Source organism: Trichosurus vulpecula, chromosome 5 (genome assembly GCF_011100635.1).
Source record: "Trichosurus vulpecula isolate mTriVul1 chromosome 5, mTriVul1.pri, whole genome shotgun sequence".
In the NCBI taxonomy this organism is placed as follows: Eukaryota; Metazoa; Chordata; class Mammalia; order Diprotodontia; family Phalangeridae; genus Trichosurus; species Trichosurus vulpecula.
In genome coordinates, this window is record NC_050577.1 from 121,911,869 (window position 1) to 122,056,047 (window position 144,179).

A 144,179-nucleotide genomic window follows, 5' to 3' on the forward strand; every position below is an offset into this window, starting at 1 on the left:
TCTTCACATTGATGCTAGTAGCTGTGGGACTTTGGCCAGTTCCCTTAGCCTTTCTGTGTCTGGGTTTCTTTATTTATAAAATGAGGTTTTCAGATCACATGGCCTCTAAGGTCTCTTCCAGCTCTAATTCATGATTCTATATTTATTGCAAAGAGCAGGATATACTGTCTGAGATATAAGTAGAATTGTGGGTGTGTCACTACTTTATCTTCCTAAGAGTTGCTAAATTTTTGTTTGTTTAATAAATAGGCAAGACTTCTATAACCCTTAAGTCCTTTTGTTGGAATTATACCCCTTGTTTTTCAAAATTTGAGTACAAGGAAAAATTCCATTCTTTCACAGAAGAAAAATATTTGAAGTTAATCAGGAGCACTATTTATTGTATATTAAGAACCAGAGATCTGAAAGGGTCCTTAATAATCATCTTGCTCAATCATCTCATCTGAAATGGAGCAAAAGAGGACAAGAAAGGTTATCAATTTGCATCTTGGTAAATTAAAAAAAAACATTTTTTTAGCCTGGCTGTTGGGAAAAGATGGGAGATTAGGATAAGATAGTATAAAAATCATTGAGTAATTTAATGAAGATAGAACTTTTTAAAATAGCCAAGATGTTTTTCATCAAGTTTTTATTCGTTTTTTACAAAGAAAGTGCTTTTCATAAGAAAGGTAGCATTTGGCAGCTACAACGTATTGATTCTTAGACTAGGACAAAGGGAGTATGAGAAGGAGAGTACATATGGAGGCTGGCGAGAAGAAGCTAGGCGATAGCTAGGGAGAACTGGAGACAGGCATATGGGTAGTTGGTGAGTGAGAGGCAAGCACCAACCAGGATAGCAGCCCCAAAGTAGGCGCTCCTGGTAGGAAGATATTAAATATGCTAGGATTGGTTTCTGATCCAGGTGGCATGGGGATTTGTGGGTGATGGTCATGGAGTGAAGTGAAATATGTAGCCTTAGATATATTAGACAATCTTTAGCAAAGTGTTTGATAAAGTTTTTCATGCTACTGTAGAAAAGATGATGAGATGTGGACAAAATCTGCTACATCTGTAGATGTATCCATGGGAGCTGAATTGAGAACTTCTAAGATAAGTAATTCCAAAGAGAAATCATTACTGCTCTGATAGTATAATAGAAGGCAGTCTCCAATAGAATGTCCCAAGGATCACATACTTGGATATAGCCATAGAATTTTGCCTGCTTATCATTATTGCAGCGGATGCAGAGTTGAAAGGGATAGCTAACATATTGAATGATAGATTCAGAATTTGTAAAAAAAAAACGTAATCTGAAACTCTTGATTCAATGTAATAAAATGGCATTTAACAGGAACAAATGTAAAGCATTACATTTAGGTTCACAAAATTCACTTAGCAAGGACAAGATAGGAGATGTGTGACTAGGTAGTAGGTGATATCTAATGGGTTTCAGCAGATTGTTCAATGTATTTCAACATTTAATATGGCATCCAGGAAAGCTTATGAAGTCTTAGTCTATATTAATAAAGTATAACTAATCCAGAAAAGGGGAGTTGGTGGTCATCTTGTATTCTGCCCTGGTCAGATCTCATCTGGAGTACCGTGTTCAGTTCCAAGCACTACATTTTAGGAAGACTATTGATAAACTATGAAGTGTCCAGGGTATACCGGCCAGAATGGTGATGGCCCTCCAGACAAAATTACTTTATATATACTTTGTGCTTTGTGTTCATTTCTTTGTGTAGCTGTTGTTTCCCTTGGTAGAGTCTAAGTTTCTTTAGGGTAGGGCTATTTTCATATTTGTCTTCATATCCCCAAAGCCTGGCATCATGTTTAACAAGTGGATTTGTTAAACTGCATTGAGTCAATTGAAAGAAATGAGGGTATTTAGCCTGGAAATGAAAAGAGCTTCAGCAGAAGGGAAATATTTTAGCTATTTTCAAGAATTTGAAAGGATATCCCTGGGGAAGAGGGATTTGACTGCATCTACATGTGGCTTCAGAGGACAGAACAAGGGATAATGGGTAAATATTACAATGAGAACAAGTTTTTTGTAGGGGAAACCTTTACAACTTGGTGTCTTCCTGCCTTTGTACACCTTACTTTGCTCCATGCACCCAGTCATCCAGTGACACTAGCCTTATTGCTGTTCCTCAGATAAGATGTTCCATCTTCTGATTCCATGATTTTTTTTACTGATTCTTCTTTCCTCCAATTCCTGCCTTCTCTTACTTCCTTTAGGGACCAGGTAAAATCCCACCTTCTCTGAGAAGTCTTTAATGATTCTTATAAGTGCTGGTTCCTTTCCAATGAGATTAGCTCTGCTTTATCATGTTTGTGCATAGTTCTTTGCATGTTGTCTTTCCCATTACACTGCAGGGACTGTCTTTTGCCTTTCTTTGTATCCGCAGGGTTAACCACATAGTAGGCACTTAATGAATGCATCTTGATCTGACATGATTTGAATTCCTAACAGCAAAGCAACCCTAAAGTAGAATGTGCTACCTTGAGAAGTACTGGTTTCCCAGTCATAGGAGCTTTTTGAGCAAAGACTGGATCATCTGTTGTCAAATAAGTTTTAGAAGTTCAAGTATGGGTTGAACTGCAGCTCTGAGGCCCCTTTTAAATCAGGAATTCTGTGTGATCTGACAGGAAATAGTACATTTGTATAATAAAGACTGTGAATACCAGGAGAGGTAACTGAAGGACCCTCAGATAACCTTCATTGAATCTTTCAAAGATGTATTTAAATTACACAGCTATGTCTAATCAGAACTTGTTTCCAGTATAGGTATGTCTAAAACTTGCAAATCATTTCTATGTGTCTTGAATAGGGACAGATATAAAATTGCATTAGATGCCTCTTCAAGATATTTTGCAGACCTTCTTTCTTTCAATTCTATCTTTTTTTCTAATATACTGAACCAGAGGAAAACAACATTCATCCTGGAAAATTCTTCAAAACTTCAACGTACCAAGATTTTTTATTTTTATCGTTTCTTTTTTTAAATTTTTTTTTAATTTTATTTAATATTTTTAGTTTTCAGCACTGATTTTCACAAGAATTTGAATTACAAATTTTGTCCACATTTCTACCATCCACCCCACTCCAAGATGGCATATATTCTGATTGCCCTGCTCCCCAGTCAGCCCTCTCTTCTGTCACCCCACTCCACCCCATCCTCTTTTCTCTTAATTTCTTGTAGGGCAAGATATGCCCCATTGCCTGTATATCTTATTTCCTAGTTGCATGCACAAACTTTTTTTTGAACTTCTGCTTTTAAAACTTTGAGTTCCAAATTCTCTTTCCTCTTCCCTCCCCACCCACCCTCCCTAAGAAGGCAAGGAATTCACCATAGGCCACATGTGTATCATTATGTAAAACTCTTCCACAATTCTCATGTTGTGAAAGACTAACTATATTTTGTTCCTTCCTATCTTATCCCCCTTTGTTCAGTTTTCTCCCTTGACCCCATCCCTTTTTGAAAGTGTTTGCTTTTGATTACCTTCTCCCCCTATCTGCCCCCCCCTTTTTTTATCTCCTTCCTTTTTCTTTCCTGTGGGGTAAGATACCCAACTGAGTGTGTATGTTATTCCCTCCTCAGGTCAAATCTGGTGAGAGCAAGATTCACTCATTCCCCCTCACCTGCCCCCTCATCCCTCTCAACAGAACTGCTTTTTCTTGCCACTCTTATGTGAGGTAATTTACCCCATTCTATCTCTCCCTCTCTCAATATATTCGCCTCTCATCCCTTAATTTGATTTTATTTTTTTAGATATCATCCCTTCATATTCAACTCACCCTGTGCCCTCTGTCAATATATACATATTCCCTTCAATTACCCTAATACTGAGGTCTCGTGAATTATACACATCATCTTTCCATGTAGGAATGTAAACAAAACAGTTCAACTTTAGTAAGACCCTTATGATTTCTCTTTCTTGTTTACCTTTTCATGCTTCTATTGATTCTTGTGTTTGAAAGTCAAATTTTCTATTCAGCTCTGGTCTTTTCACTGAGAAAGCTTGAAAGTCCTCTATTTTATTGAAAATCCATATTTTGCCTTGGAGCATGATACTCAATTTTGCTGGGTAGGTGATTCTTGGTTTTAGTCCTAGCTCCATCGACCTGCAGAATATCATATTCCAAGCCCTTCAATCCCTTAGTGTAGCAGCTGCTAGATCTTGTATTATCCTGATTGTGTTTCTACAATACTCAAATTGTTTCTTTCAGACTGCTTGTAATATTTTCTCCTTGATCTGGGAGCTCTGGAATTTGGCAGCAATGTTCCTAGGAGTTTTCTTTTTGGGATCTTTTTCAGGAGGTGATTTCTATTTTACCCTCTGACTCTGGCATATCAGGGCAGTTCTCCTTGATAATTTCTTGAAAGATGATATCTAGGCTCTTTTTTGATCATGGCTTTCAGGTAGTCCAATAATTTTTAAATTATCTTTCCTGGATCTATTTTCCAAGCCAGTGTTTTTTCCAAGGAGATATTTCATATTGTCTTCCATTTTTCGTTCCTTTGGTTCTGTTTTAGAATATCTTTATTTCTCATGAAGTCACTAGCTTCCACTTGTTCCAAACTAATTTTTAAGGTAGTATTTTCCTCAGTGGTTTTTTGGACCTCCTTTTCCATTTGGGTAATTCTGCCTTTCAAGACATACTTCTCCTCATTGGTTTTTTGGAGCTCTTTTGCCATTTGGGTTAGTCTATTTTTTAAAGTGTTATTTTCTTCAGTATTTTTTAGGTCTCCTTTAGCAAGTCACTGACTTGATTTTCATGGTTTTCACACATCACTCTCATTTCTCTTCCCAATTTTTCCTCTACTTCTCTAACTTGCTTTTCCAAATCCTTTTTGAGCTCTTCCATGGCTTGAGACCAGTTCATGTTTTTCTTGGAGGCTTTTGATGTAGGCTTTTTGACTTTGTTGACTTCTTCTGGCTGTATGTTTTGGTCTTCTTTGTCACCAAAGAAATATTCCAAAGTCTAAGTCTGAATCTGAGTCCATTTTCTATGCCTGGCCATGTTCCCAACCAACTACTTGACACTTGAGTTTTTCATCAGGGTATGACTGCTTGTAGAGCATAGAGTACTTTGTCCCAAGCTTCACAGGCTGTTCTGTTGTTTTCAGAGCTTATTCCACACAGCAAGCTCTGCCACACCAGCACTCTTCCTTCCTCAAGAACTGCCAACCTGGACCGCAACTTAGATCTAAGCAGGCTCTGCACTCCTGCTCTGATCTGCCACATAATTCCTCCCACCAGATGGGCCTGGGGCTGGAAGCAACTGCAGCAGTAGTTCTGTAGCTGCAGCACCCCTGCTCCCCCTGGGGTGGTGGCCAAATCCACAAACTCCTTTCACTCTGTCCCAGCAGTTTTTTTTTTTTTTCCCACTAACCTTCTCTGTTGTCTTTGGTGTTTGTGGGTTGAGAAGTCCGGTAACTGCCACAGCTCACTGATTCAGGGTGCTAGGGCCTGTTCTGCCTGGGTCCAGGTCTGGTTGACCTGGGCACAGGCCATGCTGGGCTCTGCTCCTCTCAGCTTCTTGCTCCATGCTGCTATAGACCTTACCAAGTGACCATCCAGGCTGTCCTGGGCTGGAGCCCTGCTTCCCTCTGCTATTCCATGGGTTCTTCAGTTCTAGAATTTGTTCAGAGCCATTTTTTATAGGCGTTTGGAGGGTCCTGGAGGAGAGCTTTAGGCCACTCCCTGCTTTCCAGCCACCATCTTGGCTCTGTCCCTATCATTTCTTTTTAACATTTTTTTCTTTTAAAATTGTTACTTCCAGATTACCTCCATCTTCATCCTTTCCCCACCCATTGATAAAGCAAGTGATTTGATCAGTTAGACATGTGAAATCATGCAAATTGTATTTCTATATTAGCCATATTGCAAAAAATACAGATAAAATTGTACTTTAATTTTACAAATAGTTCATTTGTTCTCTCCCTGGAGATAGCATTTTTTCATCATGAGCCCTTTGGAATTGTCTTGGATCATTGTATTAATCATAATAGCCAAGTCTTTCACAGTTGATCATCATTACAACACTGTTATTACTATGCAAAATGATCTCCTGGTTCCTCCAATTTCACTTTGCATTAGTTCATATAGATCTTGTCATGTTTTCTTCTGAAACTACACCCCTGGTATACCATGAAAGTACTCTACAGACATCTGCCACAACTTGTTCTGTCATTCCCCATTTAATTTCTGATTTTTCTTGCCACCACAGAAAGAACTGCTGTAAATATTTTTGTACGTATATGATATTTAGTTTTTTTCTTTGATCTCTTTGGGACACAGACTTGGTACTGGTACTGTTGACCTTTGGCTATAGTTTCAGATTGTTCTCCGAAATGATTGAAGCAGTTCACTACTCCACCAACAATTCATTAATGTACCTGTTTTCCCTCATCCCCTCCAGCATTTGTCATTTCTAATAGGTGTGAGGTAGTATCAAGGTACTGTTTCAATTTGCATTTCTCTAATTAATAGTGATTTAGAGCATTTTCCCCATGACTATACATAGCTTTGAGTTATTTTTCTGGAAACTGCCATTTCATATCCTTTGATCATTTATCAATTGGAGAATGGCTCTTATTTTTGCAAATTTGACCCAATTCCCTATGTGTTCGAGAAATTAGGCCTTTATGAGAGAAACTTTCTACAAAAATTTTTGGTATTTATTGACTATGGTACCTTTTTGTAAAATGCAATTTCCCTTATTACCTCATTTAATTAGGTGTATTTTTGCTTTGGCTTTATCTCAGATCACGATTGCTACTCTTGCTTTTTTTTTTTCACTTCAGTTGAAACATAGTAGTGGCTGTCCCAGTCTTTCTGTTTTAAGTCTGTCTCTTGTAAACAACATGTATGTTGCATTCTGGTTTCTAGTCCATTCTGCTATTACTTCCGTTTTATGAACAAGCTCATCTTGTTCACATTCAGTAGTATGATTACTGTGTATTTCCCTCCATCCTGTTTTCTTGTATTTATTCTTATCTCACTCTCTTTTTATCCTGTCCCTCCTCAAAAGTTTGTTTTGCTTCTGACCACTGCCTTACTTAATTCACTCACTCTTACTTAATCTCACCTTCCCTACCCCCATATCCTATATCCCCTTTTGCTTCTATTTCCCTGTTGGGTAAGATAAATTACTATACCCAAATGAATGTGTGTGTATGTGTATTCTTTCTTCTTTGAACCAATTCCAATGAGTGAGGTTAAAGCATTGTCTGCCTCATCACTCACCCCTATTTTCCCTTCCACTATAAAAAGCTCTTTTTGTGGACCTCTTTCATGTGAGAAAAAAATTCCCATTCTACCTCTCCCTTCCCCCTTCTTCCAGTGCATACATCTTTCTCACACCTTCATTTTTTGGGGAGGCAGTCATCCCCACATAATAGATCCATGCCTTCTGTCTGTGTAGACTCATTCTAACTGCCCTAATAATAAAGTTCTTATGGGTTACATTTACCGTCTTCCTATATGGGAATGTAAACAGTTAAATTTTACTGAGTTTTTATTATTACTCTTTCATATTTGCCTTCAAATGCTTCTCTTGAGTCATTTGTTTGAATGTTAAATTTTCTATTCACCTCTGGTCTCTTTATCAGGAATTGTTGGGAGTTCTCTATTTCATTAAATATCCATTTTCCCCCAAAGGATTATACTCAGTTTTGCTGGATAGATTATTCTTGGTTGTAGTCTTGATTCCTTTGCCTTCCAGTATATTGTATTCCAAGCCCTCTGCCTTTTTAACATGGAAGCTGCTAAATCTTGTGGGATCCTGACTCTGCCTCCTTAATATCTGAATTATTTCTCATGAGCTGCTTTCAATATTTTCTCCTTAACCTGGGAGCACTGGAATTTGGCTATAATATTCCTGATAGTTTTCATTTTGGGATGTTTATCAGGAGATGATAAGTAGATTTATTGAATTTCTGTTTTATGGATCTAATATATTAGGGTACTTTTCCTTAATTTTTTGAAATGCGAATTCCAGTCTCTCTCTCTTTTTTTTTATCATGGCTTTCTGGTAGTCTGATCACTCTTTAATCATTTCTCCTCAATCTATTTTCCAGATCAAGTGTTTTTTTTTTCCCCAATGAGATAGTTCACACTTTCTTCTATTTTTTCCATTATTTTGACTTTGGTTTATTGTTTCTTAATGTCTCACGGAGTCATTAGCTTCCACTTGCCTCATTCTAATTTTTAAGGAACTATTTTCTTCAGTGAGCCTTTCTACCCCTTTTTCTATCTAGCCAGTTCTACTTTTTAAAGACTTTTTTTTCCAGTGAATTTTTGGCTCTCTTTCACCATTAGGCCAATTCTGGTTTTTAAGGTGTTGTTTTCTTCAGTATTTCTGTGCTTTTTTTTTCAACTGAACTGTCAGTTCCCTTTTCATAGTGATTTTTCATAATCAAGAAATTGTATTACTCATATTTATTTTTACAATTTTTCTTCTACCACCCTTACCTCTTTTTTTAAACTTCTTCCAGCAATTCTTGCTGATCTTGAGTACAATTAGCATTTTTCTTTGAGGCTTTGCTTGTAGATGGTTTCCCATTCTTGTCCTCTTCTGAGTTTACATCTTGGTCTTTCCCATCGTCATAGTAGCTTTTTATGGTTAAGTTCTTTTTGTTGTTGTTTGCCCATTTTCCCAGCCTAGTTCTTCAATTTGTTAAAGTTGGGCTCTTTTTACCAGGGAATGGGGTGGCACTATTTTAATCTTCAGACTTTTTCTCACTGAAATTTTCAGAACTAGTTCTGGGGAGTCTGTAAGTTTTTTGCATTTCCAAGGTGGTGTTATCCTGGAACAGGGATGGTCACCACTCTGCTGGTCTATGCTCTGCTTTTTATCCAGGGAGGCCTCCTCTTTTCCTGTAGCTACATGTACTAACATTTTTCTTGGCCATGGAACTGTGACTAGGGTCCCTGCTCCCTTGTGATTGATCACAAATGTTCCTCTCCACTCTGGAACTGCAACATATGGCCAATAGAGTCACCAATCAAGACCTACTGCATCCAGTGCCATTGTTATTTCTTTCTGACCAATTGTCCCATCTTTGACCATCTCCAGGCTGAGAGTTCCCAAAGCTGCTGGGGTGCTATTGTGGCAGCCACCTCCAAGACCTATTGCTGTTGCTGCTGCTGAGCTCTGGGCCTATGTGCATATCAGTGTTATAGACCTCTCCCACAGTCCTCCTGAGTTTTCTTAGGCTGTACAAATGTCTCCCTCTTACTTTTTGTTGTCTTTGCCTCTCCAAAATTTGATTGGAGGTGTTATTAAAAAAAAAATTTAGAGGAATGACAGAAGAATTCAATTGGGTCCTGGCTTGTACTGTGCCATCTTGGCCCTGCCTATCAAGGTACCAGGATCCTATTTGTGGGGCTACCCCTTCCACAAATTCATTTCTCCACACTTCCAATACTAGTCAGACAATCTTCTATATTGTTTTGGCCAAGAAGTCATCATCTTTCATTCAACCTTATGAAACAGCCTTTCATAATGTATACAGACAAATCCTTAGATAATAATGTTTCTCAATGGATCCATAGCCAAAGATTTTTCTGCATGGTAGGGCCTACCAGCCATTTTGTTTCAACAGCATAACCTTCAAGGACTCCTACCATGATTAGGGACTGGAATAGAGATTCAATGAAGAATCCTAAAAAACAAACAAAAAAATCCACAAAAGTATCACAATTAACTGTTAAAACTAGCAAATAGAAAAATGACTAAACGGATGACAGGAATTACTTAGCAAAGGCACTATGCCAAATTATTGACTAATTCACCCCCACCATCCAAATCCCTTTTCTGGACTCTTAGTACCTCTAAGTAATCAAGGTTTTCTTTGAATCATGGCATGCATTGGTTCTCTTGTCTCACTACCCCATGGTTCTTGTTTTTATTTTATTTTTAAAACCCAATAAAAAATCTCTTTTGCTTATCTGCAGACTGACACACACTAGCCAGTACCTTAACATAAATGAAGTTTTGTAGGAACACGAAAAGGCTTAAGATGTGAGGATTACTTAGCCTATAGGAATTTATTTCTCCTTTAGTTTTGCAGTCCCCTCAGGATGCCATCTACTGTAATTGTTTTCTGAATAGCTCTAGTGATTTTGTTTAACTACTTTGCCTGGTAGTTTGGAGTTTTTATGCATTTCTAATCCTTTTTATGAAAAAGTGCTTCCCCGACATTTGCTTTGTTGTTTTTTAATTTCCATCTGTAGCCTTGTCCTATTATTTCTGGGAGGCTTGAAATGAGAACTTTGGACATGGTCGATACCATTAAAGATTCTATATACTTCAATTAAACCCCACTTACTATTCTGTCCCAGGCTACAGCCTATATAGGCTTATGTGTGGACCTAGAAGGTAAGAAGAGATGAAATGAATGTTGGGTTCTTACTTATCAGACCTTATTTGTATTTATTTTTAAAATCCTAGGATCAGTAGTTATACTACCAGGGGCAATGTTTTATGTATTACTTGGATAAGATAGCAAATAATGATATTTAAATTCATAGACTTTTAAACATTCGTATTCGATCTGGACCCATGGTTTCATCTTTGGGGGAAATTCAAGGTTGGAAACTTCTACCAATTCAGATAAATAACTTGTCTGTAACTGAGAGTTGTCATAATATGGAATATTGATAAGAAAGAAATCGCTTGAGAATTTCCAAGATATAAATAGGTCTAAATATAATATTTAAACCTGGTAACTGCTAGGCAACATCTTGCTAGTGATATTTTTAAAGCACAGGAATGATAGAACTTAAGACATGAATTGACTTGTTAAATGAATGGCACCCAATTTGTTTGCTAAGGTTCAATTGACTCATGTGTAGGCAACATGGTGTATTGGATAGAATGTGGGACTTAAGAGTCAGGAAGATATGAATTCAAATCCTGCCTCAAACACTTAAAAAGCTTTGTGACATGAATTTAAATCCTGCCTCAGTCACTTAAAAGGTTTGTGACCCTGTGTTTCTCTTTACCTACCTATAACTGCCCAGGGCCAGTTAATTGGATCAGAAGATGGAACACTGAGACTGAAGTAGATTAGCTGTATGACCCTGGACAGCTCACTTAACCTCTGTCCACTTTAATTTTCTCGACTATAAAATGAGAACAGTAACAGTAGCAGGGTTTTCGTGAGGTTCAAACGAGATAGTATTTATAAAGTTCTTAGTTTGCTACCTGGCACATAGCCCATCTTTCAGTAATGCTTATTCCCTCCCTCCCTTGGACCTCAGTTTCCTTATCTGCAAAATGAGAGGTTTGACACAGATAATTTCAGAGGTTCCTCACATCTTTAATAGGCTAGAGTTCAATGATATATCAATATGCTATCTGGAGGAAGGACAAATTGTTTCTAATTCCCCTTACCCCTCACTCCAAGTTTTGGAGATGGCTTCTACTACTCTATCTGACTTCCCTATTTCTCAACAAAAAGAAAAACATGATAATGATTATCTTAGTTTGAGAGTTCAGTTAGTGGCCCTAGAACAAAGAAAAGCTATTTGGTTCAATATGAGAACTTATTTAAGTAATGTGAAGTCAACTGAGACTATTTATTAGCAGTTTTAAAAACAGCTAAATAAACAAACATGAAATTATTAATTAATCATTACTGTTGTTGTTGTTAATTGCTAATGTGGTATCACTTCATGGATGGCATGGAGATCATCATGAGTTTTCAAAGGTTTGCTATCAGTCAGATAGTATTTTATTAAGTGCCTACTATGTGTCAGGTATGTGCTAATTGCTAGGGATGCAAATAAAGACAAAAGACCATCTCTGTTCTCAAAGATCCCCCAGACTACTAGAACACAAGCTCCCTAACAGGGCCTTGCAAGCTGGAAAAGCTTCATGTAGAGGCCTGACGATAGCCTCTGTGTCATCTCATCTACATTCAAAGAGTGTCATCACCAAATTGACTGCAGACTTAGGACTGTTCTGACCACAGCTAAAATTGTTGAATGAATATCAAGCTATTACTTATAATCCCTATTGATGGAGAGAGGTCACACTATTAATGAATCTTAAAATAACAAGGAATTATTAATTACAATAGCCGTAATAGTTATATGGTGCTTTAAGGTTTTTGATGGGGCAGCTAGGTGGCTCCACGGATAGTGTGCTGGCTCTGCTGTCAGAAAGACCTGAGTTCAAATCTGGCCTCAGACACTTACTAGCTGTGTAACTCTAGGCAAATCACAACCCTTTTGTCTCAGTTTCCTCATCTGTAAAATGAGCTGGAGAAGGAAATGACAAATCATTCTAGTATCTTTGCCAAGAAAACTTCAAATGGGGTCACAGTCAAATATGACTGAAATAACTGAACAACAAAAAAGGTTTTTGAAGTATGTTTTTTTTTAACAAACAAGTATTTTTTAAGTAATGAAAACGTTTCTTAATGCACAAGGAGAAAGGATTTCATCTGGTAAATTTAAATGAATAATTTCCCACCTCATATGAATAGAGATTTCCCTAATTAAGATTATTGCCAGAAACCAGCCTTTGATCTAAAACCTGACAGTCTGCATGGAATTACAATGTAATTCCTGCTTTTCCCTCTCTCATCCAATAATGGCCATTTTAGACTTGGAGCATTATCTTCTAAATAATGGGATCTGAAGAATATGATCAAACAACATTTGATTTCTTTGAAGTGAAGAGACAAAAATAGTGCAGTTATACAGTACCTAGTGCTACCTTGGGGACAGATTCTAAATGCCTCTCAACTTACTAGAGTTTCCACAGCCCTTCCCACATTTTCTAGTGACACAGAAATGATACAGCTGGTGGCAATGAAAACCCATAGCCTGGAGGAACAGTACAAAGAAAGATCTAATATCAGTAGCAAAGCCAAGACATCCATTATCTATTATATGATGTAAGTTGCTGGATTCCATTTGAGATGTGCATGCAAAATGCAGTTATGTAAAGAAGTACCTTCTCTTATTTTCAATTCCACAGCATGCTTACAGAAATACACACTTAGAAATGAACATGTTAAAGGAATAAAATGAGAAAAGGAGGAACTGACCCTTAGGAGGTAGCCCCATGCAGGGAAACGAGTGCTGAATTTGGAGGCTAAGGATACTTGGGTTTGAATTCTGTCTCTCATAGCTATTGGCTGTGTGGTCATCAATAAGTGTATACCTCTCTGAGCTTGAGTTTTCTTGTTTGCAGATGAAAATGAGGATGTCTGTCTACATTCCTCACAGCTCAAATGAAATAGTGTTCCACAAAGTCCTTTGCCAGCCTTAAAGTACAGTACAAATGTCAGTTATTATTTTTTGAGAAGGTACCTGGTTGTTAGCAAGTCAAAGAGGGCCCCTACCTAATCAGATTTCTGAGGGTATAATCCCCGATGGCATCCACTGGGTGAGAGAATGGCCAAAGCTGGAGATTCTAAATGTCCACCTTTCTTTGGCATGTCAATGATGGTATTTGGATATATGTATTAACATGCCATACAAGTTGGCAAAAATATTAATGCAAAGACTTTCATAGCTGACAAGAAGCAAATTCCTCTCCCCACCCCAGCTCTCTCATTCAGCAGGAAATAGACAAATCTGCACAGATCAATTTGAAGTTATAAAGCAATAAAAAGCCTTCATGCAGTTACAATCAGGAGAGAGAAAGGGGGCAGGGGGTGGAGGAGAGGAAGAAGAGGAAAGGAAGAAGAAAGGAGAATGGAAGGGATGTATAAACAAAGAAACAGAGAAAAAAGGAAAAGAGGGAAAGAGTATTGAAGGATGCTATGAAAGTTACTGATGAGGCAGAGAACCTGAGAGATCCTCAGTCCCAATCCAAAGGCATGTGGCAAATTTATTTAAAAAAAATAAAACAAAAACCTCACAGATGTCTCTGATATTAGGTTTAGAGTTGGGGAGTATTTTTAGGAAATGTGAAAAAAATGAATGAATGAATTAATGAATGAGTGAGTGAATGAATGAACAGCTAGCATTTGAGCCTCGTCTATGAGGTGGATATTACTATCCCTGTTTTACAGAGGAAGAAACTAAATTTCACAGAGAGTAAGTGACTTGGCATAGTGCCTGGCACATAGTAGGTGCTTAATGAATACTTGCTGACTGAGTTACCCAAAGTCCCACAGTTAATAAGTGCCTGAAGGAGGATTGTGACCCAAGTCTTCTTGTCTCAAAGTCCCACGCTATTCACTATGACAATTTACCATCTACCACAGCGCCTCACTGCATGAATGAGGAGTGCCGTATTTTCAGTCAAAGAAATCCCACCTTCACTGTTTACTATCGTTGTTCCCTGAAACATATGATTTATTCTCTCAATCTGTTATTTCAACTGTTAAATGAGAAGGTTGATTTAATCTCTAAGGTCTCTTGGTTCTATGATCCAAAAGAGATTCAGTAACTCATCCAAGGTCAAAGGACAAAGGAACTCTTACTGACTCTAGCTTAAGCATTGTGGAACCATCTGCCTGTTTAATCAGATGAGATCATTCCACTGGGCTCTATTAAATGTAGGATGGCCCCCTTCCTTAGTATCTGTAAACCTTTCATGACTTTGTGGGCTTTCCTTTGATTCTACCCATCTGGTATCAGCTCAAGGGAAGCATATTCTGTCTTTGTTCCCAGATTAATAGTGACCCATGGGTAGTGGGAAAGAATTTCGGAACTAGCCTAAGCTGGATAGATTAAAGGAAGTCAGAGCTGTTCCTGATAACTGGTGTCAGAGTTGGATAATTATAAATTCCCCCTCCCCCAGTATATGGTTCTGAAGCGTCTCTTGTCTTTACTCTTAAGAAAGATATTGAGAAAGAAGATAGTATTATGACATTAGATTGAATTGTGAATGTAATTTAAATGTCAGTCTAAGGAGTTTATACTTCATGCATTTAAGCCAGAAGTATCAGACATGCAGTCCACAATACTCTTTAGTACAGCCAGAACCAGATTCAAATGAATTTGAGAAGTATTAAACAAAATAAATGAAAATATAATAAGATATATCTAATAGTTGTTTTCTAGTCAATATGCAGTCCACAGGGATCTTTATGTATGCTTTACTGGCCTCTGTTTCTTTTTGAGTGGGACACCACTACTCTAAACAATGGGGAAACATTATTGATATTGAGCAGGGAAGTGGCATGGTCAGACTAATGTACTTAGGAGATTACTTTTTGCCAACTCTAAGGAATGTGAATCGGAGAGGGGAGATGATGGAGGCATGAAAATCAGAGGTGCTATAGTAGGGATCCTGAATGGATATATCCAAATTAATGACCTCAATAAAAAGATGTGTGGTATAGTGGAAAAATACAAGTTATAGCATCAGAGTTATAGATTGGAACTCCATATTTGCCACTTAGTATTTGTGTGACTTTGGACAAGTCATTTCACTTTTTAAGGCTTCAGTTTTCTAATATGTATAATAAATGATTGGACTACATCACTTGTGGGGTCCCACTGCAGTTAGGTGGTATGGCCAGTAAAGCACCGGGCTTCTAGTCAGTTCAACTACAACCTCAGATGCTTTCTAGCTGTGTGACACTGGATCAGTCACTCAATCACTGTTTGTCTCAGTTTCTTTAATTGTAAAATCAGGATAATAATAGCACCTACCTCCCAGGGTGGTTGTGAGGATCAAATGAATTAATTTGTAAAGTTCTCAGTAGAGTACCAGGCACAGAGTATCCATTTGCAATATTTCTCTCCAGATTTTTGGAGGGAGATCTATCTAGGTAGCTACGTGTTCATTTAACAAGGGTGACCCTATCCCCTGATTGACCATGCACCATGTAGCCATTCCTGACTCCAGGCAACCATGTAAGCTACAGAGAGTTTGCTTTTAACTCTGTGAGACTCATTGCTGAGCTACTCAGACTGTGAAATGATGAAGAACGCCCCCATTTTCTGTGGAGCTTATTATATTTTATCTTACAAGATTCATTTCAATATTCTGTCAAGAACTTTTTGGCTCTAAAATCTGTCATTCAGTATTTTTTAAAATATCCATCCCTGTTTTCTGTCATCTGGGAATTTGATAAGTATTCATCTCCGACAATATCTAAGGCTTTCATAAATTAAACACACACACACACACCCAACTGAGCACAGATCTCTGTGGCACTTTAGTAAAGACCTCTTTCAAAAATTATATTAAAAACATTAATGACTACACTTTTGGGCCAGTCCCTAAGCTAGTTACAAATTCTCCATCTACACGATTATACATTCTAGTTCATATCCCTTTATAATTATAAAAATAATTACACACATTTATATAGCAATATATTTTATAAATCACAATCCTCATAACCTTGTGATATAGGTAGTGTTTATATCGTTTGCCCCCATTTAACACATAGAGGAAACTGAGACAGAGACTTTAACCAATTTTTCCAAGTTCACATAGCAAGCAATAGTTGGAGGTGGGACTCAAACTTTAGATGCAAAATTGTTGGTCTTTCCTCCTCTTTTAACCTTAGTTTTGTAATCTGTAAAAGGAAGATAATGACATCTGCCCTTTCTACCTCATAGGGCTATCCTGAAAAAAGAGAAAAAAAAACAGATAATGACAAATAAGATAATAAAAGCCCTCTATAAAATGTAAATCATTGTGCCTTTTAATATATTATCATCAGCAAGCTTTTGATGATTATGCCCCAAATTATGTCCAATTTAGGAATAAATTTTAATGTCAGGAAAGCTCTGATTCCCTTTCCATGATTGATAAGCAAGCAAAAGTCAAAGTGGGCATAGCTTGGCTTGGCTTAGCTATCTCACCAACATTTCTTTCAGCATACGTTTATCTCCAAGTGCCACTTCATCCTGCGTCTCTCCAGTCTTTTCCCCTTCTCCTTATACTTTTCCACCAGGACTTTGATCTTGGCCATGGTATTAGATGATATTGGCTAGTAAGATTTAAGGGGGATCCTATTTTGTTCATCTGACTTCAAAAAGAATGAGATGTGACTTGTCTTAAGGTATCTTAACTAAATTTAGTTTTTTGATGTAAAAACAGGTGGAAATGCCAAGAGATGTGGCCCTTCTAGGCCACAGCTAGCTTGGGCCCCAGGCATTGAGCATTCTCTTGGGATTTGCAGTGGCACATGAAGTAAACAAGCTACTCAGATGCCTCTACCAATGTACTCACCTAGGATGAAAAGACCTTAGGGTACCTATGAATGAAACCATCACAAATAAACTAGATAAAAATGCATACCTAGGTTGGCACAATTTCTTTGGTCTCTTATTTCTTGCTTTTCACTTTCAGGAATCACCAGTCGTTCTGACAGTTTCAAATGACATGTCTACTACCACTAGTAGTAGAGGGGAAGGGGCAAAGTCTAACCTATATTTCTCTCAAAATACCTATACATTATTAGATGATTCTTAAACATGAAAAAACCACTAAAGGCCAATTAGAACGAATCTTGAATGATTAAAATGCGTGTTTGATGGAGAAAATATTTGGGACTAAAAGATCTTTCCCTGTACCCCTCAAATAAAAATACATCAATGACTTTCTACCCTGTTATTAAGATCAGCTCTACCCATTTTCTCATTAGCAGGCATGAAATTGTGGATTTTATCTGTTGTATATATGAAAGCACAGACATCTCACTCTCAATAAGAATTGAAATCAAGTTACATTAAAAATACTATGCTCCCAAATTAAGGAGAGAATTGCCCAGATACAATTCTACCACTTCCAAATAGACCTTCAATTTTGAATTAGTATAGTAAGTTCTTTTCAGACTGAAATGTAATTTGAAATTAAATGATTAATATCAATGAATTTTGCAAATATAGGCTGGAGTGCACTGAGAGGAGGTGAGTTTGCATGTTGGTTTGCAGTAGGCAGCTTAGGCTGTCCCAGAACGGGATTAATAGAAGACTTCAATCTTGGGCTGTCAAACTTGCTCCAGCCATGGATATGTTGAATGTTCCCTATTCTCTCTTATAAAATAAACATTAAAATGGAGAAAAAATGATCTATCCCCAGTAGAGCACCAAAGCAAAGGGATGTGAACATTTTCAATATTATGGCACTATTTTAAGAATAAATAACTTCACATAAAAGAAAGACATTACTAAATTATGGGCACTAATACAAGGTAGGTATTAAATGGAAGGGAAAAATTGAGAATGGGAAGCAATATGAAAAAACTTAACCCCATAGACTGTGATTACGGTTAAAGAAAGTTTCTAAGAATGTTAAGAATGTTCTGAGCCCAGAAACTTTGGTTTCACTGAAGACAGTTTACCAGGCAATGTAAAAAATGTCAGAGATTTAAAAGTATCTTTTGGTTTGAATTATGTCCTGAACTGCTTCTAAGGCTACTGTACCTCAAGCTCTTAGCTGTTATTGTGTTCATGTGCGGTCATTGTCTTTACTGCTCCCATCACCATCATGGTCATAGTCACCACCACAAAGATATATTGAGCAATTAGTATGTTCACAGTGTGTATGTGTGTGTGTGTGTGTGTGCGCACACGTGTGCATGTGATCCCATATCTATAGATAGATAGATGTGGTTCTATGTGTTGAAGTTCCCACCCTCAAAAGGCTTATAATTTAACTAAGAAATATGCTCTTTACACACAAAAAAGGATAAATACTTGTGTTTCAGAAAATAAACATGATCAAAGGACAAAGGGAGCTATGGGCACCAATTATTGTAAGAGTTGAGAGGAATGAATGGTGACTGAGGACTAAGGCAGTTAAAGAAGGCTTCATGAAGGAAAGTGGATCTATCTTGAGTTGGACAGTATGTTAAAATGAAAAAAGTGAAGAAGCTAAGAGAAGGCCTTTCAGTTCAAGGGAAATATATGTGTGCAAAAACACAAAACTCAGAGTGGTTTTGGGGAATAAAGGATTGTATCAGTAAGGCAATAAACACAACCTCAATGATAATTGTGAATATGCCTATGTAGTTCAGAATTGCAAAGTATGAGTGACTCTCCATAAAGAAGATAGAAGTATAGCATTTATTTAGATGCCAGAGAACCATATCCCACAAGCCATTTATCCAATCTATCAGAGCAGTAAAACATTCAATGCACAATATCACAACATGGAGCCTCACCATCCCAAACTTCTCCAAACCCTTGCTGGGGTCTTCCCCAAAACAAACTCACAGTACAGTACAGCTAAGTCACAGTCTGTTCAGCTGTAGCAATCACCATTAGCAGCCGTAACTGTGCATGCGCTCAGTTGCGTGCTCTCTCTCTCTCTCAGCATTTCCTGTGATATAACTTCCTTTTCCTGGCAGGAAGCTCCTCCCACCACATTTGACTTAGGCTTTCTGTGATGTAAGCAGGTCACATGGCCTATTAATGGGTGGGAAAGATCTTCAAGTCTAAATTGCTACTACAGTGGTATAACTGAGTGGGAGCATAGGGTTTGTGTAAGGGAGGAAAGGCCAGTAAGTTCGGAGAGTTAAGTAAGGACCATATTTTGTAGAGCCTTGAATTCAAGGTGTTTAGATTTTATCCATGAGGTAAAGGATCTCCAAAATTGAGGTCAAGCTGTCCTCCTAGAAAGATATAAAATAACCCCATAGGGAGCCACAGCTTATTCCCCAAAGAGAAGGTAATCAACCAGTCAGAGGATATAAACACAGGTCACCTCCCTTCCTCTTTGCTAATTCTGTCTTTTCTCCAACATAGCTGTATTTCTGGCCCTTCCCTCTGGCTGCCATAGAACTGGCTTTCAGTAACTGCTGAGAGGTTTTACCTCTTAGGTAAGTTATAATCTAGCCCAATCTAGCATACCACTATGGCTATGAAGGCAAGGGTAGGGTTCATTTAAGAGATGGTAGCTGATAAGTGAACCTCTCTCACTCCTTCCGCATGCACTTTTTCTTTTAAATGGAAAATAAATAGTACAGAACGTGAAAGGATGAAAGTACTATGATTAGATAATCTTTCTCTTAAACCGAATCCCCTTTGGAACTTCTTTATGGCTGTTGTTGCTACCAACATCCTTCTAAGTCACCCAGATTCTCAAATTTGGGGTTGTCCTTGACTTGGAATTATCTTGCATATATATATATATATATATATATTATATATATATAATATATATATATTATATATATAATATATTATATATATAATATATATTAGATATTATATATAATATATATATTATAATATTATATATTTATATATATTATATATTATATATATATATATTATATATATATATATATAATCAGTTTCCAAATACTGTCGGTTCTCTCTCATTTGTCCTCATATCTCTGTTCATTCATCCACCTCGCTAGCTCAGGGCCTCATTAGCTGTCATTTGGACTATTGCAAGAGCCTTGTAATTGTTCTCCATACTCCATGTTTCTTCCCTATCCATTTTTTTCTCCATGCAGCTGTCAAAATGACTCACCTTTAGTTTAGATCTGACCATATCACTTACCAATTCAATAAACTCCATTAGCTCCTTATTACCTCTAAGATAAAATACTGTTTCATCTTTATTTCATTCTTTAAAACTTTCATTTTTGTGTAAGTTTTATATATGTGTGTGTATATAACTATTAGTGCAGTAGTACATATATTAATGATTAGATTTATACATGTTGGGGTACATTTGTGATCTTTTTTTTCTGATGGGGTACTTGATAAAAAAAAGATTGGAGACCAATGGTATAATGATGGGGAGACATTGTTTTTGAGCAGAGCAGTGATATGTATAAAATGGTGTTTAAGAAGATTTACTTGAGAGGAATGTGTAGGATAAATTAGAAGGCCGAGAGGAGATATAGAGATTATACTGCCAATGTGTGTATTATATGATTGTTGTTGTTTAGTTGTTTCATTCGTATCTGACTCATCATGACCCCATTTGAGATTTTCTTGACAAAGATGCTGGAATGGTTTGCCATTTCGCAGATGAGGAAACTGAGGCAAACAGAGTTAAGCCCAGGGTAATACAGGTAGTAAATGAATGAGGTTGGTTTTGAACTCAGGTCTTCCTGATTTCAGGACCTATCTTCTATCTACTGTGCCACCTAACTGCCCAGTATTATGTGAGAAGGATCATTACAGTGAATAGGAAGCAGGTGGCGGATGCGAGAAATACTGAAAAAAATCATCAGGACTTGGTGACTAAATAGATGTGAAGAGAGAAGGAGAAGTAGTCAAGGGTGGCTCCAAAGTTTGAAACCTGAGTGAGTAAAAGAATTTGCAGAGCTCTAAGGATAGCTGGTTGTAGGGAAAAGATGGCGAGGTGATTTGGGTTGGACTTAAGGGCATTAGCTATTTCAGAAATTAACTTAGGGATGAAAATTTAAATTCAGGAGCCATCTGTACAGACCTGATATTTGAAACCTTCAAAGCAGATGAGATCTCCTACAGAGAAAGGATAGAGCAAGAAAAAGCAGGAGGGGAGATTAAACTATTGAGTGACATGTGCAAATGAGGGCAATGGGAGATTGGAGGAGGAAGTGGAGCCAGTGAATGATAGAGAGAGAGAGAGAAAGACAGAGAGACAGATACAGAGACAGAGAGAAAACAAGGACAACAAAACAAGTACCATAGAAACCAAGGGAAGAAATACTTATGAAGGAAGGTCAGTGATGTTAAATGGTTCTTAGAGGTCAAGGAGAATTACTACTAACAATTTCTGTTCCAAATGGTTCCCATAACACTCTACCATTCTACTTGAAGGAATAGTCTTAGTCCAATGTACCAAAGACATTTTCTAATTTGAAAAAAAATATGGAATTACAATTATGGAATTAATAATTTACTAATTTTTCAAGATTTTTTTTGTTTCATTTGCTTGCTTTTAGGGGGAAGGGGTGGGGCTGCTGCTGGGGAATGGGAACTAGCAACTCTAGAATATACTCTATTGAAGTAAAGAGGAGGGATGGTTTGTATCATTGGAAGGAATACATATACCACTGACATCATGTATCCCCAAAGTATGGAAGTTAAGTGACACTAAAAACTGAAAATTCAATTTGACTTTATTCAGCCTCCCCTGATCAAGGATACCTGGTTTATTGTCAGATCACTAGAATTTATTGAAAAATGTAGCAAACTCTACTGGAGAAACACTTAATAAAAGGAAAGAGAGCTTTGGGAATGTAATTGGGCTTGGTACATAGACTACCATACTTTATGACAACTGGGATCTCAGGGAGACTGGGTGACTGACTGTAAGGTTCCTGCATAAAGACGAGTCCAGCTATGTTATCCTGTCCTTCAAAAGGTTGTCTTAATACACAATTTAGCCTTCTTGACCAAAGCATTTGAGTCAGTGACTCCAGGTAGACACACCTGTAGGTTGCAACTCCACATCAGCATATAAAGGTTTTGGCAGGGGAATAATGGAATGCATCCAATTGTGAGTCTTTTATGGTGAGAACCTTTATTTACCTTCCTTTTCTCATGGTTATAGAAGTAGTAGATAAATATAATATGAGACCTAGATAATTAAAGCCTCATAGTTATTAATACCTCTGAATTAACTTTCAGCCAATGGATCATGGATATAGAGCTGGAGAAGACCTCAGTGGTCATTTTGTCCAACACTTTTCATTTGACAGATGAGGAAACTGAGGCCTAGCCCTAGAGAGACTAGATGAATTAGCCATACGAGATTAAGTAGAAGAGCATGGATTTGTACCCAGGTCTTGTGTTTTCTATAAATCTGTTTGTCACTTCTACTAGACCACCAAGCTATTTGATTAAGTGCATTGATTTGTATGTATCTTTAAAACCAGAATTAGATTTTTTAACCTTAAACTTTTGAGATGCTTTGGAATTTCTCAGGTGGTGTTTTTTCCTCCATATGTTCTTGTAGCCTGAGTCAGGAAGACGACCTAGGTTCAACCCTTATCTATGAAATATACTGGCTACATGGCCTTCCCCCTAACCCTAAAACTATAAATTTCATAAATGGATCTACATTGGTAGAGAAGGTTTTCTCCTTGACAGTTTGTATTATTGATGAAACTATAAGTCAGGACCAAAAAACTGTTCTTGTCTCTGAATAAAATAATGAAAATGTGGTTGATCCAGAAGCCACAATAATTTTTACCAAGCACCATTTATACTTTTATAAAGGGGGAGGGTGAAGTAAAGTATGAGAAAAGTTCCTAGAATTTTCTGTCTCTGAAAATCTCAGGCACCTAAATGCCACCTTGATCTCTTTCAGACCAACAGGATAAATGTGTTGGTCTTATCCAAATGTGACTACTGTAATGCACTATACTTGGGTCTGAGAGAGTGGTTGAAACTTATATAGACTGCTAAAACTTTCCTCTTGGCCAATATTAAATGGCCAGATGAAGGATGTGATTAAGGATAACCTTTAAATAAAGATGAAGTCCTTAATCCTAAAGCTGCATTTTAGAGATAGACTCCTTCTATTCCTTTCTTCACACAGTTAAATTTGTAAAGTTTAATGTCTTTAGATTTAACATAGTAAATTTTTTTGAAGTTATGGCCCAAAGCCAGAGAACTACTAAGTACTATGGAAACTTGTAGGTGTTATGAAGTGTCAATAATTATTACTACCATAATGCCTTCTTTAAAGACATCTATTTGGCCCCCTAACCTATGCCAACTGTGTTTCAGCTTAATGTTTTAGAATATATTTGTGGAGTATCCACAGAACCTGGATTCCTTTTAAAAGTCAATTTCTGATTCCATCACCTGGAATCTGGTGGAAGGGGTTAACTGCAATCCTCTGAGGTGGTATGAGCTCACCATAATCCCTGGAATATAAAAAAGCATCTCGAAAGGGAATTCTTGTTAGGATGAGAAGACCAGAGGGGAAGAACTTGATTCAGGAAAAAAGGTCAGAGAAAGTGAAATTTTGCTCTGGGGGGATGGTTATATACCAGCTTTAGCCAGTAAAAAGGATTCTTTCTGTTCTAAGAATCAAGGAAGAATCAGATAAGGCCTACTGAAGTCCTTTGCTTTGAAACACAGACAAGCAGGACAGCTTTGAAAATAATGTTGAATTAGTTGTATGCTTGGATAAAGAAGGATGATGTAAATGATATAGTCAGGGACCCATTTGCAACCTTTATGTCTGTTTATTGACAATGGAAATGATAATCTGGTGTTTAGGTTCAGAACACAGTATATGCACATATGTATACATACATATACATACATATGTGACAGAAATTCATTTGTCTTTTAGAAAATAGGCAGTTGAAGTAATTTTTGGAGTGGATATATATTGAGAAATCATTTCATATAAAGATAAGTCACAATAAAGCTTTTTTTAAAAAGACAAAATAAAGCTTTGTTACCTTTTGAAAAGCATAGACACATGGGAGAGATAAAACTTAAAATCTTTATTTGCATTTCTCTGAGGCATGGCTCTGAGAAATTTTGGAAGTGGTAAAGATGATACCTAAAGGAAGAATCTTAAAGAAAAGATCCAAGAAGCAAGGGGTACTGAGGACAAATTTTGCCTACGGGCTGTTCTATCTCACCTGGTACTTACAGCAGTGCTATCCTCTGGTTGCTCAATGAGGACTGGATGAGAGATCATGATATATTTCTTTGTCTTTGTTTCCTTTAAGCTAATGTAGCACTGTTGTTTAAGTGGAGACCAGGATGACAAGTGTCATTAAAAATATCCACACACACAATTGCACAGTTAACAAAAGTTGAAGAGAAAGACTAAAATCATGGAATTCTGGCTCTCTAAGAGAGATTACCTTCTATTGTGTTCTCACATCATCACAATGAATGCTATAATTAATTAAACCTTGTCAATCAAACTAACAGGCCCATGGCCCCTCCCTTCTTTGTCAACCTTCATTCAGATTTTTATAACAGTGTCTGGTATTAAGGTTCAAAAATTTAAAAAGAGGAAAAAATATACTTTACAGCTCAAGTCTTTTAATTGGAAAGAAGGAACGAACACCTGATATGACCTAAGGAAAGATTTCCCTGCATTAACCAACAACCAGGAAATTTAAACTGAGGTGAAATTTTGAAAGAACAAAATATGTAGTGAAAGTAATTGTTGAATGCGGGTCAGAGTCGGGTTGTTGTAGCAATAATCTCCACAGCATCTCTCTTTTTCTAAGGGCCCACTGTTTGATTGAACAAACAAAGTATTACAAAGTTGTTTCTAATTTTTACAGTGGTAACAGCCAAGTACCTTTCTTACTCAGAACCTAATTTTGTATCTTTAATAACTAATGTTTTCTTTATCTTCAGTTTCCTCATTGAAAAATAAAAGTATTAAACTGAATGAACGTGCTGGTCCACTTTAGCTCTAACATTCCATGAACCTAGAAAAATCTCAAGATCTAAGCTGGATTTTATAGAATAAATAGCCTTTGCACAGTCAGAGAGAAGTGCAAAAGTGAAGAAATTCAAAGGAGAGCCAATTCTAGAAACGAATAGGTTGAATCTCTAAAAGTGGGATTTCAGGCATCAGGGTCAGACAACTGTGGTTTGAGGGAAGGAGAATTTTAGGAATCTTCTTAGGACTTCTCTGACTTTCTTAGACTGGCGCTGATTAATTTTCTCACCATCCTGGAAACCAACCCAAATCTTCACTGGCCACTCTATTGGTCTGCTCTCTCCAAAGTTACTAATAATCTCTTATTTAGCAAACCCAAAGGCCTTTTCTCAATCCTCATTCTTCTTGACCTCTCTGCTACTTTTTATCCCACTGATCACTCTCTGCATCTTGGTGCTCTCTTCACTTTTGTTTATTGGGACACTACTCTCTCTGTTTCTCCTGTGACCTCTCTGACTGGTCCTTCTTTATCTCTTTTGCTGGATCCTCCTCTAAATCACTGTAGGTTTCCCTCAGGGGCCTGTCCTGGGCCCTCTTTTCTTATCCCTCTATGCTGCTTCAGTTGGTGATCTCATTAGAAAACATGGATTTAATTACCATATCTTTGCTGCTGATTCTCAAGTCTACCTTTTCCTGTCCCAATCTCTCTGTTGACCTCCAGTCTCACATCTCCAAATGGCTTTCAGACATCTTGACCTGGATATACCAAGGAGCCATTTTAAATTCAACATGTCCAAAACCGAACTCATTATAATATTTTCCCATAAACCTTCTACCTTTCTTCTTACTGTAGAGGGCAACACCATCCTCCTAGTCCCTTAGGCTCCCAACCTCTTTGCCTATCTTTATAGTGTTAATTTCTTTCTCACAAACATTTCTAGAATTGTGTCAAATAATATAGCAACATCTTTAACTCTAATATTTATTGGGATATCTTGATGCTTTTCCATTGCTAATAAGGCTAAATTTTGGTTTTAGGAATATAATTTTTACAATAATAAAAATGACCTTTGTATTCCTATCCTTTACAAGTATTTTTTTCCTAAGCATAAATGAGTGTTGTATTTTGTCCAAGACTTTTTTCTGTATGTATTGATATCATGTGGCTTTGGGTATTTTTGGTTACTTCTTTCAATTGTTTTCCCTAATGTTGTACCATCTTAATGTCCCTGGCATATAACTTGTTATGGTGAATATTTTAAAAAGGATATATGCATATACAGAACACACACACCACACCACACCACACCACACACATCTACTATTACTACAGTCTTTTTGCTATTAAAATTTTGAAACAATTTTCACTCTTTAAGTATTTTAAGGGTTGTCATTGGATTAGCCTTGCTAGGCAGAACCAGGAGCAAAAAGTGAGTGTTGCAGAGAGGCAGATTTTGGCTGAATATAGGGAAGAATTCTTTAGTACAGCTCTCTAAGAGTTAGTAGGTTTCCTCTTCATGATGTAATGAGTTCCCTTTTACAGGAAGTTCAAGTGAATGCTAACCATTTGGTAAGCCTGTTTGTAGAAATGATTCTTATTCAGCAACAAATTGGCCTAGATAGCCTTTGAGGTCTCTTCTAACTCTAAGATTCTGAGATTTTGTGAATTCATGCTTACAAAGTAATAATTTTTTTTCCTAAATGAGATTTTAGAGTCATAGATGCTATGTCATAAAGACCAACATAATCCAGTCCTGGGCTTACAGGAAAGAATGGGCAGGCATATAAAGTCTGTAATCCATGATTTACCATTTCCCTTCCCAGAGTTTAACCTGTGTCTCCAGGACAATACTGAGATTGTTTGAAAGTGAAACAACAAAAAATTAGAATTTTTAATTGATAGTCTAACCTAACAAATTACTTTGACATTGTCCTCCCCGGACTAGCAGATTTCAAAGACTTCAGATGAAGGACAGGTAAGGATTACAAGGACTAAAATTATGGGATGTTTTAAAGAATGAAATTCTGATGACATAAAGCATAAAAAATCAAGAGAAGAAAGGATGAATATCTAAAGACAATGCAGATGCACAGGGAATTCATTTATCTATTTTGAATTTTAAAAAGATATGTTAAGATATGAACAAGGAGAAGTAACAGAGATTAATTATAAGAGCATAATATGCTCCTTTCGTTCTGGAGAAGACTTTTGAGAGTCCCTTGGACAGCAAGGAGATGAAATAATTCTATACTTAAATTAGTTCAGGCTATTCACTGGAAGGGTCAAGTGCTGAAGCTGAAACTTAAGTACTTTGGCCGCATAATGAGAAGGCAGAACTCATTGTAAAAGACCCTGATGTTGGGAACGATTGAAGGCAAAAGAAAAGAGGAAGGCAGAGGATGAGATAGATTCATAGTGTCATGGAAACAATGAAAGTGAATTTGGACAGACTTCAAGAGATAGTGAAGGATAGAAGGTCCTGAGGTGGAAGGTCTATAGGGTCATGAAGAGTAGGACAAGACTGAACAAATGAACAGCAACAACAACAACATGGTCTTGTAAGTACAAAATCTCTTAATGAGAAAAAAAGATAATAGTAACTATTTTTCAATCAATGTTGACGAAAAGAAGAGAATGAAGAAAAGATTGGCCCCCTGCTTTGAGTCACCAGGACTATGATAATGAAAGATAGAAACCATAGATCCTCAACTTTTACATGTTTTCTTTACCAAGAAAAATACCTTTGGAATGGATAGTGGAACAAACATGATTGATAGGTGATTAATACTTAGGCTAAGTATGGAGATAGGAAGGTGTCACCAGACTAACCTTGATGAACATGTTATTCAAATGAACTGCATGATCAGATTCTGAAAGAACTGGAAGCTTTAATTGCTAAATCACTGGCAATGATCTTTGGAATACTGATGGAGAATAGGAAAAGTATGATAGAACTGATAAAAATGAAATATCCTGATTTTCATAAAAGAGAAGGCAGAATCCACAGACTAAAAAGGTTTTGACTTATCTATTAGATATAATGAACTCATTTGGCCGAGTAGAATGTATTAGTGAATTAGTGGCTAGTGAATATCTTACAATCTACTCCAATAGGAGCAATGAACAGAAGTCATTTCTAGCTCTTCCTCCTAAATCAAGAATTAGTCCAATCCTTCTTCCACATAGCAGCTCCTCAGTCACTTAAAGAGGCCTATTTTGTCACCCCTCTAAGTCTTCACTAAAATCTCTTAATTAAACATTCCCCCTATGCCTTTAGATCATCCTCTAATGATGTGATCTTAAACTTCTTTGCCACTGTAATGGCCTTCCTCTGAATGCTCTTTAGCGTATTAATATTTCTCTAACCACTGCAAACTATATGTACACTATTCCTTAGCAACTAGAAGGAAGACATGACTAGTGCTTAATGTAAATGCTAAAAACCCAGCTCTTTGTATCTGATGTCAACTTGCCTAAAATCATATTGGTCATAAGTAGCAGATTTGAATCCAATTTGAATTTTCAATTTGAACCCAAGTCTAATGACTCCTAATCAACTCTTTTTCACTATGCCATTGTAAAGTTAGTGATACACGAGAACGAGATATGGGTCTAAGCTTCTTGTGGAAATGTTATTCTTGGCAACAAAGCGCACCCTTTCTTCTTAGAAAATAGAGGGAGGAGAAGTTAATTGTTAGGAAGATAAGAAGCTTAAAAGAATTAGAAGAGTTTTTAATAGCCTAGGTTTAGGAGGTAAGAAGGAATCACCTATTAACAGCCCTGGTGTGTGTTTGAGAAAAGAACAGAAGCTGGTATGTCCTTTGTTAAGAATATTATGTAGAAGGTCCACTGGAGGTTAGCTTAAATTTATATTGGGCCAAGCCAGAAGAATTTTCTGATTTCTTCCAGTAGTTTTCAGTAGATTGAGAGTAAGGGCAAAGAAGGAGGATGGGAGTAAAAGTTAGCAAAGGAATAAATGACAGAAAGTGGAGACAAAAAAGAGTGATTGATCATAGATTTAAGTCTTTTTCAATGATTCTTTAACCTAGTTAAATGGCATTTTTTTTAAGTTATCACACTTTCAAAGTTTGTTTATGACTTTTGAAGATGTAGACACAGCCTGTGTACCTTTTCTCTACTTCCTAGGCTCAGATTTCAGAAACCTAAGCCCATGACTCACTCATAGGCAGTGTGAGGGCCTTTGGTATTCACCCGATCACTCTCCCATGTTTCTGAGTAACTTTGGAAGAAGTAGACAAAGGAATTATCAAGTAAGAACTTAACTGTGCATTACTTCTGCAACATATTTTGAAATGAAGATTAGAGATTGTTTTGAAGGAGTGGCATTCAGGGTTGTCTCTCAAGTCTGTAAATCCTTTTTTAGAAGCTGACTTCTTTCTTTCTCTGTATCTCCACCACTCAAAGTGGTTTATTCCACGTAAGAGCTTTTGTCTCATCAAGTACAGAAATGATTATGGGAATCTATTTGGTTCTCTTACCTGCTTGTTTTGGCCTCCACTTACCGTTGCTTTTCAGTTGTCAGCATTAAATGTAATTTGCTGCATCAGCCCATTTTTAGGACAAATGCAAATCCTCATGAATTTCACATATAATTTCTGGATTTCCTCAGTCCTTTTCAGTTCTGCATTATCAGCAAATCTGACTCACTGCCATTTAGGGGCTCTGCTCTCTGAAGATTTTGGTTTGTTTAAAAGCAGCAGAGGCTAAGACAGGATGCTTTCAATTAGACATCATTCCTTAGTGCCCTTCTATGTATTCTCCAGGAGGGACGTTGTGTTCCCAGTCTCTAACAGGGTTTTACTGCCATACTGTTTAGCAAAGAGAATACAGAGAATTGGAGCTTTGATGGATCTTTGTTGGTGGGAGTGGGGATGAAGGAAATACTCCATGTACATTTTTTTAATTCCCTATTTCAACATTTGATTATTCCCTGAAACCTTATTGTATTTTTACTGTGGCTTTATCTGATTTTCTCTTTAGGTGTTATATTCTAAAAAAAAGTCTTGAATGTTATTCCTTGAAACAATTTTTGTAAGTGTCTTAGCACTATTCTTTCATAATTTATCAGCTCTGCTTCCCTTTGGTAACCATTTTAACATCATTCTGTTTTTCAGAGAACATTTTCAATAATTATTTTGCTTTCTCAAATCATACCAATATAGCTTCCAGGCATCAAAAATCAATTATTTTTTTCTCCTTCCCTGTAGGTCATGGCTAGATGTATGTTTGCTTTATTTTCAAAGTAAGGAATACTTTTGAAATTTGTGGTCGGGGGAAAAACATCCATTTTTTAATATAAGCAGAGGCACACCTGCTTGCCACATGACATTTAAACAAAGGCAGCTTAATATTAATTCTCCCACTCAATATTAGGGGAAAAAAGGGACAGGGACAGAAAAGAGGGAGGGAAGAGAAGAAACATTCATTAAGCATTTATTGGTGCAGGGCAGTGGATCAAGCACCTTACAAATATTAACTCATTTGATTCTCACAACAACTCTTTGAATGTAAGTGCCATTACCTCCATTGTATAGATGAAGAAACTGACTTAGAGGTTAAGTGACTTACCCAGGGTCACCCAGCGAATAAGTTTCTGAAGCCATATTTGAATTCAGGTCTTCTGACTCCAGGCCTAGTGCTCTATCCACTGTACTGCATAGTTGCCCAGTATGGGAATGGACATGGTGTGTGGCTCCTGGTCTCTTGTAACATAGGTAGAAGTTTCTGGAATCAGGAAGGTGGAAAAGACTACAGTTACATCATTCTTTTTTTTCTTAAGATTATTTTATTTATTTTTAGTTTTCAACATTCATTTCCACAAGATTTTGAGTTACAAATTTTCTCCCCATCACTCCTCACCCACCACCTCAAGATGGCATATATTCTGATTGCCCCTTTCCTCAGTCTGCCCTCCCTACTATCACCCAGCTCCACACCCCCTTATCCTTTTCCCCCTTACTTTCTTGTAGAGAAAGATAGACTTCTATACCCCATTCCCTGTATATATTATTTCCCAGTTGCATGTAAAAACAGTTCTTAACATTTGTTTTTAGAATTTTGGGTTGCAAATTCTTTCCCTTCTTCTTTCCCCACAACCCCTCCATGAGAAGACAAGCAATTCAATATAGGTTATACATGTATCATGATTCAAAATACTTCCATAATAGTCATGTTGTAAAAGAGTAACTGTATTTCCCTCCATCCTATCCCATCCCACATTCATTCAATTTTCTTCTTTAACCCTGTCCTTTTTCAAAAGTGTTTGCTTCTGAGTACCCTCTCCTATAATCTGTCCTCCTTTTTATCATCCCCCCTCCTTATCCCCTTCCCTCCTACTTTCCTGGAGGGTAAGATACCCAACTGAGTATGTATGTTATTCCCTCCTTAAGCCAAGCTTCAGTCATTCCCTTTCACCTCTCCCCTCTTCCCTTCCATCAAAACAGCTTTTTCTTGCCTCTTTTATGTGAGATAATTTATCCCGTTCTATCCCTTTCTTTTCTCCCAATATATTCCTCTCTCACCCCTTAATATTATTTTTTATATATCATCACTTCATATTCCACTCACCCTGTGCCCCCTCTCTCTTCTCTCTCTCTCTCTCTCTCTCTCTCTCTCTCTCTCTCTCTCTCTCTCTCTATATATATATATATATATATATATATATATATGTATATATATATATATATATGTGTTTTATATATAATATATACATATATACACACACATACATATGTGTATGTATGTGTATATGTATGTGTATATATGTACATATATATGTATGTATGTATGTGTATATTCCCTTCAACTACCCTGATACTAAGAAATATTTCATGAGTTATAAATATCACCTTTCTGTATAGGAATGTAAGCAGTTCAACTTTAATAAGTCCCTTATGATTTCTCTTTCCTGTTTACCTTTTCATGCTTATCTTGAGTCTTATATTTGAAAGTCAAATTTTCTGTTCAGCTCTGGTATTTTCATCAAGAATGTTTGAAAGTCCTCTGTTTAATTGAAAATCCATTTTCCTCTGAAGTATTATACTCAATTTTGCTTGGTAGGTGATTCTTGGTTTGAATCCTAGCTCCTTTGACCTCAAGAACATCATAGTCCAAGTCCTTCAACCCCTTAATGTAGAAGCTGCTAGATCCTGCTTTATCCTGATTGTATTTCCACAATACTCGAATTGTATTTTTCTGGTTGCTTGCAATACTTTCTCTTTGACCTGGGAGTTCTGGAATTTGGCTATAATATTCCTAGGTGTTTTCCTTTTTGGAATCTTTTTTTAAGAGGTGATTGGTGGATTCTTTCAATTTCTATTTTACCTTCTGGTTCTAGAACATCAGGTCAGTTTTTCTCGATAATTTCTTGAAAGATGATGTCTAGGCTCTTTCTTTGATCAAGGCTTTCAGGTAGTCCAATAATTTTTAAGTTATCTCTCCTGGATCTATTTTCCAAGTCAGTGGTTTATCCAATGAGATATTTCACATTGTCTTCTATTTTTATCCATTCTTTTGGTTCTTTTTTAAAATTTCCTCATTTCTCATAAAGTCATTAGCTTCCATTTGCTCCATTCTAATTTTTAAGGAATTATTTTCTTCAGTGAGTTTTTGACCTCCTTTTCCATTTGGCCAATTCTGTTTTTAAGGCATTCTTCTCCTCATTGGCTTTTTGGAGCTCTTTTGCCATTTGGGTTAGTCTATTTTTAAGGTGTTACTTTCTTCAGCATTTTGGGGTCTCCTTTAGCAAGCTGTTGACTCATTTTTCATGATTTTCTTTTTCATTCCTCTCATTTCTTTTCCCAATTTTTCCTCTACTTCTCTTACTTGATTTTCAAAATCCTTTTTGAACTCTTCCATGGCCTGCAACCAATTCATATTTTTCTTGGAGGCTTTTGATATAGGATCTTTGATTTATTGTCTTCTTTTGGCTGTATGTTTTGATCTTCTTTGTCACCAAACTAAGATTCTATAGTCTGAGTTTTTTTAACACTGTCTGCTCATTTTCCCAGACACTTACTTGATTTTTGAGCTCTTTGTCAAGATATGACTCTGCTTTCAGAGTGGAGAGTGCTCTGTCCCAAACTTCAGGGGTTTTGTGCTGCTGTTTTCTGAGTGACTTGTAGGCATTTGTAAATTTTCAATTCCCCTAAGGTGGTATGATCCAATGAGAGTTATTTACTCCCCTCCTGGCCTGTGCTGTGGTCTGTGAGTGTCCTCAAGCACTCTTATCTGCCTTGGAACCACTAGGAAGACTCCCCCTCCACAGTCACCACAAGCTCTGCCACACCAGCATTCCTCCTCACTCCAGGACTGCCAACCAGGACTGTGACCCAGATCCAAGCAGGCAAAGCAAAAGAATCCTGACTCACTGTCAGCAAAGCAGTCCCTACACTCCCACTCTAATCAGCTACTTGATTCCACCCCCCCCACCCCCAATCTGTGGGCATGGAGCTCCAGAAATAGCTGTTGCTGCTGCTACAGCCACCTCCATGGCCCTGGTGCTGGGACTAGATCATGCCCTTTTCTCACCTAGGTCCAACAGAGTTTTCCCACTGACCTGCTAAATTGTCTTTGGAATTTGTGGCTCAGTGATTCAATGCCCTCAGGCCTGCTCTGCCTTGTCTGCCCTGGCCTGGTCTGTGCTGGGACAGCCCATGCTAGGTTGTGCTCTGTTCCCAGCATTGTGTAATAGACCTTTCCAGAAACCATCCAGGCCATCTTGGGCTGGAGATTTGTTTTACTCTGTCATTTTGTGGGTTCTGTAGCTCTAGGATTTGTTTAGAGTCACTTTTTTACATGTGTTTGGAGGGATTTGGGGGAGAGCTCAAGCAAGTCCTTGCTTTTACTCAGCCATCTTGGCTCTACCCCCTACAGTTGCATAATTCTTGCTCATGGAGGAGCCAGAAGCATTAAGCTGGTGGCCTATAGCCAGAAGAATGCTGTTCCCAGAGAACAGTGCTAAGCTGTGCTAAGGATGTGGAGGCAATAGTCAGAGGGCACATATAAAGTGTAAGTGTAAATTGAAATCAAAAGAGAGATACTAACAAAACAAATGGAAAGATGAAATAATGTTAGAAGGCATGAGTCTTGGTTGGAGACTAGCATAGTCCAAGACAGTCACAGTTCTTATTGATATGAGTATGTATGTTTATATATGTGTTTGTGTGCATGCATGTGTATGTGTGTGTTCAATATCTAGGTGTGTAAAGGTTGCTCTGATTTTCCTAAAAGAGTTTTACTGCACTTGTCCTTACCACTACTGACAGGTCTCATGCCCAGAGGAAATGACAAACTTTAAAACGATGATGGACAATCACAGAAGAAAGTAGGTATTATTATATGAGCAAAAGGATAATTTAACTGACCAGTCTAGATTAACCCTCAAAGTTTACCCCATTGTCTTTGTAATCTCAAAAAATTTGACATCTAGGGAGCTGCTTCTATTCTAAAAGTTGAATCCAGGAAGAACATTTCCTACATTTAATCACCTTACTCTTTCTTCCCCCTTGGAATACAGATGAACAACAAAGATGTACAAGTTCTGGAAGATAGAAAAAAAAGATAACCAATATCTGTGAATCCTTTCACTAATTTTTTTTAATTGCCCAAGAAATTTGGCCGTTCTCAAAGTCAGTTGCTTTGACATATCTAGATTTTTTAACTACCTGGCCTATAATTTGAAAGTGGGTTTGGGAATCAAAGGATAATCTCTGGGGTTTAAATGTGATCTAGAATAGGCATGCGAATCTTGTAACTACCATACTGTTTTATTCTCGTTCGTCCCCAAATCTGGGTCAATTCTGGTCTGCAAGTCTCCTGGTGATAGGTAGCCATAGGTTTCTTGATTCTAAAACCTTGGTGGGTTGGGGTTGAGTTCTGAGTTCCCAGAAAAGTCTGTGGATTTTGTCCAAATTAGTCTGACACCTTCAGGACAACATATATAACTGTGCTCAAGTATCATTTACCTGATACTATAATATATTTGTATTACAAATTAATCAGAACCCCAGAAACATATTTTTGTCCTGCTCAATATAAGTTTAAATCACAATTATATGATTACAATGAAAGGGACATTTATGTATTACTACAATGTTAGAGATGAGGAAACTGGGGCCCAGAAAAATGATGTGATTTGCTTAAAGTCAACAAGGTTAGAAAAAAAGTAGCATTACTATTATCCTTTTTTAAAATAAAGTTCATTGATGCTTTAAAAACCATAACTGCCTTATGCTAATAACTCTTAACACAAGAATACTCTCAGAATTTTCTCTTAAAACAAATTAAAAATTTTAAAGCAAATTGTCAAACATATTCTGCACTCTTAGCTCATCACCTTTCTTCTGAAAGAAAGGAGACAGGCAGAGCTGTTATTTAAGCATAGGTCCTCTGTCTCAAAATAGAGCTTTCCTTCTAAAATATCATATTACATGTTATTACTTTTGAAATTTCCCTCACACAAATTCCCCAACACATTTTGCCGTTCATTCTTCTATGTAAAACAATTTAAAGATTGATAAGAGGAGGAAAAGAGTCAGAAATCATATCTTTGTTCTTATATAGCTTTGGGACTTGAGGTCCTTATGATCATATTATTTCGTTAATGTTAAGGCTTATTTTGTTGTAATGGACTGTTATAGCTTCAAAAAATCTAACAAGCTACCTACTTGCTTATCAATTACAACATTTCTTATAAAGTCAGACACAAAGTAGAACACATTTTGGATGGAAGGAATCCATTTTCTGCTCTGTCCACAAGTTGCTACTTTTGAAGGATCATGAACCAGAGAGGGTAATACCGATAATCTCCACCATTTTATTTTACTTTATTTTTAAAGAGTTCTTCTGTCAATGGTGGTCCTGCCTGATCCTCTTGTGATGATGAAAGAATGAGATTATCGCCAACATTCCATACATCTATCAGGAAACAGGGGATTGATTGTTCCCGTTATTTCTCCACTCCCTTCATTTGGTCTGGTGTTTCTGGCTGTCTAAATTTGTAGTTGGTCTGTGTACTTGTTTCTAAGAGGAAGGGAGAAGATGGGAGACAGGGAAAAAGACAGAAGGAAAGATAGGAGAAGGAAGCTTCGGGGGAGATGGGGGAGATGGAGACAGATTAAGAGAAGGAGGAGGATGAGAGAGAGATAGAGACTGTCCCTGTCTTAGTCTCTATATCCTTTTCTTCCCACAGGCCCTAAGCCTGTCCCCGTGCTTCAGTTTTCCATGTAATGGATAACCATCACGCCTAATTCACTACTCACTTTCGGGCCCATAATTCCTGCAGTTAAAAGCAACACTGTGACTTCCACTATTATTTCTATATATATCTCTGGTTGTATGTTGCTCTTTTCTCCCTCTCTTCATTCACAAGGGATTCCGGGGCTTGCAGCTCAAAGAACATGTTATGTAAGGAAGCAAAAATCCCTCTTTCTCTTTTACCTGGAGAAGCACACTTTCTGTTCCATAGAAAGAATCAACTCTATCTAGCATGTTGTTTGTTTGCTTTCTGAAGATAGCCTTACAGAAAAAGCTATGGAAACAGTACATAGATTTTCACAAGTATTCCTGAGTCACAACTTGCAACTTCTTTTTCATTTCCTTTAAAAAATATACCAATATCCTCTCTAGTAACTGTAATAATAACTCTCTGATACCCAAGAATTTTATTATTTATCTATAAGAGATTTGGAATGGATCTCATCTAGTCCAACATCCTTATTTTACATAAATTACAAAACGGGTTCCAAGGACACAAGGACATAGACCAGTTTATGCACATAGGGATTAGGAACACTGAGATTTAAATCCAGGTCCTCTAACTTGAAATCCAGTGCTTTATTTTCATTAAACTAGACTAGATCAGGTTTGCATCCTCTTAATTACAAAGAGAGAGAGAAGAGACTAGTGCCCAGAAGATTCATTTTCTTTTCATCTTGTGATTTACCTTTTTTTAAAAAATGCTATTTCTGCCCAGAACAGTATCAAATGCCTAGTTTCAGTAACAAATTTTATAATTCAAAAATACAAGCTTTTCTTTCTATAGCTCTAACTCAAGGATTGTACCTGTTGTCACTAGTTTTTTTTTTTTTATGTGGGTGGTGGTAGTTAATAAAAAGAGTAATGTAAACTTTGTCTGGAACTTTGGTTGGCCCTGATCAATTGAAAATAAATTTATTGGATCAGGTTATTATCAGTCACTTTGGAATGGATTGACTGGCTTGAAATACTGTGATTTGGGCCACACCTTTGTTCTGACCTTTAAAGAGGAGATTAGATATGATGGGTGGGGGTCAATTTCAGAGCATCACTTTTCTTCAGTTTCAGAGTATAGATGTGTGTGTGTGTGTGTGTGTGTGTGTGTGTGTGTGTGTGTGTAACAGTGTGCGTGTACACAGCCTCCTCTAGCTCATAGAAATGTTTGTGGATCCCTTAGAGCAGAGAATCTACAAAATAGATTTCAATAATCTCACCTACAAGACCTAAGAAAAAATGTCCTGGAGTCTCAGTTCTTGAAACCAAGCTCCCTGGATAGAGAAAGGGGATTTGTTAGGCAATATTTAGTTCCTAAAGAGTTTGGAGGCCTATCTCTAACAAGAAAAGCCTCATAGGATAATATTGTCAGAGATTTAGAGCTGAAATGGATCTAAGTATACATCAAGTCCTAAACTCTCATTTCATAGATAAGAAAGCTGAGACTAAGAATGACTTGCCCGAGGACACACAGGTAGAAAGTAGCAGGACTGGGAATAGAACCAAGGTCCACCGATTCAAAAACTCAGTACTCTACTCCACCATGCCAGGCTTTCCTAGGCATTATCTTTCTTAGGGTTACATCTCTCGCAACCACAAGCTTAGGGGTGGGGAGGGGAATCAGATCTCTAATGAGAAAAGTGGATGTTCTTGGGCAATGTTTGTAGAATTCACAAGTGTTACCAACTTCCTTTTTTGTATAATTGTTGAAAAAAGAACATTTTATTTTTCTCCAAATACATGTTAAAACTTTGGGTTTTTTTTAATTTTTGAATTCCAAATTCTATTTCTCCCTTTCTCCTCCCCTCCTCACTCCCTGAGATAGTAATCAATCTGATATAGGTTCTACATGTGCAGTCATGTGAAACATTTCCATAGTAGTCATTTTGTACAAGAAGACTTGAATAAGAAAGGAAGGAAGAAGAGTTGCATGCTTCAGTTTGTATTCAGACAAGATCAATTCTTTCTCTAGAAGTGGATAACATGTTTCATCATGAATCTTTTGGGATTGCCTTTGATCATTATATGGCTGAGATTAGCTAAATCTTTTACAATTCTTCATCATACAATATTGTTGTTACAGTGTACAATATTTTCTTGGTTCTGCTTATTTCACTTTGCATCAGTTCACATGAGTTTTTCCAGATTTTTATGAAATCATCTACTTTGTCATTTCTTATGGAACAATAATATTCCATTACAATCATATACCACAACTGTTCAGTCATTTCCTAATTGATGGGCATCCCTTTGATTCTCTAGTTCCTGGCCACCCCCAAAAGAGCTGCTATAAGTATTTTTGTATATGTACATCCTTCTCCTTTTTTAAAAAAAAATTTTTTGGGATACAGACCTAGCAGTGTTATTGTTGGATCAAAGGGTAAGCATAGTTTTATAGCCCTTTGGGCATTGTTCTCCAGAATGGTTGGGGAATACAACCTTCTAGTGAGAGGTGCAACCATTAAGAAGTACCAGCCTCTTAGAGATAAAAGACAATCCTGGAATGCAAGATTTCATTGAGAGATGGGGCAATTCCCAGGTAGCGCTAGCCACTTGAGAAGATAATTGTTTCTGAAGACTACTGAAATGGTATTATTAATTGCAAATAACTAAGACCATGATAGAAAAAAAACAAAAAAATCTAGAGATTGCAAGTTTATTTTCATTTCAAGGGGCCCTTTTGGTAGTCCCATAAATTATAACATATATATGATTTTCTTGGATTAAAAAGAAATTCAATGGAATACTGCTTAGAAATCTCTAGTGATCACAAATTTACCTTTCTTCCAAAAGGAGTCCAATCCATAAGATGTAACTGCAAGCTTGGAGGTAGGGATAGTGATCTATAAAGGTATGGAGGAGGTAATAACATCTCACTAGAAAGGGAAAATTAATTAAAAATGGGTTACTGTAGTTTTTATGCATGTTTTTATTTTTTATGGGATTAAATAAAGGCTGGCCTGTACCTGATATACATTGTTTCCTTGGGTGCTTCTATAGGAGCTGAGAGTCTTTTTATCTGCATCTGTGGACACACATACAATAGATATATTTAAGCTATATTTGGAGATATCCAAGAGGCAATCTTCACTGAGGAAAAATGAACCAAAGATTATGATGTGGGGGTTAGGATCCCCCCAAGATCATATCCTATTTGTATAAATTTAATGTTTGGGAAACTTGACCATGGATTGCATTTAAGCTTTTCCATGTAAAAACAAACCAATATTTACTTAGACCTAAAGCTTCCTGACAGCAAAGAATACTTAGGGGAACCCGTAAACCAAAATAGTGAACTGATCTCTGGAAATTTGATATCTGACTCTGCTCTCTTAGAAGAGGCCCTCAACATCTTGTTTTTTTCTGCCTGAATCCTCATGGTTCCATTTCATGGGAGCAGCTATGCCTTAGTTCTTGTCTCTGCCTCCCACAGTAAATCAGCATGTTCTGAGAACTACCTTTCAATGGTACTGTTCTATCCCACTTTCATTCCTGTTAAGATTCCAGTGTTGCACTCCATTTCTATACCTTCTATCTGATAATGATGTAATCTCTGTATTAAATGTCATTGATCTAAATCTTTTTAAACTGCCATCTACCCTGTTGCTGTGGATGATGCTTAGAGGATCATGTAGTTTTAGAGTGAGGTGCCAGGGTCAACGTGCTTAGGAGCTAGTCAACTTGATTTTGACTTTGTTATTTGGTTCACACTCCTGGTTTACTGATACACCAAAATGCTACTTAAGCAGTTATAGGATTTATAGATTCTCACTTCTCCATGGAAGTTCCCTAGCTTTTACTTGAGTCATGAAATTGAGTTCTATTCATCTCTTGCCTGCCTTTGATGCAGGCAGTATGCCTGCCACATGGTCAGCACCTTCTTCTGTTTTTATGATATAGAGAATAAATATTGACATCATTTTGCCTTTCCAATTCCTTCCACCCTTGTGGTATTCAGTTCCAGTCATAAAAATGGCTATCAAGCTGTGATAAGCTTAATGGAGGCAATAGAAATATTGAAGAGGGTTGGAAAAAGCTACTCTTCTCTGCCAATGTTCCTGCCATCATCATAAATAGCAATTAATATGACTAGTTAACTCATTAGTTAAATGTATAGTTAGTTTGATTGAAGGTTGGACATATTTACGTGCCTGGGTTATGCTTTAATGAATCATTCATCCTTCATGGATGGTATGGAGAAGTTCAGCAAAAAGTGCCATGCTTTCTAGAGCTCTCTGTGGTCATGGAAAAACAGAGAAGATAGGAAAGTTGAAACTTTCAGTCTCTTAGCTATAGACCATCTCTAGACAGATGACATTTTTTGGTGGTTTACAAGCTCAAAATAAGTTAACTGTGTGACATGGCAGCCAAAGAAATTAACACAATCTTAAATTGCATTACCATAGTGTCTTCAGTGAAGGAGGTGATAGACTGTTCTCTGACCTTGTCAGACTTTAGCTGATATATTATGTTTACACCACCATTGTGGGCAACTATGGGCACTGCTATTTCAGGATGGGCTTTGAGAAGCTGCCTGTCAATAAGATGTAGGGGTGACCCAGAAGATGAGAGTACTAGAAACTATGCCATAGTGTGTCCTGGTTGATGAGCCTAGAGAAAAGTTACCTTAGGGAGATCATGGCAGTTGTATTGAGGGCTATGACTTTGAAAGAGGATTAGACATGTTCTCTTTGGTCTAAATGGGCAGAACCTAGGACCTAGAACCTAGGACCAATGAATGTATAAGGTCAATTTTGGCTCAATGAAGAAAACCTATCTAATGGTTAGAACTGTCCAGGGAAATGGAATGGCCAGCCTCAGGAAAGAGCAAACTGCCTGTCACTGGAGATTAAAAGAAAGTAGGTAGAGTCTGGGCTGTTTTTAAAGGGAGCCTCTTAAATTAGATGGCAAGAGAAATTCAATCAAGCTTGAAAAGAAAAATCTATCAATAATTATTGCCTAATGTTAAAGAATCCTGCTGTTATGGCAAGAAGATAACTATAGTGTGGAAAACATGGCTCCTGGATGGGGTCTGGCTATTGGAATGCAACAGCTTGTCAGAAAGATGGAAGTGGAGGAGGGGAAGCTTTCAGGTGTTTTTCCTGTGTCGATTTTGAAAGTATAATGATACTTCCTTGAAAACAGACTTTTCTTTTATGTCTTAGTATCCCCAGCACCTAGAAATACACTTTACACATAAGAGTAGGGCCCATACCTGTAATTTTATTGATGGAGAGATTCCCAGATAGGAATATTCCCTCTCCCAGTATAGGCTGGCACTTACTCTGTAACTCAGTTGTCTCAAGCACTGAGACTTGCCCAAGGTCACATAGTCATTTTGTGTCAGAGGTGTGTAGACCCACCATGTACTTAGTACAGAGTTGAATGCTTTTTGAATTGAATTGAAAGAGAAGCTGGCAAAGGAAATAAGAAACAATATTTCTGGGAAAGGGACAAGGTGCTAACAGGGAGGGGGGAAAGGAACAGAACAGGGGGAGGGTAAATGTAATAAAGTTAACATTAAGCTGTATTCAAATGTTGCCTAGAGTTGGCTTTATAACAAGACCTTCTAAGTAATTACACTTCCTTGGACTAACTCCAAGCTAGTTTGACCTTAAACTGAATTCTACTATATTGCTAATGGTATAGCAACGATTTAGTGTATCATTACCATTTGGCTTCTACTGAGTACCAAACCATTTGTCTGCATTCTAGAGACAGATATAGACCCCACCCCCACCCCCGCCCTTAAAGAAGCTAGGACTCAATTAATTGTGAATACCTAGAAACTCAGAGGGAAAATGAGAAAGGGAGAGAATAGGTATTCCAAAGCAGTATTTACCAAATTAAAAATATATATTAAGTGAAGGAGACAGGGCGCATTGTTTTAGCATTAGAAAATCTAGGTACAAATCCTAGCTCTAATGTTTAATATTTATTTAGTGCCTTGGGCAATTCACCTAGCCTCCATGGTCCTCAGTATCCTTATCTGTGAAATGAGAAGTTTGGGTGGTGAGACATGAGGTCCCTTCTGGGTTTTGTTCTATAAGCCTATTTTAAAGGGAGGCTCCAAAGAACTGTTTATTGCTTGACTCATCTAGCACACATATACACTCACATATTTAGATATATTCAAATGTACATGGACACGTATGATGTAGGCATTGATTTAAGAAAAAAGAAAGCATATTGTCCGTGTAGAATGCAACTGTTGGTTTAGCAGGCGCCTAAAAATATACCTGAAGTTTTTAGTCATATGCACTCCTACTCTATGTTGAAAAATAAATAGCTGTGAAAAGGGTTTTATATTCAGGTATAAATTCCTAGGATCATATTTAGATTTAGAGATAGACTAGATGTATGTGTAAATTGATACCTCAGAGCACAGAAGTAGTATAGAGTCCCTGAAATAGGAAGCTTTTTTGTTGTTGTTGAAGTCATCCATCCATATATGCACCTCCTTTTTTTCTTCTTTTTTTTCCTATTATTCTTTAGAAGACTATCCCCAAAGGTCTCTTTGGAGAAATGATTGCTTACCTGACAGCAGCAAGACTTGAGAGAGAAAAAAAAATGTTTAGAAGATGAAAAAAAAATCAATATGGCCACTGGCTTAATGACCACTCGAGAGTGGGAATTACCTGAAAGGAAGGCTAAGGCACTAGGGGAAATGACATATTAGGGAACTCTCAGGAGGTAGGTATGTAAGTCTGAGATGGGAGAAACAGGAAATAGGTGTTGGGCTCATGAAATGTAATACTTAGGGGATCTGGATAAAGTCAGAGAGGATGTGAAGGAAATAGGATAATCTGCTAGACCTAGCACCTTGAAAATTTATGGGCATTAAAAGCGAAGAAATACAGAATTTTAGAATTGGAAGAGACTTCAATGGCTAGCCACTTCCGCTTATATATCAAAAAGAATCCTCACCACAAGACATTAAAGAAGAGGTTACTTTGCCTTTGCACCTTGAGGGCGAATTCATTTCTCCACTAACTACAGAGGGGAAAGATTGGAAAGTAGAATTTTTATTCCTGAGGAAGGGCAAGTATTTCTAGCTTAGAATGGGGAATGTACAGGGAATAAAAGGGGAAATATTAAGGAAGAGCAAGAAAGGACAAAGATTCACAGACTTCAGGAATATACTTCCAGGGTTAGGGGGATCCACTCATCAAAATAAACATGTCTAAACAGAGCAGAGTTTCACCCAACTATTCTAAAACTTTATTCTCTTCTAATATTTCCTCATCCCTTTCCTACTTTTCTCATCCTTCTCCTCTTTGTATTTTATTTTTCTTATCCCACTTGTTTTCTTCCTAGTTCTTTATTATCTTATGGAAGAAGAATGACAGATTTAGTTCTCAGGAGATTACTGGAGACCTTCAGTCTCTGATTCTATTCCTCCTCACCTCCTCTCATAGAATCCTTAGCTTTTTTCAAAGCATAGGTATTTTCCACATAAGACATATCCCACTCTCCCAGTTATGGACACCTTTTTCCTATTTGAGATTTATTTGGTATGGCTGTGTTTATATTTAGCAGCTACCTATGTACCTGTCCTACCCTCCCAACTCCCCATAGAAAATAATCTTTTTGAAGGCAAGGATTGTTTCATTCCTGTCTTTGAATTCACATGACCAGCTCAGTGTCTGATAATAAAAAAAGAAGTTTCTGTTAAGTTGCTGTGTGGTGGTGAAAGAGGTAGGGAAAATTTCAAGATGGTGGGTATAGAGATTGGATTTAAGAAGCTTAGAAATTAAGGAAGAAAATAATGATATTAATAATAGTTAATATTTATATGTCATTTCAAAGTTTTCAAAGTAATGCAGAAAGCAAAAAGTTTGTGGATAGCGGGTAATTCTGCCCATTGTATGTCTTAACCTTCTTGTGTGCTGATTGGGGATGGCAACATTGGCCTTGTAGTTACTGCAGAGTAATTGGTTGAAGATAAGTGATGTAATGGCTATAATATTCCCTGAGCTCCTTTGTACAGAGTTCTTTATAACATCAAAGTATTGCAACAGTATTATTTTTATTGTTATTAATGGTCCAAACATGGATCTAGCCCATTTGATCTCCCATTTGCTGGTGAGGCAGGGGGTCAATCTATCTTAGAATTATATTATGATTGAGTGGTTATGGTCCAAAGAACTGAATAGAAAATACTTCAACATGGAAGATGAAGAACTCATTAGCTTAATTTGCTGCTAACAGGGCTTCTGAGCCCTGTTAACTAGCACCGAGTTGCGTTGTCATGGTAATGGCAAAAGTTAACGGTAGATTGGGTGAGGATTGTGACCTCTCTATCAAGCAGCTAACAAGGTTAGTCTGCCACAGAATTGGGTGCATGGTCTTCTGGAGCTTTCAAGGACGGAACAACTTTGTGTTCCAAAGCATTTACAAATGTGAATTTCTCTTTAGTCTTTGTCATTCTCACTGACAGTGCCTTTTGGCAATGTCTAACAGTTTGGGGGGTTTAGATGGTTAAGGTGTAATTTAATCTACTCTCTTAGGTGAAGTCTATTATAGCCTATCCTCCCTTAAAGCAAAAAAGTTTATTTGTTCTCTGATCAATTTTACTAATGTATCCTGGATATATATGCATATGTGTGTATGCATACATTTATGTGTGTGCATACATTTATGTGTGTGTGTGCACACATATGTGTGTATGGATGTATGTATTCAGGGTATCCCCAAAGTCTTAGTACAGTTTCAATCTCCTTAAACAAAAACATGTATATGTATGTGTGTGTGCATGTCTGTGTGGTATATAACATATATGCGTACACAGAGGGTGTTCCAAAAGTCTTAATGCAGTTTTAAGCTCAAGACTTTTGGGACAACCTCTATGGATGTATGTGTGTGTATAAAAACATACATATATGTGCACACAGGCACACACAGTCATATGCATATATATAAATATATTCACTTTGGAGTTGTACATGCATATTTCGCATTCACGTGGATTTCAAAAAATACTGTATTTGGTCATGCAAAAACCTACTGAAAGGCCTCAATTAGTCTCTTAAAAAACAATTACAGTATAGAAAAGGACTGAGCTTTAAGCTACATGCTGTTAGTTTAAATACTGCCAATTGTTTGACTGGGATTTATGTTGCAGTATTTATTAACCTTCATAATGATTTAGGAAAGTGAAAGATTAAGATGTGTCAGTGTGATTCACACATTCTATATCTGGGTCTGTACTTCGAATGAGGTTTGTGTAACTCACTGGCAGTGCTTGGGGAAATGGTCTCTCTTATTACAGCACTAAAGGAAGGCATCTGGGGAAGTGCACAGAGTAAAATCTCTGAGGATTTGCTCTAGTAGGAGCACATGAGCACATTAAGATTGCCTAGGGGAGATGCTGAAAGACATATAGCAACATCCCAAAATAAAACACTTCACTAAGCCCTGGATTGGACTGTGTATCAGGGATGAATATATGCTCCCCACACATGATGATATAGTTCTTTGCAGGAAAAGACTATATGGAATCTGTCACCCTTATCTTCAATACTACCGCCATTATAGTGTTTTACTATAATTAATAATACCAATAAAGCATTTATGTAGTGTTTTAAAGTTTACAATGAAATTTACATCTGTTGTCTCATTTTGCCATCATGACAACCTTGTGAGGTAAGTGCTATTATTATCACCTTTTTACAGATGAAGAAACTGAGACTGATGAAGGTTAAATGACTTGTCTGGGGTCACACAGCTAGTAAGCATATGAGGTAGTAGTTGAACTCATGTCTCTCTGACTCCACAGTCATTCATTCTATATACTGACACCTACCTGCCTACAAATGACAACAGTAATGTTTTGCCTTATATGAGTTTATGTTATAGATAGGAAATGTTGCATGCTTGATGGATTAAAATGTTCTGGGGTCAAGACTCACTTCCGATATGTACTGTTTCTATCACTGACCAAGTCAAATCAACTTCTCAGTATCACAGTTAATTCTTTCAGACTATAAACTGCAGACAAGTGTCTGATCTGTGCTTATAGAGGGCATTTCCTCACATAGACATCCCTAGCCTAATGAAGTCACAGATATGAACCTACTCTCCACTCCATCCCCAACACCTTCCCCCACCCACCAGAAGCACACATTTCCTCTTTTGTAGATTATATTTGTATGGGGTCTTTCCACATGTGGGTGAAACAAATTGTAGAATCATAGTCCTGCACAGCAGGAATCATCCCCAGACTCAGATTACTACACCAGTTTCCTAGCATATCTCTCTACTAAAAAGTTTCTCTGTCCTCCAGGCCATCTTACCACATATTACCCATCCTAGAAAGTGATCTCCCCTGCTCCAGATTTTAAGATAACTTTGATTTTCACTGTCATTACAGTTATTAGTCTAATAAATTAAATTCTAGCTGAATAGGGGCAATTCATGGAACTTGCAGTGATGGCAGATTTTAACTCATAGGGAAAAATAAAACCTTCCAAACTGATCCTCTGTCCCAAGGCAGAATGAAACTTCCTGAGAAAGTACTGAGTTTCCTGTGACTGGAGAACTGGAGAAAAATGGCTGAATTAACCTTTCTTAAAGATATTTTAGAAGGGATTCCTGCTCAGGTATGTTTTCTTCTATTTGACTTGGAGGTTACTTTAAAATTTGAGAATTGGTGATTTTAAGTTATACAGTGTGACAATCAAAGCCTACTATTTACTTGACATTTTTTTTTGCCTACAACAATTTCTTTCACTATTTTCTAATATGGTATTTGGGTTCTAGTGAGATTAGCTCTCCTATCTCTGGTCTCTCATTTAAATTCAATAAACTTTTTTTTCAATTCAATAAGCTTTACTACTTGTAAGTCATTGTTAGATACAAGATCTGAAGATGAAAAATGAGAAATAAGCTCAAAGACAAAACCTCAATGTCTGCGTTTTCATTTGTGTGCATGCATGTAGGAATATACCTGGGTGCATATGGATGGGAAAGAGAAGAAAGTTATGTATGAAGGAGATGGGATATATGGAGCTTCTAATATTCTTTTGCTTCTAACTGCTCTGATGTAGGTAGTGGTCTTTGCATTGGAAAATATAGAATGAAAATAAGAGGGAGGTAAAAATGAAGATAAGTAGAGAAACAGATGGAGAAAATTTAAGCACCCTTGAGTTCAAATCTATTTTTAGAGAAAATCTATTTTCAAGAATTTGAAGGATTGTCACCTGGAAAAAAGGAATAACCTTGTTTGCTTTGCCCCCAAAGTCAGAACTAGGAATAGTGGTTAGATGTTACAAAAAGACAAATCTAAATTTGTAAGAAAAATCTTTGTATGAGTTAGAACTTTTCAACAGTGCAATAGGGCTAGATGATGGAGTAGGGAAAGTGCTTAACTGAGCTCTCCCAACATTCCCCACCAAACAAATTTAAAATAATACCTCAAATTGAATTCTGGAGCAGCAGAACCAACACAGGTCAACGTAAGTCATTCTTCCAGCCAAAGACAATATAGGAAGTCAGAAAGTGATTATCTGTGATATGGGAAGGAGGCTGACCCAGAGCCCATGTGGGTGAAATATATGGGACTAAGTGGTAGTGACAGAAGCAGCAACTTTAGGAGTCATCAAGCCAGTGTTGGCAAGGGGACCAGATAACTGCTCAAAAAGAGATTACGGGGATATTTGTGTTAGTACTGGACATACTACCAGGCATTATTTGTCAACTCCTTTGCCTGTATCCATTCCTGAGTCATAGCTTAAGAACAGGTAGGGGCACTTTCCATCCAAAAGGAGTAGAAGCCCTGAGGGAGAGAGTATCACTTCTAGCCCAAAGGGATCAGGGACTCTGGGTTTCAGTATTATTTTTGGTCTCAAGGAAATAGGAGCCCTGAGGAGTAAAATTTATTGCAACCCAAAGGGATCAAGGGCCTTTCCTGGGTAAGGACCAGACTGTAAAGGAAATGAACAGTGACCACACCTCTCCACAGATCATACAATCTGGAAAATACCAAAAACATCCAACCCCCCCTCACAAACAACAGTGCCAAGATGTCTGAAGCTTGAGAAAGAGATCTTCCCCCCCCCCCAACACACACACCTTGGGAACAGATATAACTTTAAAATAAAGTTCCAAATTAAGAACTAGAGTAGAAAAATAGCAAACAGAAACAAAAAAACCTACCACAAAATGCTAGTATTGTAACAGGGAAGATCAACACACAAACTTAGAAGACAATGAAATCAAAACACCTACAAGCAAAGTCTCAAAGAAAAATTTGAATCAGACATAAGCCCAACAAGAATACTTAGAAGAGCTAATAAATGATCTTCAAAATCAAATAAGAGTGGGAGTGGAAAAATAGGTAAAGTAATTAAAACAATGGAAGAAAATTATGAAAAGACAAAAAAGAGGCAAAAAAATACTGAAGAAAACAACACCTTAAAAACAGAATTGGCCAAATGTAAAAAAGGTACAAAAGTTCATTGAAGAAAAAAATTCCCTAAACATTAACATTGGATAAGTGGAAGCTAATAATTCATTTGGATATCAAAAAAGGCTTAAAAAAGTCAAAAGAATGAAAAAAACAGAAGGAAATGTGAAATATCTCATTGGAAAAAAATATGAGTTACCTAGAAAATAGATTAGGGAGAGATAACTTAAGAATTATTGGGTTACCTGAAAGCCATGATAAAAGAAAATGCCTAGATATCATATTTCAATAAATTATGAAGGAAAACTCTCCTCACATCTTCGAATTATAAGGTAAAAAACTAACCCAAAAGTCAACTCCTGAAAGAGATCCTAAAATGAAAACTCCCAAAAATATTATAATCAAATTTCAGGTTAAAAAGAAAATACTCCAAGCAGTCAGGAACAATTCAATTATCATGAAACCATAGTCAGGATCACACAAGATTTACTAGCTACCACTAGCTACCAAAGGAGTGCAGGGCTTAGAAAATTATATTCCAGGAGGCAAAAGACCTGGGATTACAACCAAGAATAACCTGCCCAGAAAAACTGAGTATAATCCTTCAGGGGGAAATTAATATTTTACTAAGTAGAGGACTTTCAAGCATTTTCTGATGAAAATATCAGAGTTGAATAGAAAATTTAATTTCTTTTGAGTCTTATTGAAGGAAGGCAATTGTGGGTTTAAGAAATGGGCCAAATAGAAAATTTGGTAAATTTGTGTTATAGGCAGGGATTATTTCTTCCTCCTCTAACCTTCATGAAATCAATAGAATCTCTGTATATTGGTTTTTGTCTGGTGAGCAACTGTGCAATGGTAATTTGCCTTCTGCGTTAGTTGAGCCTAGGACTGATTATTCAGAGGGAGCCACTTATTTAATTTATGGTAAATAGTTTTCGTAGAATTATATAGCTTATGAGACTCCATTATATCCTCTCCCCATCCCAGTCTCATGATTCTGAGGTTTATACACATGACTTGGTTGATAATGCCAATTTTTTTGAAGGCTGACATACTTAAATTGACCTGTAAGGTAGATAACAGGAAAGTAACAAATAGTAAACACTCTTATACAACTCTAAGAAACCTTCCTTTAAACCTGTAGCCTATGAGTCTTGTATCCTTGTTTCTCTCTTACCTTTAACACAATGGGAGAGGCAAACAGGCAATGTCACCAACTCCTAATTAGCCACTTGGTCTTTCCATCACAGTGAGAAAGAAATACTTTAGTCACAAGAGCTGAAGGGAGGCTTTCTGTTACTTTTCGTGTATGCTTGGCTTAGCATTAGCACTTCCCAGTTGAGAGCTTCAGGCAAAATTCTAATCTAGACAATCTAATACTTTCATTACTCTTCATGTTCTTCAAAACCTTTCTAAAAGGAAGGACATCACCCAGGTAGACCAACAATTCCTGTTAACTTATGTCTCTATCCACCTTCATCATAAATTCAAATTGGCAAAAGCCAGCTGATAAGAAGAAAGCTAGATTCTTCTTGTCTTTCCTTTCTTCCCCATTGGAATGTGGCATATCCACTTTGAAAATCCAATACTGAAAGTCATACTTACTTAAAAGAGAGTTGAGGTAATTTTTCAGACAGCTACTGAGGTCTTCCATATTCTAGAAGGCAATTTTTCAATATTGTTTTCAAAAAGGTAAAGAATTATTGAGAGACATTCAGTGTAAACACACCAGTCTTTCTATAGGTATTCTTCTTTCAATGATTCTTCCATTACTTGTGCATTTGAGAGTCATCAAAGCCAAAATCTTCTAGGCTCTCTTGCTTAGGTGTATAAGTCAGTGCTTCCTTGAAACTGTCACTGGTTTTATATTTTTATAATGTCCTACACAAGATGCATGAGTGGTCAGGGTTTTCATTGTTTAGATCTGGTTCATTGTCTTTGATATTATTGAATATATTTGTGTGGGTCTCAATCACTGTTAATACACCAGATATATTTTAGAAATACCAGAGCTGTGATACAGACCTTCTTGCCAATATCCATGGTTTCCTTAGGGAATTTTAAGATCACAGTGATACAAGACCAAACATGGGTAGTTCCTTCAACCATCCCACAAGGGTCTACCCTTGCATAGACTGAAAAAAAATTTTTCACATATCTCTTAGAATAACCAGAATACAATATAAGAATTTGAAAGCTACATTCCAACATGGCAGGCCTTTGATCCTTTTGTTTGCCTAAAAAAATTTTATAGAGAAGTCACACAAGGCAAACATTCACATGGAAATTAAAAGAAGTAATACAAGGATACTCTCAGGGTCTCTCTGAAGAACTTTGGAATCAATTACGAGACATGGGAGACAATGACACAAAAGTGCCCAGTATGGTGTGACCACATCAAAGAAGGTGTTGTGCTCTATGAGTAAAACAAAATTGTAGTAACTTAAAAGATATGTGAGATGTGCTAACTTAGAGATATCTCCACTCCAAATGGTCGTGTGGACCATTTATGTCTGGCCTGTGGTAGAGTCTCCCAAGCTCATATTGGTCTGATCAACCCATGGTGAAACATGCTGTACCTTGAACCTGACATAGAGATGTCATTTTGGTCCTCTTTGAGCATGAAGGACAACAATCAACCATATTGCATCCTATGAACACAGATGGAAAGGACTCAGGAAAGTCTCATGCAGCCCCTATTCCAATCACATAAGTATTATCTGATGCCAGGTAAGTGGAATTCAACTTCTGGAACTTTCATACATGATTCACCTCTCAGTTGTGCCCAACATATATGTGAGTTTCCATCCTACATTTATTTATAATAAAAGATAGCTGGGCAGAGACAAGATGGTAGTGAAAAGGCATCGACTGGCCTGAGGTCTCCACAAAACCCCTCTGAACACCTTCAGAAAATGCCATAAAAATAATCCCTGGAGCAGCAGAACCCACAAAAGGATGAAGTGAAATAATTTTCCAACCAAAGACAACTTACAATTTCTCACCTGGGTGAGAATGGAGCACAGCACAGCACAGCCAGCACAGACCCAACCTCAGCAAACCAGGAGCAGGCCTTGGGAGCCACTGAATCATGAGCAGCAGCTGCTGCTTCCAGAACTCTTGGCTCATAGGGGGTAAGGGGCTTGAATAACTCATCGGAAGGAGATTACAGGGGTCTCTTCGCTAACACTGAAGCAGGACTCTATTGCTTTGCCCATACTTGGATCTGGATCACAGAACTGGGTAGCAATCCCAGAGTGAGAAAGAGCTCTAACACACCAAAGTTTGTGGCTACAGTGGAACAAGGGGTGCTCATCACAGTTCCAGGACAGAAAAGAGTTCTTGTGGTCATTCACAGGCCAGGAGAGTAGTCAACAAACTTCTCCTTATATCACACAGTTTCACAACAAATGATAATTTACAGGTCCCTAAAAGTATCTATGAAAATAGCTGCCCAAAACCCCTGAAGCTTGGGACAGTGCCCCACCCACTTGGGAAGCAGAGTCCCACTTTAGCACAGAGATAAGTCAAGCAAAAAATCTCCTTAAAATGTACAATTGGCCAAATGGAAAAGTAGATGCAAAAGCTCACTGAAGAAAATAATTCCCTGAAAATTACAATGGAGCAAATTTGGAAGCCAATGACTTTGTGAGAAATCAAGAAACAATGAAACAAAACCAAAAGAATAAAAAAAAGAAGACATGGTGAAATATCTCATTGGGAAACAACTCACCAGAAAAATAGGTCCAGAGGAGATAGGATAAATATTATTGGACTACCTGAAAGCCATGATAAAAAAAAGATCCTAGATATCATCTTTCAAGAAACAATCTAGGAAAACTGTCCTGATATTCAAGAACTAGAGGGTAAAAGAACTGGAAAGAATCCACTGATCATCTCCTAAAAGAGATCCCCAAATGAAAACTCCCAGGAATATTATTGACAAATTCCATAACTCCCAGCTTAAGGAGAAAATATTGCAAACAGCCAGAAAGAATCATGGAGTATCATGGAGCCACTGTCAGGATAATCAAGTCAAGATTTAGCAGCTTCTATGTTAAAGGATCAGAGGACTTCATGTATGTTATTCTGGAGGGCAAAAGAGCTAGGATTACAACCAAGAATCACCTACACAGCAAAACTGAATATAATCCTTTACGGGAAAAATGAATTTTCAATGAAATAGAGGACTTTCAAGCATTCTTGATGAAAAGATCAGAGCTGAATAGAAAATCTGACTTTCAAGCAGTACACTGAAGAGAAACATAAAGGGGTAACCATGAAAGGCAAATCATATGGAATTTAATAAGGTTAAATTATTTGCATTGTAACACAAGAACTTTCTCATTAGGGCAGTTAAAAGGAGTACGTAATATATATATATATATATATATACATATATATGTAAACGTATCTATGTATATACACATACACACGCACACACATATATGTATGCAGAGAGAGAGATGGCATAGGTGTGAATTGAATATTAAGGGATGATATCTAAAAAAAATAAAATTCAGGGATGGGGAGGAATTTATTGTGAAAAAGAGAAAGAGAGAGGTAGAATGGGGTAAAATAACATATACAAGAGGCAAGAAAAAGCTTTTACAGTAGAGGAGGAGAGAGAGATGAGGAGGAATGAGTGAACCTTACTCTAATCAGAATTGGCTTGAAGAGAGAATAACAGATACACTCAATTAGGTATAGAAATCTATCTTACCCTACAGGAAAGTTGGAGGGGAAGAAAGGGGGGTGATAGAAGGAAGGGAAGATTGAGGGAAGGTGTAGTCAGAAGCAAAACACTTTTGAGGATGGACAAGGTGAAAGTAAAGAGAATAGAAAAAATGAGGGGGGTAGGATGGAGGGAAATACAGTTAGCAACAGCGGAATTGTTGGTAAAAAAAAAAAAAAAAAAAAAAAACTAGAAAAAAAATTGAAGCAAATTCCCCTGATAAAGTCCTCATTTCTCAAAGACATAGAAGCTTGAGTCAAGTTTATAAAAATAAGGACCATTCCATAATTGACAAAAAAATCAAAAGATATGAAGTTTTCAGATGAAGTAATCAAAGCTATCTATAGCCATATGAAAAAAATGCTCTAAATCACTTTTAATTGGAGAAATGCAAATTAAAAGAGTTCTGTGGTACTATCTCATACCTATTAGATTGACTAATAGGACAGAAAAGGAAAATGTCAAATGTTGAAGGGGAGGTGGGAAAAATGAAACATTAATGCATTGTTGGTAGAATTGTGAAACGATTCAACCATTCTTTAGAACAATTGGGAACTATGCCCAAAGGGCTATAAAACCATGCATACCTTTTGACCTAGCAATACCACTACTAGTTCTATATTCCAAAAGAGATAAAAAACAAAAAAGAAAAAGGACCTATATGTACAAAAATATTCATAGCAGTTCATTTCTGGTAGAAAAGAATTGGAATGTATGGGAATGGCTGAACAAATTGTGATTATGTGGTATGTGATTATGATGGAATACTATTGTGCTATAAGAAATGATGAGGAAGATGCTTTCAAGAAAACCTGGAAAGACTTACATGAGCTGATGCTCATGTGAAGTGAAATGCACCATGTACAAAGTAGCAGTAATATTGTAAGATGATCAGCTGTGAATGACTTAGTTATTTTCAGCAATACAGCGATCCAAGACAACTCTGAAGGACTTGTGATGAAAAATGCTATCCACCTCAGAGAAAAAACTGGTGATATCTGAATACAGATTGAAGCATACTTTTTACTTTTTTATTTTTCTTAAATTTTTTGTCTATGTTTTCTTTCACAATATGCCTTATATGGAAATATTCTGCATGACTACACATGTACAACCTGTATCAAATTGCTTAATTTCTCAATGGGGAGTGGCGTTGGTGGGGAGGATGGGAGAGAATTTGGAATTCAAAGTTTTAAAGATGAATGTTAAAATTATTTTTACATGTAAGTGGGGAAAATAAAATAGTAGATGAATTTTAAAGTAAAAAGATCAATTACTATCTTCCCCTGAATTTTACAGATTCTAGTCTTCTATCAGGCTACCCTAGACTGATCCTAAGCCCTTTCCCTTGTGACTTTACCAATTAAACCATCTACCTATGGAAACCTCATCAGTGGATTCTGGGTCATTCAGGAGAGCCTCAAGTTTGACTCCAGTAACCCATATTTGAGAAGATGTGTGATGCATGATATTAAAAAAGATCCATTTATGCCTGTGCTTTGTAGATTTTTAGCACAAATTAGTGTTGTATTTTGTCAAAAGCTTCCTCTGTAACTATTAATTTAATTTTGAACCCATTTTGCCTGTATCGATTTGAAAACTAATTGCACCATTTCTGGGGAGGTGTCCCTTTTACTCAAGCAATTATACCCATCTGTTGAGAGTTTGAATGAACCTTGCATAGTCTGTGTACTCCAAGTGCATGACACATCTACATAAATTCCTGTGTAGAAACTAATTCAATCTTAAAGCAAAGTCAGAGACCTATTCTCTACTTCTTACTGATAGTTAGTTAGAAATTTCTCATAGATGTCATCAGCACACCATGCTCTACCCAATTGACTATAAGGCAGCCATAGATCTTGAAAGAATTATAGCTTTGACATATAAAATAAAAAGGAGCTGTATAGACTAATTATTAATGATGAATATTGGTATAAAAGTTTTTAAATCTCATGAGACAGTAGCAATTAATTCAAGAAATTATTATGATCAAGTTGGAGGTATGCCGAGGATGGTGATTATCTCTTGAACATCTCAATTATTATAACTTAAGCAGTGTCTGAAAAACAATATACATAATGACTACAATAGGGTAAATAGAAAGAAAAACCATAAAACAATTAAGAGTGAACATTACAAATTTAGAAGTGATAAGTATGTCTCCCAAAAAGAACTATAGAAAGACATATGCCTATGTCTTTGCAGAAACAGGAGGTCCAAAATTTGAATCATTGAATATATTTCCTAATTTTGGAGGGGATTAATTTTACTGATTTTCCCTCTTGTCATTTTCTTCTTTAAAAAAAAAATGTTTGTCATAGGGGACGGCTCTCTTAGGAGGAAAGAGGAAAAAAATTGAAGAAGCAAATTAAGGTATGTAAAACTGTCAGTATAAACCAATTGTTTTATTTTTAAAATCAAATTTTATTTTTTTCAATTATTAAGTATTTATTTTTCCCTCTCCCATTTTATCCTCCCATGAAAAAAAAAAGATACAAACTTTGTTATAAATAATGGCAAAACAAATTCCCATATCGGATATGTCCAAAAATGTGTGTCTCATTTTATATATTGGTCCATTAATACTTTTAGGCATTGGATGTCACTTTTTATCTTAAGTTTTCCATAATCATGGTTAATCATTGAATTGATTAGAGTTTTGATTATAGTTGATCAAAGTCTTTCAAAATTGTTTGCTTTTATGGTATTGATATTGTAGTATAAATATTTTTCCTGGTTTTGCTCACTTCATTGTGCATCAGTTTATGTAATTTTTCCCAGGTTTCCTCGAAATCATTTTGGTTTTTGGTGGGACAGTTGTATTCCATTCCATTTTTATGCCATATTTTTTTTAGCCGTTAACTAATCGATGGGCACGTTTTCTTAGTTTTTTAGCTCTTTGCTGCTATTTTCTTTAAAATGTGTATATGTGTAGGAATATAAACACTTTCTATATATAAGAACTTTTCATCATGTGCATATACATATGAAGGCATACATAAATACATTTACGTATATATTATTGCATGTCCATACACATACAAACCTAAACAAACAAAACCTTGTCTCCTTTGGTATTGAATTTTAGGCAAAAAAAGCTATTCCATATTTTATATATTATATAATTTCAAATTCAATTCTTATAGATACTCTTACCAATAAAAATAAATGAGAGTATAAATTATCCTTTACCTCATCCCTTGCTTCAAACATGGATTTTATTCTTTATTTTCATGAATGGACAACATCCTCAAACTTCTTCTTTCTTCCTCTTTTCCTTTTTCTTCCAGTATCATTAGGAACTTAAGAGATTGTTGAGAAACCACTTTTTTTAAAATGAAAAAAACCTAATTTTTGCAGGCCCTGCCCACAAAACCAACCAAACAAACAAAAAGCCTTGATGATTCTATCACCAACCCACCATTTGGGGTTGCAACACTCAATGATACCTAAAAATGGGTCATAAATAAGGCCATATCTATTCATCTTTCTCAAGGCTGTATGGCACCTACATTGTCCTTGAATGAGTTTTGCAATGTGCTTTTTTTGCCTAGCACAGCATTAAAACAAAGTGGGAGATTAAAGAATAATCGTTTTTATAGAAAGCACATGTACCTACCAACCCTTAAGTTAAAAGACTAGGATAAGACCCGTCAATTATAAGAACATACTTGAATTCAGACATGATAGAGTTTAGGCCTTGGAGACAATTACGTCTTTCAGGTATTTTCTCGGTGACCCTGTGAAAGTCGTTGATATTTGTCTCACTTTTGTCATCCCTAAAACAATGATAGTTTTTGTGTTTATTGAATCATTATGAAGTACTGTTGTTTAATGAAGAAAATTTCCTGTGGTTTATTTCCAATTCCCTTTGGGCAATTTTGTTGTTTGCTATTAATTCTCAAACTTGAGGAATATAAAATCATATATGGACAGCATATCCTCAGATTTGAGTAAAAAGAATCTTCTGGCTATAGGCAAGGGTGTGTGTGTGTGTGTGTGTGTGTGTGTGTGTGTGTAAATGTGATATTTGAAGTTTAGTTGTCCTTCATGGTACATGGAAGTCTGCAGCTTGTCTTTTACTCATGGTTTTAGTACCTGCTCATTTAAAGTAATAAAATGCTTATTTGGAAAAATCATGTGGTTTAATATTTCAACCAGTTTGGACAATGCCATTTGTGTGTTCAGATATGTATATACATCATAAAAATCTACCTATCCCTTTGGCTTTATTGTGACACATTAAGAAATTTACAGATGTGCCTAATGATGAATATATTTGGAAAATACTAATTAGGCCCGAGGTTCAGTCTAAAAATACAGATGTGTATGGCCATTTGGCTGGACTTGATAGGCATCCTAGGAGAGTTATTACTTAAAGGAACTCAATTGTAAGATAGAATAATCAGTTATTGATGGAAAAAAATCATACTTTCAATGTATCTTTTGTTGAATTTTAATTTTTATATGCAGGCATTCTTAATGTGGGCTACATCAAGGCTCACATGTCAATAAGAAACTTCTTATTATCATAGATGGTTGTTATAGTAGCATCAGAAAAACTGGGATCCAGTTTCGTCTCCACAAATTACTACATCTGTGACCTTTGACAGGTCAATTATTCTCTCTTCACCTCAGTTTTGTCATCTGTAAAGTGAAATTGTAGACTATCTACTTTAGAGGTCAGGAGTAGCAGTAAAAGGGAGTAATTGAAAAGAAACAAACTTAAGTTTGATATAAAGAAAAAGCTTACTGCTAGCCTTTCAAGGTAATAGGTTCTCCTTAATTATAGGTCTTCATGTAAATGCTAGGTGACTATGTGTTTAATATGTTTTAAACATAATTATTTTTCAGCTATGACTTGGACTAAATGACCCCTGAGAACCCTTCCAATTTTGCAAAGTTTATTATTCTGTGAAATTTGTAAAGCATTATATAAAAGTAATGAGTACATTGAAGGAAAGCATTAATCAGAGGTGTCCACTACCACTTGATTGATTAAAGTTCTTTCCTGATTGGTTGATGGCAATGCAAGAGACCAGACTCTAGCTTGAACATCTGCTCCTCATTGAAAAGTACAAAATGTGAGCTGAAATTTCAACTTGACCTTTTCCCATGCTCTCTCCCTTAGACTAGGATAGACCTAAGCACAGATACAATGATATTCATTCTAGAGGGGGAAAGGATTTCTTTCATTTTTTTCTACTATGTGCCAGGCACTGTGCCAAGCACCGGGATAAAAAGAAAGGGAGAAAACAACAGAAAAAACAAACAAACAGCTCTGGTTCTCTGGGAGAAATCCACAGTCTTATAGGGGAGGCAACATGTAAACAAAACAACTATGTAGAAGTAAGATATAGGTATGATAAATTGGAGATCAGTTCTGAGGGAAGGCATTAGATTAACAAGAACTGGTCAAGGCCCCCTCATGCCAGTTGCCTTTGTGTTGTGTTTTCTGAGCACAATTTAGAAACTAGATTTCCTGGGAATGAACTTTCTCTACCAAAGCAATCAAAGTATTGTCAGAGTCCATATGAAAAATATGGCATAAAAATACACGTGTGTTTGCATGCAGCCTGAATGGAGAAATCCTAAAAGTGGACTTTCACAGTTTCTACTTCAACAAATATTTACTAAGTGTAGTCTTTATGTAAGTCACTTAATATATTGAAAATACAGAGGCAGAGTCAAGATGATGGAGTAGAGGCAGCAAACCATTCAAACTGTCCCAATTTTCCCCTCCAATCAACTTCAAAATAATGTATCCATTTGATTTCTGGAGCAGCAGAGACAACAAAAGGTCAGGATTAGGGGCAGCTAAGTGGCACAGTGAGTAGAGCGCCAGCCCTGGAGTCAGGAGGACCTGAGTTAAAATCTGGGCTCAGACACTTGATATACTTACTAGTTGTGTGACCTTGGGCAAGTCACTTAATTCCAATTGCCCTGCCTCAGGGTTAGACATGTTTCTAGCCCAAGACAAATTAAGATGTTGGAAGGAAAGGTCTGTGACACCAGGGTGGGTGCCAACATGGAACATATGTGGCAAAACCAACGGTGAGCCTTGGAGGCAGCTGTGACCACAGTAGCAGCAGCTTTGGGAACTCTCAGGTGACAGACATTCCAGGACTGAGAAGAGCAGTAGTGCTTGTAGCTGCAGAGGAGCAGGGGAACTGGTCAGACAACTCAAAGGCTAAGAGGAACACTATCGCTTATAGCTACAGGGGAACAGGGATTGTTCCCCAGTAAAGACAAGAAAACAGGCCAGCAGAACAGTGACCATACCTTTCCCAAGATAACACCCCTTTGGAACTACTGGAAACTAGAAAACACCCAGAACTAGCCCTGAAAAACATCAGTGAGAAAAAGCCTGAAGTGTAGGACAGTGCCTCCCCACCCAGGGCTTCTTAAACTGGACCCACAGTTTAAGAAGTGTTGAAGGGGTCATGAGTGGAAATAGTTAAAGAAGCCCTGCCTGAGATGAGCAGAGCCCAACTTTAACATAAAGTTCAAAGTCAAGAAATAGACTAGAAAATGAGCAAATAACAACCCTAACCATAAAGTGCTATTGTGATGGCAAGGAAGATCAAGGCACAAACTCAGAAAAAGACAACCACAGGAAAACAACCATAAAAAAGAAAAAAATGCAAATTGGACACAATCACAACAAGAATTCCTGAAAGAGTTAAAGAAAGATGAATGGTAGAGGAAAAAATTAGAAAAGAAATGAAAGTGATGCAACAAAATTATGAAAAGATAATTAACAGCTTGGTGAAAGAGGCACAAAAAATACTGAAGTAAATAACACCTCAAAAACCAGAATTGGCCAAATGATGAAAGAGACACAGAAATACACTGATGAAAAGAACTCTTTAAAAGGCAGAATTAGCCATGTGGGAAAATAGGAATAAAAGTGAACAGAAGAAAATTAATGCCTTAAAAATTAGAATTGGTCAAGTAGAAGTTAATTACTTCATGAGACATCAGGAGACAATAAAAACAAAGTCAAAAGAATGAAAAAATAGAAGACAATGTCAAATCTCATGAGAAAAACAACTGATCTTGAAAGCAGATCAGAGAGAGGTAATTTAAGAATTATTGAACTACCTGAAAGCCATGATAAAAAAAAAGCCTAAACATTTCAACAAATTGCAAAGGAAATCTGCCTTGATATCTTAGAACCAGACGGTAAAGGAAAAATTAAAAGAATCCACTGCTTACCCCATTAAAGAGATCCCAAAATGAAAACTTCCAAGATTATAGCCAAATTCCAGAGCTCCCAGGTCAAGTAGAAAATATGGCAAGCATCCAGAAATAAGTGATTCAAATATCGTTGGGCCACAGTCAGAACAACACAAAATTTAGTAGCTTATGCATTAAAGTTGTGGGGGCCTTTAAATATGGTAGTCTGGAAGGCAAATGACAAGAATAACCTACCCAGTAAAACTGATTATAATCATTCTGGGGCTCCTCTCCTCACCCCATCCCACCTCAGCCCTCCTTACTCCTCCCCTCCCCTTAACTTTGGGTTTACTAGCTAGATTTCTTTCTCCAAAATCAAGCCTTAAACCCACATCACTCTGGAGCTCATAGATTGGACAATAGGTCCCTGCCCTCCTAGCACAGAGTGAATGTAAATACCAAATAGTAACTGTTTCTCCTTTGGCCTGGAACCCTGAGGATCTTCCCCTCCCAGTTTGATTTCTTTTTTTTGAGTTTTTGATTAAAGGGGCCATCCCTTGATTAACTTCTTAAAGACGCCTATTCACCGAATGGGCATTACCTCACTCAAAGTGAGAACCTGAAAAGACCTTAGCCTAAAAGGGCAAGGAGTCTCCCCATGCATCCTGGGCCATCGCCAGTTCATCTGGTGAATATCAGGCCACTGGACACAGATGGCTCTGAAGGAGAAAGTGAGGTTAGTGACCTTATACAGCCCTACCTCATGCAAATCAAAGTCAACTGCAAGTCATGTCATCATTTCCCTGATGACATGGTCCTGTTCAAGAACGAAGGACAAACACAACAACAACAATCATCCTGGGGGAGAGAGAATAGTTTATAAGATAGAGGACTTTCAAGCATTCCTGATTTTAAAACAAAACAAAACAGAAGTAAATATAAAATCTGACATTCAAACTCAAGACTCAAGAGGGATATCACAGGGGATTTGATAAAGTTAAACTGTTTACATTCTTATAGGGAAAATGATACATATAACTCTTAAGAACGTTATTTTGGTGCAGTTAGAATTCTACATAGACAGAGGGTGTGAGAGTGAGTTGATTATATTGAAATGATCTCAAAAAAATGAAGGGGTAAGAAAGAAGGATACATGGGAAGAAGGGACTAGAAGAATGGGGAAAATTATCTTAAATAAAAGACATGCACTAAGAGCTTTTCCACTGAAGGGGAAAATGGGTAGGATGGGCAATGCTTCAATCTCACTCTCCTTTGAACTGGTTGCAAAAGAGAAGAATACACACACACACACACACACACACACACACACAAATACAAATACTCAATGGGGTATAGAAATGTATCTTACTGAACAGAGAAGTAGTAAGGAGATAAGAAAAGGTGGGGAGGAAGTAACAAGGTGGATGGAAGATTAAGGGAGGTATGGTGGTCAGAAGCAGAACGGACTTTTGAGGAGAGAACAGAGTGAAAGAGAGAAGGATCCACAAAAGAAATTAGGATGGAGGGAAATATAAAATAATGATAACTATGAATTGTGAATGGGATTACCCTAAAATAGAAGTGAATAGCAGAATAGATTAGAAATCAGAATCCAAAATATGTTGTTTACAAGAACGTTGGAAATAGATATACATAAAGCAAAAGCCTGGAGTATTTATTATGCTTTAGCTGAATAAAAAAAGACAGGGGTAGCAATCACAATCTCAGACAAAACAAAAGCAAAAAATAGACTGAATTAAAAGAGATAATCAAGGAAACTACATTTTGCTAAAAGATACCATAGACAATGAAATAATATAAGTACTAAACATATATGCACCAAGTGGCAGAGTATGCTCATGCTTAGAGTCACAAACAAAAACAATGAAGCCAAAATTAAAAGTGAAGCAGTTAACTAGGTGAAAAAATAACAACAAATTTCTCTGATAAAGAACTCAGTCAAATTTATAAGAATAAGAGTAATTCTCCAATTGATAAAGGATCAAAGCACGTGAACAGGCAATTTTCAGAAGTTAAAGCCATCTGTAGTTACATGAAAAAATACTGTAAATCTCTAATTGATTAGAGAATTGCAAATTAAAACAACTGTGTGACACCACTTCACACCTATCAGATTGACTATCATGACAGTAAAAATTACAAATGCTGCAGAGTATGTGGAAAAATAGGGACACTAATGCACTGTTGGTGGAGTTATTCACTGGTTCAGTCATTCTTGAGAACAATTCAGAATTATACCCAAAAGGCTAGAAGACTGTGCAAACTCTTTGACCTAGAAATGCTGCTACTTAATATGTATACCAAGGAGACTAAAGAAAAAGGAAAAGGACCTATCAGTACAAAACTATTTATAGAAACTCTTTTTGTGGTGCCAAAGAAATAGAAATTGAAGGGGTGCCCATCAATTGTGATTGCATTCTATTATGCTGTAAGAACTCCTGGGCAGGATGGTTTCAGAAAATCCTGGGTAGACATATATGAACTGATTACAAAATGAAGTGAGGAGAACCAGGAAATTGTTATACAGAGTGACAGCAGTATTGTGATGATGATCACCTATAAGAGACTTAAATACTCTGATAAACACAGTGATCCAAGACAATTCTGAAGGACTCATAACGAAAAATTCTTTCCATCTATAGAGAGAGAACTGATGAATTCTGAATGTATAATTTTTTCACTCTTTATATTGCTTGCTCTTCTATTTTTGTAAAATATATAACATGAAAATGTTTTTGCATGATTTCAAATATGTAATTGGTATCATATTGCTTGCCTTCTCAATTTGTGGGGAAGAGTCTGGAGAGAATTTGTAATGAAAAATTTAAAGAAATGATAAGAAAATATATCATTCCTGTTTGGAATTTTTGAAATAAAACGACTAACATATTCATACCTTTGACCCAGAGATTCAATTGTTAAAAAATATAATTGTCAATATATTTATGGCATCACTTTTTGTGGTAACAAAGAAATGGAAGCATACTATATATCTGTTGATTGGGGGAGTGGCTAAACAAATTGTATTATATAAATTTATTAGAATATTGCTATGCTTCAATAAATGATGAAATATATATATGATTTTTTCAGAATAAAACAAGCAAACCAAGAAAACAATATACACAATGGCTATATTATTGTAAATGAAAGGAAAATCAGAAAATAATGGAAGGTAATTGTTGGGAAATTATGAAGGATGATCTTGAACCCAAAAAGGAGAAATGAGTATAGTGCTTCGCCCCATTCCTTTTCTAAGGTGCCAGAAAGCTTCACATGTATAGAGTATTGCATTGTCAGATTTTTTAAATGCATTGATATGTCTTATTGGTTTTGTTTTTCTTATTTTCTTTTTATTATGACTTTTATTACAAAGGATCATTCTTTGGGAAAGAGGGGGGGAGGACGATAGAGGTAAATTTAGGAGATGTAAACAAAAAAAAGATAAAACTAGTTTTCAAAATGAAAATACATATGGATAAGATCAGTATTCTTTTCCAAGACTTCTTGTGGCATTGCAAAATTGATGCCACAAAATGCAGGAAATTGAAAACTGTTGCTCAGACTCTGCTTTGTAGTACATAGACTAGATTAACACCAGCTCTCGCCAGTGTAATGAACTGTATATCTTGCTGTGGTCACCACCACTACCTTTGTTATTTCAAGATAGGTTTCTCTAATGCTTTCTAATTAAATTCCCATTTGAAGGCTCTCCAGGGTGTCTAGGTCATAAAGCTGCTTATTTGTAGCGAAATGGAGCATATGCAACATGGATACTGGTCCTTCTAGAACAGGCTTCTCATTTGCTTCTGACTAGAATTTAAGGTGTATTACAATAGCATTATAACACATTTAACCATCGTCCAGATTTAGTAATAAGAATAGGATTGCCCAGGGAGTAAGACTAGTCATGCACCCAAACAAAGCTGCATGTGCTCGGTAAAAGACTGCAGGAGCACAGTTAGTCTAGAAAGAAAGACTGTAGCCCTATTGTCAGTATTACAGAGGGGTTACCCTATATTTATGCTTCAGTGATCCCAGACTTCATGCCTCTAAGCACTCTCTCGGCTGATGCAAATCACTACCCATACACACCTTAGTAGATACTTTTATAAGCTGCTGTAAACAAAACAATAAAGCATCTGGTGGCTAGTCCTCTGGTGTTGAGCCTCTCAACTTGTCTCAGTGGGTCCTTGGACACTCATCGTGGTCTTTTGTGGTAGCCATATTCAAAAGCTTTCACCTTTACAGGACCTGTCAGGGAGATTGTTGTCACTGTTTGTCCCTCCTTCTCAAAGAGGACCAATGACACCAGGAGGATGATGTCTTGACTTGCAAGTGAATTAAAGTTAAGTGAGGCAGGGCTGTGCAAAGTCATCAGCCACACTCTTCTTTCCAGTCTTCAGAGCCTAGTGGCAAGACATAGAGCAGGACAACTGGCAATAGCCCCAGATGCAGTGGAAGACTTTGGTCTTTTTAAACTAAGGACTTTCCCAGGTGTCAGATTATCTGAGACAATGCCCATTCAGTGACTAATGGCTAGGTAAGAATTGAGGCAAAAGATGGTCTAGTTGGCCTTCACAAAAGAATCGATCTGGGAGAGGAAGACCCTCAGAGATTCTGACCAGAACAGAAATGGTTGCTATTTAAGCTCATTCCCAAAACCCAAAATGTTTGGGAAGGAGTAGGGGGAGGACTATAGATGTAAATTTAGAAGATGTAAACAAAAAAATGATAAAATTAGTTTTCAAAACCCAAATTGTTTGGGACAGAGTTTATATTCCACGGACAAAGTCTTTCTAGATTAACTCTACTACATAATGAAACTTCAAAGAACTTTGTTCATGGGATCATGAGATCACAACTTTAAAGGAAAGATGAAGGATTTATTCAAAGCTATCTATTCCAACACCTTCATTTTCCAGATAGGGAAAATGGGGCCCACAGAGGTAAAAATTACTTGCCTAAGGTCATATGGCATATTTTGGAATAGAACAGAGGTCACGTCCAAATTCCACATACTTTCCACAGTACTATGCTATCACATGTCACTTCAGTGGTGGATGCTTTATTTGTAATGAAAGAAAAGTTATTTTAGGTGAATTTCAAGGGCTCTAATGGAAAGTCTGATCTTATTGTGGAAGAGGACTCCAAAACCTGCAATGAAAAGGTAAGTGCCCATAACATCTATTGGTAGAGAGTTAAGTAAAGTCCAATTATTTCTTCCAGGAATCAATAAAGGAGGAGACCTTCCTTGTTTGCAGATATACCTTTTGGGAGCAAGCATTGCTATTGGGAGTTAGGTCTGGCAGTTTTGGTAATAGAAGAATCAATAAGCTTTAAAAGAAAGTTTGGGGCAGATAATTAAAGAAGTGGGAGTTTATTAAATTGTAGAGAAGAGAGAAAAGTATCTTTTAGAAAAATCCTCAGTGGGTATGTTTGGGGGAAAGAGAGCTTTGGGTTGAGCAGCCTTTATAACTGAAAAAACGGAAGGTCATCCAGCCCCCCCCCCCCTCGTATTTTCCAACTGAGGAAATTGAGGCCCAGGGAGGTCAAGAGAGGTGTGAAAAATCACACATGTGACTAGTATCAAAGCTGTGATTTCAACCCTAGTCCTCAAATGACAAATTCACTGATTTTTCTTCTGTTTCATATAATCTTTCTATGTATCATCTGACTTTCTCAAAAAGGGATGCTTTCTACTGAGAGAGGTAAGATTACATAGTAGATTAAAAAATTGACTTGGAGTACAAAAACCTGGACCTTGCTTCTATCGTTTACTAGCTGTGTGACTCTGGGTAAGTTAGTGATTCCCCCTGAGCTTCTGTTTATTTACCTGTATAATGGGAATAATATTAATAGCCTTCCTTCTTATTTCATAGGGTTATTATCTTGACCAAATGAGATGCTTATGACAGCTCTCCACAAAGTCAAAAGCACCATGTTAAGTATGTAAGTATGTACTATGTATGTACACATATTCATTCACTCATTGTTGTCCCTCGTAAGCAAAGAGGACCAAAACGAAACCATGATGTCAGTGTCACTGTATAGTCTATCTGAGTGTGGCTGTTCAAACCAATATGACCTCAGAAGGCTCTACCACAGGTTGAGCACAAGTAGCCCATAGTAACATGTGGGAAGGAAATATCTCTAAATTTGAACATCTTGCATTTCTTATACTTATGCATAAACACACATTAGTGTGTGTATGTATATATATATATATATATATATATATGTATATATATATATACACTCATATATGTGTGTATATATACACGCATACCTATATGTATGTATAGTAGTGCTCCATAAATGTCATGCAACCTATGAAGGGGAGATTATTATTGAGAAGGAAATCTGGCCTTAAAATGTCACTGTAAAGGCCTTATTTAAATTTCAGCTAAAACGAGCAGCTTTCAGAAAGCATATGACATTTTATCATGCAACATAAAAATAATAGCCAGTGTGTCAAAATAAACAGCCAATTGAATGAAACATTGAGTGCCTTTCCATAAAAAAGAAAAAAAATAGCCTGTGATTCCCAAATTGTTGGCCACGTGTATTTGTACTAGAACTTAAACTTATTGCAAAGGTTTTGAATATTTATGCATAGATCCACAGATAATCAATAACTAAGAAAGTTTTTTCCACCATGGTCCTTGGTACTGTTAAATGGTTCAACTGATAGGATTTTATTGGCATAAGTAATATTAAAGAAGAAACATTGCCACCTACTTTGCTGCTTCATTCTAAGGATCATGGGACCTGTCCATCAGACCGACAGCTCAAACCTTCCTTATGTGTTGTCTCCACATGTTGTCTAAGATGTTCTGACCATAGACTGCCATATTTTAGTATTTGTATCTCCCCTCCCATTTTATCTCATCACTTTGCACATAATAAGTGCTTAATAAATGCTTTATTCATTCAAGTATGTATTAAGTACCTAACATATACCAGGCACTATGTTAAATGTTTATATACAAACAGAAATAAAACAACCCCAGCTTTCAAGGAGCTTAAGAAGGTGGCACCAATATACATAGGTGATGGAAAGAGAAAGGAACTTCAACCCATTTAATTACAGGGATTGTGAGTAGAGCTAGAGGGCAGTAGATTGTCACATGTCCTTTCTAGTAGCAAGCTAGAATTGATTTAATTATTGATCCCAGAGCAAGAGATTGAAGTAGGATTTGGAAATGTTCACATGATGGCAGGGCAAATGGCATGATGAGCACAGTGAGCACACTGGTATTCTAGGAGGTGACATCAGGGGACGTGACACATGGTCAAGGCCTAGTAGGTGCTTAGTAAGTATTGATTGCTTGGTTGGTTAGAAATAGTGGGTTAAGAAGAGCTTAGCCCCAGGACAGAGTCCTAAAGCAGTGGATTAACTCCTATTTGGGGATATACTTTCCTGTATGTGGAGTCAATAATATATTTCATTCAAATATGTATTATTATTTTAAATGCATGTAGATAGTATTGTGATTTGCAAACTACATATTCAGTCAGAAGTATCATTAAGTTCAGAATAGCTTTCTGTAATCATGTTTCCTCCATGGATGTTAAGAGTATAAGTTCTATCATATAGAGGTATATGAATTTTGTGACATTATAGTAGTTATCTCATATGTCAAAGGTTAGGAAACATTGCCTTATCCAAGAAGTTTGACACTTCTTAAAGTTTTTCAGCCTGTTAGTTTAGAATACTATTTTTAAAGTTTGTTATAAACTGTTGCCTTTATGTGCCTGTATTTCCCACAGTGACAGGTAGATTGTGTGTGTGTGTGTGTGTGTGAGAGAGAGAGCTTGTTTGTCATACATACACACAGAGAGACATCGAATACTTGTAGAATGTCTGACAAGATGCAGTCAAAGTCTCTGATATGATAGCCACTTCACGCCATATTATATAACTATGGTTGGTAATGGTGATAATGTGGTAACACAATTTTTAATCATTTTCCTGCAAGGAAAATTAAGTAGGCTTTGGAATCTGAACCCATCAGTTCAAATTCTTTCACACAGAATCTAAGTGGTCATCTAATCCAATGTATATGTCAACAAGAAAGCATCTTCCCTCTTTTTCTACTCTTTTTCCCTGTTCCCGATGACTTCCAGCCTTTCCATGAGGATTCCCATGAAAGTCATGAAAGGGAACATGCCACCCAAGGTAACACAATCCACTTTTGGCTAGTTCAAATTGTTGTATTTCTTTTATCAAGCATCATTCAGCATTCAGCATCTTATTGTAACTTTTAAATCTTGCTCCTGGTTCTTCCCTCTTTGGCCAATCAGGATGAATTTAGTTCTCCATCCAAGTCAATGAACATTTGTTAGGCACCTACCACTTACAAGATCCATAATAAGCTTAGAATACAAGGCAAAAAACACACAAACAAATTTTCCTTGCTTTGCAGTAGCTTCTATTTGTTTCAAATGCATTAAGATTGCTATCATGACCCTACTGTATATCCTTGTCTTGAGAATAAACATACTCAGTTCCTTCAGCTGATACTTGTATGGTTTCAAGGCCTAATTGGCATCCTGATTGGCATCTTCTAGATAGTCTCCAGTTATCAATGTCCTTTATAAAACATGACACCCAGAACTAAACAAAATCATCTGAGTCAGGGGTTCCCATTCTCCATTAGTTTCTAAAACCATTGGCTTTTAGTGCACCCTCAATGCTTCCTATTCAGTAGGAAAAGAAATAAATTCTAGACTTGGCCATATAAGAGTATATAAGAAAGTAAAGACATCAATTTTTCATTTAAAAGTCTTTATTTAGTAACTTTTTCGCACTATGAAGATTAAGTATTATAAAGCATCATAGTATTATATTAGCAATTAGTATTATAAAAATAAATGTGTAAGGCCCATATTTCAACCTTCTTTTGGGTGGATCTCCTTATAAAGTCTGTCTGGGACAGACAGTAAAATTGGACAATGAGTGGGCACAGAGTTGAAAAGGAGGAAAATAGTCTGACTTGCTTTCTCAAAAATGCAAAGCTTTTTTACTGACTTCAATTTTTCCCTGACAACAAAGGTTCATCTTTTCAAAACCAATATCTTACTGGTGTTGATATAAACCAATAAGATCTGGAATACCACTGTATAAAGAGAACTAAGGAGAAATATTACATGGAGTGTAATGATCAAATATATCATGCATGTAGGTGGGCTGAAGTATATAACCAATGAGGAAATAAAAGAAGAATAAGGTAATTATGTGGCAGGAAGAGAACATAGTCTGGCCATGTGGTAAGAGCAGTGGATGGACAATAAGAGTGTTCCTCTTCTAGCAACCTCAAGGGAAATTGAGGAAGGCCTCTATTATATTGAGACAATTCCCTGTGTTGGCCTTTTGGATGAAAATGAATGAGAGTCACATAGGAAGAGTAGACATGGAAAGGTTGTAATCTTTGTATTTGGAGGGAACTCGATTCAGGGACATTCTAGATCGTTTGAATATTTGAGGGGATAAAGTAAACTAATATTTGTTTATCATAATACAGTCACCTAAATTAGTCAGCCACTTGATTCTTTCTTGTCAGCTAGCAATTTGTTCAGAGTATGGTTTTTGAAAGATATTTGCATATCAGGTTCAGCAGCCATTTTGTTTCTTGATTTGGATTTGATTGAGAAACACACTAAGAATCCTGATTCACACAGATAAGTTCTTACAAATTGAATCTAGCCATTTAGAATGAAAGGAATATTCTTATATGAGAGTCCATCAGAAATTCTGTGATTTGTTGATTGTCTATCATTTTGATTATTTCAGGGATCTGTTAGCTCAATTTTCACTGGGTTGTAGATATTTTTCTAGCTCAGTCTAAAAAATGTATATCCAAATCTCATTCAATTTGTTTTGGTCAACAAAAAATTATTCCTTCCAGGGCAGAGATGGTATGGCAGAGTAAAAGCAGGGACTTTCTTGAACTCTCCCCCAAAACAGCTCCAAATATCTGTAAAAAATGACTAAACAAATTTTAGAGCAGCAAAACCCACAAAATGATAGAGTGAAGCAAATATCCAGTCCAAGACAACACTAAATCACTGCACGCTGTGGTAATTTCTAGGCTTCTCAACCCACACACCAAAGACAACTTAGAAGGTCAGTAGGAAAGGTCTGACAGACCTGGGTGAGAGAAGAACACTGACCAAGAGTAGCTGCTGTTGCTTCCAGAGCTCTTGGCCCACAGACAGTAGGGGTTTGAACAGCTAATCAGAGGGGGTTTGCAGGGATCTCTTTGCTGGTGCACAGGATTCTCTTACTTTACCCATACTTGGGTCTGGGTCTCATTCCTGGGTGTCAGGGCAGTCCTGGGGTAAGGAGGAACACTAGGGTGGCGGAGCTTGTGGCAGCAGAGAGAATTCTCCTCACAGTTCCAAGGCAGAAAAGAGTGCTCGTGGTCACTCACAGACCAAAGCACAGGCCAGGAGAGGAGTAAACACCTCTCCTTTGATCAAAACACCTTGGAAGAACTCAAAATTTAAAGGTCCCTAGAAGTATCTCTAAAAACAGCGGCACAACACCCCTGAAGCTTGGGACAGTATACTCTCCACACTGAAAGAAGAGACCTATCTTAATAAAGAGTAAAAATGTCTAGTAATTGGGTGGGAAAATGAGCAAACAGCAGGAAAAAAACTCAGACTATAGAATCTTACTCTGGTGACAAAGAAGATCAAAACATACAACCAGAGAAGACAACAAAGTCAAAGCTCCTACATCCAAAGCCTCCAAGAAAAATATGAATTGGTCTCAGGCCATGGATGAGCTCTAAAAGGAGTTTGAAAATCAAATAAGAGAAGAGGAAAAATTGGAAAGAGAAATGAGTGATACAAGAAAATCATGAAAAATGAGTCAACAGCTTGCTAAAGGAAAGCCCCCCAAAAATGCTGAAGAAAATAACACCTTAAAAATAGACTAAACCAAATGGCAAAAGAGGTCCAAAAAGCCAATGATGAGAAGAATGCCTCAAAAAGCATAATTGGTCAAATAGAAAAGGATATTAAAAAACTCTCACTGAAGAAAATAATTCCTTAAAGAATGGAGCAAATGGGGAAGCTAATGATTTTACGAGAAATCAAGAAATTATAAAACAGAAGCAAAAGAATGAAAAAAAATAAGAGACAATGTAAAATATCTCATTGGAAAAAAACTGACCTGGAAAACTGATCCAGGAGAGATAATTTCAAAATTATTGAACTACTTGAAAGCTATGATCAAAAAAGAGCCTAGACATCATCTTCCAAGAAGTTTTCAAGGAAATCTTCCCTGATGTTCCAGAACCAGAGGGTAAAATATGAAAAGAATTCACTGATCACCTCTTGAAATAGATCCCAAAAGGAAAACTCCTAGGGAAATTATAGCCTAATTCCAGAGTTCCCAGGTAAAGGAGAAAGTATTGCAAGCAGCCAGAAAGAAACAATTTGAGTGTTGTGAAAACACAATCAGCATAACAAAAGATTTAGCAGCTTCTACTTTAAGGGATCAGAGGGCTTGAAACATGACATTCTGGAACTCAAAGGAGCTAGGATTCAAACCAAGAATCACCTATCTAGCAAAACTGAGTACAGTCCTTCGGGGGAAAAATGGATGTTCAATGAAATACAGGACTTTCCAGCATTCTTGATGAAAAGACCAGAGCTGCATAGAAAATTTGACTTCCAAATACAAGACTCAAGAGAAGCATGAAAAGGTAAACAGGAAAGAGAAATCATAAGGGACTTTTTAAAGTTGAATTGTTTACATTCCTACATGGAAAGATGATATTTGTAACTAATGAGATAGAGGGCACAGGGTGAGTTGAATAAGAAGGGATGATAGCTAAAAAATAAAATTAAGGGGTGAGAGAGGAATATATTTGGAGAAGGAGAAAGGGAGAGATAGAATGGGATAAATTATCCCACATAAAACAGGGAAGAAAAAAACTTTCAGTGGAGGCGAAGAAGGGGGAGCTGAGAGGGAATGAGTGAACATTACTGTCATCGGATTTGGCTTAAGCTGGGAATAAAATACACACTCAATTTGGTATGGAAATCTCTCTTACCCTATAGGAAAGTAGCAGGGAAAGGCATAAGGGGTGGGGGGAGATCGAAAGGAGGGCAGATTGGGGGAGGGAGTAATCAGAAGCAAGCATTTTTGAGGAGGGACAGAGACAAAGGAGAGAATAAAATAAAAGGGGGTGGGATAGGATGGAGAAAATATAGTTAGTCTTTCACAACATGTCCATTATAGAAATGTTTTGCATGACTACATATGTATAACTTATATCGAATTGTTTTCCTTCTCTATGAGGGTGGGTGAGGAAGGAGGAAAGGAGAGAAGTTTGAACTCAAAATTTTAAAAATGAATATAAAAATTGTTTTTACATGCAACTGAGAAATAAGATATACAGGCAATGGGGTATAGCAATCTACCTTGCTCTACAGGAAAATAGAAGGGAGGGGTTATCAGCAAAGGGGGGCATGATAGAAAGGAGGGTAGAATGGGGGAATGGATAATACAAATCCACGCTGTCTTGGGATGGGAGGAGGGAAGAGATGGGGAGAAAATTTGGACCTCAAAATCTTGTGGAAGTGAATGTTGAAAACTAATAATTAAGAAAAAAGAAAAAAATATTCCTTCCATTGCCTCTTTCAAAATTTTCAAAAGTATAGTAATTGTACCTCCCTTTCCTACTCACCCTCACCTCCTCACTAGTTTTCCCCAATCCATTTTTTCATTAAAACCACTTATTTTAAGAACATTTTAGTAAAATAGTGTGGTTGCTGGACAATTAGTTCCAGTGCTTCCTTGAAAAGTCCTCAGAAGTATATATAGTCCTTGAAAGTGTATATAATCCAGTTTAAGATAGCAGGTCCAGATGTTATCTCATCTTGTCACAGTGCATCAGGACCACTTTATCTCACCCTCTGGATACTATTCCTCTATAATAGCCTGAAATCATATTAGCTTTTTGGGTTTACCATATCACACTGTTGATCTGCAATCCAGTAAGACTCCCAGATCTTTTTCACATGCCATTTGTCATTCCCACCTCCCATCATGTACTTGTGAAGCAGCTTTCTTGAACCTCTCAGATCAGATACTTGTGTCCACACAAACACACATGCAGAGCTGTGCTAGAAAAAGCCAATGACTTGTTATGTTTATCTAAGAAATGTAGAAAATATTTTAAATATTGACCTTAAAAAAGAGAGATTCTGAAGAAGGATTATGTTTACAAAATATTTTGGTTCAACTAAAAGAACCATATGCCAAATAGAGAGGCCTTCAAAAGAGCTCAAAAGGATGAGAAGTAGTGGGAGGGTGATGTAGGAGGAATTAGAAAGGAGTTGTGACAGACTATACAGCATGAGAAATAAATCTGAACTGTTTACACATGTGGCAAATTAGATATGGATCAAAGGAAATTTCTTGCTTACATGCTCAAAGTAAAATGCATAATTAGGTCTGATACATATCTGAAACCTTTTCCTGGACACATTAGCATAGGAAAAACTTGAACATTAAGTCATCCAAAGTAGATGTTCTCTGTGTGTGTGTGTGTGTGCGTGTGTGTTTTAGAGGTACTTTATTTTGTATTTATGTGCATTTTATGCTAATTTCACCCTAAGCTTCCTATGAGGAGGTGAGGTAGCTATGAGGCAGAAAGTTGAGGACAATTAAGTAAGAAAATGAGGTCAAATAAACCACATGAGAAGATGAATGAGGAAGAACAAGGGAAGCTGGATGGTGGCCCAAGTGTGTTTTTGTCATTGTTTCTAAAATTTTCCATTTGATCTTATCTTGACTTTCATAATTCACACTATCAGCTGTGCAGATATCTTTCATCAGATCAAACTCAAAAGAAAATGTCATTAATTGAAGGCAAAATTTCTGGGTTCTCACCTATTCATCTCCACCCCCCACATTAGTCTGAGAGAATGAAATGAACTTCTTTCTTACTAAACTTAACTTCTTCCAACTATCCTTGATCACATCTCCTCTTGATTCATTCAGGTCCTTGCTCCAGTAATTATTTCTCCTTCTTCTCCCACCAATTCATTTTCAGTTTATCCCTCTCTATTGGTTCTTTTCTCCCTTCCATATGAACAAGTTCAGTTCTGTTATCTCCTTACAAAATGCACACACACACACCCTTTCCTTGAATCTGGCATCAGACCAAACTATTATCCAATCTCTCCATCCCTTAACAGCTAAACTTCAATAAAAAACAATACATACTTGCTCCTTCCAGTTCTTCCCTGAATTCATTGCTCATTCTGGTTGGCACTTCTGCCACTCTCCTGAATGCACTTCCCAAGTTTTCTAGTCATTTTTTACTTACCAAATCCAAAGACCTTTTCTTAGCCACCATCAACCTTGTTCTTTCTCTATAACTGATTAATGCTGACAACTCCATTCTTCTTCACACTCACTATTCCTTTGGTTTATGTGAAACTGTTCTTCCTGTTCTTCTATGTGACCTTTCCTCACTGTCCTTCTCTGGTTCATCTTCCTTGATACACCTATCTAAACATGGGTATAAATTAAAGCTCTGTCTTCAAACCTGTTCTTTTTCTGTCTTTATTTCTCTGTAGTCTCATCTATTCTCAAGTTTTTAATTATTAGCTTTCTTCAGATGACTCCCATATCTTCCTTGATCTCTTTCCTAAGCCCCAGTCCTACGTTTCCAGTGGCCTGATGAACATACCTATATGAATGTCCCCCAGGTACAATACACTTATCAGATTCCAAACTGATCACATCATATTTTGCCCCAAACCTACTCTTCTACTTAGTTTCCTTATTTGTGTTGAATGATGAGACTATCTTTCCAGTCATTTGAATTTAAACCTTCAGAATCATATGTGATTCTTTCCTATTCCTCACTACTTAAATCATTTAGCAAAATGCTTTTAATTCTACCTCTACTACATTTCCCCCATTTATCTTCTCTAATTTATTCACACACCACCTTGTCACCACTTCTCACTTGCACTATTATAATAACCTCCTAATTGATTTGTCTGCCTCCAGTCTCTTCCTTCTTCACTCATCCATGTAGCTTGTGGAATTAATCTTCTTAATGGATAACTGACTATGACAACTCTTTTCTTAAAAACCTTTTGTGGTTCCCTTCTGCACATAGAATAAAATACAGATTCTTTAAGCTGGTATTTAAGAGCCTCCACAATCTAGCTACTACCTATATTTCTAGCTTTATTTAATCAAAACAATCTTTTTATACACTCTGTACTCAAGCCAAACTGTTGTGTTAGCAGTTCCCTGCTCTTATTCTTCACTTTCTTCCCTCCATGAAGACTCTCTCACATTTCTCAAAGGTACTCCCTATGCATCTACACCATGTTGAAATCTTTCTTCTCCTTCAAAGTCAAGCTCAGGCGCCACTTTCTGCACTCCACCCCTTCCCCCATCTATCTGAAAATGATTTCCTATGACTATTTTATAGTATTTTGTCAATGGTGCTTCTTCACCATAATACTCTCTCTTATTTGTTTGCTAAGTACTTGAATTCAAGGACTTGCTATTTTCCTACCTTTATACCCCTCTGGATCTAGCACAGTACCTGGAACAGAGTAGGCTCTTGATACAGTTTTGTTGAATTGAATGAGGGCGTATAGTCAAGATAAACACAGTCAAAGAGTCAATCACATAATAATGATGATGGTTAGAAAGCCCAACATTTTCCCATACTCTATATGCTCTACCTCAGTATCAATGAATAACTTTATGACCTAGAATCCCTTGAGAGCCTTCAAATGGAGATTTAATTCGAAAGCATTAGAGAAACATATCCTGAAATAACAAAGGTAGTGGTGACCGCAGCAAGATATACAGTTCGTTTCACTGGTGAGAGCTGGTTTTAATCCATTCTATGAACATACACACACACACACACACACACACACAGAGTTGTTTGAATATATGTGATGTTTACCTTGTGAGCCTCACAGGGTTGTTGTAAGACAAACACTTTAAAAAATTGAAACACTATGCAAATGTGAATTGCTTAATAATGTGCAAATTTAGTGCTTTAACTGATATTTACCCTGTTATTAGTTGAGATTCTAGATCATAAAGGCCCATATTTGTACTGAAGTCAAACACATGTATTACTGTTGACCTTTCCAAAATTATGCTCCATGCAGGTGTCTCTGGGAGGAAATGAAATGATGCCAAACACATTTCAGTGGGTATCAAGAATCAGAAAGACAGAGGAAATTAGAATTGCCAGGCTGTCTACATTACCCAGAAATAGTCTGTTCTTGGAACTAGAACAGAGAAACTTGAGGCTCTTTGTCATGAGAGCTTGCAATCATAGAATTGGTGCAGTAAGATGGCATGAAGCTGAAGTCAGAGGACTTGGGTTTGAATCCCAGTCATACCTCCTGCTATCTATGCACCTTGGGCTAGTAAATTTCTCAGGACTTTATTTACCACCCTTAAAAAAAGAGGAGCAGATGGAGTCAAAATGGTGAAGAAAAAATAGGGACTTACCTAAACTCTTCCCCAAACCTCTCCAAACACCTTTAAATAATGATTCTAAACAAATTAGAGAGTGGAATAATCCATAAAATGATGGAATGAAACAATTTTCCAACCCAGTATAACTTAGCATATCAGCAGCAAAGGTCTGTTGCACCAGGGTGAGGGAGGAGTGCAGTCCAGAGCAGGCCACACTAGTACAGACCAGCTCCAGCAAACTGGGAGCAAGCCCTGGAGTGACTGAATCAGTGATGGCAGTGGAGGTTTTCCAGATCATTCAGGCCACAGATGGTAAGGGGTTGGGACAACATATAAGAAGGAGATTTAAAGGGGTCTCATTGCTGGCATCGGGGTCAGGACTCTTATGCATTGCCCATACTTGGATCTGGGTCACAGTCCTATATCTTAGTCACAGTGTGAGGAAGAACACTAGAATAGCAGAGCTTGTAGCAGCAGGGGAGCACAGACCCTGGTCAGAGTTTCAGGGTGGAAAAGAGTGCTAGTGGTTGCTCAAAAACCAGAGCACAGTACAGGAGAATAGTAAATACACCTCTCCCAAGATCATACAACCTTGTAAGAGCCAAAATCTTGCAGGTCCCCAGAATTACCTCTGAAAACAGCTGCACAAAAAGCCTGAAGCTTGGGACAGTGGCCCCTCCCCTTGGGGAACAGAGCCTTACTTTAGTATAGAGTTAAAAGTCAAGAAATCAGCTGAAAAATGAGCAGACAACAGAAAAAATTCTGACCATAGAAAGTTATTATGGTGACAAGGATGATCAAAATACACACTCAGAAGAAGACAACAAAGTTGAAATCCCTGCATCCAAAGCCTCTAAGAAAAAACCATGAATTGGTCTCAGGTCACGGAAGAAGTCAAAAAGGATTTTAAAAATCAGGTAAGAGAGGTAGAGAAAAAATGGGGAAGAGAAATGAGAGTGATGCAAGAAACTCATGGAAAAAAAAGAGTCAACAGTTTGGTAAAGGGGACTCAAGATACTGAAGAAAACAACAAGTTAAAAAATAGAATAGCCTAAATGGTAAAAGAGGCACAAGAATCCAACAAAGAGAAGAATGCCTTGAAAAGCAGAAATGGCCTAATGGAAAAAGATATACAAAAAAAATGACTGAAGAGAAGAACTCCTTAAGAAATAGAATTGGTCAAATGGAAAAGGATACAAAAGTTCACTGAAGAAAATAATTTCTTAAAAGTTAGAATTGGGCGTGTAGAAGCTCAGGACTTTATAAGACATCAAGAAACAAACAAGATCAAAAGAATGAAAAAAAGACCATGTGAAAAATCTCATTGAAAAAACAAGTGACCTGGAAAATAAATGCAGAGTTTAAGAATTATTGGACTGCCTGAAAATCATGATCAACCGAAGAGCCCAGACATTATCTTTCAGGAAATTATTAAGGAAAACTGCCCTGCTATTCTATAGCCAGAGGGTAAAATAGAAATGGAAAGATTCCACTGATCACCTCCTGAAAGAGATCCCCAAATGAAAACTCTCAGGAATATTATAGCCAAATTCCAGATGTCTTAGATCAAAGAGAAAATACAGTAAGCAGCCAAAAAGAAATAATTTGCATGTCATGGAGCCACAAAAATTGAGAATAATACAAGATTTAGCAGCTTTTACATTAAAGGATCAGAGGGCTTGAAATATGATATTCTGGAAGGCAAAAGAGGATGAAAACCAAAAATCACCTACTCAGCAAAACTGAATATAATCCTACTAGGAGAAAATGGATATTCAATTAAATAGAGGTCTTTCAAGCATTCCTGATGAAAAGATCAGAGCTGAATAGAAAATTTGACTTTGAAATACAAGACACAAAAGAAGCCAAAAAAGGGAAATCATAAGAGACTTAATAAGGTTAAACTGTTTATATTCCTACATGGAAAAATGATATTTATGACTCCTAAATAATGACCTTTGTCATTTTTAGGGCAGTTAGAAGGGATATACATAGAGAGAAATTGGAATATGGTATTATGATTTTCTTTAAAAACATTAATTAAAGGATGAGAAAGAAGAATTAACTTGGAGAAGGGGAAATGGAGAAGTAGAATGGTATAAATTATCTGATATAAAAGAGGCTTGGAAGAGATTTCATGGTGGAAAGGAAAATGGGGAAGTGGAGAAGGGAGCACATGAACCTTAATCTTATCTGAATTGACTCAAAGAGGGAATAGTATACACAATCATTTGGTTGTAAAAATCTATCTTAGCATACAGGAAAGCAGGAAGGGAAGGTGATAAGAGAAGTGGGGTGGAGAGGAGCTGGTAGAAAGGAGGGCAGTTTGGGGAACGTAAAAGTCATAAGCAAAACACTTTTGAGAACGGATGGAGGAAATAGTTGGTAATCATTACTATGAAAAAAAGAAATTAAAATGAGTCAAATTTATGGGAATAAGAGCCACTCCTCAATTGAGAAATAGTCAAAGATATGAAAAGGCAGTTTTCACATGAAGTAATCAAAGCTATCTATTAGCATATGAAAAAATATATGCTCTAAATCACTATTGATGAGAGAAGAGCAAATTATAACAACTCTGAGCTACTATCTCATACCTGTCAGGTTGGCTAATGTGATAGAAAAGGAAAATAACAAATGTTGGAGGAGATGAGGGAAAATTAAAACACTAATATACTACTGGTAAAGTTGTATACTGGTTCAACCATTCTGGAGAGCAATTTGGAACTATATTGAAAGGACTATAAAACCATTTATACTGTTTGACCAAGTAATACCACTATTAGAGTTCTATATCCCAAAGAAATTTAAAAAAAGGAAAGAGACCTGTATGTGCATGTGTGTATATACACATATACATACATGCAAACATACACACATATACATGTATATATATATATATATACACATAAATATGCAATACAAAAAAATGTAATAGCTCTTTTACTGATGGCAAAGAATTGGAAATTTAAGGGGATGCTCATCAAGTGGGAAATGGTAGAATAAATTGTTGCATATAATTGTAATGGAATACTATTATATTTTAAGAAATGATGAGCCAAATGCACTTAGAAAAAACAAAATAAAACAAAACATGCAAAGACTTACATGAATTGATGCAAAGTGAAATGAGCAGAGTGAGAACATTGTACACAGTAACAGCAATATTATATGATGATCTACTATGAATAAGTTAGCTGTTTTCAGCAATACAATGATCCAAGACAATTCTGCAGGACTTATGATGAAAGATACTGTCCTTCTCCAGAGAAAGAACTAGTAGAGCCTGAATGTAGATCAAATATATTTTTCTTTCTTTTTTTTGATTTTTTATCCGTGTTTTCTTTCACAGAATGACTTCACGGAAATGTGTTTTGTGTGACTACACATATATAATTAAATCAAATTGCTTACCTTCTCAGTGAGGGGGAGAGGGGAGGGAGAAAGAGAATTTTGAACTCAAAATTTGAAAAAAGGAATATAAAAATTATTTTTACATGTAATTGGGAAAAATTGAACATTAAATAATAAAAAAGAGAAGATAGAATTAAATGACTTCTGAGTTTCTTTAGAGCTCTAAAATCTTTGATCCAATGAGACTTAATAAAATAAAATTCACTGAAATCCATGATACCAGATAATACTAAGGATATTAGATGACCTAAGGAATTTCAGCTTTTCTGCTTTTAAGTCTCTAAATACAAAGACTCAGTAAAGAACTAAAAAAGGAGGATTTAAGGAAATATTAAAAATCATTTATTTTAGAAAAATGAAAAATAATGCCAACCTTTTGTTGCAGAAACTGACTACGTGTCTGGTCAGAGTTATGAGGGTTAATTGAGAGAAGGATAATTTATTAAGCACTTACTAAAAACAAGGCACTGTGGTAAGTGTTGGGGTTACAAATATAAGCAATCAGCAGAGTCACTGCACTCACAGAGCTTATATAAAATGTTCTAAAAGTCTTAATGTAATTTATAGCTTTAAAAGCTTAATTACATTCTGTATGCTAAAGAAAGAAGACAGTCCAGAAAGGGGAAATGGAAAGAAAGGTGATAGATGGAAAGGGTACTCACTTAGGGGTGAAGCAACTGGTGAGGAGGAGGAGGAGGCATTGGGCTAAGCACTGGGGATACAAAGACAATTAACAGTCCCTTAGTTCAAGGAGCTATTAATCCAGTGGGGAACACAGCTCATAAAAAGCTGAAAAGCTGGAGGAGGGGGTAATGATGAAGTCTTATAACTGGGTAGAGAATGATCTGAGGAGGTATGGGTTATGGAGTTATTTCGTTTTGCACAACGATGAGTTTCTTGAGATCATGAAAGTATGGGAGAGCAGCCTAGTGGGAAATGTGAGAGGTGAATTCAGTGGGGACTCTCCTTAAATGTTGGAGGATTTGGGAGGATTTCTTCAAAGCCCACCCTCCAACCTCTCTAGTAAGAAGGGAGGTGGGGTGTGTGTGTGTGTGTCCCAGTACAAGAAGTCCAGAGAATGGAGTCATGAGTGAAGTGAGACATAGCTAAACATCTCCTGAAACAGTCATCCCAGCAGGCAGTTCATCCATCAGGGGAACATGCCTTAAGTCCTAGATTTCTTCAGGGTGGGAGAATAGCCGATGAAGAAAAGGGAAAAGGAAGATACAGTCTCCAACTTGTCATATATGACTGCAAGTCATGTAGTGCCACAGTCTCCTAAAAATTAAAGTTGGGAGCTACCCAAAGGACAATCTATAGGTACTTGGCAAGTATGAATATATTGTAGCATATGAAAAGTCACACAGTAAAATTAGTATAAAGATTATCACCAGAGAGCCATTTTGCTGCCTATCTCAGGACGATGAAAATAGAAAGCAGAAAGTAGTTGGCCTTAGGACTCAGGTTCATCTAGGCATGCACATATTTTCATTGCTGTGTATTATGGGTAATTTTTGGACTAGACATGATTTCATTACTTCAGAGAATTGCCAGGGAACAGTTTCCTGTGCCAATGGAAATCAGGCCCTACCCTCAACTTATAGTCTTGGAGACTTAATTAACTTGACCGGGGTCATACAGGCAGTATGTCAGAAGAGTTCTTAAGCCTAGATTTTGCATGCTCTGAAGCCAGTTTCCTATTTGCCACACCACACTAATTCTCATGTATAAATATTATGAATAAATAAAAGCTATGAAAAAAGACAATTCGATAGTAGCCAGTAAGTGACAGAACAGGAATTCAGTTTTGGTATGAGTTTCAGTCTTCAATTCCTAGTCACAGTTAGTTAGCTGTGTGACCTTGAACAAGTCACATCTCTGGAGGTTAGTTTACATAGCTATAAAATGAAAGTGTTTGGCTACTTGATCTCAAATCCTTTCTAAGTGTAGAATTCTGCTAAAGAAAGACCTCCAGAGAAAAAAAGCTATGCCAGAGTTCAGCTTACTTTAACCTTTATACCTTCTTTTAGCAAGATGTTCAGAGAATTTTTAGTTAGGTAACCTATGATGAGAGTTCCGTGGGGTATTGGGAAGGCTGAAGTATGGATGCAAAGTAGCAAAGGTCAAATGCATAAACCAGTCAGATTAACTGAGATAACGCCGAGAAGGAAGAACCGTAGGTTCTATGGTTATTGCTGTGCCCTTGGGTTAAAGAAAAATACAAAAAGGAAAAACAAAACCTTGATAGGTTCAGATCTCCCCCCAACAAACAGTTCAACAAAAAAATTTTAAATGTCGAAGTACCTAAGAGATGAATGTCAGGTCAACCCAAAAATCAGGTGGAGGTAATGGAATAAATCTGAGCCAAGTTCCTGCACTGAGGAGGTGCCCATGGAGAAAAGCCAATGAGTGGGGATCAGCACAGAATACAAATGACTGAAAACCCTCTGCCTACATTTCATGAGGAAGCTTGAGCATTGAGAGACAGGAATGCAGAGAGGTAGAACATACAGGTTGTTTTTAGTAAAAAGAATCAGAAATGTAAAGAAGACAAAATAGTAGGTTTGCTTGGAAGATCCCTGGGGGTTGTAATCAAGGCACCAGGGAAGAAAATTAAGGCAAACTTTCAAGGCAGAAGAAGAAGCTATTAAAGTGTGTAGTTGGTGTGCTACCTGGCATCGCAATCACTGGTACTCTAGCCAATAGATAAATTCAAGTAATTCAAATGAACTTCCTCAGATTTTTTAAAGGCCTCAATGCCATTTCCCAGCACTGATGATACTGGGGAGGAAGGAGAAAAGTTTTTTTCTTCAGCTATAAATTAGTTTGTGGAGAAAGTTCACTCTGAACCTTGATGAAGTAGAATTAAGACAGACTGGTTAAAAGTAGGCTGGCAAGAGCTCTGCTCTGCAGGAAATTATCTTGGGGGGGGATGCAGAGGGAGGCACATCAAATTTCAGTTTTCTTACCAACAAATTTACAGTATTTCATTTGATTTATAAATCAACAAAATTGCTCTCTTTAAAGAAAAAAACTGTTTAAGATGAAAAGCCAAAAGCTCATTAAAATTCATGATGATAAACATGCTAGGTAGCATGAATTCCTATACCTCTACTTAGCCTCACTTGCTTTCTTTCCATGAATGGAAAAATGAAACATATTGTGTATTTGTACTCATTAATACTAGCTGAGGCACTCCAATCTAATTAGCGTCCATACAAAAACATTTTTTTTCTGTTTTGTTTCAACAATCCGGCTAGCAGCTTCTGTGGGGGTGTAAGATCCACCAACAACCGGCACCCAGAAAGCTGCCAACACAGGTCCTTTTGATCTGCTTTACTTAAGGAAAGCAATGTTAAGGGGTTAACAATCTTACTTTAATCCAGCATACAAATAACATCCACCGAGTTCAGGGGAAAAAGCCAGCACCCTGAATTACAGACCAAATGCAATTCGTAGTTGTCAACATTTGAATCTCCAGCCGGGGAGCTCATTACAATGGCTGGCCCAGAGTCATGCAGTCACTCTTGCTGTGGCTAAGAGCTCTGAGAGAGAATGCTAACCTCTAAGCATATATCTCCTGTTCAGGGCCCTTTGGGCCCTGACCTCACCCAGGCTGGGTATGGAAAAGTTCCCCACTCCCAATATCACATCAGATACAAATCAGTGGCTCCCAACTGTCTCAGTGCTGAGAAATACAAAAACATTCCACTTTATCTGCCCCATTCAAACAAAGGCCAAAATCATTAAAGGTCAACAGCAAAAAATCCCATCTTAATTACTATTACATGTTTCCATGCACTAAGAATGACTGAATGGACCATGCCACTTGGGAAAATGCTTCCTAGTCTTTGGGAGTTGAGAGTAACCAGAGATGGTAGCAGGGGCAGCAAACAGCAGTGCCAGCATAAGCTGCCACTCTGTGTGACTGTCAAAGTCTCTGACACTGCCCAGAAGCTAGCACATTGCTCAAGGAGTATCTTGTCCCAAATAGCTAAGCCCATATCCAAAGGAGGAACTGAAGGCCCCTAGGGGTTCATTAGAATACTGTAGACAGGCCAGAATTCTGATAGGCAGGAATGTCTTGAGGCAGAAGGTGTCCTTTCTATGTGGTGGCTATACTTATGTGCTGACTGTGGTAATAGTAGATTCATGATATTTTTTAGGCCTAAAGGATTATTGGTTTAGAGCTGGAAGGGACCTTAGCATCCCTTTATTCCAAACCCCTCATTTTAGAGATAAGGCATCTGAGGCATGGAGGTGAAGTGGCTTATTCCAAGACACCTACAGAGTAAGCAAGAGAGATGGTCTTGAACAGCAGATTTGCAAACTCAAAATCCATTGAATTTTCTACTAGACCACACTTAGTTTCAGGTTTTTCTGCTTAGTTGGCAGATAGCTTAAGAGACTAAAAACAAGGGAACTATAGGTACACTGAGAAAAAGTGTGGGAATAAGGAAAGAGTAGTTGGTCCAGTATGGGCGTTTGGTGACCAGTACTTGGAATTACTTTATTTTAAACCTGAGGGAACTTATTGTTCCTTAACCCTTCCCTACCATGGTTTTCTCCTTTTTAGCATTGAAAAGATTATTTTTGGTGAAAAATCAAATTAAAACACAATCATTTCAAGCCCCCAGTTAGGAAAATTCCTCATGTTTATGCAGTCTAAACTCTCTGCCTATATTTATATTTATATCTATTTCTAGCTAACCCCTAGATTCTTTGTGATTGATTAAAAATATCATTTACTAGAAATGTTTGGATACCAAAACAGCAGATTATATTATAGCGTCTAGATAGATAGAAACATAGAAGGAGAGTTGAAGAGGCAGTCATTCCTCAGGACTTCACTATGCCCAGGTCTTCTGCTCTGAGATCCTTGGAGAGCAATGACCCACCTTGACAATCCCTTCTCCTGAATACCTTAGATCTACCTTTACTCCTCAGGGTTGTTTTGGCTTACTACTGTGTGGAACGAGTGAAGACCTCTCATAAAAGAGGACAAATTAAATAAATAGAAATAAGTAGGACAGTGAGTCCCATTTCTCTACTTAGATATTTTCCTTTCTGTAAAGCCACTTCTCTACTTAGATGTTTTCCCCTCCATAAGGCCCCTGAGGTTAAGAACAGGACACAGGATGCTCACATCCTGTGTATTTACCTAATGGCGAGAGGCCTGAAAGAAAGAAGGGTTGAGGTGAATAAGTCAGCAACCATAAAATCCTCTGAAAGTGAGGATCGGACACAGGATGCTCACCCCCTGTGTATTGACCACAGGATAAGGGACCCTCAGCTCAGCAGAAAAATGGATGAAAAGCCGGAAAGCCAGGTGCAATGTAGACGTGCAAGACCAGTTAGGTATGAATGATGGGAGACAAGGTGTAAGGGTGCTGGGGATATCCATCACAGATGTAAGGGTGATGGGAAAGGCTAGTTTGCCACAGATGTGAAGATGAGGTAACCAACAACTGACTTCTGTCTGTCACAGATAACCAAACTATTTGTTCCTTGCCATTGTCCCTGGGATAGATTTATCACATCCAGATTGTACCCTCACTGTACCCTCAAAGCTTACGTCTGCAAGCTGAGAGGAAGGAGGTTGGGAGGGGGAATTGTGGTTAGGGACCTATATAAACACCCCAATTTTCTGTGTCCGGTGTGCTCTGACACTGAGAGAACCCCGGTGCTCCTGGTGTCCAAGTTGCCCTTTCCCGTGGGATCGTAATAAATTTTCCTTTCTACTTTCACCTTGAGATGCCTCTGTTTTTAATTCTTGGATTCATAAATCCATCCCAAACATTACTTTGGAATTGCTAGATTGCAGCTAATTTGATGCTTTATATAGGACTCAAAGGACCTAGACCAATAAAAACCTCAGGTTTTTATTGAAACAATAGACAGTGTATTTTGATTTGCCATTTTAGTGAGAGCTCTGTGGTAGCTCAGTTTCCTTTACTAAAGCATTTATGTAAATTTCTATGCTTGTAGGACAGCCGCATAAATCTCACTGCATTTTGGATAGCCCTGACCTAGACTATTGCAATAATATTTTGGTTGCTGTCCCTGTCTCAGGTTTCCTCTGTTTCCAGCTCATCCTCCAGTCAGCCCTCAAATTCATCTTCCTAAAGCACAAGTGTGATGATGTCAGTGCCCACTCCCCTTTACCCATTTCCAGTAAACTCCAGTGACTCTCTATTTCCTCAAAGGATCAGATGTATGTTTCATTCAAAGCCCTTCTTAGCCTGGCCCCTTTTCCAGTCTTTTTACACCTTAATCCCATCCAAGTGATCCAATGACATTTGCTTCCTTCTTGTTGCTACACAAGGACACCTTACCTCCAAAGTCTGGGAACTTTGACTGATTGTCCCATATTCCTATAATATTCTCCCTTCTCAATTCTGACTCTTGGTTTCCTTCAAGTTCTGGATAAAGCCCCCTTCTACAAGAAGCCTTGCCTGATCCCCTTTATTGCTTGTGTCTTCCCTCTGTGAAGCCTTTCCCTAATGCTAGAAATTATTTCCAACTTATCCAGATGTAGCTTATTTATACACAGTAGTTTGCATGTTGTCTCCTCTGTTAGATAGTTAGCTCCCTGAAAGAAGGCTTTGTCTTTCTTTTTGTGCTCAGTGATTAGCACAGGGCCTAGTACATCATAGATGCTTAATAAATATTTACAACTCAATGATTGTTGACTTGATGAAATTCCTCAGCCAATTGGAATATACTTCCTGTATGACATCATATCACTTTATCAAATGGCTTTCAAAACCTTTTTTCCATTGTTTACTCTATGTCTTATGTGTGAGATTAATGGGCATCTTATCATTTACTTAAAATGGGGGTGAGGGTTGAGTAAAGCAATTTCCTTGACCTTAAAAGTACTTCGTCCCCCAGGACTGATTGTATCCTAACCATACTTCTATACTCTATTTGATTCTTACCTGTGTATTTTCTTTTTAAAAAAGATTTTTTTTCAATGAATACGCACTAATATCCTTTCCCACCCACCTCACTTCCCTTATGTCAGAAAAAAAAGGAAAATCTCATGCCAAATATGCACTCAAGCAAAACAAATTCCCACATTGTCCATGTACAAAAATGGATGTCTCATTCTGTGTCCTGAGTCTTTTGTTCATGTGTTTTCATAAGTCTTCCAGAGAGGATACACCCAAAGTAACAGGGCCTTTCTCTGAGTCTTTTGATATCCTAAGGGCAACAAGTGTGCTCTGCATGTAAGCAAGGATGAGCTCTTTGTTCTTGCACCTGGAAACTCCTATTAATAGAAATCACCTAGCTGTCAGTTATATGTAGCTTTAAAATAGGAATACAAATTACTGGGTTAGGTAGGTCTCCTGCAGAAACCATCAGTTATGATAGAAAAGAAATTAGTTTTAGGGTTTCCCCAGTAGAAAGTGAAACTAGGTAAAATTGTACTTAAGGGGAGATAGAGAGGAAAAATAACCATGTGCCTAATTGTGTGCAATCTCTCTAACAACATTGTCTCATGCTATTCAGCTTTCATTTCACATCTGGTGGATACCATACATTAATCAAGTGTGGCCCAGAACCTGAGCCCCAAATTAAGAATATAAATTTCCCTAACCCAGATCAGATTAGATAAAGAGGTAACTCATTCATTCCAGATGGAAAAGTACTCAGTATAGGCAGAGGGTTGAAGTAATAGTCCCAGCAGAAAGAGAAGCCCTGAAATGTGCGAGCCTGCTCAGGATATGCCATTTGAGTGAGGAAGTGCTGGTCTTTATGATTAAAACTCAAAAGAATCCATACAGCTTTAATCTGATTAACTATCTACTGGGAGCCTTCTCATTCTAGAATTAAGATTTGGAGATTATCAATAAAAATATAAGCAGAAAATAGATGGCTAGTCACACTTGTACCTATAACGACTCTCTCCTACTCACCAGGGAGGAGGTTAATGTGGACAGAAATAGGAAAAAGTACGGGTGAATTCATAAATGTAATTACAAGGCACGGAAGAAATTGTGCCAACCTAGGAATGAATTTTTAATCTAATGTGATACATTTATGGATGCCTTAGATTTGTGTATTTATAAAACATTCTTGAGTAGCTTGTGCTGACTACCAAAGAATGCAATGTTTTGGGTCACTGAGGTTAGTATACTGATCGTGCACTTCCAGTTTATCCTATAATCAAGGCAGTGACTGGGACCCATTGGTGACTTATGCTTCTAATAGGCGCATGCATTCTACTTCAATCCTCTGTTTCTGTATCAATAATTTATAGTTAGGTACATCTGTTGAGCATGAAATGTCTTTCCCTTAACTCCCTAGCCAAATCAGATCAATAATTAATAAAAGATAATCTGTAACCTTGGAATCGCAAATATGTTATGTAAGTGCTATGTTGAAATAAGGAGAGAGTGATATTGAAAAAAAGAAGAGTTGAGGAGTGAAAACTTGTAAACAAATGTGCTTTCAACTCTAACGAGGGCAGAGCATGACCTCACCAACACATAGCAGTGTTCATGGCTTAAGAACTTCCACTATATTGTTGACATTTTCCTTGTGCACTGTCCTTATATTATTTCCATAATCTTTTTTTTTTCTTGAGAGTAGGATAGTAGAGAGTAAGAACAACTCTCAGAAGTAGACATAGGGATGGGTAGGAGTTTTTGCATACTTACTCTAGGCCAAACTAGATAGGTTCACCTGATCTTGGTGGATTGATCTCATGATATTGCTGGCTGCAAACTTTATGCTTCATTCAAACTGAACTACACTTTCACTGTTAAATCTCTTCTGTGTTCCTACAGTTGTGCCTTTCTTCACACTCTACCTAAAGCCTGGAATGTCTTTCCCACTCCATTTACCGTAGAATTCCCATCTATCAAAAACCCATCTGAAGAGCTCCCTTTGCTGTCAAGCCTTACATTGCCACCACTTCTGTCTGTTAATTACCCACTCCTGTTCCCTCCTTCAAGTAGCACTTAATTTTAACTCTACTTTAATGAATTTATTGTTTGAGGCAAAAAGATGAAGTATAGAGATACTATGGAAGTGCATAGAGCACTGGACTTGGAGCTAGGCAGACACAGTAAAATCCCACATTAGCCACTTGTTAGGTATATGGTTCTTGGCAAGTCACTTAATAGAGGATAATTTAAACTCTTAAGGGCAGCTAGGTGCTTCGGGAGAGTGCTGGACCCAGAGTCAGGAGGACTCATCTTTGTGAGTTCAAATCTGGCTCCAAATACTTACTAGCTGTGTGACCCTGGGCAGGTAATTTGGCTCTGTTTCCTTCAGTTCCTCATCTGTAAAATAAGCTGGAGAAAGAAATGGTAAAGCACTTGAGAATCTTTGCCAAGAAAACCCTAAATGGGGTCATGAAGAGTCAGCCATGATTGAAACAACTGAACAACAGCAGAAGCAACAACAACAATTTAAGTCCAGAGAGCTGAGACTCAGTTTTCTCACCTGAACAAATGGGAATAAGTAAAACACCTACTTCATAGGATTGTTGTATCAATTAGGATCAGGCTTTGAAAACCTTAAAGTACTATATAAATGTGAGCTGTTTTTGTAGTTACTACATTTTTATGTATCATTTTATTAGATTACAAATTCTCTGAGGGCAGTGATCTGGCTGTTTTTGAACTTTGCACCTTTTACCAGTGCTTTGCATAGTGTTTGCACAGAATAAATATAATTTTTTCTAAGATATGTTAACTGAATTTGTTGAATCTGAACTTTACATGCTTTAGATGTAGACATGTTTGGTGGAGAAAGTTGGAGCTCTAAGTTCTATAGCAATTAAAACCATTCAATTCCCTTTGTTTTAATTCTACACACACACAGAGCAAGCTTTTGATCTTCAAATTTCCCACTAGGAAAGGAACATACTAGCTATCTTAAATATCCAATGTTCTAGCTAGTTTTTTATTATTGCTTTCAGGTGTAAATTATTCTTCTGTAAGATTAAAGGTGTGCCTTACTGCCCCAGGAGAAACTATTTGAGTTCCAGACCTGCATGGCTGAGAAAATAAACCTGTACTGAATCCCTGAAATGTATGAGATTCTAAAAGACATGGACTCAAAAGTCCTGTCTGCCCCAGTCACTGTTAACTATACTCAGATATCTTGATCACATGAGAAGCTGTGGTCTCATTCATGCTGGACTCCAAATTGGTAACTGCTGGATTTTTCTACCCCTATGGTTGTTTCTGTTGAGGTTACTTAGTGTTCTTTTATGGACTTCCTGTACACAAGTATGAGGGGCCAAAATTTAAAGTGTATCTTCAAAGGAAAGGCAAGAAACTCAATGATTTGGTCAATCAAATTGCTTTCATTTACTTCCATCAATATATGCTCTCAGTTACTTAACTCAATTTACTTAATAGAGAGGAAGAAAAGCTGTTTCTCTGCCACAGTGCATGATGGAAATCATACAAGTTCCCTGAGATATACAGAGGGGTGTACCCCGTTCACCTTTTCATTGAATGCAATCTTATGTATAATGCAATCTGATGTATCTGAGGTCAAAAAGTAAATGGCACAGGGAGTTGGAAAGAACAGGTGGCTATGGACAGTAATGACTGGGACCTTTCCAATGCAGTCCCTGATGAGGCTACAGTCAGTTTCCTATAGGTTCTAGGAATTTCAAGCTCACAGTGGCTACCTTGGTTCAGTTTTTATTGCTCTTAGACTCCATCTAGAACAGAGCTTCTTAAACTTTTTCCACTCGTGACCCCTTCAGCGATTCTTAAAAGGTGAGTTGTGACTCCCTCAACCCACTGTTTAAGAAGTGCTGAATTCTAGACAACTTGGCCTTATTGTGGCCTATTTTTATACTGAGTTCTCTTTCAGCATACATAGATTGAATATCTGCTAGGTACAGGACACTGACAGATCTTGGGAACACAATAACAAAGATGACATACTCCCTGCCTTTTAGGAGCTAATGCATTTATCTTGTTATCATCATTGCTTGTATTGTTTTCCTAGCTCCACTTACTTTACTTGGGACAAATACATATGTCTTCCCATACTTTTCTGATATCATCCTTTAAATTTTTTTCTCAACTCTTGTACTATTAACTTTTCATCATCCTTTCTTGCAACTTCCCCTTTCTGTTGATGATACCTCCATTTGCCTAGTCATTGAAGCTTCCAGTCTTACATTCTTTTTACTTCTTCCTTCCCCCAAATGCTTCTCATCCGATCATCACCAAGTCCTGCAAATTCTATTATAATATCTTTTCTCTCTAGTAATACCTCTCTTGTTCAGAACCTTATCACCTATTACTGGAGCTATTGTGAAAAAGGATACTTATTAGTTACCTTAACTGTAGTCTTTCCGTTCTCCAAATCATCCTTCTCATAGCTGCCAAATTATTTTTTCTCACATATTTTTCCTTCATCCCATTATTCCCCATCTCAAAAACATCCAATGGCTTCATATTGCACCCAAGCAAACAGGGCTCAAGAATGTAGTGATTTATCATTGTATCCTAAGTTTCTTTCAGTGCTTTGCAATTAGTAACTTTTTATTGATGAAAACGTGTGCCCAGTTTGTCTCTCTTGATACTAGTGCCTTCTCTCTGAAATAATCTTCCACATATACTCCATCTACCTTATCTTTACAGGGTTGTTTACATGTTGTCTCTCTCCCCCTCCCCCACTTTGGAATGTAAGCTCCTTAGGGACTGGAATTGTTTTTGCCTTTCTTTGTATTGCCAATACTTAGCACAGATCCTGGCATATAAGTAAATGCTTAATAAATACATGTTGACTCATTAGATTTTATGCTTTAAATGGGCAAAGAACAATGTTTTATTCTTTTTTGTACCCTCCCCCCAGAACCCAATACAGTATTCTCTAAAACGGATACTCAATACATGTATAGAAGGAATTGCTGAGTATCAAAATTGCAAAGATCCTTCAAGGTCACCTAGATTAACCTCCCCCCAAGCTATGAACATTATCTTCAAAATCCTGTGGCTACTTAGGATTGCTTTAAGTTTTCCAGTAATGGTGGTGCTCAGAACTCCATGAGGCAGTCTAGTACAATTTTTAAAAGTGCTAATTATTACAAAACTTTGTCTCATACTGAATTAAAATCTATTTCCTTATCATTTCTACCCACTTGGCTCTAATTCGGAACCTCAATTCTCATGTGCTAGGATAACAGCTTGGTGATTGGACTCTGCTACCAATTTCTTTAGTTCTTCCTCCGGAGCCAATAAGAATAAGTCTAATCCATTTCCTACATGACAGCCCTTCACATAGTTGGTGATAGCTATCACAGCTCCTCTCAGTTTTCTCTTTTCCAGGCTATTTGTCCCCAGTTTTTTAAATAGATGCTTAAATGATAAGGAATATAGATAGAGGGGCTAAATTGAAACCACAGTTCTTCAATTACCCATGTGACCTTGGGAAAATTATGTGACTATATCTATTTCCTCATTTGTAAAATGAGGGTATCAGAATAGATTATATCTAATGCCTTTAAACACATAAATCCTATGGAAAAATCTGTGTGCCATAATGTCAAGGACCTTTAATTTCCTAGGTATGCGAATTCCTTGCACCAAATCAAATCATCACCCTTAATTGTTGACACAATATATTATTAGAGGTGTTCTCAAAAGCTCAATGAAGGTAAATAAGTCAATAAGCATTTATTAAATGCCTACTTTATGCTAGGAGCTATTCTAAGCCTTAGGGGTACAAAGAAAGGAAAAAGACCATACCTCTCCTCAACAGGCTCATAATTTAATGAGGGAGTCCCCATAGATTATTTTTCACAAGTGTGTGCAAACTATAAGCAGGAAAATTAGAAAATAGTTAAAACAGGAAAAGCACTATAATTAAGAAGTATTGGGAAAGGCATGCTATAGAAGGTGAGATTTTTAGAAGGGACTTGAAGGAAGCCAGGGAAGCTAAGAAGTCATTGCTGATGTTGTTCACCTTTCATTCTCCAAGAGGACCAGTGACATTATGAGGGTGATCTTTTGTTTTGCACATGAAATAGATTTAAGTGAGGCAGAGCAGAACAGCTCTCCCATCCATTATCACTTAGGTTGAGTGACTAGGTAGGGGAGATTAATAAACAAAGCTTTGTAGGTGAGAAGAGCCAGTAAAAATGCCTCAAGCCAAGAAATGGAGTGTCTTATTTGAGGAACAACAAGGAGGCCAGTGGTATTGGATCAAAAAATATGTCAGGGTGAGCTAGAAAGTCTAAAAATACTGGAAGGCTAGGAGGGTTATAAAGAGCTTTCTCATGGTCACAAAGGTAATAAGTATTAGAGATGGGATTTGAATCCAGGTTTTCCTAACTGTAAGTCTAGCACTCTGCATAGTCATATTGAACAACATCTAAGCAAAATGATAAAGAGTTCCCAGTGGAGAAGTTAGTTATTTGATGAATTAAAGTGAATCAGGAAATTAAATTTACAACAAAGTTCACTTTATATTGAGAGTAGATAGCAAAAAATAAATCTTAAGTAAAAAAAAAGTATCTCAGATAATACATGAAATGCTATTTTAAAGAACCACTCACATATTAATTGAGAGATAGCATTGTCTTTATTTTGTTACCTGCTTTGCATGTTTTAAAAGGATGAATAATATATTGTTATGTAAATTCCATGACTCAAACGTCTTCAAAAATGTTCTAATCTTTGGGTTAGTGCTGAAGGCTTTTCTCATGCATCCTATCACTTCTTTTTTCCAGGCTAGATTATTCCAGAGAAATTTGGTGCACAAAAATCTTTCCCCCAGAAATTTAGCTTAGAAGCTTGACAAGGCCACTCATATACAGACATAGATAGAAGGGAGCTTAGATTTAATCTAGCCTAACCTTCTCATTTTACAGAGGAGGAAACTGACTCCCAGAGAGATTAAGTGACTTGTTCAAGGTTAAATTTGCCTTACATGCTTAAGAGCATTTGTCAGAAGATACAGATTAAATAAGTATAGGCACCTCCTTAGGGGATCTATGCTCTTGGCAGGCACATAGAGTAGGGCTGGCCTGTGTTCTGAACTTCCTGATGGAGTGAGGCTAGTCCCCTCATATTTTAGATCCAAGTGAAATGACACAACTCATTAAAAAGTTAACAACCACAAAAAAGATTTGCTTGGGCAGAACAGAAGGATGATATTCACCAAAGATATGAATGGGGACACCTAAGATACTCTCTGCTGATTCAGTTGAATACATCTTCCTTTCTTCTTCCCATGGGGGTCCACCAACCACCCACCCAAAAGTAGGTAGATCTTCCCATAGCTTTTTCTTTTAAATCAGGTGTCCAGTTATTGATACCAAGGGCATAAGCCTTTAGTTCCCTAAACCAATTTAGCTTCAAGGATGCTTTCAATAACTTGCAAGGAAAAGAACTAGCCCAGTCCATAAAGTGGGCGACTGGCACATAGATGTAGGTACAAGATATGCTCTTATGTTGAGTCTTTCCTGGCTTTTCAGTCAGGAAGACCTGAGATCAAAACCTGCCTCAAACATTTACTACTCCTGTGACCCTGAGCAAGTCACTTATCCCCTCATTTGCTCAGTTTCCTCTAGTTGTAAAATGAGGATCTTAAGTATTTATTTCACAGGGAAACCGTAAGGAACAAACAAAATAACATTGTAGAAGCCCTTAGCCTGGCACAGTCAGTGCTATATATAACTGTTCATTCCCTTCTCTTCCCAACCCCTGGGTGTGGTAAGAAGAAGACAGTCTCATCACATATGCCTGGAAGCGGACCCAACCTATACTTCCTTGAACTTGACTGGAATTTCAGCTCACTGAGTCTTAAGGTGTTGAGGCCCCCAGGGATCACTTCAGAAAAGATATAGATACTAGCTCTTAGTTGCTACTTAATAGCCAGTGAAAGTCTTTATTTATCCCTCCTATAATTACAGCTAAGGAATTCACTCATCTTCAATATTCCTTAACTTGAGAGCTTACATAGCAATATTGCATTTATAAATATAGCTCTTCCTTTGATTTTATTCACATGAAATCATTGTGCATCTTCTCCTTCTCTAGTCTGAAATGCTGGCTCACTTTGTTAAGAAACCCTTCCTTATTTTGCAAGGCTAAAAAGATCACTATTGACCAGACCAGCCTTAAGTTTAAGCACTTCTGCCACACTTCCTTTTTTTTCTTCCACAAAATATGTTTCCTGATCAATTGTAGATGAGCTAAGCCTTCCCTAGGCTGCTTCCCTGTCTCTGAGCATTCCACCTTGTGCTGCTGAATGCCAAGGAAACTCCAGAACCAAGGTGTAGGGCACCATGTCATTGCTCATTTTGAGGCGAGTCAAGAGAAGATTCCATATAATGTTTGAGGTCAGAATAAAGGGAAATTAGAATGGCCTCATCTAGGTTGCCTGTGACAATGCTTTTACTTTTATTTATATTTGTATTGGTGTGTTTTTAAAATGTTTAAATTGATGTTTTTAAATACATTTCCCAATATTTTCCTCTCTACTTACCCTCCCAGAGAGCTTCTAATGAAGAATGAGAAAGGGAAAAGTTTAGTGAAACTTACAAACATTTTTTTTAAAAGTCCAGCATATATAGTATTCCACATCCATAGTCCCCCACTTCTGCAAAGAAATGAGGGATACAGAGGTGACTTATTATATTTCTTCTTTGGAATTACACTTTGTCATTATGTTTTTTTCATTATTTATTTTGAATGTTGTATTGTAATTCCATGTATTTTGTTGTAGTCATTGTATATATTATTTTCCTAAGTCTGCTTACTTCATTTGGATGATTAGTTTATATAAGTGTTCTCATCCTTTTCTCTATTCATGACTAATCATTTCTTATAGTACGGTATAGTATTCAGTAACATTGATGAATAAAAAGGCATTCAGCTGGATTTCCTAGTAGGCAGAGAAGAGTTGTGAAAACCAGCTGAATTCTGTAAATGATATTCTGGACATTCAGCATTCTCTTCCAGCACTAGGAGGGACTGAGTCTACTGCAAGCTCAGAACTGGCTTGTGTAAGTGGGAGGAGATGGATTTCTTTGTGGCCTCAGGAGTTTTTAATCCCTGGGCAAGATAGAGGGGTACTAAGCTTCAGCTGAAGTACCTGTGATTTATGCCATATGGTTAGTGATGAAAGAGAGGAAAATCTTGCAGGTATTCTGCAATATGAGTTGAGAGACCAGCCCAAACATTGCAGGTATGGTTCCAGCAGCCAGTCTTCTGTACTCTAGCACATAGAACTGTGATGACATTAGAGTGTTAGATGTTAGAATGAACTGACATTGATCCCAAGGATCAATGTCAGATATGTAAGGTCTTTAAAGGTTTTACTAACTTGCCCCCATGTCTGTAGCAGACAGGCACTTTCTACATGATTTTCTCTAGTTCTTTGAGGCTTTTCTATGTCCTGATTTTGTCTCCTATAAACCATTACAAGTTAAGTGATCTGTGACTCATATATGCTAATTAATTGTTTATAGGAGAGGAGTGCATTGGAGGATACAAGTGACTAGCTTTGTAAACATAGGGATAAATGAATCAGGGTTTAAATATCTGTCCAGACTGCTTTTTTTTTTTTTATACCTAGCTGGGGACGAAGTCTATTGAGGGAAAAAAATCTTATGGGTTGATTTTATTAATGAAGATCAGAGAAAGATGAGTCATCAGACTTGGGATCATGCACCCATTGGTAAGACAGAGTGCAAGTGTCTTGGTGGGGCTCAGGTCTCTGAACTATGGTCCAAGTAGAAGCATAGACCATTGGCAGTTTATGCCTCCTAGACTACCAAGTGGGAGGCAGAAAATCCCTTTAATTTTCACCTAAACCTCCAAATATTGCCTGGCAGCAACAATAGTTAATTACATAGCTTATTTAGCTACTTCCCAATTAGTGGCTATTTACTTTGATTCCAATTCTTTTCTATTAAAAAATATGCTACCATACATAGTCCTATCATACCTTGTACAGCTTTGGTCTTTTTAGAAGGTGGTAGCGAATTTTGAAGGCAAAACAATTTTGAACCTTAAGGCTAAATTTGATGTGCAGTAGTAGTATCAGACAGATCTCACATCTGTTTGCATCTTCAAGGAAAATTTTAGTAGACCTCCATCCAGTGGAATAGCATGAATCCTCTCTTTAATCTTGTAAAGGAACATTGTGAGACATTGGGGTGAAATCCATACGTGTTTCCAGTGGCTAAAAATGCTGTTTGAATAGAAATTAAAGTGAATTGATCTTGGGAACCACAATATGACAACCATTGTTAGTCTCAGTCAAGTAGTTCTGACCTGTGAAATGTTAAAAAATAAAATAAAGTTAGTGACAATTAAACCACCCTTTAGATAAATCAACTGGTTTTTTATCATTGAATGTAAGGTAGTCTTAGAAGTACAGTGTGACTCTTTCTAGAAACACTTGCAAAAGATTTAAGGAGGAGTAAGCAAAAGTTGTTTGGAGGGATGCTTTATTTTTTTGTTTGGATTATCTTTCCTTGATTTGTAGGTATTCACATGCTAGGATTGTAAGTAGGTAAGGTTACTCACTTTTCACAGTTAAGAAACTGAGAATTGATATTCCTAAGGAGTGTGCAGAGCTTAAATCACAATGGATTTTGGATTAGATGACCACATTCTTCTTTGATGTTGTTTAATTATTTTCAGACATGTCTGATTCTTTGTGACTTTGCAAAGATACTGGAGTAGTTTGCCATTTCCTTTTCTAGCTCATTTTACAGATGAGAAACCTGAGGCCAAAAGGATTAAGTGACTTGTCTTGGGTCACACTGCCAATAAGTATAGAAAGTCACATTTGAACTTAATTCCTCCTGGCTCCAAGGCCAGCACTCTGTTCACCGAATCACCTGGCTGTCCTCTACTCTTCTACTCTTCCTGATAAATCCAGATGTTTTTTTTTTCTAAATGAAATGTGCCCCATTAATGTTATTATTTAAGTGAATCTACATTTTTATATTTGACCTCTATAAGCTTCCTCCCTTCTAAAACAAACAAAAACCCTCCAAATTTAGGATATGAATAAATATAGCCTGCTGCAATTATTTGACTGTTCAGAGGTTCTGAAAGATGTAGTTGTGCCCTGAAGATTATTTTATTTAGCTTCCGTCATGTCATCACATTTCATGGAGTCATTGCAACTGTAGATTAAAAAAAAAGTTCTTCCTAAAAAATGGCAATGTTTAATGGTTTTCCTATAGGTAAGTATGGCAGTTACACTCCCCAGCTCAATCCTTCTCTGACTTCTGAAATGTTTTGTTGTCAATGGTGATAAATCCCCAAAGTATGAGTCATCCTAATGATGATTTTCAATTGGCATGTTCATTTCCTTCTTCCTACCAGAAATGCTTCCTTATGGAGTATGTGAAATTCACCTACATTAGCATATTGGGAAGAGACTATTGATCCTGTTTTAAATGACATTCCCATGAGAATGTAAATCAAGTCAGTCATTGATGGCTGACTTCTAAACTACATACATTCCTTCCACTCCAAGAAGAACATGGTCATTGACCTTTTATAGTTTGCCACGGGGAATCAAAACTCCCTGATTATTCAGTTCAAGACCCACAATAATGCCATCCTGTATATTCAGTAATGAATATTTTGGTTGTAGGTTTTAAAAATGCATTAAATCATTTAAGCATTTACATGTTCTTGGACTTTTCTTGAAGAGATTTAAAAACTGGTATCCTTCAATAACTTGTAAAATTAATGCTTTCATAAAGCTGGTATCACGTAGGAGCCCTAATCCTCACATTAGAGACTAAGCATGCTATATCAGGCTTTTCCCACATGTAGTTATTTCAGGAAATTGGTCATATCTACATTTGTGTTGTAATGAGCAGACTTCTAATAGGATTTTATCATAGATATTTTTAGTAGAATATTAGCCAATATCTAAAGGAGATGTAGCAGGGTAAAGCTAGGAGGACCTGCTTGGCAAAAATCCTGCTTCTATCCAGGGCAAGTCCCTAAACAACTCACTAAGACTATGAGAAGGTATTGACCTCCATTAGTAAAAGAAGCTTCCTCATCCAAGAGGGGTCTACAGCATTAAAATCACAAGTCTAGCTCCCATCTCCATTGCCCAACTATACAATGATGGAAATTATTGACATTTATATGTCACTTTAAGATGTTCAAAGTAACTTTAAGAATGTTCATCTCCCTTTTACCCATGAAGAAATTGAGACTCAGAGTGGTCAGGTAAATTTTCTATGGCTACACAATTAATGATTGTCAACTTTAGTGCTGAAAACTCATGCTTTCTAAATTCCCATTTGTTCTGGACTAGGCCTGATTCAAACCAATCATCTCATAGTTTAAGTCAGTTATTAGAATGAAATGAGACAGTAGTTAACAAAAAGATATTTATTTAGTCATAGCAGGAAAGGATATTTAATAAGTCCTTTTTAGCCTTGTTCCCTCCTTCTTTTCCACTCTTCTTATACCTTACTCCCCAATACATGCTCTTCTATCCAGTGACATTAGCCTCCTGGATGTTCCACGAATAACACATGCCATCTTTCACCTCTGTGTATTCTCTCTGGCTGTCCCCCATGCCTGGAATGCTCTACCTCCTTTTATCTGGTTACTGATCTCTCTGCCTTCCTTTAGGTCTCAACTGAAATCCTATCATCTATATGAAGGCTTCTCCAAGACCTTTTAATTCTAATAGCTTTCCTCTGTTAATTATTTCCTATTTGTCCTGTAGCTTGTTTTGTATCTACTTGTTTGCACATTGTCTCTCCTGTTAGATTGCAAACTCCTTGAGGGCAGAAACTGCCTGCCTTTTGCCTTTTTAAAAATCCCCAGATAGTAGCACAATGACACATAGTAGGTATTTAATAAATGTTTATTGATTGATTGAATAAAGATATGGAATGATGCCACAAATTGATCTAATTGAGTGAATCTTCCCTATCTCTGAATTGCCAATAGTTTTTCATTAGCCAAGTTATGAGAAACTGGAGTGCGCAATGGAGGTTTATATTCGTGGTACCAGAAAACAATATCACTGGCCTGAACCTTTAGTCCTCTGAGCTAATTAAGTCTCAAGGATGATTTTCTTTTACCTTTATGAAAAAAAAGAAAACTAGCCTAAGTTGCATGAGTTTGAGGGAGGCTGGATATTCCTCCAATTAAACATATCTCATTCCTTCTTGGTGAGGTTCTCAGGGTCTTGCAGAGGATGTTCCACCTCTTAAATAACTTGGGTTCTAGCTAGTCAACTCTCACCTTAGGGATACAAGAAGACTGACAAAGGCAGAATCTGATGTTCTGCTTGGTTTCAACCTCATTGAACAAGATGCCACCTGATGTATCATTCACACCCCACTTTTCTGTCTTCTTTTGTGTGTTGTTTTACTCTTTAGATTGTAAGCTACTTGAAGGCAGGGACTATCTTTTTTTATTAATTGTATCTTCAGTTATTAGCACAGTGCCTGTCACTTAGTAGGCACTTAATATATGTTAACTGGGTTAAATTTTATTGGACTGGATTGAAGGAGGAAAAAGTAAAACTGAAATAAAAAGGGAGCAAAAAACAAACAACAACAAAAACAGCCCAACAATGTAAAAGCTCCCTGAAAGAGTGACTGAACAAGGGATAACAAAGCCCTGAAATCCTAGATTTTGCCGCTCTCTTCCTTGGGAAGACCAAGTTCTGGATCTAAATGATCTGATTTGTGAAGTGGGGGATGCAGTACCAATTTTTTTCCCCAAATCTTAGTAAGTCTGTTTATTTAAAGAAGTGACAAAAAGTAGGAAAGAAACACCAAAATCTTTAGGCCTACAAGTAAGTTGATACTACCTGCTTAGGCACTAATCCTCATCAGTTCAAGGGCAGTTTCCTAGTACTACTTAGACACTTAATCTTTCCTTGTCCATCAACCAGGATGACTCCTTCACTGGAAGTCCCCTGGGAGAAAGAGATGACTAAAATTTGTCAAAATAAAGGTATCTAAAAGATTGCCCCTCTTCTGTAAGATCTGAGTAGATACTTTTACCTTTAAATTGTTGGAGGGTATATACAAGTTTAAGACACAACCTGATACAATGGAGAAAAAGCTCGCTTCAGAGTCTGGAAGATCTGGGTTCAAGTTCCTCCTAGGATACACATTGGCAATATGGCACTTAGGCTCTAGGTGTTCTGGGTAGCTATCAAAAACTGTACATTTCAGAGTAATTGCCAGTCTCAACGGAAGACAAAGTTTACTCACTTTCTAAGTTCCCAAGGAAAGTGCCTGACGCATAGTAAGCACTTAATAAATGTGTCCTTCCTTTCTTTTTTTGTAATAACAATTCAAGACCAAAATAAAATAAAAGCAATAGTCTTGCTCTTAATCTCATGTATGTCTTGTTGCCATCTCTCTCTTTTATGGATACTACATTATTCTCCTAGCCCTGAGGAGGAGAGAACCTAATCTCCACCAGCAGAGCTTCTCGCTGTGATTTTCCCTAAGCTTCATACCTTTTTGAATTTCCATGCAAAGGTTTTTCTCCTCTTCCATTTCCCTACCCTCCTTTTCTACCCCCTCTCCCCAATTTGGGATTTAATGCTTCAGAGACTAGATAGGATAATACAATTGAACCAAAATGTATTAAATGCTCAGTTTGTGTTCAGGGGACTCTGCTAGCCTCTAGAAATTGTTCTCTTCTTTCCTCTAGTAATTGCAAAAGGCAAAAATGTTACTTTAACCATTTCAGGCAGAAGATACTTTAACAAATAATGTATCAAACAGAACCATCTTATGGGTACCTGCCATTTGGTTCTCTGGGTTAGAAATTTTAACTTCATTTATATATTCCAATATATTTAGATTCATGTGTTCCTCCTGAGTCCCAAAACCATAATTATCAATGTTCGTATCAGTTTTATGGATATCTGCAGGCTTCTATTATGCTAATTTTATTGAGCACTATATTTGTTGTTCATTTGGAGAGAAAACCACCTTAGCATGGGAAATTAAGAAAGTCAGGCAACTCTGAGTCCAAGGGCACTTTGTTCGGCTCTGGAGGTATTGTGTCAATCTCAGTCTGATAATAACTGAGAACACTGAGAGATGCCCATCCTGGGTTTCTAACTCCAGAGTGGATGCTCTGTATTTGAAGACCCTAGCACTTCATCCCTCCTTCAAAGAGAGATGGGCTTGTCTAATTAAATAACTGTCTCAACAGCCCACAGCAGTCCAGAAAGTAATTTAAAGTGAATGTAAAGGTATGTACATATTTAAAAAGATATTGAAATCGAAATATTTGTGAACAGATTATCAAACTACTATCGACTGCATTAAGAGCACAAGTGGACTGCCTTAGAGGGCATAGAAGATTTATTTTAAGGAACAAAACCCAACCAATCAGTCAGTCAACAAGCATTTGTTAAACACAAGGTACTAGGCACCAAGCTAGATGTTATGGCACAAGGGCAAAAATGAAACTGTCATGGCCTCAAGGGGCTTATTTTCATGGTAGGGTTTAGGCAGAGGTTAGAGGAAAGAAACAGAAGCTGTGCTTGTGTGTGTGTTTGTGAATGAAATACATACAAAATAAAGGTAAAGAAGGGAGTGTGAGTGGGGATGTTAACTGAACAGGTATTGCCTCTCCCTAACTCTTCTTCAATTTACTTGCTGCTAATCACAACATACTTAAAATGTGATGCCATGGGTCATGGAATGGGATATAGCATATGCAAATGTGACCCCTACTCTGTCTCAGAAAATTGAGGCTTTAAAAAAAATAAAGGGCAGAGGTGGGGATGAGGGTTAAAATCTGAAACTTCTAGACTTCAATATGATTTGGGGGGGGGGGCGTCCTTTCTTTGCTGGGGTGAATTCTTCTGTGACTATAAAGTGCTAAAACATTGGACAGTTCAGTCCAAAACCTAATTACCTTGTTTTACAAATCCCCTAGCTGCCTTGAAGGAATTCCTATAGTCACAGCCAACATTTATATCAGCTTGTCTAAATATTCTTAATAAACTTTGAAAGCCAGAATGTCTTTAAGGTTCTTACTGCTTAAGTTGGATATATAAATAGCTTATACACCTGAAATGAAGTAAAAATAAACAGGAGTTTTGAATCGGTTGGCCAATTCTACTCCCCCTCCTCCCCCTTCCCCTCCCCTTTCCCCTCTCCCTCTCCCTCTCCCTCTATCCCTCCCTATCATTCCTACATGGAAATAATGGTTTTACTGCCCTTTCAGGAGAGTATGAATTTAGTTATTTTTCCCAGAGTTAAAAAAAAAAAACACCAGCTCTCCCAGCTCTCTGTAAGATCAAAGGCATGCATTTGAGCAATGCCTGACCAGGGTTAGGAATGCAATCAGTAGCCAAGGAAAGAGTGAAATTAACTTGCCAGCTGGGAATTGAGGAGGATGACCTTGATCTCATTAGAACTGGGCTGTAAGCTAGGTCAAATAGCTAGTCACAGACATTAACAATCCATAATTTTATTTATAATAGTTTCTCTAAGTTGATAAGACTTCCCCGCCCCAAATGATATACCGCCCCCCCACCCCAAGTATCTTGGGCTCTATACTGCTCTTCATGTTCAAGAAGGAGCTGGTTAAATGTTATTCTGCTTGTGTGTGTGTGTGTGGGGGGGGAATGTATATGTCTTTTGGTGGAATAGTATATAATGCTGCCATATCCTTCTTCCTCCCAGTCTTCCCTCCTCTTTAAATCCCCTCTCACCCAGGCATTTTTCCCAAATAGATTTATGCTGTTGATAGAGAGAGCTGCAGATTGTTGCAATGGTAGAAACATTTCCAGATGATAGCACTGGCTTTTTCAGTGAACAATCTATTTTTACAGCCTCACTGATAGATATAGCTACTTTCACTTGTATCATCCTAGGCCTCAACCCTTATTCTAGATGATGAAGTCTGAGCATTCAAGGTTGCAGTCAGTCCACATTTACTGAAGACCGGCATACAGAGCAGCAATTAATATTTCTGTTTTAAAATTGTGTGTGAATGAATTTAAGGAGTGGTTTTAAGTCAATTCAGTCAAACAACTATTAAGGATCTACTGAATGTAAGGCATTATGCCAGACTTATTAATGGGATGCTTGTGCTTGAACTCTAATTCTAACAGCCTCTGATTGGATGCCTGTGCCTGAACCCCAGGTCCAAAACACATTTAGTTCTCCAAACATATTCTCTCCCACGCTTTTTTCTCTCTAGTTAAAGGGCCCCATGACCCAACTTATCTCTGCTTCTTCCTCAGTAAGCAGCTATGCCCAATTATAGATTGATTCCCGGATGCTGATAATTGACTGTACACTGAGTCATAGCCATATTTACTATTCATTGACCTTTCTAACATGTATCCCAGACATAGTATTTTGTCTAACAAGACACTAGATGAGAAACTATTCCCCTTTAGCCCTGAGTGACAGTGAACTTAGTGAAGTTTCACAGTAAAGACCACACCCCTAGTAAACTCCCTGTGGGCTATTTCCTAGAGAACTCTGGGTAATATGCCTGTGCAGTAGATACTAAATGTACATGTTCCTTTAAGAACTAACCATGCCCGGAACACGCCTAAACCACTCCCTAATCCCATCCCCAAACACCAAACTGACATGTTTTGCCTTTTAACCCTTTATAAAAACTCCTCCTGTACCCCTCTAGGGTTGCAGGTTCCCTAAGAACTCTTTCCTGCTTTATTTACGTAAAGCATAATAAATCTTTGCCTCCTTGACTTAAAGAATTCTTGTGTCCGTGAATTCATTCCAGGTGGCCTCACCCTGGGAACTTTGGTTTGGGATCCCTAAATCCCTGGGTTTCTTCTCCCCCTCTACATTATGATGCAGAGGTAAAAATGACAGCCCATGCCTTTACGGAGCTATTGGTTGGGTATTTGCTTTTAAAGGAATCATCCCTTTAAAAACAATTTACATCAGGTCAGTTTGGCAGCAACAAAAGCCTTCAAGGGAGGTTGGTGTGATGGCCTCTGATAAGGGCAACCCTATAGAGATACAGGTAACTGAACATTATTATATCCCCCTCCCAGGTTTGTTCCCTGAAATTCCAATATTAGAATGAGCATTACTTTGGATTAAAATATCATCTCTCCAAGAGTTTGCTATAAATCTACAAATGTTCCAAGTATGAAGCTACTATCAACCATTAGCATCTTTTCATTAATTGCTTAAATCACACTTTTCAGAATGCAATAACAAAAACACTGGATTCCTTGTCAAAGTAACATTGTTAAACTCAGGTTTTGCCACTTGCCAACTGTGTGACCTTGAGAAAGTTACTCTGTTTCTTTTGACCTCAGTTTTTCATTTGTTAGAAAAAAAATACATTGGACTAGATGCTCTCCGAGGTTCCTTCTAGCTCTAAATCTATGATCTGGTAGGAATTAAATGACACAGATATGTTTCAGTAAGTAACAGGGAATTCTAGAAAGTCCTATAAACTTGGAAATTAGAAGACATTTGTCAATTCAGACTCCTCATCTGTAAAATGAGGATTATAGTACCCACTTCACAGAATTGTTGTGAAGCACCAAATGAGATACATGCAATATCTACAAAGAACTATATCAAGGCAATTTATGTTATAGAGGAAGGAATAGTGAATGATCAAAATATGAGGTGAATCTTGGCAAAGGAATAAAGGGAGCAGTTTGGTGTGAAATCCTAGAAATACGGAGGAAGAAAGCATGAGGGTGGTGGGCCCCTGAGAGCAAGAGTAAGATCTGGGGAAAGAGAGATGCTAACAGGGAGGTGGGAGGACACTGAAGTCAAAGTTGTTCATATTTTTCCCCCAAGATGACCTTGCTCTATCCATGGTGATGAGAAAAACAAGGATTACTAGGTACAAATTAACATTCATAGTTCACATCAAAGGACATCTCAATACTCACACAGCAAGTGATCTAATCCAATCAACATTTGTTAATCACCTGCTATGTTCCAGGGACTAGGGATCTAATTAATTTTAATATTTTATATATACACGTACATCTATATATGTGTATATATACATACATGCATGTGTGTGTGTATATATCCATATGTATATATATATATATGTATATATATATATATACATATATATATATATATATAAATTTTTTTGAAAAGACTTTCCTTGACTTCAAAGATTTTATAGTATTTGGGGGAGAGACAATGCAGGAAAGCTCAAGGATATGGTGGGAGGAAGGATACTAGGGGTTACCTAGTGTGGGGCCATTTTTTTCCATGAACTTGAAATCAGACAAAGCAGCAGATATGGAGTGGAGTGAGCCAGTAAATATAGTGTAATCTTTAGATCAAAACGGAACACAGTTAGAAGGTAACAGCCTCAGTGTAAAACAGGTAACATCCTAGAATTGGTTTAATAAGAGGAATCCGCAGACTCCTGTGTAGCCATGCTGTTTGAACAGAAGTTGTTTTAGCTCTGACTTCTGAAGCTGTCAGTGCAAATGGATACTCCAATAGCTCTATCCCTGCAGGGAAGGTAGTAAGTCACCTTTATTGGTACAGGTATACTTTTATAAAGTGGCCTCTCCAAGGACCTTCTGCAATAACATAAATATATCATAACCAACCTTCTCAAGTGACCCTTTCTACTCCATCTGCTCTGGTCCTGTGCCTTCCCCAGGCCCAGCTGATCCTTGATTATATTGAGAATCTTAGACACCAGTGGTCCTGTTCAGTGCTGCTGCTTTACTTGCTCTCTCTTCCTGTGCCCAAGATCACACGGTCTCTTTTGCCAGGCTCAGTCTTGCTCCAGGGCTAGAATGAGGAGAGCTTCCCACCTCTTCCTCTTTTTGCCTTCAGGAATAAATCTGCCATAAGCTCTTTCCATCTTCCATTTTTGCTGCTCTTCTTGGCCTGCTTCTTTTCTTTTCCTTACCTCATCACCCTTTGAAGTTTCCTTTTTAATTATATTGTTCCCATGGAACCAAGTGCAACCCTATTGTACCAAAATTCATGTAAATATGGACCCAATTAATATCTAGGAGAGCTAGGCTTATCATATTGAGAGGTGAGTAGTTAAAATAAATTTTTTTCGGATTTGAAACAAAAAGGTATTAGTTAAGAGGTAATAGTTAAAAGAAACTTCTTCAGGAATCCAAACTGTGTTCTTTGGATGTAGATATTCAGAAGGGTGGAGGGGGAAGGGGGAGAAGACATTACTAAAGTTCCCTTAGCTTAGAAACTCTGCAGATAAAAGTTGTTTGGTGGACACACTGTGAAGTAGAAATTAAATCCACATCACTTTAATTCAATTTTGGGTTTTTTTTTTAAAAATATTTGAGGGTTTGTCTATCTTCACCATGACCTTTCATGGGGAAAAAAAAGCCTTGAACATTTCAGTGTCTTAGAATTTTCAGTGTTTATACCTTGCATGCTTATTTGAACTAAATTGAACTTATTAATACTAATCTATCTAGTAAAAGACAATCTAATAGTTGTATATTTATAACTGATACTGATTCCTCTAGCAAACTAACCATTGAAGCTTCATATTATCTCACTCACTTAGAAAGTGAAGTCCTGGGGAGAGACATAATCACATCTGAGAATACAGGCAAGGTTCACTCAACAAAAGCTGTAATTGCCTGAACTTTTATTATTTTTTGTTAGCTGCATACAATTCCCTTTATCTATCACCCTGTACTTATTCTGGTTCAGTTGTTTTCGGTTTGTCAGACTCTCCATGATCCCATTTTGGGATTTTCTTGGCGGAGATATTAGAATAGTTTGCCATTTCCCTATTCAGCTCATTTTACAGATGAGGAACTGAGGCAAATGAGGTTAAGTGATTTACTCAGGGTCACACATCTAGTAAGTATCTGAATCCAGATTTGACTTCATGAAAATGAGTCTTCTTCATTCCAAGCCCACTGATCTAGCCATTGTGCCACCTAGCTGCCCTTGTACTACTCTTTAAAACTCAGATCTATGAATGTTGAATTTATTATAGACATAAAATGGGATTGCCTGACAAGTAGTCATCTAAGAAGAACCATAAAAGAAACCATAAAATAGATTTTTTTAATAGTCTTTTCTAATTTTTCCATTCTACAGAAGAGAATCTGAATCCTAGGGAATTTGAATCACTTTATGAGGGGCATACACCTTGTTTAGAGAATTGTAGGGATCTATCCACGGTCCCCTGATTGTCAACATTTCTTTTTTGCCAGTGATATGCATGAAGTCAATAGATGCTAAATATATCAAATCTGGAAAATAAAAAAACTGGCAATCTAAATTAGATGACAAGGTTCACGTTTTTTTTTTAATCTTGATAGGCTGGAATTATGGATTAAATTTAGTAAGATAAAATTTAATAGCCAGGTATATAACATGGGTTTAAATATCAAGTAGTTGTGTAATACACAGAATTAAAGAAGTGTAGCTTGGCCACAGTTCATCTAAAAATGATCTGAGAGAAATAATGGACTATGAGCTTGATATGATTCCTCTGTGTATCATGGTAGCCAATAAAGTTAAAGTGATCTTAGGCTTCATTAATAGAGACATAATGTCTGGAATAATGGAGAAAAGAGTCCTGCTGTATTCTGTCCCCTCTTGAACCACATCTGAGATAGTGTTCCCTTCTGTGTTATACATTTTAGGAAAGATACTGTCAAATGACCTCATCAAGAGGAGGGCAGTTCTTAATGGTGAGAGGTCTGAAGACCATACCATATGAGTAGGAATCCCTTCTACAGAATGGTAAAGGGGCATTTAGCCTAGACAAGAGTACCTCTGGTGAAAGGAGACATAAGTTCAAATCCTGCCACTCCTACCTGTGTGACCTTAGGCAGGTCACTTAAGCTCACTGGCCCTCAGTTTTTTCATCCATACAATTGGGGTAACATTGCCTTTTGCTCCAAATGTATTATCTTCTATCTTCGAGTTTTTGAAAGATTGACACATAAATCATTGGATTTAATAGATGGAAAGCTTTTAAGGGACCGCTGATGTCATCTAATTTACTCATCTTGTTTTACAAATGAGGAATTCAGGCCATACAGTTTAAGTGGTTTTCTATCAAGCCCACATAGGTAACAAGTGGCAAAGTTAAGATTCTAAATGAAATCTAACACAGTATCTTTTCTATTTCACCATACTATTTGTTCTGTTTGGTGCCAGAGGATGGAACTGAAAGCAGTGGTTGGAAATCGTGAAGATTTTGTTTCAATGTGAGGAAAAAACTTCCTAACAATTTGTTCTATTTATGAATAGCATGGGCTTTCTGAAGAAAATTGAATTTTCCTTCTAAGAAAGTTTTTGACCATTGGCTAGATGACCACTTGTCAAGGAAACTGTAGCATCAGGGGAAAGGTTTTCTACTTGGGCAGAGGTTGGATAAAATGAATCTTAAAAGTTCAATGCCTAGATTCTGTGACTATGTGAATACAGGTCTTACTCTCACTCTAGCCCAGTACTCTCTATCTCTCCATTATTTAATACTATCTTCTTGATAAAAATATTCTTCTAAAATTATTATTGTGTGTGATGCAAAGTAAAATCATCATCTCCCTCAAAAAACAGCTTTGGCCAATTTATTTTTCTTCATAGAACAACCAAATCTTATAGTCATCCAGGCTCAAAAACTTCAGCTATCTCTAATGCTTACCCTGTGCTCATGCTTTTCCCTTCACCAGTTATCCCTGTCCTGTCAATACTTCATTTATGGACCACCTCAAATGACACTCTTTTCAAGTAACCCTTCTTTGTCACTCCAACTAGATATTGTCTCTCTCTCCTTTGAACACCTATAGTGATATTTTGTACTTCTTCTATGGCACTTACTGTAGAACCAAAGATTTAAGGCTGGATGTTTCCTAAAGGTCACCCAGTCCAGTCTCCTCATTTTAAAGATGAAGAAACTGAGACTTAAAGAAATTGTGATAGGTATAGAAAAAGTCATAGGTACATCAAATCAAGCTCTTTTTCTACTATATCAAACAATATTCCTTTTCATATTAGTGTCTCTCATCCTTCTACTCCCCCCTAGGGCATAAATTTTATAGGCAATTGCTCCTATCTCATTCTTCTTACCGTACCCACAGTACCCAATCCAGTGTCTTACACTGTACTAGGCATTTAATAACTATTTTCTGAATTGTTGAACTGTTTGTTGAGTGAGGCTGGTGACCTTGCACAGCCCTGCCTCACTCAAATCCAGTTCTATTGCAAGTCATGTTATTATCTCCCTGATGTCATGATCCTCTTTAAGAACAAGGACAAGCAAAAACCTGAGTAGTAGTAACTTCCCCACTGGGGACCCAACTGGCCAGTTTCAATTGAATAATGCAGCTCCTTCCTTCCTTCCCTCCTTCCCTCTCTCTCCCTCCTTCCTTCCTTCTCTCTTCTCCCTCCCCTCATTATCTTCTTTCCTTCTGTCCTCATTTGGGATCATACACTTATGTGCAAGTACTGTGCCCAAAGGAATATAAATTTTGATCACTGAAACCTCACAAGGTATCTTGGGGTTTATGGGCTAGATTTCTTTTCTTTTTTTTTAAATTTATTTATTTATTTTTAGTTTACCACACACGGTTCTACATAGTTTTGAGTTCCAGATTTTCTCCCCTCCCTCCCCAAGACGGCATGGAATCTCATATAACTGTCATGTATAATTTCGCATTGAATTAATTTATGCACTAGTCAAGTTGTGGAGAAGAATTTTGACCAATGGAATGAATCATGAGAAAGAAGAAACAGAACCAAAAAAAAAAAAACAACCCAAAAACAAAAACAAAAGAGAAGCAAAAAAGGCGAGCATGTAGTCCGCCTCGATCTGTATTCAAACTTCACAGTTCTTTCTCTGGATGAAGATAGCATTCTCCATCGTGAGTCCCCTGGAGTTGTCCTTGCCCCTTAGGTTGCTGAGAAGAGCGCGGTATGTCAGGGTTGGTCCTCACAGAATCCATATATCTGTGGCTGTGCACAACGTTCTCCTGGCTCTGCTCCGCTCACTCAGCATTATGTCGTGTAGGTTTTTCCAGGTTGTTACGAAGTCTGCATCATCCCCATTTCTTATGGCACAATAGTATTCCATTACCTTCATATACCACAGCTTGTTCAGCCATTCCCCAATTGATGGGCATCCCTTTGATTTCCAATTCTTGGCTACCACAAAGAGAGCTGCTATAAATATCCTTGTACATATTCGTCCTTTTCCCGCTTGTGTGATTTCTTTGGGATACAACCCTAGAAGTGGTATTGCTGGGTCAAAGGGTATGAACATATCTATAGCCCTTTGGGCATAGTTCCAAACTGCTCTCCAAAATGGCTGGATCAGCTCACAACTCCACCAGCAATGCAACAATGTTCCAATTTCCCCACATCCTTTCCAGCATTTATCATTTTCCTGTTTTGTTACTTTAGCCAATCTGACAGGAGAGATGTGGTATCTAAGAGTTGTTTTGATTTGCATTTCTCTAATCAGTAGTGATCCAGAGCATGTTTTCATATGCCTATAGATAGCTTTAATTTCTTCCTCTGAAAACTGCCTGTTCATATCCTTTGACCATTTCTCAATTGGGGAATGGCTTGTATTCCTATATATTTGGCCCAGTTCCCTGTATATTTTAGAAATGAGGCCCTTATCAGAGATACTAGTTTCAAAGATTTTCTCCCAATTTTCTGCTTCCTTCCTAATTCTTGTTGTATTGGCTTTTTTCGTACAAAAACATTTCAATTTGACATAATCAAAATTGTCCATTTTGCATTTTGTAATGCTCTCTATCTCTTGTTGGGTCATGAATTCTTTACTTTTCCATAAATCTGATAAGTAAACTATTCTTTGCTTTCCCAAATTACTTATAGTATCAGCTTTTACTCCTAAATCATGAACCCATTTTGACTTTATTTTGGTATATGGTGTAAGATATTGGTCTATGCCCAGTTTTTGCCCTACCATTTTCCAATTTTCCCAACAGTTTTTGTGATATAGTGAATTACTAGCCCAGAAGCTGGCCTCTTTGGGTTTATCAAAGAGTAGATTGCTAAACTTGTTGATTTCTCCTACTTGTGTACCTATCCTATTCCACTGATCCACACCCCTGTTTCTTAACCAGTACCAGGCAGTTTTGATGACTGCTGCTGTGTGGTACAGTTTAATATCTGGTATGGCTAAGCCACCTTCTCTAGCATGTCTTTTCATTAATATCCTAGATACTCTAGACCTCTTGTTTTTCCAAATGAATTTTGTTATTATTTTGTCTAGCTCAGTAAAATAATTTTTTGGTAGTTCGATTGGTATGGCACTGAATAGATAGATTAATTTAGGTAAAATTGTCATTTTATTATATTAGCTCAGCCTAACCATGAGCAACTGATATTTTTCCATTTATTTAGATCTGATTTTATTTGTGTGAAAAGTGTTTCATAGTTATGTTCATATAGGCCCTGGGTTTGTCTTGGCAAATAGACTCCCAAATATTTTATAATGCCTTCAGTAACTTTGAATGGAATTTCTCTTTCTATCTCTTGCTGTTGGGCTTTGTCAGTAATGTGTAGGAATGCTGAGGATTTATGTGGGTTTATTTTATATCCTGCAACTTTGCTAAAGTTGTTTATTATTTCAAGTAGTTTTTTACTTGATTCTCTAGGATTCTCTAGATAAATCATCATATCATCTGCAAAAAGTGATAATTTAGTTTCTTCTTTTCCTATTCTAATTCCTTCAATTTCTTTTTCTTCTCTTATTGCTACAGCTAATGTTTCTAGTACCAAATTGAATAATAGGTGTGATAATGGACATCCTTGTTTTACCCCTGATCTTATTGGGAATGCATCTAGTTTATCCCCTTTACAAATAATGCTTGTTGATGGTTTTAGGTAGATGCTATTTATAATTTTGAGGAAGGTTCCACTTATTCCTATGCTTTCTAGTGTTTTTAACAGGAATGGGTGTTGTACTTTGTCAAACGCTTTTTCTGCGTCTATTGAGATGATCATATGGTTTCTGCTAGTTTTGTTGTTGATATGGTCAATTATGCTAATAGTTTTCCTAATATTGAACCAGCCTTGCATTCCTGGAATAAATCCTACCTGGTCATAGTGTATTATTCTCGTAATGAGTTGCTGCAATCTTTTTGCTAATATTTTATTTAAAATTTTTGCATCAATATTCATTAGAGAAATTTGTCTATAATTTTCTTTCTCTGTTTTAACTCTACCTGGTTTGGGTATTAGTACCATATTTGTGTCATAAAAAGAATTTGGTAGGACTCCTTCTTCACCTATTTTCCCAAATAGTCTACAAAGTATTGGAATTAGTTGTTCTTTAAATGTTTGATAGAATTCACATGTAAAACCATCTGGACCTGGAGATTTTTTCCTAGGGAGTTCATTGATGGCATGCTCAATTTCTTTTTCTGATATGGGGTTATTAAGAAATTTCACTTCCTTCTCTGTTAGCCTGGGCAGTTTATGTTTTTGTAGATATTCATCCATATCTCTAAGGTTGTCAAATTTATGGGCATACAGTTGGGCAAAATAATTCCTAATTATTGTTTTGATTTCCTCTTCATTAGAGGTGACCTCACCCTTTTCATTTTTGATACTGGTAATTTGATTTTCTTCTTTCTTTTTTTTAATCAAATTGGCCAAAGGTTTATCAATTTTATTGGTTTTTTCATAAAACCAGCTCTTTGTTTTATTTATTAATTCAATAGTTTTCTTGGTTTCAATTTTATTAATCTCTCCTTTGATTTTCATTATTTCTAATTTGGTATTTAATTGGGGGTTTTCAATTTGCTCTTTTTCTAGCTTTTTCAGCGGTATGCCCAGATCATTGATCTCCTCTTTCCCTATTTTATTCATGTAGGCCTTTAGAGATATAAAACTTCCCCTAAGAATTGCTTTTGCTGCATCCCATAAGTTTTGGTATGTTGTTTCATTATTGTCATTCTCTTGAATGAAATTATTAATTGTTTCTCTGATTTGTTCTTTGGCCCACTCATTCTTTAGAATTAAATTATTTAGTTTCCAATTAGTTTTTAGCTTATTTTTCCATGGTACTTTATTGAAAATGATTCTTATTGCATCATGATCTGAAAAGGATGCATTGACTACTTCTGCTTTTCTGCACTGGATTGTGAGGTTTTTATGCCCTAGTACATGGTCAATTTTTGAGTATGTGCCATGTACTTTTGAGAAGAAAGTATATTCCTTTATATCCCCATTCAGTTTTCTCCAGAGGTCTATCATATGTGCCTTTTCTAAAATTCTGTTTACCTCCTGAACTTTTTTCTTATTTATTTTGAGGTTAGATTTATCAAGTTTAGAAAGGAGGAGGTTGAGGTCCCCCAATATTATAGTTTTGCTGTCTATTTCTTCCTGTAACTCCCTTAACCTCTCCTCTAAGAATTTGTATGCCTTACCACTTGGTGCATATATGTTAAGCAATGATATTGCTTCATTGTTTATGGTGCCTTTTATCAGGATATAATGTCCTTCCTTATCTCTTTTAATTGAATCTATCTCTACTTTTGCTTTGTCTGAGATTAGGATTGCTACACCTGCTTTTTTTACTTTAGCTGAGGCACAATATATTTTACTCCAGCCTTTTACCTTTACCCTATGTGTGTCCCCCTGTTTCAAATGCGTTTCTTGTAAACAGCGTATTGTAGGATTATGGTTTTTAATCCATTCTGCTATCTGCTTCTGTTTTGTAAGAATGTTCATCCCCTGCACGTTCAGGGTTATGATTTCTATCTGTGTCTTTTTCTCCATCCTAATTCCCCCTGTTTATGCTTTCATTTCTCCCTTTCCCCTTCTCCTCCTCAACAAAGTTTTGCTTTTGACCGCCGCTCTCCTCAGTTAACCCTCCCTCTTTATTCCCCTCCCTTATCTTACTGTTACCCACTTGCTACTTCTCCTCTCCCTTCTGACCACCTCCCTCCCTTTTTCCCCCCTTACCCTCCCACTTCCCATAGGACAAGTTAGCTTTCTAAACTTATCAGAGTATGTTATTCCCTTGCTGAACTAGATCAGATGACAGTAAAGCTCAAATACTGCTCTTCTCCCTCCCTTCTTTCCCTCTATTATAATATGTTTTTGTGCCACTTCATTTGGTGTAATTTACCCTTTTCTACTACCTCCTTACCGCTTCCCTCATAGCCCTCCCTTTATATCTCTTACTTATATTTTACATCTTTACATCAGTTAATTTATACAGGCATTCACAACCTATGTATATCCCTTTCATTTGTCTTAATAGCTGTACCATTCACAAGAATGACTTATATATGTGTATATATACATACACACACACACACACACACACACACACACATATATATATATATATATATATATATATATATATATATACACACACATATATATATATAAAACATACCTTTTTATGTCTCTCTTGAGTTTTGTATTTGGAGATCAAATTTTCCATTGAGTTCTGGCCTTTTCATCAGGAAGGTCTGGAATTCCCTTATTTCATTGAATGTCCATCTCCTTGCCTGAAAAATTATGCTTCGTTTTGCTGGGTAGTTGATCCTTAGTTGTAGTCCCAGCTCCTTTGCCCGTCAGAATATCATATTCCAATTTCTCCTGTCTTTTAATGTGGAAGCTGAGAGATCCTGCGTGATCCTGACTGTAGTTCCACCATATTTGAATTGCTTCTTTTTGGCTGCTTGAAGTATTTTCTCCTTGAGTTTATAGCTCTGAAATTTGGCTATAATATTTCTTGGTGTTTTCAGTTTGGGATCTCTTTCAGGGGGTGATCAGTAAATTCTTTCAATGACTATTTTGCCTTCTGGTTCTAGGACCTCTGGGCAGTTGTCTTTGATAATTTCTTCGAAGATACTGTCAAGGCTCTTTTTTTCATCATGGATTTCCAGTAGACCAATAAACTCTCAAATTGTCTCTCCTGGATCTATTTTCCAGGTCAGTTGTTTTGCCAATCAGATATTTCACATTTTTTTTTCTATTTTTTCATTCTTTACATTTTGTTTTATTACTTCTTGGTGCCTCATAGATTCATTAGCTTCCACTTGCTCAAGTCTAATTTTTAATGAGTTAGTGTTTACATTTTGATTTGAGTCCCCTTTTCCAATTGGTTGATTTTGCCTCTCAGGGTGTCCTTTTCTCTCTCTAGATTCTGAATCTCCATAGCCATTTCGCTAATCTTATTCTTTAGGGACTTGATTTCATCAGTGGATTTTTTCTCCATTTTTTCCATATTTTCTTTTAGCTCCCTAATTTGGTTTTTAAAATCCTCCTTTAGCTCTTCCAGCAGTGCTTTTTGGGCTGGAGACCAGTTCATATTACCTTTTGAGGTATCTGATGTATCTACAGTATCGTTACTTCCTCTTGCATATTTGTATTTTGATCCTGCCTGTCTCCAGAAAAAGAATCTATTGTCCTTGGTCTTTTTGTGTTCTTCTTCATGTTGGTTTGCCTTTTGCTGGCTTTACAATTAATTTCTATATGTGGGCCTCAGGGCTTTCTGTCCCGGCTTTCTTATTCTGGGGGTTGTGAGTCTAGAATTATAACCTTCAGTTTCCTGAGGTGTGGGGGAGGGGTCTGGCTCCCTGGCGTCTCACTCCCTGTGGGTGCTCTCCAGCACTTGCTTTTCAGCAATGGTCTCAGCTGTTTGTTGTTTGAGCTGATGTCTGGCACTTCCCCTGGGGGAGCAAGGTTACGTCTGGGCTGTTGGCATTGACCCCTGCCGACTCTGCCCCTATGGGACTGATGAACTTCTGCTATTTGACCACTGAAGCCCCACTGCTTTCTGCTCAGTTCCAGCGTTTTTTTTCTCCCCGAGGGATTCTCTGGGTGGAGAGGGGAGGGATTAGAGCTATTTACCTGGCCATTAAGAACTCCCAGAAGTTCAAGAAGTCGCGTTTAATACGTTTGGGCTGCAAACTTCTGGAGACGGTGTTTCATGGGTGGCGTTGCGCTGCCTGTCGTCGCTTCCACAGACTGCCGTCCTGTGTTGGGAGTCCTGGGGATCTCCGCCGGTTTCCGGCGCCCAGCTTTCTCCCAGCCTGTCTCCCACGTGGATTTTCTAGATTTCTTTTTTTAAGGACCATATCTTAAACCCAAATCACTCTGACCCTCATTGATTGGCCAACAGTAGATCCCAGCCCGAGCCTGACTTGTTCATTGTTTGGGTTCTGATGGCTCAGAGTGTGTGTAAATGGAAATTCTTTCTGTGTTAGCCAGAAACCCTGAGCGTCTTCCTCTCCCAGATTGAATTTTTTTGACTAGGTAAAAGAAGCCATTCTTTGCCTCATTTCTTACCTAGCCTTAATCATTGAATGGGTGTTGCCTCAGATAAACCTAGACCTGGGAAAGACCTTGGCTTAAAAAGACCAAGGTCTGCCACTGGATCTGGGCCATCTCCAGTCTTCCTGATCCATGTCTTGCCACTGGACCCAGGTGGCTCAGGAAGAGAGAGTGAGACTGATAACTTTGCACAGCTCTGTCTCACTTAAATCCAGTTCACTTAGAAGTCATGACATCACCTTTCTGATGCCATTGTTCCTCTACAAGAATGAAGGACAAACAACATCATAAACTTTTATAGGGTTCATATGTCTTTCTTCTTACCTTACCCACAGTGCCCATTCCTGTGTAAGATGCTGCATAAGGTATTTAATAGCTATTTGTTGAATTGAACTGGATTTGATTAAATCAAAAACAAATGCTTCAGCTTGGTGCTCAAAACCATCTGTCATTTCAAACCACTTTTTCGTACTTCGTGCACATCATCTACTTCAACCACAATTTACCTGTTTCATACTTGTTATGACCTCCTCCCAAGTAATCAACCCCTCTCCTTACAAATTATGTACTTTTTTCAAAATGCAGCTTAAAACTCATAGATATAGAACTGGAAGGGACTTTAGAGTCCATTCATATTTTACAGATGAGGAGCCTGAAGCTTCAGGAGATTATGACTTGTTTGAGCTCATATAACTAGTAAGCATCAGAGGGAGGGCTTTGAACCTAGATCATCTGACTCCATAGATAGTGATTTTCCCTTTGGATGATGCTGCCTCTTGGTTCCCAGTTTTTCTTTATGTCCCTTTAGTATTTCCTAACCTGTACATACACACATGCACCCACACATACACAATATAGTTATTAAATCTTTTTGAATTCTTTGTATATTTTTAGAAACATTTTCATTTTTTTGTCTTATCTTTCCCAATTAAATTATAAAATCCCTGAGGATCAGATAGAGTGTGAAAGGATCTTAGGAGTCATCTAATCCAAACTACTCATTTTACAGGCATGGAAACTGAGGTGTAGTAAGGTTAAGTGATTTGTCCAAGGTCTTATAGGAAGTGGCAGAGGCAAAATTTGAATGCTGTCCAACTGATCCCAAACCCATCACTCTTGCTACTTCACCACCTTGTCAGGGATGATAATGTCATTAAAACCACAACAGCAAGAACAACCCCTATGTCACCTTTAAGAATATGTTCTGCAAAAGAGTACCTACTGCATCTTATTGACTTTCTTACTTTACTGATTGATGAGATAAAGTCAGTGACTACAATATAATCCAAACACAATTTTGGAAGAATGGAATGCTTGTATATGGATGTGGGTGTTAGTTTCTTAACAAGGAAACCAAATCTGTCCATGAAATATTCCAGCCAAACATTTGTTTCCAATCAATGTGCCCTTTGATGAGGAGATTTCCATCCAAAAGGTTTAATTAGCCATTACTGTAAATTTCACTGTTGTGTGAAGGACTTTAAATAAGCTATCCATGGGTTATAGGGGAAGAACAAATCAAGTGAGAGACTGAAGAGCATTATAAGGTCAGATGAACACTTTAATTCTAAGAATTTATTTTTACTTGTCTAAACTGATAACTACTTCACCACCACCACCCCATAATTTGTGCTCTATCTTCTTAGGTCTCACTTTCCATATATAGCATAGCTTCTGAGGTCCCTTTCAACTCCTAATCACTGATCCTTTGTTCTTCTGTAGGTAAACAATATTTATTTGACCATTTTTTTCAGACAACTAGTAAAATTTACTATGGTCTTGCAATGATTTTCTCTAAGAAATTGCACGAAAAAGTTTTAGCCAGAAGATACTGAGTATCCTTTATGCCCAAAGAAGATTAAGCAGGAGACAGAGCTGTGAATGGGGATAAAAAAAGAAATTATCTAGAGTGTAGCTCACGGGAATTCCATTAAAAAACTATTTTAATTTTTATGAATGTATGTTTCCATAGACACAAAATTCTATATATACATATGTAGAACATGTACATGTATAGATGCATATATGTATAAATGCATATATGTATATTAGGACAAGTTGCTTGTGTTATAGGGAAAGCTCAATGTTATCACTGGGCAGTAATGCCCAGGGCAAGCAGAATTTTTTTTTTTTGCAGGGGGGAAGGCAGGGCAATTGGGATCAAGTGACTTGCCTAAGATCATACAGTTAGTAAGTGTGTCAAGTGTCTGAGGCTGGATTTGAGCTCAAGTCCTCCTGACTCCAGGGCTGGTGCTGTACTCACTGCACCACTTAGCTGCCCCGAGCAGAATTTTTAAATGCAAGGAAACATAATCCTCAAACCATCATTAAAGACAGAAAGAACATGATCTCAGAGTTGTAAGGGAGCTCAGTGGCCATCTAATCCAAAAATATGTTTAAACAAGAATTCTTCTGCAACATGTTCAGTGAGTGATCATCAGACACATGCTTGAAAAGGTCAAGTAAAAGAAAACCCTAGAGATATCTAGATAATAATTTAAATATGCCTTTTTGTAACTTTCATTCCTATGCCAAGTGTTGCTTTATGGACCAAGCAGTCCAGGTATAATCCTTGTTCTATGTCAGCCTTTCAAATACTTAAAGACTTCTATGATTCTTCTCACAAGTCTTTCCTTCTGTTCCCTAAATATCACTAGTGTCCTTCAACTGATCCTCATATGGTATGAACTTGAAACTCTTAACAAACTTGATTGTTCTCCCTTAAGCATTTTGTAGCTTATTCTGTGTGTTTTCTAATGTGAAATCAAGTCAACATACATCTATTAAACGTCTACTATGCCCCAGGCATGATGCTAAGTGCTAGAAATACAAAGAAAGGCAAAAATAGTTCTTGCTTTCAAGTAGCTCACTAGGCAATAAAGAGAACATGCAAACCACTATGTAAAAGCAAAACATCTACATAATAAATTGGATACAATCTCCACGGAAAGGCACTAACATTAAGGAGGAGATTTCTCAATGATGAGTTTCCAGGGGAAAGAAGGCATGATGGAGAAGTCCAAAGAAGTCATAAAATATTGTAGCTTATGGTAAGTAGAGAAAAAAAGGATACTGAGACTCCTTTTTAAATAGAGGCCCCAAGAGCCCAATGGCCCTGCCTTCTAGTTATGTTGTTCCATTTGGAAAAACAAAAACAAAAACTAAAGTTATACTAAAGTTAAGTTGAAATTAAAGTTTAGCACTGGCTAATCATAGCACCAAATTTCCCTGGCCTTCAATAGCAAAGATGAATGAATATCAGAGTGGCTAGATAAAGAGTGGATAATGTGTGATGCCAATATTCTAGGATCTAGGATCCAAACAGGAAGAAGCTGATACGGGTTGGTGGAATATCATAAAAGTGGGCAATTAATAGAGGTTCAAGAAGAGATCAGGGGCATCTAGCAATGGGCTAACAGGCCTATACGTAGATTATAGCAACAGGGAGGCTGTTAATAAGAAGCATTGCAGATGGTATAGTATATCAGAGTTACAATGAACTTTAACTTTACTCATCTGACTAAAATTTACTTCTGCTTGATTCTAGCCAAGGGCTATCTTCCTGACAGTGTTTCTTGAAGCAGAGTTCTTTTTATGGTCATCTGTAATTATGGAGACATTTTTTCCTTACATTCATCCTGAAATCTCTCTTTTTCTGACTTTTGGACATTTCTTTCAGACATTGCCTGTGGGGCTAGGTAAAATAAATCAAATTCCTTCTTTTATCAGTTACTTATTAATTTCTGAAAGCTATATGCCAGAGGTTGTGCAAGGTACAGGGTATTTGAACACAGATTGAAGCAGTCTTTGCCCTCAAGGAGTTTACATTCAGTTTGAGGAAATAGCAAGTTCACAGAAAATCAGACATAAGGTAATTTCCAGAATGGGGAGGCATTAGCCATTGGGAGTGAGAGGAGGAAGCAGAGGTGGATCCGGATAGGTATCCTTATAAGAGGTGGTATTTGAAGGAATCCCGGATTCCATGAAGCAAAGAAGAGGTCATTTATTCCCATATAAAGGAAAGCCCATGCTAAAGCATGGAGGTAAGAGGAGAAATGTCACAGATGGGTAACACCAAGTAAGCCATTTTGGCTGGAATGTAGAGTATATTGGAGTGAGATGTTAAAATCACTCTGGAAAGAGTTTGGAGCCAGGCTGTGAAAGGAAAAGGGCCTTCAGGTCTCATATCATCTCTCAGACTAACAGTTTGTCAAATATAGTACAAATTTATTTAACTTAGGAATGATGTCACTCACACAATTTGTATCCAAATATATAAAAAATCAAGAGAAATCATCTTTCTCCACTGGATCTTATTTTCACTAGGGACTTCTACAGCCTTTATTTTTTAAGCTTATAGTAGAACACCTCTCCTACTGGTAAAAAATACATTTGCTAGAAAGTCAAGTAACTCATTTCACTGGTGAGCACAGCCTTCTCTGGTGAATTATACAGTATTGCAAACTTATCCCCAACTCCCCACCCAAGAAAAAGCACTAATTATGATTAGAGAGTCAATCCTTCTCCAAACATTCACAGTCCATGTAACTCATGGTAACAATGAAGAATCAAGTTTGGTTATTTTCCTTCACATTGAAGAACTGTGTCCTAATGTTCTGAGGCTCCAATGCCAATTGATCCAGGTCTTAAAAACTTGGTCCAGGAATTCCTTCTATTGACATGTTTTCATTTTGAATTTCTGCTATTCTTGACTTGGCCAAGATATCTTCTCCACTATTTTACTGTCCTTTCTGGCTCCATGGGCTGCCTAAAACTTTGGGCTCACATTGACCGGATTGATTCTGGGTTTTGAACCTAAAAGTATCAGTTTCCTTTTTACCCCCATTTTCTCAGTATCCCCAGTGAGGATCAAAGAATTCTCAGATCCCATACAAGCATTAAATGTATTAATTACATATTTAGAATAGGACAATTTATGTTTTATCTCAGAGAAAATTCAGCAGATATAAACATCTATTTTAAAAAGTGGGATTGAATTTGGGGTTATGATATATCCATCTGTACTTATATACATACCTACATACCAACCCACATACAAATCTTTCAACAATCTGTTGAGTTCTTTATTTCTATAACCTTTAGAGACTCATTCCACCACCCTGAGAGTTAGACTCCTTCCAGCGGGTAAATGCACATTGCAAGTTGTCAAACAACTAATTTCCTTCCAATGTGACCATATTGTCTAAGCAAATCATAGCCTTTTCTCCCTAAAAAGGTAACTTCATAGGAATTATATGGATTAACATATTCTTAGGAAGTAGGGAGCTCCCCAATGACAAATCCATAAATTTGCCAACTTCCAAAGTTGGGGTTGCCCATGAAGTAGTTTTCCAAGTTAGGATTACTGATGGGGCAACTCCCTAAACTAGTACTTCCCAGGAAATCTCATGTTTTTTTGGCAGAAAGGCTATGATCATACTGTTTAGGCAATTCAGAATCCATATACCACCGCCTTCTCCACACAGAATTCCACAGTGATATGAATTAAGTTCATGTACAATGTTCATGTTCCTTCCCCCTCAGACCAAGTGAATATTTACATGTGTACAGCCATGTACCTCTGATATAAGTTGCCATCAACTGCTTCTGGGAGGAAGAAACTGCACATAGGCAGCAATTTATTCTTGACCCACAAACCACTGTTCAGCTCCACTGTGCCCTAGTCTGTGTTTTTAAAGTCTAAGAAAGAAAGCTGATCTCTTACTTGCTTTGATAGACCACAGGGAGGAGTCTCTTCTCTGATGTGAGCCTTTCCCCTGACAATTTGGAGGTTCCTGGGTTCTATCAAAGAAGATCCCATGTGACTGCCTAAACTACCTTCCTATGCCGACAACAACAGCTAACATTTGCATAGGGTTTAGTGTATGGCATAGCTCTGTGCTAAGCACTTTACAATTACTAACTCATTCAGTTCTCACAAACAACCCTTCAAGGTAGATGCTATTATGACCTCCACTTTACAGTAGAAGTAACTTAGGCAGACAGATGAAGTGACTGGCCCAGGGTCACACAGCTAGTAAGTGTCTGAGGACAGGTTTGAACTCACCTCTTCCTGACTCCAGACCAAGCACTCTATCCATTGTTCCACATAGCTGCCATTCCCTATAATCATAGGTTAATTGAGGAAATAATTAAGTTAAATTGATACCTAAAGATATCACCCAGGACCTAGTGAATTCATACTTCATCATAGAGTTAATCTTGTCAGGGCATTAACTCATCCTGGAGAAGAAACAAGATAGCTCAGTTAATCAATGGTCAATAAAGGCCTACTATGTGTCAACCATTGTGCTAAGTGCTGGGATTACAAAGAAAGGTAAGACAGTCCCTGCTGTGATGATACAAACTGGTAAAGATAGAAAGAAAAATATAAGAGAGCAAGCAGCAAGCTTACTGTCTAATGGTCTGAGAGAAAATATATTCCTCCTGGGATGAAGAAACCCAGGCCCATAGAGAAGTTCCCAAAGCCAGAGCATAGTAGAATTGGGGCTGACATCCCATGTTTGTTTGCTCTTTTCCTTTTCTGCCCAGTTACCTTCTCTTAGGATAGCTTTGAGCATACACCACCATAAACCCTTCCTGAAGAAAAGTCTTTCTTGCCATTGTAAATGCCTTATGCATTATTAGGTTTCTTGAGACTGAAACAGATTCTGTTGGCTATTCTGGTTACTCTGCCAGAGGAAGAGGGAAACCCTGAATAACAGTGCCAAGATTTTTACATGAGTAGATCTTTACATGAATTTCTACTTCTTAAAATTAAAAAAAAAAGAAAAAGAGACACAACCCCTGTATCACCTTGATGGCCTTTTGTATTTGTTTTCCTTGTTAGGTGCCTAGTACCAACAGGGATTTTCAGAATTTTAGTTCAACTTCTATCAAGTGAAATAACACATTTAGAACATTTGATCTGCTTGTAAATATGTAATTTCTTTCAGAATTTGTGGGTATTTTCCAGCTGCTTTGTGATAGGAAGCCAATTATGTACAGTGTATTATAGAGAGGAAGCAATTACATTCACTCCTTGGGCGCTGGAGAATTTGATAAGGTTGACACTTGGCACATTGAGTTGTGATAACAGTTAATTTTTTAAAAAGGCAGAAAATATGGGCCAGCTGAATCAAAGTAACTTGTTTTTAAATTTCAGGAAATTATGTTACCTTAGATATTTTCAGGTGTCAGGAATGAATAGAAAAATTAATTTAGGAATCTACTCTAAATTCAGTGCCAGGCTTAGTAAGATATTTTTTCGTTTGGTTCAATTTCTTTTAAGTCTTCATTCCAAGAATAAACACATTTATGGAACTAAGTAATTAGTTCCACACGAGGCCAGTGCTAGACACAATTGTGAGTAAAAAGCACCCTTCCCCCATGTGTTGAAAGAAAACTGGACTTTGCGTTGGGAGACTTGGATCAGAATCCCAATTCTGCCACTCTAGTTATGTGATAAGTAACTTCACTCCATTCTCTGTTTCGATTTGCTCACCTTTAAAAGGGTGACAATATTATTATTTGTACTGAGTGTCTCACAGTCTCATTATGAGGGTCAAATAGAATAATTAATGCAAGGTTTCAAAAATCATAAATCATTAGATACATGCCTGCTATTATTATTATTATTATCATTATTATTATTTTTTTTGTTGTTGCTATGTGACATAGCCTTTTTCTTCCATGTTCCCAGCTGCTTCATTTTGAGTTCTCTTTGATCCTCAATGATAGCCTCATCCTCATTTTCTCTAAGTATATGGCGTACTCATTCTTTATCTCTCCACAACCCCCACACTTTCCAAGAAAACAAACAAACATACGTTCAGGGAAGAATCTGGATGAATGTAGTGGCACATACCTGTAAATCCCTGCTACTGTGGAGGCTGAGGTTGGTGAAATCTCTTGAGCTCCAGACTTGAGCTGCAAGGGACTAAGCTGAGTACGTGTTCACAGTAAGACAGGTGAGCCCCTAGGAGTGGAGAGATGCCTAAAGAGGGAGAAGACAGCCCAGGCAAGAAACAGATCATTTGACAATGCCCATGTTGATTGTTCTTGTTTGCCCTTCATTCTCATAGAGGACCAATAACTTCAGGAGGATGATGTCTTAACTTGCAGGTCAATTGGATTTAAGTGAGGCAGAGCTGCTCAAAGTCATCAGCCTCACTCTATCCTCCAGAGTCATTGAAGTCCAGTGGAAAAACATAGGAAAAGACAACTGGTGATACCCCATCCTCCATGTTGATTAATAATGAACTTAGGACCCTGAGTGGCCACTGCAACAACAGCCTCAGTAAAGTAAAGAAAGCTACTCCATAAATCTTTTAAATAAAGTAAGAATCTGATAAACTCATCCCAATTTCTTTCAGAATTTTGTAATTCCTAGCACAAATCTTCTGTATGTATCTTGTCAAGTCAAGTCACCTTTTATCAATGCATTTATTAACTTATTTTTAATTTTCCCCAGTTACATATAATAACAATTTAAATGTGTTTAATTTTTTATTATTTTATTTTCCCCAGTTACTTGTAAAAACAGTTTTTAACATTTATTTTAAAATTTTGAGTTCCAAATTCTTTTCCATTCTCTCTCCCCACCCTCCCCTTGAGAAAGCAAGCAATTCCATATAGGTGTGTAGTCATGCAGAAACACTTCCATGGTAGTTATGTTTTGAAAGAAAACATAGGAAAAACCCTTCAAGAAAAATGAAGTAAAAAACAATATGCTTCAATCTGTATTCAGACATCATCAGTTCTTTCTCTGGTGATAGCATTTTTCATCCTAAGTCCTTCAGAGTTGTCTTGGATCTTTGTATTGCTGAGAATACCTAAGTCATTACTAATCATCTCACAATATTGCTTTTGCTTTGTACACAGCACATTTCCCTTTGTATCCCCTCATAAGTCTTTCCAGGTTTATCTGAGAACATCCTGCCCATCATTTTCTATAGTACAACAATACTATAATCATAATATAGTCATAATCACATACCACATCTTGTTCAGCCATTCCCCAATTGATGCTCATCCCTTTGATTTCTAATTCTTTACCCCCAGAAATGAACTGATACACACACACACACACACACACACACATACACATTTGTATATATGTGTATATATGTATATATACATGTATATATATATATATATATATATGCATTAATTGACAATGCATTAATGTCTCATTTTTCCCATAAGCCCTCCAACATTTGTCATTTACCTTTACTGTCCTATTAGTCAATCTAATAGGTATGAGGTAGCACCTCAGAATTGTTTTAATTTGCATTTCTCCAATCAATAGCGAGAGTATTTTTTCATATAGCCATAGATTGCTTTAATTATTTCACCAGAAAACTGATCATATCTTTTGATCATTTATCAAGTGGGAGATGGCTTTTATTTTTGTAAATTTGGCTCCATTCTCTATGTTTGAGAAATGAGGCCTTTATCAGAGGAACTTGCTTCAATTTTTTTTTTCACAGTTACTATTGCTAACTGTATCTCCTTCCATCTTATCCCCCTACCTGTTTATTCTATTCTCTCTCCCCTTTTACCTTGGCCCTCCTCAAAAGTATTTTGCTTCTGACTACCCCCTCTCCCAATCTGCCCTTCCTTCTATCAATCCCCCTCCTCTCTTAACCCCTTCTCCTCCTACTTTCCTGGAGGGTAAGATAGATTTCTATACCCAATTCCCTCTTGGAGTCAATTCTGATGAAAGTTCCTAACCTCACCCCTTTTCCCTTCCACTGTAAAAACTTTTCTTGCTTCTTTTGTGTGAGATAATTTACCCCTGTTCCACCTCTCCCTTTCTCTTTCTCCCAGTACATTCCTCTCTCACTCCTTAACTTTATTTTTTTAGATATCTCTTCATATTCAATTCACACCTGCACTCTTGGTCTATATACACTCCTTCTAACTATTCTAATAATGAAAAATATCTTATGAATTACAAATATCATCTTCCCACATAGGAATGTAAACAGTTTAACCTTAGTAAGTCCCTTATGACTTCCCTTTCCTGGTTACCTTTTTATGCTTCTCTTGAATCTTGTATTTGAAAATCAATATTTCTATTCAGCTCTGGTCTTTTCTCAAGAATCCTTGAAATTCCTCTATCTCATTGAATATACAATTTTTCCTCTCATGGATTATACTCAGTTTTGCTGGGTATGTGATTTTTGGTTGTAATCCCAGCTCCTTTGACCTCTGGAATATCATATTCTTTAATGTAGAAGCTGCTAAATCTTATGTTATCCTGACTGTGGTTCTGCCACACTTGAATTGTTTCTTTTTGTCTGCTTGCAATATTTTCTCCTTGACCTGGGAATTCTGGAATTTGGCTATAATATTCCTGGTGGTTTTCATTTTTGGATCTCTTTCAGGAGGTGATTGGCAGATTATTTCAATTTCTTTTTTACCCTGTGGTTCTAGAATATCAGGGTAGTTTGCCTTGATAATCTCTTGAAAGATTTAATTGATTTGTTTCATTTCATCTTTTATGGTTTCTGCTGCTCTGAATTTTTTAGAGTCATTTTTAAAAGATATTTGGAGGAGTTTGGGGGGAGGGCTCAGGCAAGTCCCTGTCTTTACTCTGCCATCTTGGTTCCACTCTCCTTAAGCCGCTCTATTGTATTTTCATAAATTCCAGGTCTACTTCTTTCAAAATGAGGTTGTGAAATAGTGGAGAAAGCACTGAAATTGTCAGGAAAAAAATTAATTTTAATCTTACTTAGGTGGTTACTGGCTGGGTGATGTTGGGCGTGTTACTTAACTTCTCTTTGACTCAATTTCCTCATCTGTAACATGGAAGCTAATAACACCTCCTAATTTTCTTGGTTGTTTTGAGGATCAAATGAGATAATCACATTTAAACCATTTTACCAACCTTGCAGCCACCTGTAATTGCAATTATTATTATTGTTATAAAAGGCTGGTAAATCTATTTTTCTTGTTCCTATTTTGTTAATTACAAACCCTTGTATGACCTGTCTTCACTGGATTCCATACTGAGCTATTTATAGGGTTTTTTTTTCGTTCATAGCTTTTCACTTTTTCTAAAGAGATGGTATTTTGCTCTTCAACATTTTCCTCATTCACATTTTATAAATGATTTTGTACTCTAAAGCAATGCTTCTTAAGCAGTGGGTCATGATCCCATATGGGGTCACAAAAAAATTGGCAACAGTAAAAGATTTCTGAATGTGCAACAACCAAAAATTAATTAAAAATCAAATGCCTATTGAATCCAATGTGTTTCTGGCACCACTTGCCCATGTTGCATCATGCAACTTCACTGTAGCCTTGGTTCTGAACACAAAGTGTGTGCACTTTGCACTGTGCATGCCCTCAGGCAACACAATGCCAACGAAGGCTGCTGAAATGAGAAAAGGAGTCATAAGTAGAAAAAGTTTAAATCAATCTAGTTTACTGGCATGCCTCTCCATTTTAACTGGAGACCAAATGTTTGTTGTATGACTAAGGTAGTTTCTGGATTTTGTTATGTGCTTCTTCATTGTGACAACTGTTTCATATTGCATGAACTTCTAAACACATGTTGATACTCAGGGCTAAGTTCTTTATTCTTATCCATAGAGGAATGGTGCTCTAGTTGTAGAATTTTATATATCTGATGAATTCGGTGGGGAGAAGTAATTTTACTTGCTATTTTTTAAGAACATGAGCACTGATCAAGTCACAGGAAAAGTCTAATAACACAACAGAGATTATAAGAAGTACAAATTTATTGCTGATATACATCATCTCAAATTCAGGTCCACAACAGAGTTTCTGGGATATTGTATAGGGCCAAAGAACATGGTCGCAGTTCTAACATCTAGTATTTTGGACTACAGCATACCCATACAATATCGTTATAACTTAAGTTATTCCCTGACAAAGTATATAATGCTCATCTTCCCTGAAATTTCTGATCTCTCATTTCTTGTTTCATTTTTTAAAGGAAGCGTTCCAAGGTCATGAAGGATCTTATCTTACAAGAGATTCTTAAAGATTTTGCTCAATCTTAATAAAATATCCTCATTTATACGATTGGCACTTGGCAAAATACAAGAGCCTGAGATGGGACTTAAGACATTAAACTAAAATTGTGAAAGTGATTGACTGTCTCTCTAAAAGTTTAGCTCAATCATATAGTAGAATATACTTGGAACTTATAATTCTTTATCATCTCTCTAATCAGTTATTCATCAACCCACTTACATGGACTATTTAAACAGCCACTTTAATTGACTCCCTGCTACCAATTTCTCTTCTGTCTGATCCTCCATTCTTGTGGCCAAATCAATATTGCTAAGATGCGCATATGGCCATGACACTTCCCTACTCAACACATTACCAAAGCTCCCTTTTGCTTCTAGCATAAAATAAAAGCTCCTCTGTTTTGCTTTTAAAACTTTTCACAGTTTTGGGGCAGTCTATCTTTACAGGCTTATTATCTATCCCCTGTATAACCTCTACATCTCACACAAACTGGACTGCTCAATTTTATCCCTATGTAATATTCCATCTCCCATTACTGTACCTTTACCCCGGCTCTTTTCCATGCTTGGAATGCATTCTATCCTCACTACCAACTGGTAGAATCTCTAAATATCTTTACATCTTGGCTCAAATATTGCTTCTAATATTTTGCTATAAAGTACAATTATTATCCAAAGAGAAAAGATTAGAGTGAGAAAAAACACTGTTTGCAGCAATTTTCTCTGATAAAGGTGTTATATCCAAGATATATAAGAAGCCAATTCAAATTTGTGAGAACAATTTCCTATTAGATAAATGAGCAATGGCTAGGAATAGGAAATTATTTGAAGAAGAAATCCAAGCTATCAACAGCCATATAAATATGTTCCAAATCACTAGAAATTTGAGAAATAGAAATTAGAATAACTCTAAGGTTTCACTTTATATCTACCAACTTGGCAAAGACTTAAGAAAGGGAAAATGACAATTTTTGGAAGGACTGTCAGAGAACAAGTATGCCAGTGCCCAGTGGGAGCAGTTGTGAATTGGTCCAGCCTTTTTGGAAAGCAATTCGGAGCTATGATAAACCACATAAACACTTTGACCTAGTGGTACCATTTCTAAAATGATACCCTAAGGAGATCAAAGAAAGATCTAAAGTTCCCGTATGTACTATATTCTTCATAACAGTTTTTGTTATTATTGTAGTAAAAAGCTAGAATTGGAAGGGAGTATGTACCGATTGGGGAAAGGATTAAGAAATCATGGTGCATAGATTAAATGGGACATAAGTATTTTACAAGAAATAAAGGAAGAAACAATCAGACAATCTTGAGAAGACTTGTGCAGTCATGAACTGATGCAGAGTGAAGTGAACAGACACAAAAAAACGATTTCTATAATAATAACATTGTAAAGAAAAATAACTTGAAAGCTTTAACAACTCTGATAAGTACAATGAATAATTCTGATTCCAGAGGACTAGTGATGAAGTCTGCTACCCACTTCTTGACAAAGAGGTGATGGTCTCAATATGAAGAATAGACAAAGTTTTTTATACATCTACTGTGGGAATTTGTTTTTATCAAGTATGCATTATTTCAGTGCTTTTGTTTTTCTTTCTTTCTTTTTATCCCCGGGAGAGATAGCAGACAGGAAAGTGGGTAGAATAATCAAAAATACAAACAAAATAAAAGAAAGAGAAAGATGTGAAATTAAGTGAAAATATCATTGATTCATTTTTAATGCACAGAGGAAAGAACAGGTGGCCAGACAGAATTATAGACCAAAAGTCTATATTCAAGTTATACATAATAGGCCCTGCAGTTCCATCTATAATTCTCTTTTTCTATTCTATTTTCTATGTGAAAATATCCAATATATTTGGTATTTAATAAATTTAGCATAAAAGGAAATAAAAATCATCAGCTCCTATAGAAAGTCTATTTCTTCCAGTTGCTAGTGTCTTCCATCCTGGAAATCCTCTTGTATTTCTTTTATATTTCCTTTTGCACGTACATGTTTTCTTACCAATAGAATAAAAGCTCCCTGAGGGCAGAGACTATTTTATTTTTGTCTTTGTATCCCCCAGCAGCAAGCAAAGTACTTGGCTTTTAGGAGATGCTTAATAAAATTTGTTTAATGTTGTTGAAAAGCATATAAGTGTAGATATAGATACATATGTATATATGCATATATAAAACAATATCTAAGTATGCAAACATGAGCACATATAAGTAAATAAAGGTTTGTGTGTTATGTATGGGACATACACACGGCACTCTGAAACAGACACATGTGTGTATATACATGCATATAGATAATTGTTCTTACAATAAGATCCTGAGGTAAGTGAACAACAGTATTTTTATCCTTGTTTTCATATGATCAAAATGAGTTACTTAAGTGAAGTTAAGTGTCTTGCCCAAGGTGATGGCAGAAACCGGACTCGAAGACAAGATTTCTGATTCCAAGATCCCAGCTAAAGCCAGTACCCAAAGCTTCTTGTTGGGGTCTGCACAACTGGATATCATGCCCAACGACATGGGTAGGGAGAATATGGAAGGATTTCCTTCAAACTCAGTTTAGCCATCCAAATTTTAGAAGCAATGTTCTGTACCGGTACTCTTCCTCTTCTTGTAATCACGCTGGATGAAGCAGCTATTCATCAGTGTTGGCTCAAGTCATGTGCAATCTTGAGAAAAAAATACAGTTTCACTCTCTGTTTTATGAAAGCCAAAGGGTTTGTTTATTTGCTTTATCCTTAAATTCAACTAGACATTTAATAGATATTCACAATTCACTTCTTATGTAAAATACTTTTTACTTAAATACATATTATTTGCATTCTGATTTTGAAATAACAAGTGTTTTGTAAGTTCCTTATCATTTTACATTAAGGGGAATATTGATTTATAGATTTATGATATTTTATATTATGACCAACACTAGAATTGCTGACATATCAAGCAAGCAATCAGCATTTATTGCTTCCTATGTGTCAGATACTGTGCTAATAGTTGGACTTACAAATATAAGCAAACAGAAAGACAGTCTTTGCCCTCGGGGAACTAGCATTATAATGGGGGAGACATTATATAAAAGGAAGCTGAAACAGGGAGAAGAAGGAGAAGATGAGAAGGTAGAGAAAGAAGTCTGGAGAGTTAGAAGTGGAGCCCAGAGAGGAACAAAGAAGTCACTGAATAGTCAAACAATATTATGGACTGATTTATAAGGCTTTGTCATTTGGTACAAATTTTCAAAAAGAGGAATCTGAGGGTCACATCCAATAGGTTAAAAAAAGATTCAAAATACAATAAAATCTATGTGAAAATCCTTTCCATGTCTTTGCCTTTCCTCTCTATGCTCCAGTCAAATATAATTCCTACCTACTTGTCACCTGAGGATAAAGATCAGTGGAATTAATTCTTAGTGGGAACCCTTCCTTTGCCTTGATTTCATTAAGGTTCAGCTGTGAAAAATGGCCCCTTCCAAAAGACTCTGGAGAAAACAATTCATAGCAGTAAAAAATAAATAGGATAAATACCATGGAACACTGACCATTTTATAACAATTCCAGGGATGTCCTGACACACATTTCAGGTTACTGAATACAAATTGCTGATGCATGCCAGACATCCTTGTTAAATCCAAAAGAAAAAAAGAGAGAAAATAAAGCTGAGAAACATATTTACATGGGAAGAAATTTAGAGCTCATAATTAGGTACAGTGACAGCACTGATCTGTGTGTTTTATTTCTCTCTGTGTTATAACAGGACTTCATTTATTCATTGTCTCTCAGCCTAGAGCTTTAATTTTCCTCCCTGCAAACACATCTTACTCTGGATTGTTTAATTCATTTAAATTACTTGTTATGCAAGGGGAAAACACTGATGTTTTCTTAAAGTAATCTCAGACTGTGAGACAGCATCATTTCATGGCTAGAGAGCCTGCTTCAGGGTCAAATTTAACATCTGATCCATATGCTTACTATTTGACCCTGTTACTTATGTTCTTAGTGCCCTGGGGAATCCTTTAGGCCTAAATTGCCTGTCACCTGCTAATATGATATAGAGAGTTTATCAATTGGAAGATTTCTACACCAATATAATCACAGGTTTGTACCAAAACAAACTACAAAACTTCTGACAATAGACTGGCCCTTAAGGACGGGTGAAAGAGAAGGAATGTATGAACTGATATAATGGCAGTTTTGTATTTCAATCAATGAACTTTCATTCAGTACCTACTATGCACAATACACTGTACTAAATGCTGGAGATATAATGAAAGGTGGAAGATAGTCCCTGCCTTGCAGAAACTTACAATCTACTGGGAGAAAATAAGAAATAAAAAGAAGCTAAAAAGCAGAGCTGGAGGGAGGTAGTTTATCCACACCAGGGGCATCACCTAGTCTTATAACCAGGATAGGAAATAGCCTAAATAGAAGTCTGAGTTTCAGAGGCAATATTTTGTAGAATGGTAAGTTTCTGGAAATTCAGGAGAATTTACTAAAATCTAGGAGGTCTTTGGAAGGCGAAATAATAAGGTGAATGCCCCAGGTGCTTTCCCCAAATAGAGGGTCTAGGACAGGGATGGGGAACCTGCAACCTTGAGGCCACATGTAGCCCTCTAGGTCCTCAAGTGTGGCCTTTTCCCTTCATAAAACAAACCCCCTTAATAAAATGGTTTGTTCTGTAAAACTTGGACTCCATCAAAGAGCCACACTTGAGCACATAGAGGGCCACATGGCATCTTGAGACTTCAGGTAACCTACCCTTGGTCTAGGAAGAACCCCCAGGTTCCCAGCCTCATCCTCTTCAAACAGAGGGAAGGAGGAAACCTAGGGATAGAAAGTTCCAAGGAAGTGTCAATTTCAGAGTCAATTTCATTTTACAGAATGATTTTATGGAGATCTTGAAATTCAGGAGATCAGTCAGGTAGGAAAAATGCTGCTCACCTTCTAGATCCTGATTTATACAATGGGAGATAGAGCATTTTCTATCTTAGAGAAAAGTCTTCCCATGTAATAGATACATGGAAGTTTATCCATTGTCAAAGAGAACCACTCTTGCTCAGCCTTACTTTTCAATTGCAATAGAATGGAAACTCTCATAGTGCTCCTCTAATTCACTATCACAAAAACTCAGGGCTAGATATAATCATAGGGTCATTCTGGTTATGGCCCTGACAAGATTGGATCAAAAGTTTTCCTTGTTCCTTCTTTACGTAGATAAATAATACCAACAGTGCCAGTTTTGTTTGAACATACTGAGACAAAACTAACCCTTACAGATTTTAATCATAGAGATAATAACCATGATGCCATATATCAGCCCACAGGTGGCTATATGTAGGAAGGACACCAATTTACACCACGATTACAGGAGCTCCCAACATTCCATGACCTGTCTCAATCAACTATAGGAATAACCTAAATGGGGCAATATGCTCTCTTTAACCTCCTCTAAACCAAAATAACCAGTCTCAAGATCACTAGCATCAGAAAATTTTATGATACAATCTTATACAGTGACTTGGCGGAGGTCGCACAGGTAAAATAGTAAAACCAGGAGAAAAACGCAGATCCTTTCATTTCAGATGTATCACTCTCATACTATGCAACACTACTTCCAGATTTCACATCAAGTGCGATATGAGTTGAAAAGGGGAAGGTTGTTAGCGGTGGGGTTGGGGATGGGATAAGCTGCTATGTGACCGAAATAGTGCTAAGAGCTTTTTGTAAATATAATCTCACTTGAGCCTCATGGCAACCCTGCAAGGTAGGTGCTATTATTGTGCCAATTTTGCAATTGAGGAAACTGAGGCAAATAGAAGTTGTGACTTACCCAGAGTCACATGGCTTGTGTTTGTCTTTCGTTTTCAAAGAGGACCATAGCATCAGGGAAATGATAACATGACCTGCAGTTGACTTTAATTTGAGTGAGGGAGGGCTGTGCAAGGTCACCAGCCTCATTTTCTCCTACAGAGACATCTGGAAGTGAACACATATTCATCAGGATGATTGGAGATGGCCCAGGATGCAATGGGAGACTCTGGTCCTTTTAGGCCAAGGTCTTTTAATGTACTCAGTGAGATAATGCCCATTAAGTGAATAGGCTTCTTTAAGAAATGAGTCAAGGGATGGCCCCTTTAATTAAAGAAAAAGAAAAAAAAAATCAAGCTGTGAAAAGAAGACCCTCAGAGTTGCTATTCTGAAGAGAAACAGTTGCCATTGACATTGGCTCTAAGCTAGGAGGGCCCAAAGTACAGCTATTAAGTGGAGTTTGGGCAGGGGCCTATTGTGGTCCAATCTATGAGCTTCAGGGTGAACTGGGGTTGGAAGCCAAAAGTGAATTCAAGCCTTCTTGATGCTAGGCCCAGTACTCTTATCTATTGTACCACCAATTGCCTCTGGTAGGAGAGAAGGATCTATTATGACTTCATGGAAGAGGTGGCATTTGAGTTGGATTTTAATGATTTTGTAGGGATTTATCATGCAAAAATGAGGATGGAACATAATGTATATATAGTCAATAGGACAAGCAAAGATAAAGAGGCAAGTTAACAAAGGGAGTATGGGGGGGGGGCGGGGATAGTGACTATTCGGTTTGCTTGGAACCTTGTATGGAGGGAGTGATATGACATAAAATGAAAAGTGAGATGTTCATAGTGTGCTGGATTGTGAAGAGTTTTGAATGCTAAGTGAAGGAGTTTTACCGTTTCTCAGTAGGAATGGGGGCTACTGAAAATTTTTAAGAAATATGGTTGCACATTCCTGGTGCAAAATCCATGGGATTTTGTTGTAAACAGAGTAGAGATTTTAAGGAATCAAAGAGGCTTAGGAGCAACACTGCCTCCCACTCTACACTATGAGATCTGCTACTAGCCCAGTCCCCAGAGCCATCATTGAAGGGCGAAATCATTGTGGAGAAGGGGCCCATCTTCCTTACCACCACTAGCAATAGCTACTGACTGATACCAACAGTCAAATAAACACAAGAGCCATGGGAATAGACACTCCTCCCCCATTTGCCCTCCTCCAGCCCAACAGTTGGTGCTACTTCCAACCCAGTTGTCAAAACCATTATCCAAGGAAGCAATTTCTGTAGAGAAGGGGGCATCTGTCCTCACTGAATGCCAACCAACTGCCACCCTTCAGGCAGGCAACCCAGCCTAGTTGAAACCATAAGGCACCCTCAGGGAGAGACAGGAAGCATATAATACACACATCCCTTGACCATCATTTCCCCTCGAAACCTAATGGAGACTGCCCAAGACCCTAAAGCCAAGAGCCTTGTGAAGAGTAGTGTTTCCAGTCTGGTGCCTTCATCTATCATCCTTTGAGGTAGAGCCTACCAACTGCTCCTGTAGGTGAAACTACAACCACAGCTACTGAAGATCCAGAAAAGAAAGTTCTTATCACTGAAGTCGTTGGCACTGTCAAGTTGTTTAACATTTGAAACTGATGCAATGTTCTCTGAGAAAATGACATCAAAGGCATTAAAAACATATTACTATCCACTTTGCCACAGAACCCTAAAGACCATTTGACTTTGAACTGAAACCTTTGATGTTTTGTTTCTTCTATTAGAACTCCTTGACAGTAGAGATTGTTTTAATTTATTTGTGACTCCCAACACTTAGCACAGTGCTTTGCACATAGTAATGAATTAGTAAATGCTTTCTTTATTCATTTATTTTGAAGGGCAATGTGGAATTGGCTAGGAAATGGACAAACTAGAGTGGGGTGGGTCTGAAAAGGAAGAGGGATGATTTGAATAGAGATCATCTTTCGCAGGGAGGTAGCATAGGCATGCAGCCTGAACCTAAAGCATTGAGACAGGATGACTAGAATTGCAGAAAGAGTACAAGGGGAGATATTGTGTAGTGCCCTAACTCTAAAGATTTTGATCTTGTGGACAAGGATATCATGAAGGACTTTTAAACTATGTCTTGTTGATGTGAGGGAGGGATTGATTGAGAAAAGTAACCAAATTACCCCACAGCCATAATGGACAAAAAAGTTACACCACGAGGATTTAAGCAAATGTCTCATTAAATCAAGCCAATCAACAACTTTCTAATTGTGGAAAAGCCTTGATTGATTTAGATGTCTCTGAGGAGCCACTGGATGAACTATAAGTTCATTAAGGTCCTACTATGTTCCAGGTACTATGCTAAATGCTGGGGATATGGTGAAAGGCAAAAGGCAGTCCTTCCTCTTAAGGACCTAATAGACAAATGGAGGAATTTACACAGGAAAAGTGGTCAAATTATTTTAGGAAACTTGGTGATGTTCTGTGGATCTTCCGTAAAGTAGACCAGTACAAAGCTGGAAAGCGTTATTCCTGCCAGTGGATAAAGAGGAGACAATATTCTAGCTTACGCCCCTCTCCCCAAGGAAATGCATGGGGGAGAATAGCATTTCACCCTTCACCTTAGTCCTTTCTCCCCCATTCCACCATTTGCCACCACACTTGGAGTTTTAGCAGCATCCCTGGAATAACAGATGGATGTTTATTCATTGAAAAACAAAGGCAGACTAGATAGTTTTTCAAACTTCCTCAGAAAAACACCCTCCCTGTCATATGCCATGTCTATAAACATCTAGGACTCAGTAAAAAGATTCTCAGTTACCCTTTTTACTATATATGGTCTCTGAACTTGAGATGACTTTCTTTTGGACTCACCCACTGGTGAGAGAGTACATCAAAGACTTTGGAAGGGGGAGTGTTTTATATCAATTTTACTTGTGTAAATACTCCCTTTCTTTTATCAAAATAAATTTTCATTTTTGTTATGAACTTTAGCACCAAAGAGAATGGACATTTAAATGTGTGTAGTAGAAGAGAAAAAAAGATTAGTGCAGGTATCTGTTAATGATAGCTTTCTTTTTAAGTATATGAGATCAACCCATAGCTTTCAAAATTGCCCTGCTTACTTGGCCTTCCTTTTGTTGTTTTCTCTCCATCTTATAAAAAGATGCTTTACTGACCTTTTTGGTTTTTTTTCCTACCCTATCCTTTCTACCTTATCCTTCCAGACCCTCACCCTGGAGGAAAAAACAACACCAAAAAAAGCCCAAAGAAATAGCAAATTCCTTATGCCATTTTCATGTAGTCAAGTAAAGCAAAAGCCCACACCAATATCTCAAAAAAAAGTCTATTTTCCCATCTTAAGTTCTTTACTTCTCTCTCAAGAAGTCAGTAGCACATGTCATCTACAGTCTTCTGGAATCCTTGGTCATTTCATTGTTCAGAGTTTTCAGATCTTTCTGAGTTGTTTTTCTTTATAATCTTGGTATTCTATAAATAGTTCTCCTGGACTCTTTTGTCTATAATTTCTTACAGATCATTAACAGGAACTCAACAATAATATCTTCTTGTTCTTTTTTTTAACCTGGAATAGTTTATCCAGGCCTCTCTGAATGTAGCTAATTGCTACCACCTATTTCTTATTTAGCTGGGGTTTTAGTTCCCTATTTTTGTTCTTTTTTTCCTGCCTCAAAATTATTCTCCTCAGTAGAGTATACAGAACTGGGTGGTTATCTTGTTTGTAAGCCATTATGGTTGATCCATCCACATCCACTTACAACCTGGAAATTCCCTTCCATAATGGCCTTACAATGGTAATGGATTAATATAGAAGTCATCAAGACTTATCTGAATGCCTTATTGAATCTCTATAAATGTGGATAAAAGCTTTGAAAAATCAACTTGTTATACATGCAAACCTGAAATCCTATACCTCTTTTGCACCGTGGATTTTATCTTCATCAAGATCCATCAAGCTACCTCATCTCCCCTAATGTCCTATTCCCTTATTCATTCCTAAGTCAAGCAGCCCACAAGGGCTGACATCCTTCCCTTTGTGTAACTAAAGGATGTGCATTGATGGTCATCTTGTAAAATGTAACTTAAAGCCTGGTTTATTATGCAACATTTCTTAGCCTCCCTCTGCTATCAGATCAATACATCTAATAAATATATAATGGAAAATCTTGCTGTCCATATCAGCAAAGTACTTTCTTATTCTATGCAAATTACCTTACTTAATAATTTGAGCATATACATATGTGGTTATAAAGTATACACACATGCTCATAATACTGTCTTCCTTGAAAGAAGCCACAAGGTACCCCAGATACCTGATTTCATTTTGATGTGCCTAGTAGTCTCTAACAACTTCATATTCTCTATTAGGCCATCCCATAAGAGTTGGGATTTCTTCTTCAATTATATCTTCTTTCCATATTCATGGCTGTACCTCCACATTCAGTTAAGGAAAATCTGTGCCTTCCCCCCTCACACTGGAAATAATATTCAGGCAATAACATAATTCTAAAGCAAAGCTAAAATAGTTATTACTAATATTGTTGATGGAATTTCAGCTTCATATCCTTATGGTTTTGAAGGTTCATAGCCTAATATTCTCTTAAAGCAAAACCTAGCATTATGAGATCTGTGTCACCTCAAGTCTTTTGAGGGCTACAAGTATTCTCAAGATCTTCTAGGCACTGAATATTTCAGTGTCTGGGAAATGAACTCTACAAAGTAAAGAAAAAAAACATGTTGCTTGAGACAGTTATTAAGTAGGAACTATAAGTCACCTTGACAAAAGGTGAAATGATGATTATGTGAAGTCAATATGAGTTGAAAAAATCAAGCAAATGGAATAGCAGGCCAAAATTTCAACTCATGCCCCATTGTCTATAAAAAGCTGTCTTGATCTCTCTGAATTCTCTAGGCTTTCCCTCTATTGATTATCTCCATTTTATCCTGTGTGTATCTTGTCTGTACATCTTTATTTTCATATTGTCTCTTGCATTAGACTGTAGGCTCCTTAAGAGCAGGACTATTTTTTTCCTTCTTTGTAGCCTCAGCAGTTAATACAATACCTGGTATATAGTAGGTACTTAATACATGTAAATTTACTCACTGCAAACGTATATTTTTTTTGAAAAGTGGCACATCCATGTTGAAACTGTAATCCTTAACAATAACAAATGTTAAAATCCTACAATTATTTTGAGAAGGAGTGTAAGAGTGAACTAGTACTTCTGAACCTGGTTGAACCTATGTTGACATGAGGGAGTCTTCCTAGCAGAGAAAGAGAAAAAAAAAGAAAAAAGAAATGTCTGCTCATTGTTGTTCCTAAAAAAAAATAGACTCTGCTCCATTTGTGTTCATAGGAAAGGTGAGGAGTCACTATGTTTCCTATTATTTAACTTCCGAAAAAGAAGAGATATAGGAAAAGATAAAATAAAGTCAAAGAGAGGTCATGCTTCTGAGAGAGAGAGAGAGAGAGAGAGAGAGAGAGAGAGAGAGAGAGAGAGAGAGAGAGACAGAGGAGAAAAGAGAATGAGAAAAGACAGAGACAGAGAGAAAGAAAGACACAGAGAAAGAGAGACATATGAAGGAGGGAGAGGGAGGGGGAGAGAGGGAGAGAGAGAGATGGGGTGGGGAAGAGGGAGGGGGGAGAGAGAGAGACAGAGACAGAGACATACAGAAGAGGCAGAGGAGAGAGGGAGAGAGAGACAGAGACAGAGAGAAAGAGAGACACACAGAGAGACATACCAAGAAGAAATAGAGGGAGAGGGAGAAGGAAAGAGAGAGAGAGAGAGAGAGAGAGAGAGAGAGAGAGAGAGAGAGAGAGAGAGAGAGAGAGAGATGAGAGAGAAATCCTAGAATTCCTGGGTCTTAAATTTCTTACTACTGCTGTACTGCTGTGTCAGTTGTCAGTTAGGAGTCTTAAAAATTAGAATAGTTTGATGAGTTTACTGTCCCTCAACACCAGTTTCTTTAGACAACTCTTCCTTCCCTCCTCATTGAGATTACCCTCCTATACACCTTCAGAATTTCATTTCTGAGAGGTTTTCTTCACTCTGGGGTAGCTTTCCTTCTATATTTTGAAACTGTAGCATCCTACCTATCTTTTCGAGAAGTGCTTTTAAATATGTTTTACCATTGTTTAGAATTGAGTATGAAATCTAGAAAATAGAAAGCCGGGGAGTAAGAACTATTCAATGTTTCTCTATCACTGTCCTTCCCAAAGACTCCTTTCACTGTTATCTTGATTCTTTTTAAACAGAAGATTTATTTAGAGTAGAAAATAGGAATTCATCAAACATTGTAGAAATATCTCTTAGCATTCAACTCTCTTTCTCTCTGATTATAATCACTATGTTACCTTTGAATATATAATTTGGCTTCCTGAATGGACTTTCATCTCTACTCAGAAAGGAAGTCCCCTGATCAGTTACTATCTTAGTTCTCAGGCCAGGCATGTTTTCCATTGCAGAATAATAAATTGGAATCCTAGTTAAGAGCAGCTTGTTAGTTTGGTTAACATGAATCAGTTCACTGAGCCCAATCAACATCATTCCCCCGCCCCCAATCAGTGTACTCCTGGTATTCATTATTAAATCTCTTCCCTCAACACAGAAGAAATTGTGAGATTAGCAATGAATCAAGATTTGAATCTTAATTCAATCAGAAAGTATTGAGTTTACATGCCATTCAACTCTTTGATGGCTTGTAAGGGTCAAGTAGAAAACACCTCTCAGTATATCTAATCCTAGAACCTAATGACTCCATGACATACACTTTTAGGATAGTTTTCTTTTAATCTAAACGTTAACCAGGACATGATTCCTTGGCACCCCATACTCTATTATTTCTGACAATTAGAATTGCAATTAAAGTGGAGGGAGCAAAAAGCAAGCTCATTGTAGCACAATTTGAGGTCACTTCTATGAGATTAGCACTTTGGAGGTATTTGCTGAGCACATGAAAAATTTAGACAATTTGCTCTAATTTATGGCAATTAGGGGAGTATTATATGTTTCAAACTTTAATTAAGGTGGGTTATCCCAATAAAAGTAGAAAAATACATTTCTGTTCTCTGCAAAATATAAATTAACTCATTTCTACCACGAACAGTTGGGATGCTTAAATCATAATTTTCTACTTCCATATTTTGGTTTTCCAATTATGTATGTAGCCCTTATTCTGCAATGTCTTGGTGACTTACAGAGTATAGCACTGCACAGTCTCAGGTAAGGCAGCAGCTCCAGAAAGCCAGGGGTGACGGGGGAAATCCCAAGTGTCACTTTTCATTCTCTCCAACATGTTTCATTGCTGAATCAGACAGCTCTGCTTCCTTTCACATTTTCTGATAATTGCACTGAAATATCATTCAATCTCCAACCCAGCTGGGATGAAGTAAGGTGGGTACATACACTGTCAAACAGAGACTGGAGCTAGATTTCACACTTTGACCTTAAAATGAAGTCCTCATTTCTTAGCCCACTTAAAAAAAATTCCCTTTGCACAATTGAAATAGCTGACAACAGCAATCTGAAAGAGAACTTCAAATTCCCTAACTTATAACCAACTCCATTCCTTAAAGAGAAATGCATATCCTATAGTAGCTAAGTGGCATACAAAACATATGCAATTTTTTCAATTATTACCCAAGGATAAAATTATATTTTTCTCATTTATTGGCTTGATATCCAAACCTAGGTTTGGATATACCAATATAAATAGTTTTATGGTAAAAATGCCAAAATACCGTTATCTAGAATAGCAAAACACTACCAGATTTAGGACAACTAGGTGGTGCAGTGGATAGAGCTCTGGGCCTAGAGTCAGAAAGACTTCTTTGTGAATTCAGTTCTGGCCTCAGACAGTTCACTAGCTGAGTGACCCTGGGCAAGTCACTTAACTCTATTTGCCTCAGTTTCCTCACCTGCAAAATAAGCTTGAGAAGAAAATGGCAAACCACTCCAGTATTTTGGCCAAGAAAATCCCCAAAATGGGGGTCACAAAGAGTCAGACACAACTGAAATGATTGAATGACTGTATATCTATCTATCTATCTATCTATCTATCTATCTGTCTATCTATCTAAATAGATATAGATATAAATATACAGATATAAAATATATATACACATACACTTACACACACGTATACACACATGTATATGTTTATGCATGTGTATGTGTATATATGTATATTTTATATCTGCATGTATTTATATTTGGAATTGGAAGGCCAGACTTTGAGTGCTGCTTCTGCCTATTATTAGCTGTGTGACCTTGGCAACTTGCTTAATTGCTATGAGCCTCAGGTTCTTCTCTTATAAAACAGAACTAACAATCTGCCCCCTATGGTTGTGGTGGCAGTCAGATGAAA